The sequence below is a fragment of the Alosa pseudoharengus genome, unplaced genomic scaffold, assembly GCF_046254945.1.
Source record: "Alosa pseudoharengus isolate Yale_2024_CS ecotype anadromous, Long Island Sound unplaced genomic scaffold, YU_APseudo_1.1 YU_APseudo_1.1_scf_3, whole genome shotgun sequence".
Taxonomy (NCBI): Eukaryota; Metazoa; Chordata; class Actinopteri; order Clupeiformes; family Clupeidae; genus Alosa; species Alosa pseudoharengus.
This window is the reverse complement of record NW_027468718.1, coordinates 30,896,501-31,040,679: the sequence shown is the minus strand read 5'-3', so window position 1 is coordinate 31,040,679 and position 144,179 is coordinate 30,896,501. Positions and strand designations below refer to the sequence as shown.

The 144,179-nt window shown below is 43.5% G+C and overlaps 5 protein-coding genes across 5 annotated transcripts in view; 3 read left to right on the top strand and 2 right to left on the bottom strand.

Annotated features, from left to right (window-relative positions):
• The window catches only part of pdia5 (protein disulfide isomerase family A, member 5), a 45,561-nt gene extending 37,097 nt beyond the window's left edge, over nucleotides 1-8,464 (top strand). The window contains exons 15-17 of the mRNA XM_076264022.1: nucleotides 773-843; nucleotides 4,903-5,037; nucleotides 6,129-8,464. Coding sequence (XP_076120137.1) covers nucleotides 773-843; nucleotides 4,903-5,037; nucleotides 6,129-6,209 — 287 coding nt within the window. The 3' untranslated portion in view covers nucleotides 6,210-8,464. The remainder of the gene's footprint in view (nucleotides 1-772; nucleotides 844-4,902; nucleotides 5,038-6,128) is intronic.
• A 5,518-nt stretch (nucleotides 8,465-13,982) lies between these two features.
• On the top strand, nucleotides 13,983-29,748 carry sec22a (SEC22 homolog A, vesicle trafficking protein). Its single transcript, XM_076264021.1, has 7 exons — nucleotides 13,983-14,109; nucleotides 15,386-15,593; nucleotides 19,774-19,937; nucleotides 21,028-21,207; nucleotides 23,304-23,422; nucleotides 26,950-27,015; nucleotides 28,180-29,748. The coding sequence occupies exons 2-7, from the start codon at nucleotides 15,412-15,414 to the stop codon at nucleotides 28,378-28,380; spliced, it is 912 nt and encodes a 303-aa protein (XP_076120136.1). The 5' UTR covers nucleotides 13,983-14,109; nucleotides 15,386-15,411; the 3' UTR covers nucleotides 28,381-29,748.
• Nucleotides 29,749-34,170: 4,422 nt separating this feature from the next.
• Nucleotides 34,171-113,290, bottom strand: adcy5 (adenylate cyclase 5). Its single transcript, XM_076264019.1, has 21 exons — nucleotides 112,179-113,290; nucleotides 70,038-70,187; nucleotides 68,874-68,995; nucleotides 59,452-59,563; nucleotides 54,685-54,812; nucleotides 50,992-51,150; nucleotides 50,412-50,553; nucleotides 49,485-49,622; nucleotides 46,627-46,649; nucleotides 45,282-45,426; nucleotides 42,971-43,068; nucleotides 42,633-42,720; nucleotides 39,875-39,991; nucleotides 39,164-39,328; nucleotides 38,613-38,788; nucleotides 37,887-37,907; nucleotides 37,469-37,601; nucleotides 36,123-36,386; nucleotides 35,317-35,521; nucleotides 34,762-34,886; nucleotides 34,171-34,299 (listed from the first exon to the last, which is right to left on the bottom strand). The coding sequence occupies exons 1-21, from the start codon at nucleotides 113,112-113,114 to the stop codon at nucleotides 34,171-34,173; spliced, it is 3,576 nt and encodes a 1,191-aa protein (XP_076120134.1). The 5' UTR covers nucleotides 113,115-113,290.
• A 4,469-nt stretch (nucleotides 113,291-117,759) lies between these two features.
• hacd2 (3-hydroxyacyl-CoA dehydratase 2) lies at nucleotides 117,760-125,893 on the bottom strand. The gene is made up of 7 exons (XM_076264018.1): nucleotides 125,724-125,893; nucleotides 124,690-124,807; nucleotides 124,166-124,184; nucleotides 121,790-121,878; nucleotides 120,812-120,933; nucleotides 119,832-120,010; nucleotides 117,760-118,950 (listed from the first exon to the last, which is right to left on the bottom strand). Exons 1-7 carry the CDS (start codon nucleotides 125,846-125,848, stop codon nucleotides 118,868-118,870), a joined length of 735 nt encoding a protein of 244 aa, XP_076120133.1. The 5' UTR covers nucleotides 125,849-125,893; the 3' UTR covers nucleotides 117,760-118,867.
• Nucleotides 125,894-126,570: 677 nt separating this feature from the next.
• On the top strand, nucleotides 126,571-142,644 carry stam2 (signal transducing adaptor molecule (SH3 domain and ITAM motif) 2). Its single transcript, XM_076264017.1, has 14 exons — nucleotides 126,571-126,754; nucleotides 130,126-130,210; nucleotides 130,527-130,602; nucleotides 132,347-132,442; nucleotides 132,688-132,831; nucleotides 134,372-134,441; nucleotides 134,782-134,968; nucleotides 135,107-135,201; nucleotides 135,574-135,668; nucleotides 136,215-136,302; nucleotides 136,475-136,529; nucleotides 137,768-137,921; nucleotides 138,299-138,474; nucleotides 140,763-142,644. The coding sequence occupies exons 1-14, from the start codon at nucleotides 126,715-126,717 to the stop codon at nucleotides 140,956-140,958; spliced, it is 1,557 nt and encodes a 518-aa protein (XP_076120132.1). The 5' UTR covers nucleotides 126,571-126,714; the 3' UTR covers nucleotides 140,959-142,644.
• The last annotated feature ends 1,535 nt before the right edge of the window (nucleotides 142,645-144,179 follow it).

Here is a 144,179-nt window from a genome sequence, read left to right as displayed (position 1 = left end):
TGTACTTTCAATTCCACTAATCAAATGTCAAGAAGTCATCCTCACAGATATGTATGAGTCATGTGGTCATATGATGAGCCTTCCTCAGGAATATAGCACATCTGTCAGATTAACGAGGCTTGTGACATGATCTGAAACATTAGCGAGCCATCGGTTGAGGTGTGTGTGTGTGTGTGTGTGTGTGAGCAGCCCACCTGAGCAGTAGGCTCAGTGTGCAGATGACAGATACAGATGGCCTGAGGAAAGCACCCGGGAGGTTTTTTATCTATGAGAGCAATAAAGGGATTTATTACTCACAGTAAAGCTGAAGAGAGCCCCCACTAATGGGGGGAAATTCCAATAAGGACAGACCAGGGTGGCCGTGTGTGTGTGTGTGTGTGTGTGTGTTTACCTGTGTACTCTGTGTGTCTGTCTGTCTGTCTGTCTGTGTGTGTGTGTTCATCTGTGTGTGTGTGTGTGTGTGTGTGTGTGTGTGTTTACCTGTGTACTCTGTCTGTCTGTCTGTCTGTCTGTGTGTGTGTTCATCTGTGTGTGTGTTCATCTGTGTGTGTTCCTATAGGATCCTACATGTAGATGTTATCAGACTTCTCAGTGTTCTCACTCTCCTGTAGCTTTGATGAGACTCTGCTTTCCCTGTGTAATGAACTGGACGGATGTCGATCTGTGCAGCCGCAGAGCAGCGGGCCGCACTTCTGTCCTGTGTGGTTTGTTTAAGGACATTTGGTGAGGGAGAGAAAAGGAAGTGACTGGCCTTTGCTTTGGTTTCCCCCAGGGTGCCCGCACTGCAAGAACGCTGTCCCCCACTTCTCCATGGCCGCCGATCTCTTCAAAGAGGACCGCAAGGTGAGACTCAAGCCTGTTAAGGGGAGCCCTCTGTCGTGAATCAAAGGGCCTGTGTGTGTGTGTGTGCGTGCGTGTGTGTGTGCGTGTGTGTGTCCGTGCGCGTGTGTGTGTGTGTGTGTGTGCGCGTGTGTGTGCGCGTGTACGTGTGTGTGTGCGTGTGTGTGTGCGTGTGTCCGTGCGTGTGTGTGTGTGTGTGTGTGTGTGTGTGTGTGTGTGTGTGTGTGTGTGTGTGCGTGTGTGTGCGTGTGTGTGTGTGTGTGTGTGTGTGTGTGTGTGTGTGTGTGTGCGCGCGCACCTTCACACACCCCACTGAGCTGCAAACAGCCCTTGTGCCTCAGCTCCCGTTCCTGCCAGACTCCCTCCCTTCATCTTCACCTCTCCCTCCATTCCCATCATCCATCATCATCATCATCTTCAGCATCACGTTCGGTGTCTCCGTCTCCGGGGAGGTGGAATAGGTATAAGGGTATTTTATGTGTTCCAGTACTCATCTTGTGAAATTTCACTCTTTCACTCCCTTTTCCTCCCCCATACCCCCCCCCCCCCCCCCCCCTCCTGGCTTCAAATAACTTCTGGAAACTTCCATCCCTCTGCTGCGGAGACCTGGAGTTCATGTCTCTCCAGACATTTATTATTGGCCTGGGTTTAGCTGCGATGTTGGATTGTTTTTGCAAATGGCTGAAATGCATCATGCATAGCGTCACTCAGCTTTAATCTTCCAGTGCCTCTTAAGTCCTGGCCTCACGCATTATCATTATTCAGGCCCCTAGAATGTTGAAATCCACTTTAGCCAAAGGCACAGTTGAGAGGCAAAGCAGGCTTCATCCCCACCCCTCCCCACCCCCATCACATGTACTTGTTTGTTCAGACAACGCCCTTTATCCCAACGAGGTCTTTCTCTCGCTCTTTCTCTCTCGCTCTCTCTCTCTCTCTCTCTCTCTCTCTCTCTCTCTCTCTCTCTCTCTCTCTCTCTCGCTCGCTCTCTCTCTCTCTCTCTCTCTCGCTCTCTCTCTCTCTCCATCCTGCTTTTCTGAGTGATTTAATGAAAAGCAGAATGTGTTGTTTTGAGTGGGACCCGCTCTCCTCACGTCACATTGGCTGAGTGGTGTTGGAAGGACCACTGCCGTGCGGAGAAAGCTCCATCTGCTGGCGCTGGGGTGGAGTGGTGCGGAGCACAGCTGAGTGGGGCAGAGACCGGACCAGGTTAGATTAGATTAGATTAGATTACATTAGATTACATTGGATTAGATTACATTAGATTACATTGGATCGGACAGTGTTGGACTGGGAACACTTCTCTCAGCCCTCATCTTATGCACACCACTCCCCAGTTTGGCCAGTCTCTGGACTGACCTCTCTGATGGACGTTTGGCTGCCACTGCGCCAGCATCTAAGCATTTCTATCTATCTGTCTACACTTATATCAATCAGTTCATTTCTCTCTCTCTATTTCTCTCTCTCTCTCTTTCTCTCTCTCCCAGTGGTGGCTCCCTTTCGTTCTCTTTGTGTTCTCCATCTCACTTCCTCTGCTGCCAGGGCTTGGAGCATCATCCACACTCTTTATCTTCCTTTGTTGCTGTCCTGAGCCAGCATAACTGTGCCATGCTTGTTTTTGCTCTGGCAGTGTAGCTGGGTCTGTAAGAGAGTGATGGGCATCTCACCCTGTTCGCTCTTTCTCTCTCTCTCTCCCTCTCCCTCTCCCTCTCTCTGGGCAAGCCAGGGCCCCCAGTGATGAACTGTGGTCCTCTCCAGTTGAGAGTTCTTGTTTACCAAAGGCAAACATAACACAACGAGAAAAACAAGCTTTGAAGATGCCCAATTAGTATAGCGGCTTTTTCCGCATGCGATAAAAAAGAAGTTGGTTGCTAAAGTATAAAGTGAAGTCAATGAGTTGTTTTTCTTCCACCGATCGAGCTGAATATCCACAAGTACAAAGGAAAGGCCGTCTGGAATAGCTTTAATTTCCTCAGCAATCCTGTCTTGTAATGAGAACCCTAGTGTAATTGCCTGCATATTTTGCCAGCGTAATTACCTGTGCTTGTGACAAAGCACTCTCCTTGTTAAAGGTGTAAATTAGTACTTCTGATACTTGATAACACTTCTATTTGTCCCCATGTTACACCCTACGGTAATGTCTTAACACAAGTGTCCTTCCAGAGAGCCATCTTCTCCAGCAGCCGCAGGGCTTTCACTCTTAAATGTTGGGACGTTTGGGCAACAGGGCAGGCTCGATCAATTTGATGTTAGGAGGACTTCCACCATTTCAAGTGCGATCAATAGGCCCAGTAGCCACAGTGTTTGAGGAAGGGGGAAAAAAAATGGTGTGCTTTCAGGTCATTTTCCTCATGTCAATGTGGCACTGTTCAGATTGATCGGCTCACTGTGAGCTTTTATGGATCCTCTGCCTTCGTGGGTGGGCTTATCAGTGGCTTCGAAGAAAACGTCCAGAGGAGAAAACGTCCAGTGCCTGAACAGCAGATACATCTCCTGCGGCCGAACTCCTCAGGCCTAATGTTAGAGTCTCCATGGGGCATTGATTCACGCATGTTGCATAAGGTGGCTCATAATCGAATGCTGTTCTCATTTAGCAAATAACGGTCGCATCCCCCTTTCTAATCTTTTTGTTGCATGTAACTCTTTAGTCTGGTGCTAAAGTACAGAAAGATAAGTCATTGAATACAAACAAACAGTACAAATGAATACCCTTGGGGCACAATTATTGTTTACTTGGAGGGAACAAGTTGTTTAGCTGGCATTGGAGTGAATTTCCCAATGCCCTAAGCTCTAGAATTGTTCCTATGTTTGGATTAGGTTATAGTAATGCCCCAACCATAAAGATTTTTAATCCAACAAATGACCAGCATTGTGACTCCACTAGAGAGCATGACAAAAATTGGTTTGACCTCATAGAATCTTTGCACTAAAGGAATAAATTAGCCTTCTAATGGCTTGCTTTTACAGTAGCCGTCTCAGCATCCATCCTTGCCTGATGGATATCTACTCTTGCACGGTTGACGAAGGCATTATAGATCAAGTGAGATGGTGACCTTGCAACAGGCTGCATTCAGAACCCAAGAGTGGAACGTGTTGTTTGTCAAGTGCTGTTTACGGCTCATTTATGAAAGTTTCGTTAACTGCCTCACCGCTAGTGCCTCGGCGTAAATCTCTTTCATTGCGATCCTTCGCTCACAGAGTGATTGTTCTCCCCTATTTTCTCTGTCTCTTTCCTTCCCCCAGTCTTAATGGCGTAGCCTGATGGAAATGTATTAGTCACTTTTTTTCTTTTCTTTTTTCCCTCCCAAGTGAAAATGATGGTTGGCTAAATTTGGGGAAAGGAAATGTATAGCACGAAAGAGCTCTGTCACTGCCAAAGCAGCTGTGTTGTTAAACTTGGCTACAGCCTGGGCGCATACTGTTTCCAGTCCAGTTTAGTAAAATGCACAGAACAAGCCTCAGTAGTGCAGGCATTCACAGAAAAGTGCTGGCTTGCAGTTGCCCTATTTTGCTTTAGCGCTAAGATATACACCAAGATATACGTCTTCATTTTTGAAGCTATTTCTGCCTCAGCTCATTTCCCACGGAAAAGCGTGGGCTAATGCAAACGAGCCACTTTCATTCGCTGGGTGACCAATATTAAGCTCTATGAGGTTTCGCCATTGTCTCTCTTGACCTTACCGGATGAGTACGATGAGGGACAGTGTGACGTGATCAATATTATTGTTGTTGCACATCACTGGCTGTGATTGGTGAACATGCCTGCTACTGTTGGCCAGGCTAAATCATCCCCCTTAGCTGTAAACAAACAGCGTTGTGAGAAGGGAGCACAATGTCCCATTGGGGGCGAAGACTTGAATCTCCTCCTGAATTGGTGTTTTCTTTCAAATGCAAAAGTGCATTTTTGTGCAAAGACAGCCATACTTCCAAGCATTTCAGTTGTTTATGATTACTGTTGTTGTGGTGCTGCCACAACACTAATGCGCAAGGTATGTGTGGCATAATGGTACTGCTGTTAAATGCTAATGGCGGTGAGTGACCGTTGTTATATTTGCCATCTTTCAGATTGCCTACGCTGCGGTGGACTGCACCAAAGGACAAAATCATGAGTTGTGCAAGCAGGAAAGTGTGGAGGGTTACCCAACTTTCAACTACTACAACTATGGCAAATTTCATGAGAAATATAATGGAGACAGAGGGGTAAGTTTCTGGCAATGAGCCATTTTGTTTCTTAAATGTGACAAAAGGACACATTCTCCTGTTAATGTTGCTGTGTTATTAGATGCAGATGTTCTACTGTAAAGTTAAACTATCTTTTACCCCGTCCTTTACAAATAAAATAAACAGTTAGGATAGACGGGGGAGGTGTTTTATGACCAGAACTATATCCCCAAAATCAAAGCAGTCTTTGATCTTTCTTTTGTGTTCCTCAAGTTTATGTCTTACCTCTGTCTTGACTCAGATGGCATTCTGCAAACGTGTCTAAAAGGCATACTGTGGGAACAGGAAAGATGATTCTGGTTACAAACACAGAGTTGCTGTAAGGCCCGGTGCCAACACATAATTGCACTAGAGCACAGTATTTTGGCAAGCCATTACCCAGGTGGCCAAATCAATACAGGTTATTCAAAAGGTGTTGAAAGACAATTGCACTTAGTGAGGCCAGCCAGCCTTCAGCAGTGAAACTCATACCCACAAATTAAAATGAAGCTTTAATACAGATTTCCTCCCTCTGTGTAAGCGCCTGATAATGAATAACTCACCAATGCTGTTGCAGTTAAAATGGTGTAGTATTTTTCAAATGCCATACCTAACAGTATCTACAGTAAGTGGTAACATTTTCTCACTGTTTATTTTACCAGGTTCAATCTTGAATCACCTAAAATATACTTACTCTGCCCTCAGACGACTTATTTATCTATTGGCAACATCCATGTGTAGTTGTGTAATTCTGAAACCTTTAAGCACTTGTTGCTGTGAGTCTATAGCTGGACTATATCAGTATCCCGGTTATGAGGCATATCCCGATTTTGATAAATGATTTGAGGCATATCCCAATTTTGATAAATAAATACTATTCCAATTACTGATTACAGTTCTTGGCAACCATTCTAGAGCATGCTGCTCTTTCATCTTTGATTCTAATCAGGAATCTATCTTCAATGTAGCGCGCTAGAATCTTTGCACAAAATTGGAGAAATGAAAGACTCGATAATACCAAGGATACTTAATGTCCATGTTGATGCCGTCTGTGTTTATTTGTTGATACTGACTCTTCGTTGTGATTGTAGGAGGCTGGCTTCATTGGCTTCATGCGCAGCTTGAGGGGGCGGGACCAAGAGAAGGTTGGCAAGCGGAAGGAGGAGCTTTAAGAGTGGTTGTGGCCCAATCGGGGGGTTGGGGAGGGGCAAGCCTGCCATTGCACTGTGACCTGGGCAGGAGCTCCCCACCTCAGCACTGACATCAGAGACTTGAAAAATCTCAGCTGAAAAAAAGGCTATTTTTGTATACAACGGTGCCCTTACCTTTGTAATACCAGTGTCAAACCATCACACCACTTTGGACATGTTTTTTTTTTCTTTTGTTTTATTTTGTTGTTTGATTTATGAAGCATTTTGATGTGATCATGAAAGAGAAACAAGTATTCCCAAATACTGTGACTGCAAATATCAAACCTACATCTTTTATCTATGCAATAGCCATCTCCAGGCCCAAAGGCTTTAAGCTGTGGGTGGCCATCTTTGATGAGGGGATTGGCCATGTTGCTTTGCCACATAACGCCCACAGTGATCCTTCATCAGGACTCCTCATCACTGTCCCCCCCTTCCTCTGAAGAACAATACAAATATACATGTCCGTTATCAAATATTTTTATACTGAAATATCATATTAGGTGTCGATTAGAAATACAAAACAGGAAAAAAGTATGACGAAAAGAACTTGTAGCTAAAATCTGTGGCCTTAATGAATGTTTAAGCTAAACAAAATGTGCGGTGATCACTGAACGAAATCAGTCCAAATCATTTCAAAGATCAGACCTATTGACTAGGTGTGTTTTTATGCTGGAGCCATCATATTCCTCATTATATTTTGTTAGCTATGGAAAAACAAAAATTAGGTCATGATGTAACTTAATGCCAAAAAGTGAGTGGGCAATTGCGATGCCAAATTCATATCCATTTCCTGTTCAGGGTGGAAGAGATCCTGCAATATGTGTTCTCTATCCTGGTGAATTGACAGAACTCTTGTGTTTATAAAGTCCTTATCAACACTGCTTGTGATCAACTTTTACCATTGTATGTAAAGCCAGTAAATACCACAGCCATGTTTTGTGTACATGTACAGTAGGTGCACATCAAAAGCCAAGGCTTGTAGTGCTTTTCCCTCCAGCAGCTGGATGCTTTAGACTCCCATGTCCATTGCAAGGAGCTGCACCCTGCTCCCTTTGCTGCTGGACATCTGTGCACTCGGACTCGCTGAGATCTACTGAAGCTCAGTTGGTTGGGACCACCGTAGGGCAGACAATCAAGGAACATTCTTGTCTCGTTTTACCAGGCCATCAAGTTCAACACATCCTGGTGGTTGTGTCTGTAGGACTAGTTTAACCCCCATGATGTGCTCTCTGCTGTTACCCCCCCCCCCACCCCTCCTCCCTGTCTTCGCCTGTTGTGAAAGATGTTTGAGCTTGTGAAGTGTCTGTGCATCCTAGCATGCCCATGTGGGTGCGGGTTGAGAAGGTATGTCTCCCAGCCGTGATGTGGTGGTAGTGACTCAAAATGGCAGCCTGCTGGAAGTGTTCCTAGTGTTCAGACATTATACATATTTTAAAGACCATATCTGTAGCTGAACTTTTCTTTTGTATTTTTCAGGAGTTTGGTTTCATTATGAATAAGATTCTCAGGGATCACCAAACACAATTAAGAAAGGGAGCAGGCGAGCAGCGTGATTTGCATTCCAGCTGGATGTTGCAGAGCCCTAGTTGCCGAAATGAAATAGTTGTTTACATTTGTCTTACAGCGGAGAGAACAAAATGTGTAGATAGAGGGGGTATGGTTTACATTCCTGAGTTGCGGCAGTGCAGAAAGTATTAAATAAAACAGTAAGAGCCAAGGAAAGCAGGAAAGCTGATGTATATTGTTCTGGGTCTATGATTAACAAAAGAGAGAGAGAGAAAAAGAAAAATCCATCTTTCAATGGCAAACCATGTGCTGTCCTCATACACTGTTATTAGATGAGATGTGTTTCTGTGCTGATTCAGGGTTTACGTGTTGTTAGTGTGGCATTTGTTGTCACTGCATTGTCCTCTAGCGATGGTTACTGGTTTTTTGAAGCTTATAACTGATTACGAGACCAGCACAAGGAAGGAGAGCCTGTAACCACAGCAGGAGAGACGAGCCCTTTGATACAGTATGGTGTTGGGATATTGGGAGTCTTTCAGAAGCAGGACCACAGGCTCCAAAGCGGAAGCCCGTCTGTTTTATCCCAAAGATCTCCATATCAGGGGGATGCCACACTAATTCCAAGAAGTCTGTGTCGCCTTTGTTTGATTTCCATTCCCAGCCATGTGTGCAGATCTGCCCCTAGAAATGACCACCTTAAGTAAAATAAAGAAAACATACATTTCCAACATCTGTTTGCCGTTTTGTCTTTTCTATGCACACAAATACACATTTAGAAATCGGGAGGAGAAATATGAACATGAAGACCATTTTCTTTTTCTACTGCGTGTAGTCTGGGAATTGAGCTCCCAGACTTGTTCGTACTTGTATTAAAAGTAATAACTGAGCGTCTTGGATTGAAGCGCTACAGTATGTATAATGGTGTATGAACACTTTTCCTTTACTCCTGGCCAGAGTACAAAGTGTTCTTAATCATGTACTCTCAGTGCCGTAATTTAAATAGCAGGCAAAGTCTTATCAACAAGCAAAGTTCTTGTTGCTATAGCTATCAAGTGGCATGTGGGAACATTGAGCCTCCCGACTCCTCAATGTTTGTTCTGAAGGTCTTGCCCTTGCTGTTAAATTAGCAAATTGATTTTGCCCATAGTGATTTTATTTTCACTTCCTCACCACTGAACAATATTTAATGCAAATTAGTTTGAAGTGTCTGAACAGATGTCCACCTACTATCTGTCTGTGAACTCAATTCTTCCTTTCCGATGGCAAGTAGACTGAAAACCAGCTTGGTTTGTCTTTGAGAGTAGTCTTGCTTTTGACTGACATCCATACATTTTCAATCCACTTCAGCTGGTGGTTATATGACTCCATACACCAACCCACATAAGAGACACAGGAGCTCTGGGACAGTGGCGAGCTAAACTGACGCCAGTCCAGTTATTGAAAGAAGTTGTTTGAACGGAGGATTGACAGTTTGAAACAATTTCCCAGGGCTGAACTTGTCATCACGTAACTGAATGCCTGACAGAACTCTCCGGAATCACCTAGAGAGTGACAAGACCACTGAAGTCAAGGCTCAACGCTTTCAGTGTTTCCTTAAGGAGAAGAGGATGTGAACTATTCTGAACACACCACAGCACTGCATGAGATGAATTCTTATTTATCTTTCTTTTTTTTTTACTTGCTAGTGGCAGTGTGAAGTAGATGACTGCTTGGGTGCATGGGTGATTAATGCCAGGGAGAGAGTGCTTGTGTCCCTACTCCATCAAAATTACACCCAAAGGAGAATATTGCAGGTGCTGGACAATTTCTCCCATGGTTGACTGCATGCTGCTCCAGCTCTGCAAGGAAGGGATGACAAGGAGGGCAGGCATACAAATCAGGCTGGGAGAAGGAACGGCTGTGCAGGTTTTATTCAGTTCTGCATTTTGAACATGAATCCGTCGGGCTCTGTTCGGTAATTGGGTTTCGTGTCTCAGGGCAACCATGGTTTGTGTGTGTCCGTCACCTTAGGAGGACTGTCTCTCTCTGACATGACCTCACGTGATTCTGTGAAGCTTTGAAGTTGAAATAATCCAGAGACTTCCACACCACACCTTCTGCCTTTCTGGCTTAAAACTATACAAGTTTTCCAAGACATCAAAAGCAAAGAGGTTAGAACAAACCTTAGTATAGGAACAGAGCAGAGAGACCATTTTGAATGAATATCTTCTGGACTGAAGTTGTTTTTGGAGGGTATCTTATTCTGGGGTAGTCTGATTGTGTACATACCCAACACTGGGAAAGTTGAATGCCACCTTCTGTTACCCCTTTGGATTCTTTTTTCTTTCTTTTTGTCTCTCTGTCTATCTCAGAATGCATTTAAACACATTTCTGTACAAGAATGAGAACCAAACTGCCTCGAGGAGACATCCAGGCGAATTGGTTAGAACAACAGCGGTTTAAGCTCTTCATAATTATTGCTACTGAATAAAGACTAACTCCCTCTTTTGTTCTAACAGCAGTATACATGATGTAGCGCTCTTGCCCAAAGATCCATATCAACACCCCCCCCCCCAAACAACAGAGAACACCCAATTCAAGAAATACAATACCATGTTCTACAGCCTCAGATAAAATTGTGAATTTATCGATTTTTAAGCTTAATTGGGTTTTGTGATGTATGAGGGGAGATTGGCCTCTATCTTTGTTTAATTCCTCTCTTGGGGGGGTGGGGTGCTGTTCAAGGAAAGTAAGGACACTGCTTCCCCCTGTAAATAGGGTCCTGATTCATCTGCGAAAGAAATCATCTGTCCAATCCATACTCCTCTGAATTGTGTGGATTGATCTCAACAACACTGCTGTTGGTAGCAGTATCTACAAGACTGCAGGAGAATTATATATTTTCTTTTTTGTTCCCTGCAACCCCCTTCCCCCTTCTAATACCCATCCGCGCACACACACACACCTCAATTATCATGTCATTTCAGTGGCATATAAAGTTAGAGCCTTTTATTTTCCTCATCACGTCTCAACCCCAGGAGAAACACTTTCAACTGACCAGCAAGTACTCATCAGACTGTCAGTAAACCAGACATCAACATTCACAGCCACCATAAGAGCAGAGAAAGCCCTGCCTGAGTGAGGCTGTCCAGAGGAGGGGTTTTGCCCCCTTTTAAATACAGCGACGTCTCATTACGTCAGCATTTCCAGAGTAGAAAACTGGAGCACTGCACAGACCACATCTAAAATTGACAAAATACGAAAGCCCAATTAGTAGGGCTGCAATGGAATTAATTGATATACTTGAGGGTTTTATTGAGAATGCTATTTTGTTAGATTTGTTGACTAGTGATTAATCATTTTTTTGCCACATTTATTTTGTTTCCTTAATTCCAAACTTGCTCAAGCACAGTGTGTGCAATAAAAAAAATCCACTTTCTTTACAAAGCACCTACCCAGCATATTCTTCTGCAACCATTTATGCAAGCAAATGAAACAGTCTGAGGTTTCTGCATGGCCTCTGCATAGTGTTTCCCGGCTGATGAACTGCTTTAATCAATACGAGTAAATTGCAATGGGAAGACAAAAAAAAACAGGACATGCACTCTGATGGAGTGAGTCACCAACAGCTTTGAACTTCAACCTCATCAATACCAACATGAAATGTCCAAACCAACTGAAGTAAGGTTAAAGGCTAATTGTATTATATTGTAAGACCCTTGTGTCTATTCCCTAAAAAGTGATCATGTAAGATCCAGTTGATTTGATATAAATAGTGCCACACAATGTTGTGAGACTGCAAGATTACATTTAAATTATTTGAATGCTTTGGAACTGCAGCCAGAAGGCGCAATGCATATCTAAAAAAAAATTACAAAGCCTAAGGCAGGCATGTAATTACAAATATTAGCTTGCTCATAAATAATCCTGGCCCCACTTGAGAGAGAGAGGAGGTTATGCAGGTGACGCTCAGTCCATTTGGTTTTGCTGTGTGTGGTGAATGCAAAAGTGGCCTCCCTGGCAATAATGTAGTTTTGATAATTAGCACTCCAAGGTAGTTAAAGGTAATTATCAGTCTCTAAAGCTGAATGTAAAATACCTTGGTGATACGATTTCCTTGCCTCATTGAATTTGAAGACACTCAGCGTAACTCAGCGCGGTCAGGAGCTGAAACAAATGTCATTTTTCACAGCAGAGAAGAGGAGGTGACGGAGTTCATTAGGTTCAGGCTGCTTTTGCACTGTGGAAATATTATTGTTTGGCATCAGATTAAACACATCCTCATGCAGATGTGCAGTAGCAAATGCAATTATTGTATTACAATAGGCCTACTACTAAAATTGCTAAATCTTATTATTAACTATTCACTGTTATGTACTGCTGCAAGGTTTAGGTTATATAAGCAAAATCCTTTTTGCTTATTTCAAACAAATGGCCAAGTTGACAGTAATTTATTACTGTTTATTCATTCATGTTTTGTTAAGGTGACAAAGGTGTTAGAAAACACTAAAGGGAAAATGTGCTCTAGAAAGGATTTTATCACTATGTTATTGTTTGACTTATTTAGACTATCTACAATTTCATCTCTATTTTATATATTGTACTCGTTTATAACCTAATACACTTTAACTTTGGAAGTAGGCTAGCCCATAACTTCATTCCTGTGTTGAAGTGATGTTTTGGGCTTACTTCTAAAATGCAATTTAAACGGGGAGTCTTGTCATGTTGGCTGTGGTTGTTGGACACATTACTGTACACTGAGAGCTTCGTTAAGTAGCCTATATAAATAGAAGTATCCTCTCTGGAAGTAGATCTCTACCTCTCCTATCTACCTCTCCTAATTCTCCTGTGTGGATGAATTAACACCTTGAGCCCTAATTTGAATGATGATCAAATTGCAAAGTCTGAAGTCTAACTGAAGCTAATATAACTAGGCCTAGGCAAAATGAACTAGCTAATGTAACATGGGCAAGACATCAACGATTCACACTGATAGACCGGGCTGGACAAAACTTGGTGGGCATGTAGCCCCACAAAGATGACACGGAACATTGTTTTTCGTTTTTATCCGTCGCCCACCCGAAAGGAGGATGGGCCAGTTTTCTGTGAATATTTCGAGAACTGGAGGGCCTAGGATGACCAACTTTTTAAAGACGTATGGTCTCAAGGGGCCATGTCAACCTATCTCATATCCACTTCTTTGAAGTATAGTGCCACCTAGTTAAGGGACACCAGGCAAGCCTGGTGCTTTTTCTCTACGAAACTCCCCCTCGCTCAGTCTGAAGCTCTTTTCCTTTTCTTTGCGTCTTCCGTCAAGGGTTTTCGCTGCTTCTTCGCCGGCTCTGCCATTATACACACGTTTGCAACAATCTCTAGCGTTTCGTTAGCCTGCCTCTGTGCTTTAAACTGCCCCCCCCCCCCCCCCATTGCGACAATTAGTGGGGGGCCCTTAATGGCCCAGGGGCCCGAAAGTTCATAATCCGTCCATGCTCTGAATGCATGCCAAGATGGGTGGAATTCGGTTCATGGGGGGCCATATCAGCTAGCCTAGGCCTACACACACGCGCGCACACACACACAGTAGGCCTACACATGCACACACACATACACAGACACACGGCTAGGCCTAGAGAAAAGACAGCTATGGTCACCTAACAATAAGGATTTGCTTACACTGTTTGGTTGTCCCAAACTTTGAGATGATCCATAGCCTCTACGCATTAACTTAATCTTATCAATCTTGTAACCATTACGATGTTCCAAACAGAGACAATGCCTAATCTCACTGGCTTCAGCATAACTTCTAACAGTTACAGTGCGCCTTTTACTGTTAAACACCTGAATGTAACGTTGCGTTTTTAAGCGCCAGAACTGCTTATGTCGTGACAAAGTTTACACCAATCATCATCTTCTAATGTATCCTTATGTTGAGATAACATTTTTTGTACCGCTCTGCTGTAGGCTACATCTAGTTTAAAACCAAGGGATCCAAAATGTCAGTGTGTGTGTGTGTGTGTGTGTGGGGGGGGGGGGGGGGGGGGGGGGGGTAGCCTAAATTAGGGCTAATCTATAGGTGGCCTTCTTAAACTAAATTTAAACTTAGAGCTATTTTTTCAGGCAGAAGCAAAGAATACGGAGTCTCTGTCCCCTTCTGTAGAGCAGCTAGCCCACAGAGCCTCGCAGACTTTCGGTATTAGGTTACCCATAATACTTTGCTTCTGGCCACGTAAACAGTAGCCCTACTCACCAAAGATTCTAGAACAGAGCTCTCCTCCTGTGGTGATGAGGGTGGCAGACGTGAGAGCTAGCGGCAAAAGGCAATGATGCAAATCTCCGTTTCTGGAGATAAAGAACATTCCACAGATACACACAAGTAGCACATGTCTGCATCCAGGTTAGCATTATTTACTTTAATAACTTTACTTTAACGGGCAAATGACCTGCCCTGTCCTAAAGCCAGGACATACATTTGGCTAACCAGCTTAACGTTAGCTGCTACTAGGCTAGCTTGCTGGCTGCATTCACAGTAACGTTACTAAAGCTACCCATGCTACTGCGGACGGGAAATTAGAATCAAGGAGCGACATCTGATAAAAACGTCAATTGACTTTGTAACGTTACAAACGTTGGGCTTGTGGCTGTGAGGATTTCGTGCATGAACATGGGATTCTACGAAACTTCATAACGTTAGGGACATGGACAGAATGTGGCTAGCTATCATTAGGTTTACATCAGCTAACTGGCAGATAGCTCAGGTATTAGACAGGTTGTCCCGATTAACGTTTACCTGACACTGATACCTCGCGTTTAGTAGGCTAGCTGAATAGCAAATGACTAAATGGTCAGTACATGGACAATTAACGTGCTATTTTACTTAGCTAAAAAAACACATGGTGTCTGTTTTGGGTACACATTAGCTAACATTACGTCGGAGATATCAACAGAAGCTCTGTTTATACCTTTGCCAGCTGGCTAGCGTTAACTTTAGCATACTTCAAAGTAACCAGATGGGAACCTGCTTGCTCCCAAGTTTTGCTGAAGCAGAATAAAATAACATTAACGTTACTGTTGACATTTTTGTAAACCTAACATTTAGGTATACGTGACTTATCATTTTAACAGTTCGCGCATCACGTTTTAGTATACATATATCGTATAGATCTATTGATTGTTAATTAAGTTAAACTATTAGTGCTAACGTTTCTTAGTTAGGTAGCACTACCGTAAACAGAGGTAGTGATCACTCGAGTGTCGTAGGCATACTGTTGGCAAGTGTCGTGAGATGTGGTGCGCGGTAATCTTTGGTGCTATCCAGGGTACTGATTCTGGTCAATTTCTCCTTGTCATTAGTTTACCGTCTCATGTCTCCATGCTGACAAACACAGATGCAACTGAAATCACATAGTTCAGTGGGATGTCACACCTTGTAACCATCCACATTCTCTTCTTGTTGAGGGAAATTTTATTATTTTGTCATTTTATTTTTATTTTTTTTATGTCTCAACAATAGCTTGCAGATAGTGCTTTATACAGCGAGTAGGTATCTATCGAGGATTCATTTGTCATGACCGTTTTCCAAAACTACCAGATTTGTTCAAGAGTTACTTAACACAAGAACTTGGTAGATCATGTGTGAGCTCGCTCCAAAACCTGTTTCTCTTCCTTTCCAGATCAGCACCCTCAGGTGTACCACAGCATGTCAATGGTTCTGTTTGCGTCAGTAGTGCGGGTGAGGGACGGGCTCCCCCTCTCTGCTTCCACAGACTATGAGCAGGACAAAGGGCTCCAAGAGACCAAGAGACATCTGAAGGGCCTGTCCAAAAAACTCAGCCAGTTCCCCGACCGTTGCACTTTCAAGACTGGCCAGTACAATGTCAAGTAAGTGTCTTGATAAAGTTCAGTCGTATGGTTACTTTTTACGCTATTTATACACTTATAATGAGGTGTAACAGTAAATTAATCCTGAAAAAGAGAATAGTTTGACGTCATTTGGGTGTGGGAAGTATGGTTTAAAAGAATGATGCTGTGATAAGGCCAGACAGTATTCTCTCAGTGATGGCTGATAGCTCAGTAGAATATCTCAGATATGTAACATAATTTAATGGAAAATATAGTTATTAAATTAAACTACATGGGGGACTAAACAAACACAAGTAGTTGATTCTTCTTTTGCATAAATTTCTTCTCTATGGTTGACTGGTAATTATATTCAAAATAGGGGGGAAAATATTTTTTGTCTGTGAAGTGGGTGGTTCTTTTTCAGAATTTTAAGTTGTTTACTTTCAGTCGTGTATCAAGAAAGCAGAATGGTTCCTCTCTTTTCAGTGGAAAAATGCTTATTGTAACAACTGCAAATGGAATACATTAACCACAATCCACCCCGTCTTGTGCTGTCAGTGTTTTCCGTCTGCTTTCCAAGCGTTACTGAAAGTGCTTTCCTGACTGAGATGAGCGCTCGTCTTTGATGTTGATTTTTCAGACACCAGACATCTTGGGGCCTCAGATTAAAGTTTGTGGCACAGGCTTGTGTGTGTGTGTGTGCGTGCGTGCGTGTGTGTGTGTGATTTTTGTGCATCTTCTTGACATTACTTTCCTTTCCTTTTGAAGGAACCTTTGAAGCCTTGATCAAATGATGTCTGATTAGAGGTGATTTTTTTCTGAGTAAAAGTGCTGTTGATGCTGTCAATTAAATGAGCAGAGCATCTCCTAGGTGGAGATGAGCCATGGTCTTTCGTTGTTTGCGCACGCCTGTGTGTGTGTGACTCCTGTGTGTGTGTGTTTGTGTTTGTTGTTACAGTAGTGTGTGTTAGAAGGACAGCCTGGTTATCCTCCTGTTAATTTGCATAATGTAACATAATGACAGGCCGACACTGAAGCTGCGCATTCTGCATGGTGCCCATTGAGAAGCTCTCCCTTACTTGCTCTAGCCGTTCCGCCTCTGGAAGTTGCCGCTGGCTGGCGGATGACCGAGTATGTTTACGTGGATTCCACGGGAATGCCACTAACGTCCTAATCAAAGCAGCGTCACCCGAGCGGAACGAATCCCCGTTACGGCCTCCACCTTCCTCCTGCCACTGGACCCTGAGCGCTCATTTGATGTACCGTAGGTTTAATGAAGACGAACGTGGGCCTGTGGAAAACCAGGAAGGACGGGGGCTGCTTGGCTTTTCAAACAGAGACTAATGTAATGTGGGGATGTGAGGCCACCGCTCACCGAGGCCCTAATGCAGACGTATGGCTTCTTTTGAGGGTAGGGCGGCCATTTTGCCACTTTGGCAGTCTGGACAGCTGTCATCCATCATCCAGGAAAACTTCTAACGCAGGCAGAAGGGAATAGACACACTTTCGGTCTCCCTCACTCTCTTCAAGCACTTCTGCAACCATCTCTTCTTTATGGGGTTAGAGCTTTCTCTCTTTCTTGTGTCTTTCACTCTCTCCTTGCTCTTCGATAGTAGCTTTCTCTTTCTGTCTCAGTTTCTCTCTCTCTATCTTCACTCTGTGGGAGCAACTTTCTCTCTTTTAGTCTTTCTCTCCCTCTTTCCTTCTTTCCCTTCCTCTTCTCTTAACCCTTAGAACCCGATTGACGCAAAGTGCGTCAAAAAACACACCCTTTCTTCTCTGTTACATTGCTCCGGAACGGTTCATCGCAGCGAGATTAAACCTTTATTGCACGACAGAGCAGAAGTGGGGCTTTCCAACGAGACTACACACTTGTCTGTACGATCAAGTATGAAAATTAAAAAAAATCATGAAATTAAATCAAATTGCATCATATTTACAGTCTATACTTCTCTGCGTTCACCTGCACACACATTACTCTAGTTTGAATTACTCGAGAACCCGTGATCGCATCGATATGGCAAGCATATCAGATGAAAGAGGAGGCACAGGGCTATCCATTGGTACCATGTTTATCGACCCTTCTGGCTTATAAAACTAGACGAAGTGACTGCAAAATAATAACGTCATGTACACAAACCAACGCTGCACACTCATTACTCTCGTTTGAATTACTCGCGGACCCGTGATCGCATAGATATGCCACGCATGTCGGATGAAAGAGGAGACTTGGAGCTATCATTTGATACCAAGTACATCCTTCTGGGTTATAAAACAGACGAAGTGACAGCAAAATAATAACTTCATATAGCTGGACTTACCCCACGTTTTTGTCTGTTCTTGTGGCAAAGCATGTTTATAATCCAAGTTTTCTCTATGGCAAAGCATGTTCATATTCCGGTTTTGAGATCCTAGCAAATTCCTGCATGGCATCCAATTCAAGGCTCACATTGCATCCCAATTTGTTCAACAAATAAACACCTTTTTTGCCTTTACTTTGTTCATGGCAATGCAGTAAAAAGTTGAGAATTATTATGACTGCATACACACAGGCACGCAGGCTAACACGCAACCTCGGGTCAAGTCAGGTCAGATCAGTTCGTGTCACAAATATGGAGCGCAGAAAGGTCATTTTTCATCACTAAATAAAAAAAGGCATTTATTTCCGTAAATCACACAGCAAATATTTCTGTAAATTGCTCAGCCCCAGAGTATCCCTCCAACATGGCAATTATATTGCCCGATTCAGGACAGTCTGCCCTACACACACATGAAATGCATGTAGAGCTGTGAGCTTGCTGTGGTGAGATACATGTCGAAATATAAGAATTTTTATAATACACTTTTTATATTTTAATTCTTTAAAAATCTAAATAAAATCAATGCTAGTATTAATACATGAAATGATATAGCCTAGACTCTCCTGAAAAAAACAATATATAATATATGTGTGTGGCACTTACAATGACCAGAATAAATCCTTATGAATAAAGGTAGTGAAAATGCCCTAAAAACAGCTTAGGGTTCTAAGGGTTAAAGTGAGCATTTCTTAGTCTTACTCTCTTCACTCCCGGATAAGAACTTTTCCTTTTCACCCTCTCTCCTTCTCTGTGTTATATGGCCTTCCTCTCTCTCTTTTTTTTTCTCTCTCTCTCTCTCCTCTCTGTCTCTCTCTCTTCTGCTGCTGAAGTGTGTGAGTCATAGGTTTGTTTCATCTCCCAGCAGAGGCATTAGCACTGACGCACAGATTGTGACAACCGCTCGCCTCACTTCCTCCACAGACGTCCACCTACCCCATCCGCTTAAACGAGAAGGCGAGCAATGTGAAGGAAGGTCGGGGACAAGAAGCACCCCAGAGGTCATTGATAAACCAACTGGTCAGGGAGACACATATCTACAGGGGGAGTTTAGGTTCTGGGCTTTAGTTTGGGTTCGGCCCACACAGCTCATACGGGTCAGTCTGATTTGGCCATGGGAAGCGAAATAAGCGCAAAACGTTTTTGTTTTCTTGCTAACGCTCCGAGATGTGATCACAGGTTGTTTTTCCCCCCTGGCCGCACGTGTGCGACGTGGAGCCTTTCCCACCCTCTCCCCCGTGTCCCGCAGGAACAGCAGATGTCATTCCCATGTTCGTGGCCAGAGTCCAGCCTGCCCCCGGCCTTGCCAAGACATTAGTACAGACGCTCCAGGCCTGTTAGAAGCAGAGCACCATGGGAGCTCTCAACGTCCCAGTCAGAGACATTACATCAGCGCTCTGCTGTGGCACTTCCTGTTAGATGTGGCGCACCAAAGACAGAGTGAGATCGGCGGCCCATATTTATTTATGACCTAATACAACTCACTGCCTCCTTAACACTTCCCTGCTGTGTGTTGTGAGTGGCTGTGTGTGATCACACTATGAACTGAGTGTCAGTGGAACTGGTATTACTGTGTGTGTGCGTGTGCGTGTGCGTGTGCGTGTGCGTGTGCGTGTGTGTGTGTGTGCGTGCGTGTGTATTTAGAGCACTCTTTGATGTGGGATATGAATGTGTTGTTGTTGAGTAAGTGAGTCTCTCATCCTTTGGCTGTCAATCTGTCCTTGGGCCATCAATCCCAATCCTCCTCTGATGTTTTCCATACACGTGGGATGTGTGTTCTTATTTAATTGTGTGGTTTGGCTGGACCATCCTCTTGACTGAACGCCCTTCCCCTGTGTGTTGTGTTGTGTTGTGTTGTCCAGTTTCACGAGCTCGCTGGGCGTGGGCTACATGATGGTGTGCACAGAGAGCTACCCCAACGTCCTGGCCTTCTGCTTCCTAGACGAGCTGCAGAGGGAGTTCATCGTCACCTATGACACCAAGCGCACCAACAGCGCCGTGCGGCCCTACTCCTTCATCGAGTTCGGTGAGCAGAACCACAGGAATCCCAGCGGCTGTTGTCTCATGAATAGACTGATAAAGAAATGCTATGAGTGAATGGCATCAGCACGGCCCAGATCTGCAGTCATCACCACCTTCATCATCACCTTCATCACCTTTACCTTTATTGTCATACTCAGGGTCCATTCAGAAGTCACAGATAACACAGACATGACATAGAACAGTGTTTCCCAAACTTTTTTTCTGGGGACCCACTTTTTAAAAATGACAGACCATCGCGACCCATTTCACTTCAGATCTAACATGCAACATGCATGCAACCACCAATATTTAATTTATTAGACAACATAAATTGTGCTGGCGACCCAAATAAAATCTCCTGCGACCCACCTGTGGGTCGCGACCCAGTCTTTGGGAAACACATGACATAGAACATACATTCAGAAGTCACAGATAACACAGACATGACATAGAACATGCATGACAAAAGGAAAAGAAAAAGAAACAAAAACATTTCACTTCTATAGAACACAGAGAGAACACAGTGTTCTCACAGGGGTGACTGCTGTTGTATGGCACTAAACTTTGGATTTGCCAGCAGCATAACAATGTTGACGCTCAGGCGACAAATGAATTTGTACATCAAACTTGTTAATAATGCCTGAAGGGTGCTGACATGCATTACAGAACAGCTCACTTGCACTACAGCACCTGGGTTTCTTAAGTAGTATCCTCATACAGTCATTATGAACCTGAACCTACAGTCTTTTTAACAGCTCTGCAAACACAAAGACACTGTACAGCTTGGAGCTATATACACAAGCAGCACTCATCCAGTTTTACGTTTTTGCTGTTAGTGGAATATAATGTAGTCTTTGGCTGTTAGTGTAAGTGTGTTGTAACTACTCGGTGCAGATTTTGAGTTGACAGGAGACCTAATAACATTTGAGATTGTTGCTGCGGTTTTGCATCAGCCTCTAATGTTTACATGTCAAGAGATTTGCTGCACGCAACTTTTGTTTATTTTGTTTGCCAAAGCCTTTTATTTAATAAACATAGCAACAATTAACAATGAATGACATTGTCTGAAATCATTGCTTTCATTCCTCTGACAGACAACTTCATCCAGAAGACCAAGCAGCGCTACAACAGCCCGCGCTCGCTTTCCACCAAGATCAACCTGGCCGACATGCAGACGGAGATCAAGCTGAGGCCGCCCTACCAGCTCTCCCCCGAGGAACTGGGATCCGAAAACGGCTTCTCCCAACACACCCCCTCCAAGTACAAGGGCATAGGTACTGATCACACACACACACCAGTTGTGTTTTTGTTTTTTTGTTTTTTTTTAATCGCTACAGTATATATGATAAGATATATGATGGCTAAAGTATTGATCTGACAAAACACTGCTTCCAAGTAAAAGGTCCCAGGCACTGATTAATTGTGCAATAACTTGGTAGACTCAAGTCAGTCACAGTGTAGTACTGTGTAGGTATACATTTTCATCACTGGGCGGTCTGGATGCCTGGATTTCAGAGTCATGACTCCAGGGTTGTTTGCACTTGGTTATTTCAGCTCATCTACGAGATCAGCCTTGTGACTTGTTTTTTTACAGCGATTTCAGTTTACTTGGTCTTTCAAACCCAAGCTCCTATCCCTCGCTCTCTGTGTCCAAGGGCGTGTGTGTGCGCTAGGCAGCAATGTGACATTTGAAGGTGGAAACAGCCAAAGAGGCGAAGCGCGACTCCACAAATCCTCTGCATCTCTCGCACCCGTTTCATAATGTCAGCAGCGCACACACTCACACACACCACACTTTGCCTCCAGGCTACAGCTGATAACACTGGAAATGAAACACATGGATTTTATGTATGTGTGTGTGTGTGAGAGCGCCTATATGTATATGTACAGTATGTGTGTGTGTGTGTGTGTGAATGTGAACGTTTGAACGTTTTTATGGATGCACTGGCGCATGCCTGGAAGGCTCCTCTGATGTCTCATCTCCAAAGACTGTGTGTGTGTGTGTGTGTGTGTGTGTGTGTGTGTGCGTGTGTGCGTGTGTGTGTGTGTGTGTGTGTGCGTGTGTGCGCGCGCGCTGTCTCTGAGCGTTGTGGGGAAGCGGCGGCGTCTACAGCCGCGCTGGTGCGCTGGGGTTAGCATGTTTCCCCTCTGTATCGCACAGAGAGAATCAAAGGCTTCACACCTGAGATTCCTTATTAGGTTCCTTACATTGAAGGTTGGAAGTAATCCCTAGTGGGGAAAGATGAAAGGAGCTTGGACCAGCTTTAATGTTTTCCTCCTCCTTCTTTTTGGGGGTGGGGGTTAAAGAAAAACAGAATGTTGTGAGCTTAACTAGACAGTAGACCATATTTTAGTGGTAAACATTTGTAGATCATAAAGAAGACTACCCTTTGCTCTCTCTGCTTGTTTGGCGTTAACATATTGATCTGGCCTGATCAATATGGTCAGTGAAAGACACACAAGGAAAATAAAGAGATGATAAAATGAAAGAGCTGTTGGTAGAGAGCATATCCTGATCAAAAGGATGGTACGTTAACTTTTGTTGTTCAAAGGTCTGGTGCTACAGAGGTTGATAGTTTTGTAACACAATCCACAAAATCTCTAGCATCGGTATGTAGTTGCAAACACCTTATCTATCGGCTGCACTCTAGAAAACATTTTATATAAGGTGTCACTGCTGCTAAACTGGTAAATCATCCATAGCACAGACTGATTTTTTTGTAGCATGTGCTACAATGTACCTGTAACAGACCTGCAACATTGTTATAAATAAGACCCTACTGCTGAGATTATAATACATCACCTCAAACCCTCACGTTGCTTTTAGAAATCCAGTGGTTGGTTAAATCACTCGGCATAGGGCTTACATTACATTACATTACAGTCACTTTGATTGATTGGAGGTGCTTTTATCTAGTTTGATTTGCATAGGAGACAGTTCACAGCTAGAGGCTAAACCACTACATGGAGGCTCCGCTCATTTGATTTGAATGTGAATGTCTCTCTCTCAGAATTTGTCAAATCCCAGAGACTTAAGCATAAGAAACATGAGGAGACTCCGCAGTCTCTCCTGATAATGATAAAGCATTCGCCTGTAATAGTAACCAAAATCTCTCTCTCTCACACTCTCTCTCTGCACTCACTCACTCACACTTTCTCTTTCTCTCTCTCACACTCTCTCTCACTCACTCACACTTTCTCTTTCTCTCTCTCACTCACTCACTCACTCACTCACTCACTCTCTCTCTCGCTCTCACACTCTCACACTCTCACTCTCTCTCACTCACTCACTCACACTTTCTCTCTCTCTCTCTCTCACTCACTCACACACACATACTCACCCACCCCTCTGTCTGGTCTCCCCCCTTAGCGCCCCACCAGATGCTGGAGCCGGTGACGTTGGCGGGGGTGGTGTCATGTGTGCTGAGTTTGCTCTGCACCGGCCTCAACCTGCTGCGCGGGGTCCACGCCATCGAGAGCATCCTACAGGTAGGGGCCAGCCAGGCAGCGTGAAAGGAAGCACGTGGAATTGTGTACCATCCGAGTGGTCTTGAACACAGCCACGCGGCACTCTTCCAATGGCTTTCCATTTAATGCAGCGGCCACATGTGGTACAACCATGGGTACAACATGCTATGACCAGAAAGCCCTGCCGACGCTAGCTGGTTTGCATGCTAACTTCAGTGGATATCAGATAGCATAGGTGTATAACATATATAGGCGTATAACAAATAGCAAAGGTGTATAACATGTAGGTGTATAACATATATAGGCGTATAACAAATAGCAAAGGTGTATAACATGTAGGTGTATAACATATATAGGCGTATAACAAATAGCAAAGGTGTACAACATATAGGTGTATAATATATAGCATAGGTGTAAAATATATAGCATAGGTGTACGTACAACATATAGCATAGGTGTACATACAACATATAGGTGTATAATATATAGCATAGGTGTACAACATATAGGTGTATAATATATAGCATAGGTGTACAATATATAGCATAGGTGTACAACATATAGGTGTATAATATATAGCATAGGTGTACAACATATAGGTGTATAATATATAGCATAGGTGTACAATATATAGCATAGGTGTACATAAAACATATAGGTGTATAATATATAGCATAGGTGTACAACATATAGCATAGGTGTACAACTTATAGGTGTATAATATATAGCATAGGTGTACAAAATATAGGTGTATAATATATAGCATAGGTGTACAATATATAGCATAGGTGTACATACAACATATAGGTGTATAATATATAGCATAGGTGTACATACAACATATAGGTGTATAATATATGGCATAGGTGTACAACATATAGGTTAGGGTGCATCATTTGCCCCACTTTTTTCAATTTTTTTGAAAATCAATCTGTACCTAGAATAGATTTTTTACACTAACTAAATTAAACTTCCATGAGAAATTTTATAAATTTCTATTGATATCTAAGGGGTCCACCGAGCCTCTGAAGTTTCCAACTAACAACGGACATACAAATATCATTTTTTTCTTAAATAACGGCAAAAATAATAGATCTAGCCCTATAATGTGAAAGAAAGTTGAATATAAATATGTACATTGCGCATCATTTGGTGCCAGCTGTGTGTCTCTATCGTTATTACTTCCTGAGATATGCCAGTTGTCATTTCACATGGATTTTCATCATTTCACATGGATTTTCCATAATAACAGCATGAAAGTAAGTTATCAATAAAATCTTAAATTATATTCCATTAACTAACATTACCCTATTCTAGAACTATGAACATCTTACATTTCAAAGTGTAAGACAAACTGTAAACCTCCTACAAACATATTATATGACTGAGCAAATGGGTAATCCATGAATAGATAGAACATACAGTACATAATTCTTAATAACTAACCAACATATGATGTTGATGTTTTAACATCAAAGAGCACACACTCTTTACATGTTTCCCTTCCTCTTCCTCAGGTTTGGGGTTTTCTCTCTGTCTGCTTCCACCACCTGCAGAACATACTGGTAATGTTCTTCGCCTCTTGCAGAGCCTACAGTATGTAGTCTGAGCTTCACATTACACTGTCATTGACCACATTCATGGACTCCAAGTGAATCAAGGCCTCCTTGTAGGCTGGGTGAGCAGGCCAGGTTGAGATGTCAGTGGTGAGGAAAGGAGGGTCCAGCTGCAGAAGATGAAAGATATACCACAAATCAGGTCCCAGGTTTGCTAGTGTCGTCTTTTGGGTTATCTTTCCTGGAAATTTGGGCTTGCCGAAACCTGAGCCATATCTGTCATTTGGACATGTGCAGGAGGTAGATGGTTTGACAGCAAGCAAGGGATTTCTTGTGCTGAAGTACCACTGGTGTCTCTCACAGGCCTTCATTGCACTCTTGGAGATCACTGTTGAAACATGTGAATATCGAAGCAAATTCTTGAAGAACTGCAGGTCGTTCCATGGCATGCGTCAACAGCCACTGAACACTGCAACCACCAAGATGAGGCCTTGATTCACTAAGAGTCCATGCATGTGGTCAATGACAGCGCAGAGCGTAATGTGAAGCTCAGCACAGACTACATAGGCTCTGCAAGAGGAGAAGAACTACCAGAATGTTCTGCAGGTGGTGGAAGCAGACAGAAAGAAAACACCAAACCTGAGGAAGAGGAAGGGAAACATGTAAAGAGTGTGTGCTCTTTGTAGCGCTTCGGACTTGTAACCGGAGGGTTGCAGGTTCAAACCCCGACCAGTAGGCACGGCTGAAGTGCCCTTGAGCAAGGCACCTACTGTAACCCCTCACTGCTTCCCGAGCGCCGCTGTTGTAGCAGGCAGCTCACTGCGCCGGGATTAGTGTGTGCTTCACCTCACTGTGTGTTCACTGTGTGCTGAGTGTGTTTCACTAATTCACGGATTGGGATAAATGCAGAGACCAAATTTCCCTCACGAGATCAAAAGAGTATATATACTTATATTTATACTTATATTAATATGAAAAAAAAAGGATTTTCATATAAGACCATGACTGGACTACCTTCACATCTGCTTTTTATAGATATTGGGACAAAGAAATGCTAAAAATAGGGGGAAAATGCAATATTTTAGAAACCAATGAAGCTAGAGATATCAGACTGGTACCAAAAGATGTGCAATAGCCACATTTATATTCAACTTTCATTGACACTGTAGGCCTAAATGCATTATTTTGGAAGTTATTTACGAAAAACTGATTTTTCCAGAGCGGGGATACAGGCTCTGCTAAGAAGCAACTTTAGAGGCTTGGTGGACCCCTTAGATACTATTCAATCCAGCTAATATTCTACACATTTTCTTTTCATTAGTATTGTCACATTTTAAAATTGGGTACAAGTTGTGTGAGTATATTTTGGCTGAAGACCCCTCTACCCATGTAGGGTCATTTATTTGTCTGCTCAAGTGCTGAAGTGAGGATGTGTCTGGCAGAGTCTAAAGACAGCCACAGGGGATGGTGTACTGAAGGTAGTGTGGTGCTGGATACACCACAGGTTCAAATCCCAGGGTCCAATGAAAAGCCCTTTCATGGTACTGTGAAGCAAAGATTCTAGAGTGGTCTGCTCTAAGATCTTTGCTGTAAAGTCCCATTACATAAAAGTATCTGTTGAGACTCAGTGACTGAATGTAATAGTAAGTCTAATGTGTAAAAATGTAGTTTACCCCAGACATACGTCACAGTAAACACAGTCTGATGTCTTGATCTAGATTCAAAATTGTTCAAGAGGGCTCTCTTAATTCCTGCTTTATACGTATGGAATTATTCCGCATTGCAGCACTAAGGTGCTAACCATACCAGTGTGCTTTCATAGCCTCAGGCTACGTACTGTAGCCTAATTTATCTCTGTGCTTTCGCATTACTCTCTTTGCCTGCTCTCATTCCTAATGTGTGTGTTTCTGACGTAGATGTTTCTCTCTCTCTCCCTCTCTCTCTCTCTCTCTCTCCCCCCCCCCCCCCCCTGTATTCCGCCCCTGTATGCAGAACGAGGATGAGGACTTTAATTACGTGATTGCCTTCTTCCTGGGGACGGCGGCCTGTCTGTATCAGGTGAGAGATGGCTGCGATGGGTAGGGAAGGGGGGAGGGGGGTCGCTGTCCGTCATTGGCTTCCTGTCAGCCTGGCTGTGTGCCATTTCATTCATCTCTTCCTGTTCGTGTGTCTCCCTTGCTCACTCCTCCCATGTTGTTTCCTTGTCCTCCTCCTCGTTTCTGTATCACTCTCTCTCCTTCCTTACCTCTCTCCCTCTCTCTCTCACTCTCTCTCAGTGTCTCTTTCCCTGGTGTCTGTTTACGTCTTTACTCTGAGCACTGCACACATTTCTCATCATTATGACTTCCCAGGATGACACTAATGAAGAAATCCCCAACTCTGGCACATCTACAGATTGAACTTCTGTATTCCGTTCAAATTTGCCACACAAGTGCCTTTTAGTTGATTATTAAACAGATATTAAGGCAATGTTTGCATAATGACAAACAAATTACTCCCCATTAAATGCCCTGCGTTGGCTCCTCTCTGAACTGCACAATGCCAACTGTTCACCTCATAGTTTCCAAGTGTCTGTTTTGCTGATCGGTATTAAAGTCAGTACGGTCCATCTAATTTAAAGGATTAGTATTTATAGCACACTGACCGTTAGAACACAGGCTGTTGGCAAAATTGTGCTGAGTCTAAGGATATGCCTCTCTGTCGGCCAGATTGGGTCGTTATGGCGACAGATTGGAAGAGGCGAGACGGCCTAGTGTTTGTGACACGTCAGCTGGTGCGAAGCCACAGTAGCGTCTCTTAGATACACAGACGCTCCGATTTCACTAACATCATGCTCGACGCCATCTGAGGAACGGAGCTGGCCAGATGTTTTGTGTCTGGAACTCCGCATTCTCCTCTCGTGTGTTTGTGTATGTGTGTGTGATCATTGCATAGCTGATTGCTGAGAAAACTGCATCTTGTCATAAACACATGCCTGTGTGTGAGTGTAAATCCATGGAATAGTCAATAACTGAAAACGTTGTGGCCTCTTGCCTCCTGTTGAATGAACATGAACATGACGTTTGTGTGTGTGTGTGTGTGTGTGTTTGAGTGTGTGTGTGTGTGTTTGAGTTATACAGTTCATAGTTGCATAAACTTTGGCCTCCCATGTTGGTGGAGTATTCTGTGGTTCCCTGCCTTTGCCCCCTGTGTGACATGTCCTGCTCTCCTGACCCCTCGCAGTGTTACCTGTTTGCCTACTACTCCGTGTGGAGGAACATCAAGTCCTTTCTGGCCTTCGCCCTCATCTGCCTCTGTAACATGTACCTGTACGAACTGCGCAACGTGTGGCAGATCCTCTTCCACGTGACGGTGGGAGCCTTCATCACGCTGCAGATCCGCCTGCGACTGCCCCAGGGCAAGGCCCCCGACTACAATGTCTGACCAGACATCCTCTGACCCCTACACACGCCGCGCCGCAGACACGCACTCTCCACACTCTCACACACACACACACGCCGCCCCGGGGCGCCTCTAAGCGACCGGACGGTCAAAAGACCGGAAGGGGGAACGTAGAGGAAGGCTCTCTTTGCCCCCTCCCTGGGTGAACTGGACTGGGATTCCACAGACGCCCTGGAGGTTAAGCTAAAGCCATGTGTGTGCTAGTCTTCCCTACGCAAGCTAAGACTGCAGGTCAAAGCCCCTGCGGTTAAAAAAAGAAGCAAAATGAGCTGCCTCCAGGGCATTTAGCATGTTCCGCTTCATCTCCTCACCAAGATGGCCGCCAGAGGAGCTGGGATGTATGTCAGATTAAAGTGGTCTGTCTGTTTCTGCTGCCGGGGGGTTTAACATCCAGAATAGTGTGCTCAAGCTAGAGAGTCTGGTTGGTAATTGGATGGTCAAGACTCAGTTAGTCAGTCTGTGCTGATGTCATAGTTGGTCAAGAGCTTGGGTTTTCCTTATGGACATAATGGCCTCATTAGATGCACGGAATACTCCAAATCCATGGAAAAATGAAACAATCACATGGTAGCTATTTATTTTGTTGTGATGGTGTTTAAATTACTGTTAAGTAGACATCTTTTTTTAGACTGAGATTTTGATGAAATGATTTCAGAGAAATAATACAACTTCAGTGTTACAAAAGCAAAATGCTATTTAATCAGTGGGAGTACTGGACATGGCCGCCCATGCGGTCACCATGCCTTCATTCTCACTTCAGCAGACTAAACATGGCTCTGAGATATAGAGGTGAATATGCAAGCTTTGGTCATCATTAAACACACGGCGACCCTCTAGAAGCACATTAAGCTTTAGCCATGACACTTTCCTTTTTAGTACATGTCGTATGTCATGCAGCTGTCTCTGGTATGCTCTGCTCTCCACGCTCTCATTGTCTCTTTCCCACACACACACACACTCTTAATGGATATCTCTCTCCTCGCTCTTTCACACACACACACTCTTAATGGATATCTCTCTCCTCGCTCTTTCATGTCATCCCAGGTGCGGTCTGACGTTGCCTTGCAGCAGTGCTGTTATTATATAGGAGAAGCAGCCCTTTCCAGCCCTGATCAAGGGGCTGTTTCATGATGCTTGGGGCACTGCAGGTTATGGTTCCAATTGTTTGCTTACAAACTGTTATGTCTTGAACCCATTGTATTAGGCTATTTATGATTTTTTTTTCATTGTTTCAGTTGTATTCATCCAGTTTGTTGTTTTTGGTCGGCTGGATGATTGTCTCAAGTATATGCTGTCTGTTCAAGATGACCTGTAAACATAAATGAACAGAAGCCTCTGAAGTTTTCTGGGTGTGGTGTCCTGTGTATTCACTAGTGGCAAGAACAAAAGGGTGCAACGACTCGGCATGATCATAACTTCAGATAAAAAGCATTGCATTGCACATCTAACAGCTGGTGTGATATTGAAGTTGGCTGGGCTGTCGCACATTTATGTCACATTTATGTTCTCAGACTCTGGGAAAAAAATAAATCTGGTAATCAGCATGGGTCAAATCCACAACTTGAAAATAATTGTGTATTTTCCCCTAAATTATTCTGTGAGAAAGCTTTGATCAGCTTTGGAAAACGTCTGGTATATTCCCAGACACATTTGCAGTCAAGACATTTGATTGTTGTGATGGCGATTATTATGCATGCTATTTTCCTTAAAAAGAATCAAATATTTCGGCTGTGTGTTGTTTTGACTATTCCTATTGACTATTAAGTCAGACATAATTTGGGTTATTTTAAGTTCAAGTTTTGTCAGGGTGATGCGTACAAGTTGACAAGAGCAAACACAAAATAAAAAGATTTTTAGTAGTGACTGGCAGTAGGGACAGTCATATTGGCATGCAGGAGGTTGATGATGAGGGTGGGTAAGGTGTTGTTTTTAACATCTGTGTTCAGATAGGGACAACACATTTTTTTTAAAGAGTGTAGGGAAATGGTTAAAGCAGTGGATGTAGACTTCATTTGTAGACTTTGCTAATAGATCACTCCTGAGATGGATATGGAAATCTCCCACCAGCAGTGTGTTCATAGACCTCTGAAGTTCGCCTACAAAAAAGATCCAAAACGGCCATCTTTGCCCATATAAGGAGATCCGGTTGTTAATTGAAGCTAACTACCTATGGCAAATTGCATTGCAAGTTAGCTCTGGGGTAGCAAAAATCTAAGTGTGCCGCCTTCACTTACCGGAGATCACAGTATCTACTCGAAGGCAGAGGACAAAAGCGTGTTCAGGAAAACGTCTGCATTTCAGACTTTTTCATCCCTCACGAGACTTTAACAGGTGCGATTATTCAACATCACCATGTTATTTTCCCATAGGAAAAATCGCCAGATACCGGATGTCAAAGATGGCAGCTTTTTTGTAGGCGAACTTCAGAGGTCTATTCTCTTGCATCCATGACACAGAAACCATAGAATGTAAGGTCACCCTTGTAGTGAAATTAATTTGCATGTATGCAGTATCCTTACATGGAAGACATCGGTGCCGGTGCCTGGAGGATGTGTAAGCAGGCCATCCCTGAGCAGTGACTGCTCAGCAGAACTGGTGCTCCTCACTGGGCATTCGCCAGCTTCACTTTCTATAGAAGTTTCTGCTGTTATTGGTGTTCATCTTTCTAGTTTCACTTGCAGCTAAGGCAGCGCTCTCCTGCCCCCTTCTGGATGCTGTGGATACTACACCTACATTTATCAATCCATGAAAGGCTACAGGGACAGCATCTCAAGTGATAAGGTTTTGAATAAAATAGTGATATTATGATGGTCTATTATACAGGGACTCTTCCATAAGGTGCTTTACCCAAAGACTATGCTGGTGCACCACCAGATATGCTGGAGCAGCGCTATCGTCACCAACTGACAATCCGTGTCGCTTTGGAAAGAAGCGTCTGGTAAATATCAGTCAAAATACATAAAGTAAATGTTTAGATGGCTCCAACAGAAGGGGTTTCCATTGAAGTGGTTTACACTGACATGTTGTGACGTGCAGACACTGTTGTGTGTTTCAGCTGGAGTTGGAGTAAATTCTTCGCCCAGCTGAAATGTGAATGGCTAAATGAAGGTGTAATCACACAGAAACATGTTTTTGATGAACCTGGGTGCAAATTGATTTTATTATTTATGTGATGACACTTCACTTCAAAATAAGACCAGAGTAAAATGAACATTGTAGTGGTTTATTTGAATGTAAAAAACAGAATAGTGTTGAACATGATAGATAGGCAAAAGACAACCCAAAGTTTTTATATTGATTTGCGCTCACCCAATTTAACCATTTGGATGGCCTTACAGGCTATCATAGTAATTTTACTTTGAGGGGAGGGGTTGATAAATATGTAGTTTTTCTTCCACAATGAAAAAAAGGTAAACATAAGTACCACTACCTTAAATGGAATTGCATTTAAAGCACAAAAATGGGACTAGACAGAACTTGAGTCAAACAGTTCTAAATTCCAACTCCATCCAAAAAAATGGTGAGTGTATTTAACTAAACTGTCAGAAAGTGTTCCTGATTATATTTCGGAGTAACTTCAGTGTTTCTTGGAAGCCTTTTGCTTGATGTCCGTATATGTTTTCCCCCTAAAAGGTAGAACATTGGCCAGAGACTTGGTCCAAAAAAAGCAAGGCAATATCTATTTCAAGACTGCACTCATAAAACACGGCTCATTCTACAGTTGCTGGTTAAGCAGGAGAGAAAAAAAACAGACTATTGGAAGGAAGGTGTTGTAAGAAACCTGAAATAGCATTTTTCAATGTGACAACACCAGCGCTCGCTCGAAGTGTTTCCAGGAAACAGGTACAGTAAGAACAACTAAACAGCAGGTCATTGGTGCTTGTGGCTCTCCCACAAGTCCACTTGGTATTGATATACAGTGGCAAATGCAACCACTCACCACACCTACAAATACAAAGGCCTCATTGGAGAATAGTGTATGGACATTCATTGGGTCGTACCATCTGATTAAGTTGGGTTGGGGGGGGGGGGTGATGTTGGCTCAGGAGTTGTCAGAAGTGCAGTGCAAAGGAAATGGCTCTGAGGCTCCCAAAAGACATCTCCCATGACTTCTGCCATCACAAACTATTACAGTACACAACCTTTTCATAACATTTCATATCACTGTGTCACGTTCTGAACAGGCTAGCAAGCTAGCTTACAACCTCAAAAGGCCTTTTAAATGTTTAACACTGTTGATTTAACCTTCATGCACTTACATTTCTCAGTCATTCTGTCCTACCTCAGAGGGGGGTTACCAAAGCAACTATTCAGGAGAAGCTAATCTCATCCTGTGTAGTAGATATAAAAAGAGTAGTAAGGGGGTATTCGGACAAGCCTTCTCAGACTGAGAGTGGTTCTTATGCGCGACCATGTGCTTCTTCGAACTACATGGTTTCAAAGCACTAGCGCAATGTGGTTCTCTTGTGTTGCAGTGAGTGTAAAAATGTGCACGCTCGTAATTACATTTCCATCAGCTATATACATCTCAATACGCATTGGCATCCATAGATTTTTCTTTCTTGCCTGCTCTCTATCAATGTACAAAATATAGAATCTAAAATATTTGAAGGTTTGGTATTTTGAGTCAAAATACAAAAATGTCATAAATACAAAAGACCCTTCCTTGGACTTTCTCTCTGTCATTGAAAGTGTCTTCAGTTTAAACGGACATTAGTGGGACTGTGTGTAAGTATCTGGGTATGGGGAGATGGGACGAACTTGTAAATACATGTGTATATTACACACACACACACACACACACACACACACACACACACACACAAACACCTGTGTGTAAACACTCACTCACACACACACACACACACACACACACACACACACACACAGTCTCAATCTGTTCATTCAAGTACCCAGACAGATAACACGGTGAGCTCTTGTTTCCTTACATCAGGCGAGCCTGGTTGCCTCCCAGGCAGAGTTGGAGAACTTCTGCAGTAAAGGGTTGGTAGTGCCACGGGTCTGGCTGGCTTGGCAGCCATGTTAGTTCACCGCCACAACTGCACCACTTGATGGTGTTCAAAAGACAATGTGAAGCACACACTGGCTCAATGAAGGATTAAGATATACACAGAAAACAGCTGAAGTGTTTTGCACGTATACACTGTTCAGTGTCCTCATGCCAAGCTATTGAGCTGTGGAGAACACCTGGACCTTAACGAGAGACGTGTGTCACAATGACCACAGCCTTTCTGACCCTCTTCAGAGCGGAGAGAGAGAGAGAGAGAAAGTGAGAGAGAAAAGAAAATACCACTTCTGAGTTTGACGATCTGTTGCACTCAAGTTAAAGGAAAACAGACATTTGGACTCTGGCTTTCAAGTCTCTGGTCCAGGTTGGCGCTTCTTTGGCCTCTTTTGGTGTTGCTGCTCACCCCTGAAGAGGCCACCGTGTTGTGGAGGTCCTCCAGTCCTTTTCAAAAGGAGTCTGGCGTGGGGGTGGGGGTGTCAAGGCTCCACACCATTCCAACCAAGCAGAGAGCCCCCAGCAGATAAGGAGGGAGGGGGGGACTGTTTGATAACAATACACGAAGGAGACAGAAGATTGTCAGGCCTAAGTGTTCTGAGGTCTACTCCTGGTTCAGCTGCACACAAACATTGTCTGTCCATCCGCCCCCCCCCCCCCCCCTCTTCCTCTCCTCTCCACCCCCCTCAGAGTAACTGGGTCCTCAGCCTCTGTCGCTGCCGCTGCTTAGGGGGAGGGGGTCAGGGGTGTTAACTGCTGCTGGGCCCGCCGTTCAAGAAATAAGTGGTCATTTCTCCTTTGCCCTTGACCTTCACGACTCCCCGGAACTCAAGGACGTAGTTGTAGGAGTTCAGGACCTGGTACAGGTCAGTGGTCACCTGAAGGATGAGAGAGAAAGAGAGAGAGAAGGAGGAGAGAGAGAGACAGAGAGAGAAAGAGAAAGAGAGAGAGAGAGAGAAAGAAAGAGGGAGCAGTGGGGCACCTCAGTTCTCACTTGTCAAGACAACAACTAAAGACACAGTCAGCACAGCCAGCAGCATTTCAACACAGCTGCAATTTGTTGTGACCCTGTTCTACCCATGGGGGAGAACAATTACTCTCCAGGTAAGTGGACCATGAACCAAATGTCCGTAGGTACAATGCATGCAATACTGTGTATGTGACAGTGTTAAATACAAGTGTACTAATGTACTTATATACAGTACTTAAATACTCAAAAGATGTAGCACACTGTAATAAACATACTTAATGTGTGGCCAATGATGTGTTGAGCACTTGATACAAATATGACTAATCTTAGCAGAGTTCAACATCCTGCTTGTTTATTTGTTTGTTCTCACCTGGATCCTCTCTGGCACACCTGTGCTGTCCATCCGGCTGGCCACGTTCACCGTGTTCCCCCAGATGTCGTACTGAGGCTTCCGTGCCCCGATGACCCCTGCCACCACGGGCCCCATGTTGAGACCTGTGAAGGGAATACAGTGATACTCAGGGATCATACACACATACACAGCATTTATACACACAAGAATGTACAGTATACACAAGCTGCTACACTGTACTCATATGCTAATGTCCTCACATACCCATAACTGAAAGTGATACTCAGGGAGTATTGGTAATAATACATTGCTATGCTATATGCTAGGTCACTGCATTCATGCCACATTTAAGTGCATGTAAATGTGAATATGTACTTGACTGCAATTAAAATAAATAAGAGGACCGTCTTCAACCAACTACAGGTGAGATGCAGCCAAAAAAGTAGGCTTACAAAACAAAAGCTCTGCAATCTCGACTACAGCCCATGAATTAACTCAGAAAACCTGTCAACCAGCTAAAACAGATGAATAGCTCCATGGCAACGTTCATCCTGTGCAGCTGTGCCAGCATACCGATCTTCATCTTGAAGTTGTTGAAAGAGTGCTCGTTGATGTGCTTCATCTGCTCCATCAGGCGCATGGCGTAGTCGGCCAGGGCGCGGATGTGAGAGCGGCCGGCCTTGTCGTACGTGGAGTCGTTGAGCCCCGAGGCGGCCATGTATGTGCTGCCAATGGTCTTGATTTTCTCCAGCTGACGGAACCGGTCTTCACTGATGATCTGTGAGGACGAGGGAGAGAGAGAGAGAGAAAGGGGCAGAGAGAGAGAGAGAGATGGAGGGAGAGAGAGTGGGTTGGGGAAAGAGAGAGGGGAAGAGAGAGCAGTTAAACACAAGCATTCTAGAGTCATTAGCGGCAACTTCCATATCTTACCATAGTTCTTATCGCCAACATATTCATATACATGTCTTGACTTGACCTGATGCACCATGAAATTAACCAAGACACCAACCACTCTTACCCAGTCTGGCAGAAACAGTACAGTATGTGTGGGAGGAAGGAAGCCAGATAGGAGAAAAAAGAGATAGTGCTCGGCGCTCATCACTAATAACAGAACACTGCCACCTCTCTAGAGGGTCTGGGTGTTTGCCTGTAATTGCTGCTCAGCAATATCTTCACTGATCAAAGTCATGATGACCTAATTCTCCTGGACTTCAAATTTCAGCTCATTAAGCCGAGGATATTTTATGAAGATAAACTTCATCCTTTACCTCAAAGTCAAAGATAGTGAGAAAACAGATAGATGGACAGATTCTGAGGACAAACAGACTGTCTAGACAGTAGGTTCGAAAGCGCTTTTTCAAACGAGGGGACGTCCGTACCTCGTCAAAGTCGGCGATTATCTCGTTGAGCAGCCTCAGGCACTCGACGCCCTCATTGTTGGCCTCGAGCTCCACGTAGAACTCGGAGAAGTTGCTGATGGAGGCGAACATGACGGCCACGCACTCGCACGACTGGTAGTAGAGCTCGTCGTTGCGCCGCTCCCGCTGCAGGAAGTGCGCCGCCACGTCCTTGGGCAGGATGTTGTGGAGGAGGCGACGGTTGTAGGCCTGCAGCTCCTCCATCTCCTCCTTTTCCTCAGTGGCCTGTGGGGATGAGTGCAGTCACAGTGTCACTGTGTTGTTCATCACACACACACACACACACACACACACACACACACACACACACACACACACATAAATGGTAATCGAGAATGATTGGAATGGAAGCCATTTTGGCTCTGAGAAATGGTCATACATCCATAAAATAGATTGGGAGATGGGTCAAATCAACCATACACATGGGAGGAGATGTGACCGCATTGAAAACCTGCCAACAGACAAGTGAGATACTGCCCACAGTTTTACATTCATTAGATGTTCTACAGGGGATATCTGATCCTCATTATATAATGAATAAAGGTCATCGCTGGACGCGGCCGAGTATCCATTTTTGTGTTGAATTCCTAACAAATGTGCTAAAGTTAATATCACATTTCACTGATCAATAAAGGGATCTGTAAAAAGAGCTCTTCGTAGAACATGAAGGTGAAGGAAAATAGACTGCTGCTGACCAGGTTTCCAAATAGAGCAATTCATCAAGCTTTGCTCTATCTGTGCAACAATATACCGTTATACTATTTCTAGACCTGAAATACAGTCGAGCACATTGAGGAGTCCTGATTGGATTAGGCGTTGGATGGTACCTCTGAGGTTTTGGCTGATTCGATTGGCAGACATCCTCTTCTCCTTGGACTCGGGGCATCCCCCTCTTTCCTTACTTAGCATCAGCTACTAGCCTCCGCTAATTCCATAAACAGTAATATGGTTTTTACTTTGGGTTCCTGATTTGATTTGCCTTGAGCTCACAATTCAATTATGTGAATGCCAGGACTGGTGTTTGATAAGTACAGACTTCATTTGAGGGGCGTGCAGATTGCGGAGAAGCCGTTTCAAAGGCAACTACAAAGCCCTGGCCTTTGTGTGGCTAATCAGCCCATCACGGTGTCATAGAACACAACTAGCAGGTGTAAAGTAAGGTCATACAAATTTGGAAATAGTTGAGAGAAATTAATTAGAGAGGTCCTACACATTTCACAGACAAACACACACACACACACACACACACACACACACACACACACACACACACGCACACACACACACACACACACACACACACACACCTGCAGCTTCCACAGGAAGTCCAGTCTGGCCGTAGACTCCACCTGTTGAGCGTGGAGATAAAGGGCCAGCACAAATACTGTGATGACCACTGGAGTCACAATCTTCAGCGGCACCTTGGAGTCCATCACACAACTGCCAAAGAAACACAACCGAAAAGTCTACAGCCTTTAAAACAACAAAAGCCAGCAATAGCCAGTTCAATTATATCAAGTACGGCACAAAGCCCTGAATATAACACTGTGCTTTGACAGCAGACTGTTATTTCTCAGCGGTAACCCATCCCAACAGAAGAGTAATACAGTGAAAGATTTAGTCATATGCCATAGGCACCATATTGAATTGCTGAAGGAGAACACAATGCCTTCCTCAACTTTAATTTATCTTGGGGGTATATGGTAGTGTCTGATTGTGACTTACCTTGTTCCATTGATGTGCTGACTGTTGAGAGAGAAAAACAAAGAGGAAGTAACGCTTCAGAGAGGGTTGGAGATGGGAAGCAATAGCAAGTGTTGCATCACGGAGACGCACGACACAAGTAGCCAAATCTATATTCAGAAGGGACATTCGTTACGAGCAGGCTAATGCACTGCTGAACCTTAAAAACTGAAATTGAATTGAACTGAACGTTGGCTGCGTGCATCCCTTAAATAAATGAATGTGCCTCGAAGCGAAACTAGCCATCCATATCCCTCCACTCAGGCTGCGAGAGCCAGAGGGACTGAGTGGGTCTGCGGCTGCGGAGGTCAGCTGTGGCTAAGCCCACTCAGTCATTTCCATGTGCCGCTGTTAGATAGATATTGCTTAAAAAACATGAATCAGCAAGATTAATAATCCAAAGGCGCATCCTTATTCAAGACAAAGCCCTTAAAAACACTGTGTCAAGTGCACTCTTTAAAGCACTTAGTCATAAAGCCATGAAGGTCATGCTTTTTGAAATAGTCTGTATGTTTGAAATGGCTTGTAAAAAAAAGATAAACAAGTAACAAATAACCAAGTTAATAGCTGACATTTGTATATAAAAGCTGTAGAAACACAATTTGAACTTTTAATAACTGTGCCGTCAAAAATCTCTCCCGTGTCTTATCAGAGCAGTTGTGTGCGGAGGTGTTGGGGGGGGGGGGGGGGGTTGGGGATGTGACTCACATGGCGTTGGCTATGACCAGTAGGTCCACGTTGTCGAAGAGGGTGACCTCGGGCACCTCCAGGATGAGCACGTAGAGCACCTCGATGAAGAGCATGAGGAAGAGCTTCCCAATGCTGCTCACCTGCAGGAACACGGAGCTGGCCAGCAGACTGAGCAGCACGCACGACGAGAAGTACTGCAGAGAGAGAGAGAGAGAGAGAGAGAGAGAGAGAGAGAGAGAGAGAGAGAGAGAAAGAGAGAGAGAGAGGGGAAAGGGAGAGGGAGAGAGAGAGAGATAGAGAGAGAGAGAGGAAAGGGAGAGGGAGAGGGAGAAAGAGAGAGAAAGAGAGATTGAGGAACAGAGAGAAAGAGAGATTGAGTGAGAGAGATGAAAGGAGAGAGAATGGGAGAGATGGGGAAGGGAGGTGGCAATGGGGAGATAGAGGGAGAAAGGGGCTGGGTTAATATTTCATCAGCACTGTGAAATACTTTCAATTGTCCTATTTCAACTTCCAAGCCCCTATTTCAACTTCCCAAATGCCAGCCAAGCATCAGCCAGACCCCACCCTACCTCAGGGAAGTTGCAGTTGGGTGCGCCGCTGCCACAAAAGCCCTCCAGCGTGCCCAGGGAGTAGTTGAAGGCAGAGCGGCGCACGTGGCACGCATTGACACTGCTGGGAGTCACGTTGAACTCCCGACCCAGGCACATTTTCAGGTTGGCCGTACTACAGGTGAACTGAGAGGGGGGGGGGGGGGTCAACGGAGAGAGAGAGAGAGAGAGAGAGAGAGAGAGAGAGAGAGAGAGAGAGAGAGAGAGAGAGAGAGAGAGAGAGAGAGAGAGAGAGAGAGAGAGAGAGAGAGAGAGAGAGAGAGAGATGTCAAGGAAGGTCAAAAGGTCAAGCGACACAAATCTGGCCCTTGTGTCAGGGGGGACCATTATGCAAACACATTTAGTAATATGAGGCTTGATGGAACTAGTTTGAATTTCCTCCTTGGTCAAAATTATGACAGCACTGTTATAAAGAATGCCACTGCCAACACCATCTAACATCTGTTCTTTGTGGAACATCCGGCATCCACGGAATTTAAATGAACCTCCTCTCCTCTCTACTTGGCCTCAAGCGTGAGATCATTGTCAATATGGTGATTACTGTGAGGATCAACACAAACATATTGTGCAGTGTGTTGTCTTTGGGGGGCCCACAAGTTGGTGATTAGTCAGCTGTCTGTTTGCACCAACGCACAAACAAGAAAAAAAGCTGAGGGAGCTGCTGTGACTCACAACGTTGATGAAGGCAGAGAGGAACACCAGGAGGATGGTGAAGACGCCCACTAGAGTGCTGTTCAGCCGGGACTGGACGATGTGCTTGGACATCGTCTGCAGAGGCACTGGGAAAACCTGGAGATGGTGGAGAGAGGGGTGATGATGGTGCAGATAACAAACATACTGTACATAACCCATGTGAACAGATGATGTAAACAGGCAAGTGCCATAAACATGTACACCAGTAACATGTACACCAGTAACACAAACACATAACACAAACAAGAACATGACAAACAAACATATAAAACAGACAGACAACAAAAATAAATACTTATAATATAAAACATATACATATATACATAAAACAATATATAACACGAGACATAGGTGACAACCATAACCAAACAGACCGATGAGAAACATATATAACCCTAATGACACAAAAGTTAACACAAGCTCTCCATGTCTGTCTTCCATGGTTTTGTGAATGACTAGCGGTCATGTAGTAGGATGATGTAGACCAGTAATGCACAGTTAGGTCCATAAACATTTTGATATTTCTGTAATTTTACCTCTGTACAGCACCAGAATGGGTCTGGAGCAAAGCTGTATAGACTTTAGGTTTTTTTTAAGGGGTTGAACAAAAATATTGCATTAACTGCTTAGGAATTTCAGCCATTTTTGTATAGCCTCACCCCATTTCTGAGGCTCAAAATGAAATGGACAGTTAACTGACAGTGGATCGGCCTTTTTCCTTGTTATTCCATGAAGTATTAAGCAGATAAAGGGTCTGGAGGTCATTCCAACCATTTGCATTTGGTATCTGTCCATTTAAGCTCCCCATATGTGGTTCAAAGAGGTGTTGAAGTGAAGGAGGCTATAATTATGCTGAAAAAACAAACCACATCTATCAAACTGGTAGCAGGAATTTTAGGAGGGGCTAAATCAACAATTTGGTAAATTATTAAGAATAAGAAATGCACTGTTAATCTCAGTAACATCAAAAGGCGGTAAACACATAACACAAGGAGGAGGTAAACATTATCAAAGTCTACAATCAAGAGACGCTGCATGAATACAATTACAGGGGGTTTACAACAAGGTGCAAACCACTAGTATCACTCAAGAACAGCGAGGCAAAATCAGACTTAAAAAAATAATAATTTATATATTTATTATTATATATAAGTATAAGTAAGTATATATACTCTTTTGATCCCGTGAGGAAAATTTGGTCTCTGCATTTATCCCAATCCGTGAATAAGTGAAACACACACAGTGAACACACAGTGAGGTGAAGCCCATACTAATCCCGGCGCAGTGAGCTGTCTGCAACAACAGCGGTGCTCGGGGATCAGTGAGGGGTTAGGTGCCTTGCTCAAGGGCACTTCAGCCGCGGCCCACTGGTCGGGGCTCGAACCGGCAACCCTCCAGTTACAAGTCCAGAGTGCTAACCAGTGGGCCACGGCTGCCCACACAGCTGCTTGCTGCATCTATGATGACCTGACTGGTCATCATAGATGCAGCAAGAGGATTTAGCATAATTGCCATCTTTGTAACGAGTTTTCAACACCAGCATCAACCTATCAGTGCCTATGCGAGTACTTTAATAATTACTAGCCAGCTGGTTAGGCAAAGTCTATGCATGGTACTATACAGTCCTCTGTGAGCGAGACAAAGAGCATCAAGATGGAGATCAGTCCTTTGTCTCCATGTGATCTGAGAAAAAAGTTGAAAAATGAATGTAATAAAGGAACATATTCAAGAAAAAAGGGGTTCTAAAATTCAGTGCATTGTCAGATGCAGAAAAAACAATACTAACGAGTTATCTTCTTTTTATGAGTGCCACTTGGATCCACACGAGCCCTCATACCTTGTTATGAATACTTTCATGTCATGGAAACACACATGGTCATCTTCATCAAGTGAAATACCTGATCTCAACTGAAGTAGATCACTGGGTGATTTGACACGGAATGACCCAAAAGTTTTCTCTCTGGTCCACAAACACATGTCTTTATCTAAGAAGATTCCATGGGGAATGTTTCCAAAAAGTACTTTCAGACAAAAACACTACACAAAACAAAGTAAAAGTAAGAGACAATAATGGTATTCAATTTTTTTCACAAAAAAGACAAAAACACTACGTAACTAATGGCACTTTTTAGCTGTCAGTGACAAGAGCTAGGGGGTTTGGAGATCCCGTTTTGACAAACACCCTCTTCTGACTAACGCTGGGGTACAGGTGAATGATACCCTGTCATTTCAGACAAAGACGTTCTCAGTTGTGTCTTTGTTCTGTGTGGTGTGAGTCATCCAGGCCCGTGGGGAGGGAGACAGTAAATAAAAGGTGATCAATAAAGCCCACACAGATCGTCTCTCCCAGTGTGTTTACTCTGTCAAAGCATAGAGCCAGTCTCACAATGGCCAGAATTCAGATCCCATTCAACATCTATTTTACTGTCACTTCAGCAATTATCATCTCTTCTGGGGAAGTGTGTGTGTGTGTGTGTGTGTGGGGGGGGGTGCACTGGGGTGCAAAGACCCCTCGTAGGGATTGTCTCTGCAGGTCTTGCATAAAAACAGTTCAACGAACAACTGTATATGGTTGCAGAAGTGATAATTACTATGTGCAATAAGCAATAATCAGATCACTCAGGTTATAATTACTATAACAGCAGCAGTTCTTTTGTGAGAGGCGGAGAAATATGTCTGTGTTGGTGTATGAGTGCTGATGCCAATGACCAGCCGCAGTATGTGCAAACTCACTCACCCCAAAACAAGAGTATATGGCCGAGATGAACATGACCATCATCAGGAGGACCAGACACGCCACGTAAAACCCAATCATCAGGCTCGAACTGGAACAGCAACAAAGACAAGTTAACAGTGTGGACAGTAATGAGTGAAAGAATGAAGCATGGTGAAAGAATAAAAAATAGTTAGATGTGTGTGTGTGTGTGGGGGGGGGGGGTATGTGTGTGTGTGTGTGTATCACACTGTGTGATGCTCTTGCAAGTGACAAGACGTAAAATGAACACACATCTCTGTTGACGAATGTCCTGTCCTTGCACAGACGATAGCAGCGCATTCTCCATAGCCTGTACTTACTGTGGCACGATGACGATCTGAATGAAGCAGATAAACAAGAAGACGAGGGAGGCACAGGCCACGTACGCCCCGAACCGCGAGTCCACCTGTTTGGCATACTGAAAGGCAGGAGAGAGAGAGAAAAGGGAATGAGTGAGACAAGGAGTCTATGAAAGATAGATGAAAAGTCAACCTTGAGAGGAAGAGATAGAAAACCACTGTCTGAGGTGCAGAGCCACTGGGAGACTGACACCCACATTCTCTTGATGTTGCCCAGACCAACTCAGCAGTCATGGTGAAGACAGTGTTGCAGACTCCTGATTCTGTGAGTGCATGCTAAGGTTTTACTACATTTCCCTCAGGATTAATAAAGTGTCTATCAATCTCTCCAGGTTTGTAATTCATACAGCAGTAAACTTACTTCAGTCTGAGTCACTATGAGAATGATGCGCTATTTATGAATCAGATAAAGTATGACGTCTGCACGTATTCTTTTACAAGTGGCCTTTGTTGTTTGTTTGTGTGTGTATGTGTGTGTGTGTGTGTGTGTGTTTTTTTTTTGCACGTCACATGCATTGTTGAGTGGAACACGATGACAAATTAAACTCCTCACCAGTGGCTAATCTCCGGCGCGATAAAAACCTGGTCAGATTACAGATTACACACATTAAGGCATAAAGGCTGGCAGATGACAAATGGCTCGCTAAAAGGTTACAAAAGTAAATGGAGCCGCTCCTACGTTCTAACGGACATCAAGTGTCCAATTGGAGGCACTTTGAGCGCAGGCTTAATGGAAAAGAACAAAAAGGCGTAATTAATTCTGCCTTCAATGACCGGAGACGTTCCAAACAAAGGCCTTTTGATCTGGATCCCCTAAAAAGGGCCTGTTAGCCACCAGCCAAAAAGAAGAGGCAGGGAGAAAGGGAGGCCCCCAAAGAGAAAAGAAGAGTCATGACTCTCGCCTTTCATCTCCCTCCCTCCCTCCCTCCCTCCATTCTGTGATTCCGCTCCCTTCACCTCTGCTCCCCCATGCTGGTTTTGACCTTGAGCCACTGACCCCTCTCTCTCTCTCTCTCTCTCTCTCTCTCTCTCTCTCTCTCTCTCTCTCTCTCTCTCTCTCTCTCTCTCTCTCTCTCTCTCTCTCTCTCTCTCTCTCTCTCTCTCTCTCTCTCTCTCTCTCTCTCTCTCTCTCTCTCTCTCTCTCTCTCTCTCTCTCTCTCTCTCTCTCTCTCTCTCTCTCTCTCTCTCTCTCTCTCTCTCTCTCTCTCTCTCTCTCTCTCTCTCTCTCTCTCTCTCTCTCTCTCTCTCTCTCTCTCTCTCTCTCTCTCTCTCTCTCTCTCTCTCTCTCTCTCTCTCTCTCTCTCTCTCTCTCGCGTTGTAGTGAGCGTGATTGAGAAGGGTGCCGTTAGTCGCAGGAGTGATTACTAGCAGGGCTGGGCTGGCCTTGGCTGAGTGATTGCTCTCGGGGGTGGGGGAGTGGTGGGTTGGGAGGATGCACTGGGTGGAGAAGCACTCCCAAATCATCACTGACTTCTTGACTGCAGCGTTTGCCTCCAACCGACAAAAAGACAAAGAGAGTTCAAGAGAATATGTCTCAGCAGACAGGACCCTCAGGTACCGTGTCTTGTCTGTGAGTGTGAGTGACATTTTGGGTGTGTTAGTGAAGTGTGTCAGCGCTGCCTTGAAGACAACGTTGGGGGCATAAAACACCAAGAAACATATATACACAGTCACAGCTGATCCAAAGATATGATCTCGCTCATACTGCAGAGGTTTCAAATACAGCCATTTGTTTTAACTGTTTTTATTGTGTGATTCGAGTTTTTGACTGTGAAGTGGCATGATTTTTTGGCTATGTGTGGTTCTTATTCAGTATTCAAGTTGAGTGTCAAAACAGAAAAAGAAAAGTGGAACACTGTTTACTCAGCAGATCAACCAATTTATTAAAGTGTCAGATTTGTATCAGACTACACCATTCATCCCATGCAAAAACTGCAGGTACAGGGGCAGTCGCTGCACAGCTGTAGCATACACACTCAGTGCCCGGCCTGCAGGGACCCAGGTGTCCCCAACACACTCCCCATCTCTCTCTCCCCAACTGTCTGCCCACTGTCTGTCCACTCTTCACTATCCAATTAAATAACAAGCCACCAAAATATATATAAAACTTCAAATTGCAATTACACTTAATAACAATATTGATTAATATGTGACATTTGCACTGACCTAAATGTACATACTAACTGGCATTTCCCCCAAAACTGAAAACACAGCTAAATTGACAGTAGGTGGAGAAATGAAGATGACATAAAGATGGCTGCCTAGTGCCTACCTTCTTCTCCAAGTCTGGTTCTCGGAAGGTGAGGAGGAATTTCTTGACGTGCTCGGAGCGCAGACGGTCGATGCTGCGCGCGTCGATGGCCCGGCCTAGGAACTCGTCCACCTCGTCCTCAGGGTTCAGGTTCTCCTGCGTGTGTCTGAAAATGAAATGTCTAGATAACACAAGACAACAAAACAGCACAACACACTGGTTTCGCTCTCTCGATCCTGTGCCAGATCGAGGTAAAAAAAAAAAAAACACGACGCCAGATTTGCGGGACGTCCTCGGATTACCAAAGCTACTGGCATGCACTCAGGCTACTCGGCATTCCCACCACCAGATCAGAACACGCCAAACCAAACCAAGCAAGGTGTCATGCATGTCTGATCTTTCCAATGCAATCTTATCTTACGAGTAATTATCAATGGGGATCTATCTATCTATCTATCTATCCAACACCACAAAGTACAGTAAATCCATGTGAAGATGATGTAAGATGCGTATGGGCTACGCTTTCTACTACAGCACTGAACACAGCCTTACATGAAAGGTCAAGATGGTAGCACATGATGTGATTGACCTTCAGAGTGGGCTCAGTGCCACCAATAATATTGCTATCCAGTTTGGACCAAAGGATGAAAGCCATTGCTTGCATTTTGCTGCACCCACCAATGTAATCAGTGAGCTCTGTGACCTAGATTGGCATTTTAATCAAGGCCCTTAATCAAGGCTTTGCAGTTGCCTCACAACACAACACAATACTAGTCCTTTCTTACGTATTGTGCTTTGGCTGTTGATTCCTGTTGCCCTTGACCCAGACGGAAGCCGACTCAGGAACAGACCTGGGCCTTACGTTGTCCAGAACCACTGCTGAGTCCAGCTGCTGTCAGACCAGACAGATGCTGAACAAGTGAAATGAGTTCAAAATGGAGACCAATGGTGCGAGAACCAGGAACCAGTGATGGTGGTGTGTGAGAAGGAGACATGTCCCCTGGGCTGAGCTGCCACCTGAGACTAATGCCATATAATATGTCCTTGGATGTTCTTGTTCCTAGAACCACGTTTACCCCTAGTGCCATGCAACACCAATTCTGCATTCCTCCGCAACGTCAAGTGAACAACAGCAGACAGGTGAGAGCTACGGTTGCTCTTCCATCACCATTCAGGAGAGATGGTGGGATGGTCTGTGATCGTGACTATGATGAGTGATGACACACTCCTAATAAAGTGTCCAGCATTTAACCAGCATGGACTAAAAAAAGGGATGACCAGCTACTCTTATTCCAAGAGGGTTAGGAAGAAAGGAAGAGATGAGAAGGAGAAAGAGATACATACAGAGATTTGTTTTGCTACTTACTTGTCCTTGGGATCTTCAAAGCCCTAAAGAGACAAAAAAAGAGCACAAAAGGAGAAACCACTTGATCAGGATGGCAGTTGACAAGTCGACTGTCCTCCAACATTTCTCAATAACACTTCAAAAGAACACTGGAGGTAAATGTAACAGACAGACACTTTGCTCTAAAGAAAAGAGGAGCCACAGTGCCCCCTTCTGGTGAAACAGCAGTACAACAAGGCATTAATACTGTTATTAATATGTGTAAATAACAGATTTCACTCTGATAAATGAGACACAGGACTGACAATTATCTATAAAACATTGAATCAGATTATCTTAATACAAAAACATAAAAACATTCACTACAGAATAGGTTACATACTACAGAAAATCTGCACATAGAGGAGATGTGCTATAGTTCTGAGTCACTTCCTTCTTGAAACAGCTACCATAGTGATAATACAAAGTGGTCACACTGTAAACAGAAGGTGAGGCTAACCCTCCAAGTAGTTTGCGTACTGACAGATAAGAGCCCTGTGATAAATGGGCTCCCTGCCGGCCGAGGCACTGACGCTTCGGACACCTCGTAACTCATTTCTGCTTGGTTGAAGGCAGTACCATAGGGAAGAACGAGGGAGAGAGAGAGAAAGAGGGAGGGGGAGTGTGTATGTGAGAGAGAGAGAGAGAAGGGGAGAGAGAGAGAGAGTGAGAAAGAAAGAAAAATAGAGAGGGAGAAAGAAATGGATAAAACGTGTCCCTTCAGTGCATTTTTCTTTCTCCTTCCCTCCTCAGTAAATAGAAACTGCTCAAAGTGGCAGAAGGAATGCTGGTATTTATCCCCACAATTACAGATCACCTCAATCACATTGGGCCTAGAAATTGCAGCTGTTCTGGGACATTCCTTGTCCCAGTAAATCATTTCTCAGTCTGCAGGGTAATGCCCCAAGTGCAGTCATTAATGACGGGGACAAAACACAATTAGCTAGCAGAAGCCAATTAGCATCAAACTATTACACAGATCTCAGGTCACACCCTTCAAGACCTACATCAGTGAACAAGCCAACTCTGTGGCTCTTCCGCCCATGTCAGCCTACACGAGGATGGAAAAAAATAAAAGTGGGAGCAAAAAATAAAACCAAAACAAAATAAATAAATAAACTTGAAAGAGTCACATGGGGTGGCGCGGCACAGAGTGGCTGTTGTTTTTGTGGCAAAGGGAGTTTCCCTGGGGAAGCAGGTGATGCCTCCGCATGAGCAAGCACTCACACATACGCACACAGACGCACACAGACACACACAGACACACACAGACACACACAGACACACACAGACACACACAGACACACACAGACACACAGAGCTTCTGCTTCTCCACAGCTTCTATCAAGCCTCGCACCATGAGGAACGACTTTGGTACACGTGTACGTACAAACACACGTACGACTTTGGTACACACGTACACACACACACACACACACACACACACACACACACACACACACACACACACACAAACACTTACTCACACACACACTCAGACTTTTCCACTCAGGACCTAATCACATGCAGGTCCCATAATGCTTTGGAAAGTGCTACACCTCTGACCCTGTCTAGTAACACCTGTGGGTGGTGTCAAGCCTCTTGGGGAACACTGGAACTTTACAGAAGAAGGGTGACGACAAGAAATACTGACAAAACCACACGGTAGCTTTTCTGTTCTTTCCTCTGCATTTCTCGAGAGAAAGGACTCCAAGGGACCAACACCTCATGAGTCGGTCTTCATCATGTGAGCGTTGAGAAGAGGAGGGGGGTAGTACATAAAAGCAGGGAGTTAAGGAAGGTCCCAAAGGGGTCCCGGACTGGGCCTAATTGTGGCGTCCCTTCTGCCTAATTAAAATCCCTGTGCACAGCTTCGGAGGCAATCTAACTTTTATTTAATCTGAGCAGGAATCCCCCTAGGGCCCTCAGCGTTAACAGGGAGTTAGGAGGAGAGGGAGTTAGGAGGAGAGGGAGGGAGGGAGGGAGGGAGGGAGGGAGAGAGAGAGAAAGAAAGAAAGAAGAAAGAAGGGGGAGGTGGAGAGGTGAGGGTGAACAGAAAAAAACAAGGGGAAAATCTGAAAAATGTCTAGTATAACACACGATTAAGTCCTCTTTAGACTTTGGCACTTTCAAGGTGCTGGAGTCACAGAGTCGGTGAACTAGCACTCATGCAACTTGTGGGAAGAGCAAATACACTTACTACTACTACTATGCCTCTACACTTCCTCACATTCATATAACTTCCACTTAGAATGAGTTTTATACATTTCATTAACTTCCATGCTGAGGCCATTTCAAGCAAATGATTTGTCTAGATTTGACTAGATTTGTCTAGTCAAGTCAAGTCAAGTCAAGTCAAGTTTATTTATATAGCGCATTTCATACACAGAGGTCATTCAATGTGCTTTACATAAACAAAACAAAACAATAATAACAAATAAAAGCATAGAAGGGCAATATAGTCAAAGAATAATTAAAAGGTAAAGATCACTAGCAGGGTTTTACTAGCAGGTTTTTCACCTGGGACCTGAGAGGACGAGAAGGTGTGTACTGCTGAAGCATGTCTGACAAGTATTTAGGTCCTGCTCCATTTACTGATTTATAAACAAGCAATAGTGCTTTAAAGTCAATTCTGTGACTTACTGGAAGCCAGTACAAGGACTTAAGAATTGGAGTAATGTCTATCTGTGTGGGTGGTGTGTGCGTGTTGTGTGTGTTTGTGTGTGTGTGGTGTGTACGTGTATGTGTGCGAGTGTGTGTGTGTGGTGTGTACGTGTATGTGTGCGTGTGTGTGTTGCATTTTTGCTTTGCAGCTACGTGTCAATCTGCTTGTTGCTCACCATCCTCTTCATCTCCTTGGAGACCTGGTTGCTGCCCAGGTGGTTGTAGAAGGGCCGGTCGGTCCAGTGTGCTGTGTTGTGGGAGACCGAGTTGGTCCGCTGCCGGTTCATCTTGGCTATCATGGCCTTCTCTTCTTTCTATGGCACACACAAGCAGACGGACATCACACTATAGCCATCAGAGTGACAAACGTTGCAAACCCACAACGCTGACACGCACAAAAATGTGCAAAAATATCTACACAGATGGGCCGGGTAAGGGATGCCAGCGGAATGGAAAGTGGTATTTTGATCTTTAAAGCCTCCCAAAAATGGAATGGAATGACAAGAAAATGGTTAAAAGGATTTAAAAGAAATCTCAGAGAAAATAAACTAACTTCAGAAAAGATGGGGGGGGGGGGGGGGGGGGGGGGGGAGTTGAGCTTATTCGTGGTGCCCATGGATGCCCATGCACACTGAGGCAAGGTGAAGGAAAAGCAACAGTGTTGAAATTGTAGCGCCGCATTCAAAGGAGGCCAGGTTGTTTATAAATGGATGCCAGGACAGCATGAAGTGGATTTCTGTCAGTTATTCTAAAATAAGCAGGACCGGCCACAGAGGCAGGTGCCGTTAGTGAGGCATGGAGGGAGAGAGAGAGAGAGAGAGAGAGAGAGAGAGAGAGAGAGAGAGAGAGAGAGAGAGAGAGAGAGAGAGACACAGACACAGAGAGAGAGAGAGAAAGAGAAAGAAAGAGAGAAAGAGAGATGGTTCCTGAGTGAAAAGTTCTCCCCAGAAAGGGTCACTTTTCACAGAGCAGAATGGAGTTAGTCTGAAATGAGACATTGTTAACAGAAGCAAACTGGTATTTCTTTCCATAAGACTTAATACTTTTGAGGGTAGAACATTTTTGAATGTGTGTGTGTGTGTGTGTGTGTGTGGTTATTTCACCCTTTTCTGACTGCAGCCCACTATGAGGTAGGTTTCGATGTTGTGCTTCTTCAGGTAGACGTTCCTCTCTCCCCCATATCCCGGCTCCACATCATAGTCTCCATTCAGGTAGTTTAGCGTGGCTTTGGTGATATGGATCCGTCTGTGAGGAACATGGAGAACACACACACACACACACACACACACACACACACACACACACACACACACAATACATTTCATAATCTAATGGGACAGCAACAGCTGTTTTTAAACTCCTTTTTTGATCCAACATACGACTGACAATAAGTAACATCAAACATTTTACTTGAGAGTGTCGTATTGAAAGGTATATAATACAGAATAAAAAATTATATACAAATATGGATAAAATAAAAAAATTTCACAAAATGAGAATGTCTGAATCTATTATGCATTAAATTTTAATTCATGCATAATACCTCCAGACATTGTCAAAAGTTATTTTTTTTAAAACATTGTTTCCCCCGTTTACACTTGTTTGACACATTTCACATTTTTGGTGTCCCCAGTGAACCAATGCGAGCAGCTGTTTATGGCGTTTGCAGGAGTGATTACCCACCCAGCTTTGCCTCCAGCCTCCATGTGATTGGCCAGCGTGACGTCATTGGACCACACGTCAAACTGCCACTTGCGTAGGCCCAGCACCCCGCAGTGCACACGACCACTGTGGATGCCCACCCGCATGTTCACATTCACACCAGTCACCTCCCGCACCAACCTGGGCATAACACACACACACACACACACTTCAATACATATTTACATACTGTATAAGGATACACAAACAGACACATTGTGACGTGATTTATTACTATTTACATATGCCCGACACATCCATTATCATCAGTATCATTTATACATATTCCCCTGAAATGCAAACAACATTAATGAAGCCCTTCATCCAAATAGATGGTATACCTCTTCATCAACAGACAAATTCCGGTCGACTGAGAGGAAACGGTATGTCGCAATAAAAAGCAGACACACACAAGCACACACGCCTCTCGTTCCTCACCTCCGAGCAGTGACCCCGTGCCCTCCACCATCCCCAGTAATCTCTGCTCCTCTGACCGAGCATTTTCCAGCGGCCCGCTTGTTTGGGAGGCCCTTAGTAAAGTGGCGAGCATTCCCAGACAATGCCGCAATCCCGCAGATTTCATTATGACGCAGGCCCCATCAGCTTGGGCTTGCACAAATTGCTCGTGAGATGTCAAATTTCCTGACCAGGACACGCAGCGCATACCGAGACATTTCCTTGACCTGTCAACAGCTTAGTGGACGAGATGTGAGGTAATGAGGACCCTAAATGTGGTACCAATTTTCACTTCCACTAAAGCTCAGACACTGACCAGAGCACAGCTCTCAGCGTCAGACTTAGGAGAGTTGACGGCCATAGCACGGTTATTTAAAAACATCAAGGTGGGGATCACATTGGCCAGGGGCAAGTGGCAAGTGGCAGCAGCAAGCATAACGCAATGCTCAGACCATAATAAGGTCTATCTCGTTCCTAAGTAACACAAATGGTTTGCCTAAACTACGTTCGCGTTGCGCTTTCAAAGTTGAACCAAGTTCAACGCTCAGCTTGTTCATTCGCTACCGCCGTCGTTTTGCTGCTGAACCATAGAGAACAATAGGAAACCTGGAGCTTTCTGCTGGCCAGTGTGATCCCTGAAGGAAATCAACTGCACACATTACATTGCCCACCACTGTATGACCATGCTAACAGACCACAATGTGCAATTCTTCCAAACCTATTAATCATGGAAGGCATGGAGGCTTGAAAATAACAGGCAACATGTTGTATGCAACGCGATGCATCAGGGTATTTATTTTTAGTCATTGCCATTTCCTTGTTGCCCTTAGAAGAGTGGAATGACTAGTTTCCAAGGGCAACAAGGAAATGGCAATGACTAAAAATGCCCTAGCGTGTCGTGTGTGAGTGTTTTAGATTTGACTCTTTACCTTTTATCTTGTATCATATGCATCTAACCAAAATGGTTTTAGGCAAAACACTGGCTGTCTGTCTGTCTGTCTGTCTGTCTGTCTGTCTAGAGGTGCTGCGTGTTAGTGGGTGGTGCTGTGTGTGTGGTGTGTGGATGGCTGCGTGGGTGGGTGGTGCTGTGTGTGTGGTGTGTGGATGGCTGCGTGGGTGGGTGGCATTACGCCTCCAGGCTGCTAGCATTATGACCGGTGTGTTGTAATGCACGGTTATGGGGAGTGATGAGTGCTGGTGTGGTGTGGTGAGATGTGAGAGTTTGGACCCGGCACAGTTCCTGTCCTTCCTGTCAGAGTGGAGGGGAGAGGGGAGAGGGGTGAGAGGAGAGAGGAGAGAGGAGAGAGGAGAGAGGGGTGAGAGGAGAGAGATGGGAGAGGAGAGAGAGGAGAGAGGGGTGAGAGGAAAGAGGAGAGAGGGGTGAGAGGAGAGAGGAGAGAGGGGAGAGGAGAGAGAGAGGGGAGAGGGGAGAGGAGAGAGGAGAGAGAGAGGGGAGAGGAGAGAGGAGAGAGGGGAGAGGGGAGAGGAGAGAGGAGAGAGAGAGGAGAGAGGGGAGAGGAGAGAGGAGAGAGGTGAGAGGAGAGAGGGGAGAGGAGAGAGGACAGAGGAGAGGGGTGAGAGGACAGAGGAGAGGGGTGAGAGGAGAGAGGAGAGAGGAGAGAGGTGAGAGGAGAGAGGAGAGAGGAAAGAGGAGAGAGGAGAGAGGGGTGAGAGGAGAGAGGGGAGAGGAGAGAGGAGAGAGAGAGGGGAGAGGAGAGAGGAGAGAGGGAGAGGGGAGAGGGGAGAGGAGAGAGGAGAGAGGTGAGAGGAGAGAGGAGAGAGGAGAGAGGGGTGAGAGGGGTGAGAGAAGAGGGGTGAGAGGAGAGAGGAGAGAGGAGAGGGGTGAGAGGAGAGAGGAGAGAGGAGAGAGGAGAGAGGGGGAGAGGAGAGAGGAGAGAGGAGAGAGGAGAGAGGAGAGAGGGGGAGAGGAGAGAGGAGAGAGGAGAGAGGAGAGAAGAGAGGGGAGAGGAGAGCTGCTGCTGTTGTTGTTGTTGTTGTTGTTGTTGTTGTGAGGGCTGATGGCAGCTACCCAAGAACTCAGACAGGGTGGCCAGCAGAGCAGAACCCATTTAACTAAGCCCCTTTCAAAACAAACAAACAGACAGACAAACAAACAACTAACAACAAAAAACAAAACAGGCAAACGAATAAACTAGCAAAAAAAAACAAGTTTCAGGGAGTGCGATTACTATTTCTGAGGTCCTTAAAGGTATAAAGTCCTTTCTAATAGGAAATTGCAAAACTGATGTGTAGCAATAGGGATAGAGTCAAAGATATCAACAATCAAAACCAAATTCAAAGAATTTGATCTTTTTGGCTAGAGTACCACTAAGTTAATCATATACATGGAAAATAATATTGACGCTGCCGAGTTTTAAAACTCATTTCATTTCATTCATAATTCAAATACAGTGTGTGTGTGTGTGTGTGTGTGTGTGTGTGTGTGTGTGTGTGTGTGCTATGAACATTTACAATTCAAACATTCTGAATATCTGTTTAAGAATTAGAGACACGCATATCTTTGCTACAAGACATGACATTACACAGAAGTGTGTTTGACGTCGGTTGACATATGGTTGACATTGAGACAAGTATAGTATAGCCTGGTGTAACAGCGTATGCAACATATTATATTATGCTAAGCAAAAGACTAGCCCTTGCATAAACTGTATACTACTACAATACTATTCTGCCTACTAATGTTCACAATGTCTAATACGAATTTATGTCATGTTTCAAACAAGTCTCACAAGTCTCATGTAGTGAATGATCCTGGTTGTATACTTTAAGTCAATGGCTAAGTGTCTGAGAGGGTTTAAACTGGGATATTTCATGCCATACATAATAGTTGGAAGTCCTCGGTCATTGTTTTGGACTGAACACTGCTGAAGTTAAGTGTAGGTTTTACAAGTTTACGTTTCTGCTGGGTTTGTTGGATCATTTGTCACATGTGCATTTATGTTTGATTATAGGCAATTCTTAACAAGGAAATGTAGATTTCATTACATAACTGCTGTGATAAAAGTCTCTTGTTGATAACTTCATGAAGGTGAGCAACACAAACTCAAGGCAAGACACCCACACAAGAAGTGTTTGCACTTTTCTAGATACCTAAATCGCTTTTCAGTGAGGGGAGGAAACTCACTACAACCAGCACCACAACACAACACAAAAGCAGCACTTTAAAAAGGCACGACTGTTCTTATGGTTGATACTCACGAGATGGCCTCGATCATGTCCACCCCCATCTCCACACAGCAGTGAGCATGGTCAGCACGCGCCTCCGGTAGACCGGACACGCAGTAGTAGCAGTCGCCCAGGATTTTAATGCGCAGGCAGTGGTTCTCCTGGGGAGACAGGAGCAAGGCATCTCCATCAGCCTATTTCTGGAGCAAGTCATGCTTAACACAAGATAACCAGGGAAAAGGAAAAAAACATACTTTTATACTACTGAATGTACTCTACTCAAAGTGAATCTGCATAATACTGGTTGATCTGTACTATGCAATAAACAGGCAGCTTTGCTATAGTATCTATGCAGTATGGTTAAATACATTGCTCTACCATATCACAGTTAAAGCTGCAGTTGGTAAATCTGACAGATTGAGGGGAATTTTTTGAATGTTTACATCTCTCATGCCCCTCCCTCACTACCATCGAGCACCCTCTCATTGAGTTTGTGCTCGTCAGTGCGCACCAAACTGTACCAGACTGATTGACAGTCAGATCTCACACAGTCCTGCTCTAATTGGACCAGAAGAACCGGGAGCTGTGGAGTTTTGCAAAACAAATAACAGGCTCTAGGTTGAGGTAGAAGTGGCTGATTTATGTTGTTCTGTCGGAGCATAGTGTCGATTTCAGTGAATATGATCAAAAAAATCTTGCCAACTGCAGCTTTAAGGATAAATGAAAAAGCACCAAACCAAAAAATCTATTTTATTTTCTGCTGCAAGCATTACTTGACATGTACTGTAATTCCTAAATGATACTTGTCTGACTCCCATAATCAAATAATGTTTCATAATTATTGTTGTTGTCAACTACAAAGTGAGTATTAACCACACAAGAGCTTCACCGTACTTTTCCGTTCAGTACAGTTTAAACTGTGCCCCACCTGTTTACCTCTTATCGTTCTTGTGTTTTACCTGAAATACATCTGTGGCTGTGTGAGTGACAGCAGATTGGTATCCATGTGAAGTGTGCGAGCACGAGGACACAAAACCTCCATGTGAAGTGTGCGTGTGCACGAGGACACAAAACCTCTCAGTGTAAATCCTCATTACTCCATCAGAGAGATGCTCTGATGTGTTGGATTGGTCTGCCTCTTTTCAGAAATGTCCTTCACAATATTTGTTATGAAATACCTTTTGAGCTTGGTTGTGATTCTCCGCAGTTTATCACAATGACATAATACCTGGATGGAAAAAACTGAGCCGTTACCTCCTAATTTGGAGAGTATTGAGTGGAACCAATGAGGAAAACCAGTCTAGTCGTGCTTTATACTGAGGGCCATTTTTAGTATTAGTTCGATGCCTCCGTTTGAGAAGGAACTGGCCTCTCTATACCCATTGGGGAGTAATTAAGACTTTATATGCCTTCAGTTCCACAAATCCGAGATTCCTCAGCCTTAAAAGGAAACATGTCTGTGGCCTGACAGTGGCGTTGTTGGGTTGTGCTCTCCGGTATTGTCTGTACTGACGGGTGATATGTGGCCTCCAAACTGTGCCACAACCAGCCACATGAAATCGCAAAGAGCTTAGCTGTTCTAATATAGAAAATATAATAATAATAAAAACATTCACATATGAGATCCCAGGGAATATTTAACCCCCCAAAAAATCCAAAAACATGTTTTGTCGTAACCCAGTTGAGGCGAGGATTACTCATGATTTATGTAATGTGTTTGTGTAACAGTCACATACCATATTTCACTCTAAATCAGAGAGGCTCGTTTTGCTGTTAGCTGGCGAAGGAATTTCAAGCATGTCATGTAGAGGTCAAAGGTCGGGATTGGGAGCAAAGTGCCGGAACGGCTCTAACTAAGATGTTGTAACACTCTGTAAGACAGCTGGTTTCAGGTGTTTTATATCATTCTCAACCGTAATGTCAAAAGAACTTGTCTGCACACTTTAACCCATTCACGCCTGATGCTGCACGACGCAACATTTTATCTCCCGCCGGTTGCTGCATAGCGCAACATTGAATCTCCCGCTGGTTGCTGCGTAGCGCAGCATGCTTTTTATTTCATGTTTCTAGGTATACAGAGGCTTAGATATTAAATTTGCTAGACGTTGACAAGTTTTAGCATTTTTTCAGAAAACCCTCAGGAAATAAGGTTATTTAGTCTAGAATGCCATAGGATTTTATAGGCGTTTTTAGCAGGCATTTTAGGAGTAAATGGGTTAATCCATGCTAGATTCTTTAATAAAAGGACAAGCTTTCAGCCATCCAACCATAATCAGGGCATATTAAACAAACATTTCACATCAACACCAATTCAAATGTGGTTTCAGGCAATTAAGTCAATGGATATCTTTCTCAACCACCTTCAATCCTTGAACATGTCAGCCAACTGCATTAGGAATCAACGCCAATAATGAACTAATGATATAACAATATAAATGCCTGCATATAAGGTCAGGGAAACCAGTGTGTGTTTGTAAAGTTTGGCAGAGTGAAATATTCATTAGCACAAACAAACCTAACAGTTTCCTGACAGCATACAATCTGTATCTGCATATGCAAGCACGTGCTAGAAAACAAATACCGGCCAGAGTACATATTCTCAAAGAAAGAAATTGAATATGACATAAATACCCATTGCCGTACAAAATGTTTACAAAATTGACTATACTATAAATCTATTGCTATGTTTTTAATAGAAAAACGATGAATGAAATACACCGAAAAACGAGCTCAACTTGGCAAGGTACATAAGAACCTTGTGCCTTCGCTCCTCACACATCACTGATCTCCAGCTATGGGCGCAGGACCCTCATACTTCCTGCAAAACACAGCATTTAGCTGACAGCAAAGGGCACACAAGGTCATGGTCTAAGAGGATAACACTGAGAAAAAAACACCACCACTGGGGGTTAGAGGTGGGGTGGGGAGGGGGGGAGGCTAAATCTCAGTGCTGCTGGTCACCTGCCAGTCCATAACTAGGCCTCTAGGCCTACTTCAGACTCGTGAATGGACAGTGCGGTTGCCAGAAGAGCCAGAGACAATCCTTTCACATTAATTCCAGTGACAACCACTTCCCAACAAACCAATATCCCAGACAATAACTAAACAATGCTCCATTCAACGCCATTATATCCTGCCTTCAGACAATACCATTTATTCCTCCTCAGTTAAGTGTATACAAATGTCATCCAGATAGACAGACTGACAGAAAGCTTTAGAATAACACACAGGATCACAAGTCTATTAGCAGCTCCAGACTGTACTGTGATGCTGTAAGGGAAAGCCATTATGATTATGATTTCTAAGTGGGTGGGTGATTGCTATTAGCTCAGGTTGCTATGATGTTGGTCCGCGGGTCACGATGCTGATTGAACACAGTGCCATGCCTATAAATGGAGTCCGGCAAACAAGTGGGAACATTTAATGGGAACCATTTGGGACCAGAACCATGATGCGGGGGTATCTGTGTGTCTTTGTGTGTGTGTGTGTGTGTGTGTGTGTGTGTGTGTGTGTGTGTGTGTGTGTGGGAGGAAAAGCAATGCTTGCTGAGGGATAAGTGGTTGACTGTGACATTTTCACAGAGGGTAGAATATGGCGTGAAATATGTAAAGCAACAAATTAAGTGCCTTTGTTTTTTTTTTGCATTTTTTTTTTTGCTACTCCTACCAATGTTTTATCTCACCTTGGAGAAATTCAAGGAATTTAGCTGATAAGAGACAACAGCCTGATGATGATGAGGAGGATCTCATGTGAACATGGTGAGCGTGTGTGTGTGTGTGTGTGTGTGTGTGTGTGTGTTTGCGTGAGTGTGTGTGTGTTTGTGTGTTTGCGTGTGTGTGTGTGTGTGTGTGTGTGAGAGTGTGTTTAGAGGAGGATGGACCCCCTGGGCAGGACACAGGTCTGCCCCACGCTCTGTCTCATGATAGCCACCTGAATGTCAACTCCAGCACATGGCTCTGTTTAAACCCTGATGCTCACAATGGACCCTATTGTTATTGTTGCACCACTGAGGCGATGTGTGTGTGTGTTTGTGTGTGTGTGTGTGTGTGTGTGTGTGTGTGTATGAGAGAGAGAGAGAGAGAGAGGGAGAGAGATCCATACAAAGTCAGAGTGTGTGGGTGTGTGCGATAACAGAGATACAGATACTAATGGTCTGGTTTGTGTCACTGCATGACATACATACGCACATATAAACGCACATTAACTCATCACACTTTCCTATGCTTTTATAATTCAAAACAGATGTGTGTGACGGACATCTTTCCATGTGTCTGTGAGTTTGTCAGGGACAAAACCAGCTGAAATGCACTCATACAAACGGAGACAAAACAACAGACAGACACAGACACTCACACACATACACTCTGTCTCCGTCTCATTCTCTACACATTCTGGAGATAATGAGGAAGATTACAGGGCTGTGATCATCACACAAACAAACAAAACAAACCGCTATTTCAATTAGCAGCAAACTAACACAAACCAACAGCATTTGGGAGATGCCAGGCCTGTTTCCCGGGAGGTCGACCCGAACCGTCGCAAACCTGCTCAGAGCCGAGCAAAACCAAACGAGACCCCCCCCCCCCCCCTCCCAGCCAGCAGAGAAGAGAGAGAGGGGGAAAAGAAACAGCAAAGAAGATGGTGTTGCGTTATTAAGGCATAATTTAAGTCCATTTCCCAGCACACTCTTGTTTTTGGCACAACAACAACAACAACCGTGGCTCGTTGGGGAGGTGTTTCCGTTGCCCTGGCGACGCGCAGGCGGCGGAGGCCTTTTGTGTTGGGTTGGTGTATACTCACCGCCGCCAGCTTGTCGAAGCGGGCGAAGAGTTCGTTGAGCGTCATGACGAGCTCCTGTGCTGTGCATTGGGAGGCCAGGCTGGTGAAGCCCTCGATGTCAGCAAACAGGATGCTGCACACACAGACAGACGCAAGAGAGAGAGAGAGAGAAAAAGAAAAAGAGAGAGAGAGAGAGAGAGAGAGAGAGAGAGAGAGAGAGAGAGAGAGAAAACAAGAGAGAAACGTTACACATTTCTTTTTAAAATGCAACATGGGAAGAGATTGTCAATAACTGTGTCAAATTTGGCAGAGGTGCACCTGACATAAAGTAAAAATAAACACATACACACACACACACACAGTGCCAGATGTGAGACATGCCTTTCTTATGTGGTACCTGTGACTCAGCCATAATTACCATGTCAATACTCCCCTCCATCCTATCCCACCCCTGCCTCCCTCACTGTCTCCCTCCCTCCTCTCATTCTCTCTCTTCCCCTGCTAGAGTGCTGGCTCTTAATGCTAATGCATGGAACTATTCGGATATAAAATAGGGGACCAATCCATTGATCCATGATGGACAAAAAGTGTGCAGGATAGGAGGAAAGAGTGAACAAAGGAAGGAAATAAATGACAAGAACAGGAACAAGAGGGTGACAAAACAATGAAATAAGCGAGAACCAGAGAGAGAGAGCAAGAAAGCAAGCGAGAGTGAGAGAGAAGTGGGGGAGGAGAAAGAGAGAGAGAGAGAGAGAGAGAGAGAGAAAGAAAGAAAGAAAGAGAGAGAGAGAGAGAATTGACAAGGAAATGAAATAAGTATGGCCCCACAATGCTGCAGATGATCTCATGGGGCGTAATGACTTTCTGTTCTTTTGAGCACTGAATCATCTGCATTTTCAACAGGGCCAGAGACCATTATGCACTCAACTCTTTTGATTTGCAGCGCCAGGGTCGGTGCCCACTGCCACTGCTCAGGTTAACCCCCTACACACCACGCTTGCCTCTTCCAGACACCACCGCTTCCAGCTCTGGGTAGCCGAGGCCGGCAAGTCAACAGGGCTGATATAGCAGCCCCTCTAGTGTACTGTACGTGGGTCTTCTTCAGAAGCACAAATTTTTTCGTCCTTTAATAATGCACGGATGCATTAACACTAAGGCACCGTTTCTATGAACATCTGCCATTGTTGAAACACTGCATTAACACTGAGGCGTTAACACTGATACATTAACACTGAGGTATTAACACTGAGGCAGCGCTTAAATACTGTATGTGCACCTGCTGTGTCGAAACACTTCACCTTCATGGTGGAAGTACTCAGCTCCCAGACACAAGACTTGGCAGATAACACTTCAGGCCGCTAGCCTTAATTCCCCTGTTTGTTTGGTTGGTTTTAAAATGGCTTGGTGTCAGTGTATGGAGAAGTCAGTACATACACTGCGCTTCAGAAGTGCTTTTATGCCATGTTCTTTTCCCGTCTCAAGGAGCACACTTCCTGTTTGTGTATCACTTGAGCTCAGTGGCTTACCTCTGATTACATTTGTGCCTAATTGCTCAACTGTATAATGGAATCATTACACACAAACACACAGCGATGTTTGCCACGGGGTAAGGGACACGGCTTGTCTGATTCTGTATGCCGCTTATAAATACCCGGCGTTAAAAATAGTATATATCCGTAAGACATGCTAAGACATGTTAAGTAGAACACAACATTAAGATCTTGCCAAGATGATGACAGCAAGATTGTGCTCATTTATATACGGATATTGTATCTGTGCCGTTAGCAGAAGTCCAAAATCGTTTTATGCGGTCAAATCCTATGGTTCTCCACACAAATTGACAGAACACGAAGAATTGATCTTGCTAGAATGGAAGTAACTGTTGCCAAGTACTCCAGTTTTACCTCAGAATAGATGAAGACCTTGAGGTCATCCTATTCAAATTCAAATATCCCATTCAAATTTACACCACACTCTGAACTAGGGATGTAACAATTACCGGTGTAACGGTAAACTACGATAAAAATGTTGACTATAATTTGTCACAAAAATATGCCCTTCTCCAGTAGGCCTAGCAATAGACCACCTTAAAATCCCCCACAATAAAGGAATCTATAGACGGGTTTTCTCGTTTACCAACAAAATTAGATGCGCGCCCAGCCGTGGGGCAGAAGACACTTGGTGGCCGTCCACAACATTATAAACTTGACCTAATAGTCGGCTGCTGTAAGCTACAATCGGAATTTTTTTGTATACCCCTGTTGTCTCAATGATAATAACAACTAATTTCAGACTATATTTCAGAGTTTGCCGTTATACTATATTTCAGAGTTATGCATTATTAATATAACGTCGTATTTTGTCATTTTTGGCGAAGACATGCATTCCGTTAGGGATAAGTTATTGAACATATTGAACATTCTCTAACCATCGTAATTTCGAATTGGTGCAGTTTTCAGCACAAAAACTCATTTTATTCTTTTCATGGAGAGCACTGCTCTATGCTGTTCTATGGTGCTTTCTGCCTCTTAGTTGCGCACGCATGTTTTCATGACATTGCTTAGAAATCCATGTACCTATACTCAGTAACACTGAAACTATTTCAGCTTGTGTAGGCCTATTAGTGCTTTCTGAACATACTGAACACACTTTTAAAAATACCACGATAATACCGAAAATCGTGATAATTTTGGTCACTATAACCGTGAGGTTACATTTTTATACCATTACATCCCTACTCTGAACAGGTGGACATCTATAACACTGCTTAAAAAACTACTCCTTCAGACAAAAGTATAAAGAATCCAGGCAATCTCCACAGTGCTAAACAATGCTACCATAGAAAAACAGAGCACCTTCTATCCACCTATTGACTCACCCACTCACTCATCCATCCTTCAATACACACTGTGTGCCATCGAGTGTCGGCTGCCATAGCAACAGATTGGTAAATAACAGAGGGAGAGTCTTGAGAATCTGGAGGAGAAATCAGGCTGTAGGTCAGACAAGGGACAGGCCACACAGGGATCTGGGATCATGGGGCAGTGGTAGTGTAGTGGTTAAGGAGCTGGGCTAGCGTGCAGTAGCCTAAAAGTTGTCGATTCAATTCCCGGCTTCCACCGTTGTGCCCTTGAGCAAGGCACTTAACCACAAGTTGCTCCGGGGACAATGTGATCCCTGGTAATATAGCTGACATATATAAGTCACTTTGGTCAAGAAGTGTCTGCTAAATGTAATGTAATGTAATCATGGGCCCTGTCTCTGCCACATCAGGCAGAGTGGTGGCCAAAGAAGGACACACTGAACTATTTGCCTCTTTCACAGACTCTCCAGGGTTAGGACTGTCCAGGGTTGTGGTTGTTTGTCCATTTGGGGGCCACCATTCTTTCTATTTATAAGCATTTTAAATGCATAATCCCCGTGTCTTCCACTACTGCCGGATTAGCCGCAGGAAAACATTCCCTCGGCGCCGCAGCACTGGTCTATTTGGGGCTAATTTCCGACCAGGACCTTTTGCGGCGCTTTTATCAGGCCCATCTGAGCCCAGACTTAGAGAACGGCTCTCTGAGATGAGTCTTCACACGCTCACTTCAGCCTCTGCAAACTCCAAGAGTGATGCTTCCACCACCCTCCCACGAAACTCCATCCCATAGCAAATACAAAACATGCAGAGTGGAGGGAAACAAACGCTGGGAGAGGGTAGCCAGAGGCTCAATGAAATTGTCTCCATCACCATTCACAAACACTGGTTTGCATTTTCTTTTTATTGTGACATTTCGTGGTTATTTTCACTGCTAATCTGTTTTTCTCTGCTGCCGTGCAAGAGACAGAATGCAGCAAAGCAGCACACAGAAACGCAAGCCGGGAGGAGTGTTGATGTGATGGCAAAAAGGCGTACTCTTTCACAAGCGTGAAAGTGCCTTGCTTGCTTTTGGTGAGTGAAACCCATCTCTTGTGATCCGCCTGTTGCATAGCAGTACGTCGGTTGCACGGCGCAGGAAGAGCTCACACAATGGAGCTGCAGGCCGACAAGACTCTCCGTTCCCGAACATGACCCTTTCTCTCTCTCTCCCTCTCTCAAAGTCCAGCCATTAACAGCCTTCAGCTGCTGAGTCACCCGCTAGCCATCCCGCCGAGAGACGCTTTATTGTCAGCGCTGTAATTTATGGCGTGGTGGTGACAGAGCGGCGAGCACAAGGCCACGAGTTCTTCTTTCTGAGAGAGTTGAACCGCGCCTCCGCAGAAACTGAGGGGTTTCTTTCTTTCCTTTGTTTTTTTTTTTTTTTTTTTTTAAAGATTCACCTACCTAGACCATCAGAAATAATGATAAAAAAGGCCTTTTTGCTTCTCTCATTAAATTTGGGATTGAGTCATGATTGTGGCTGGTTTTAAAACAATGTCTAAAGAATACTCTGAATAGTCCATAAGTTAGGGGTCATTTTTTAATGAGAAAGAAGCATCAGTAGGGGTCATGTTATGGTTTACTTTGGAGAAGGTCAAGAGAGAGTGCAGCAGTAAATTTTTCACTGCAGAAAATGACAGTCTTAGAAAAAAAATGAGAAAGAAGAGGGAGAGAGAAAAAAAAAGAGAGAGAGCCCCCTAGGGTAGGAATGCAAGCATCGAGTCACACTTCCTGCTTACATAACACAACACAACACACCCTCACCCACCCACCCACCCCCCTCAAAAATCAGTCACGGGTCACTGAGTGCTCATATCAAAGGGGGTTCGGAGAAATTGGGCCAGTGTGGCCGTACCTTGTCCCCTTAGCTTGACCCCTTCATTTTCCCCTGCGCCGGACGAGCACTTTCATCTCCGCCCATGATTGTAACTCCACTCCACAACAACTACCACCACAAATCCTCCTGCCCCACCACCCACCCACACACCCACCCCACCAACTCCTCTTCTGGCCCCTCTCCTGTTGGCTCGATAGCTTCCTCTACACCTCAGCCTCCTGCTCACATTCTGACTGTTACTAAAACCTGCCTCAAAAGAAGCCACCTGCCCATCACCAGCCATTTGATGTGTGAGTGGGTGTGAGAGAGGTGTCAAGGTTTGTCAGCGGTGCACATCTTGCATCTATGCAGTCTGCACCAGCAGCTGGTCTTCACTTAGATAATTCCTTGGCTTGTATTTAGATTTTTGGCCTTAAATTCGTACATTTAACAAATGCCTCATCCAAAATGCTGATGGACATGCTTGTGCAAAATCGGAAAATGCGCCTGGCATTAAAACCGAACACTGGAAATTGGTAGGCACATGTAGCAATGCACACAGACTGCATCAGGGAGGGTAAACAGTTGGTGTTTGTCCCGAATCTTTTAAGTGAACTTTTCACACAGACAGCGAAGCCATGGTGTTAAAGGACATTCTCTTCTTTGGAGAGCAGCGCTTCTTTTCATTTGGGCACGGATAAAAGAATCAGGCTCGGGTCTCCTGACCGACCGCCAGTGGTGTGGAGCCATGGGCTCAGTGGCGCGCTAGGCTACCACACAAACATCATGCGCTCCGCTCCACTCCCATCCTGTCCTTTGTCTTCCCCATGAAAATGCCTCTCGCTTTCTCTCCATCTCTCCCTCCCTTTCTCACTCGTTCCCTTCTCTCCTTCACCCATCTCGGTTTCCCCTCCTCTCTTCCCCTTTCTCTCTCTAAAAACACGCGCACACACTCTTGCTTTCAATTTTTTGATATCTGTCTCTTATCTTCTCTTGAACACATGCACTCTTCACTTCTCTGTAATTTTTCCTCTCCACCGCTCTCTCTCTCTCTCTCTCTCTCTCCAGGCCTGGCCAGGAACCTCTCTCTCCCCCTGCTGTCTGCTGCTCCTCTCAGCCCCCAATTACGCCGCTCGCATGGGGCATTAGCTGGGGAAATCAGCCGTGCTCGCTCGCCACACACTCCGCGCCAGAGCCCCGTTTGGGCAAATTCAATCAGCTGTGCCGCTGAGAAGACTTTAGATTCATTTATATAATTCATATATTTTATGCGGCTTACAGCTGACCGACTGTGTGGCCAAGGGGCCGGAAAAAAGCCTGAGGAGCTGCCAGAAGAGCACACAGGCGGTTGTCTGACATGTTTAGATCAGGCTGAACACTCAGCAGAGAAAACACTCCCGGGGTGAAACCTCATCTCCCCGAGCCTTAATCTGCCCTGCTTCAAAAGGAGATGGGGAAAAAAAAAAAAAAACAGAGCTCGGCCGCTTTGGCATTTCCCTCCCTTTTAAAACCCCGCTCGGACCTTCCGCCTGTCAAACCGTTTCCCCCCCTGTGCGTTTCTTAATGGTACTCGGGCCGGATCTTCACCTCCTCTGCTTTCAGTAGAGTCTTCATCCATCACTTCCTCTGAAAGATGGGATGAAGAAGAGAAAGAAGAGGAAAAGAAACCTTCACACTTAAACCTTAAGAAAACAGTTCCGTCCATGTAGTCGCCCGATCCCATCGATGAACAATGTACTGCAAACAACAGGGTTGTCACACATGAGGGACAAAGAGGGGCTTTGTTGTGGCTAACGGAGGAGATGGGGAGAGCTCATCATAAAGCCTGGGGCTATACCGGTCAGATGGGGGAGAGTAGGAGGAGGAGGAAGAGGAGGAGGGAGGGAGAGAGAGTGAGAGAGAGAGAGAGAGAGAGAGAGAGAGAGAGAGAAAGAGTATCAGGAGAAGGGAGGAGGGAAGAGAGGGAGGGGGAGAAAAAGAAAGAAAGACAGAAAGAAAGAAATAATAAATAAAGAATATCAGTAACAGCCAGGGAGGGAGAGAGAGAGTGGGACAGAAAGAGAGAACAGAGAGAGCAAGAGAGACAGAGAGAGAGGGGGGGTCCCAGTGGTGGTTGCTGTGCGAGCCTGAGACTGCAGAGGTGAGTGAGTCCAGTCAGGGAGAAAGGGGAGAGGAGGCTGAGGGCCTGGCCAGCACATGACCACCACAAACGTGTCTGCAAACACCAGTGTTGGGCAAGTTACTGAAAATTAGTAATTAGTTACAGTTACTAGTTACTTCTTTCAAAAGTAATTCAATTACGTTACCAATTACTGTATCAAAAGTAATTAGTTACTAGAGAAAGTAACTTTTGAGTTACTTTTAAGTCTGCTTTTAAAATGTCAATATGAACAGTACTGAACAGTCACACACACAATAAACCTAATTTTTGGACCTATTTATTGTAGTTTCAACCACAAAACATTCTACAATGCATGAAGGCCTCCCTGACCTTGTTTTGCGCCACCCTTACCATCTAGGTGGTTTGATAGATATGTACAGTACACTGCCTACTGCTTGCCTACTACTTGCCTTCTGCAATATAGTAATAAGTTATTATTATCATTATTATTGCAATCCTTCTGTAGGCTACATGGAATTCGTTCAATGGGATGTAATGTGAAACAATGTTAAATGGCCTATTTTCAAAGCAGTTATTGTCTGCTCACACACACATAACCTTAGGTTATCCTCATCCTGCTTTGAACACAGTTGTATTATATAGCATTTTAAGCACCACCAGTTTGGGAAAAGCCTGCGCTGCACAAGTGCTGACCTACCGAAATAAGTTCTAATGCATCCGAGAGTTTGGGATTGTCGCGCACTATGCAGAAGGTTACTCTTCAGCTGATATGGTGTTCCAGAGAGAAGTTGCATGTTCCGTCGCAGACAAATGAATCCATAACACCATGGACGTCAATTCCGATGTAAACATAGCCTACTGTGCAAATAACTCAAGTCGCTGTTACGTACGGTAGGCTATTTGGAGGTTTCTTTATCTGGTAAGTGAAATCTGCATTTTCCTCTCGAGTTAAACGTGTGCTTGCTTGTGCCAAGGCTATATATAGGCTACCGTAGCCTATTGGTGTTGTGGCGTGGCTATGTTGTAAGAATGAGAAATTGATATAACGAGGCTTTTGCGCAATAGGCGAAAAAGAGCGGAGATAAGCAACAATGCGCTTTTACTGTAGTGGAGCTTACGAGATGGAAACGAAAGGGAAAAGGCTTTTAAGATGGCCATTTAAATTGTAGCGTAATGCACTCTTGTGTGTTTTAGCATAAATCCGAAATAAGGAGGAATGTGAGGAGGCTCCTATTAACTGTAAAGAATGCATCTGCAATCTAAACATGTAACACAATCGCTGGAAACACAGCTAAGGTCAGGAGACAAAGCAGCAAATGTGCATCTTGTCTGCAGTCCTTCATTCAAGATCAACAGAGTAACGCAAGTAACGAACTCTTTGAAATTTCAGTAATTGTATTGCGTTACTGGATTTACAAAAATACTTCGTTACATGCTCGTTACCACTAAAAGTAGTGGAATTACAGTAACGCGTTACTTTGTAACGCATTACTCCCAACACTGGCAAACACCAAGATTCGCACATGCCCCGTTGCATCAGATCAGGCCAGCGAGGGCTCCGAGCGTGAGGCTTAAGGCGTCTGAGTGAGGGATGAGTGAGGCGGTGAGGGGAAGAGGACTGGATCTCATAATGTCCGAAAACAAACAAACAAACACATAAAATCCTTTGGACTTGTAGTACTTATTTACTCCACAGAGATTCAAGAATCAACCACAGGAACAGCCAAGGCCTTCATCACGTCCCTTCATTGTTCAACGAACAATGTCTCTTCAGTCATCTCCTCATTGGTTTATAGAATCAACCTGTAGTTCATAAGCATCGCTGACAGCAGCCATCAGATTGGTGTCCATAGTCTATGGTCCACTGACCAACTGTAAGTTCATGAGAAGTCCTGAGATGGTAAGATTTTTCGCATTGCTGTTCAAAATAAGGCTGTTCTTAAGTGAAAGACACAAATACGTGTGTGTTGATATAGACAATGAAAGAAAATGCTTTCCCTGCTACATCTGGGAGTAGTTTACAAGAGTTACTTCACGCTCACATGGACCATTGCTTTGGATTAGTGATGAAACCGGTCAATCCCCCTCACATGGCTAAGAATGGTACCTTCCAATATTTCTAAACACTCACCATTCGGTAACTGTTTGCGCTTGTTTGTGTGTGTGTGTGGAGATGAATTCCATTTTGACTAGGCCCAGGTATTGGTGACATGAGGATATAAAAAATATATGCTTCCTATCCATCTATAAACAAAATGGAAGCCAGCTAAGGACATATATTTGCCAACACAGGATAGAAAGTATGATTTCCTTTGACTTGCAAAGAATTCAGATATTTACCGTAATGCATACTTTTCCTTTCAATACTCCACACAAAAGCATCGTAAGCTTGTATAACTATTATCTCGCGTTATGACACTCGTGTAAATTGGAATGCTATTCATTAAGCATTTGTAAAGGTGTCATAACACGCGTAGCTCCAGTTACCCTAGCAAAATGTCAGTGACTCAGATGGCATCTCTGTCCACTTCTCGCCACCTTTTCCATATGTTAAAGTGACCAGGGGATGCGGAGGGAGCATGCTGTGCGTGCTGAATGCCCACCTAACGTTGTCGTGTTTTTGGATGTAGATCTTGTGAAACATCATATCCTCCTGCTTGGCGTTGATGTCTGCTTTCATCTCCATGGCAACGTGGCGGGGAAGCACAGATAGGAGGAGGCGTTCCTGCAAATGGAGAAAGTGAGTGAGAGAGTGTAAGAGAGAGAGTGAGAGAGTATGAGAGTGTAAGAGAGAGAGTGAGATAGAGTAAGAAAGTGAGAGTAAGAAAGTGAGAGAGAGAGAGAGAGAGCGAGAGAGCGACAGTAAGAGAATGTGAGAGAGAGAGAAAGAGAAAGAGAAAAAAAAAGACATTAGCTGGTTGTTGATTTTTTTTTTTTCCATCACATTTTGTTTCTTTTCAAGAGACTGACGTTCAGGCCGACGCTGTGCTGCACTGCTCTCCTGTGTCACAGCCTGTTGTTGACGGCATGAGGTGTCGTCACGGGTAACACAAGCTGTAACTAACGTCACGTCAGCGCACTGCTGTTGGCCGAAGAGGAGGAGGAGGCAGGTGAGCGGGGTGGGCATGGGGGTGTGCTGAGGCTAACAGCCCGAAGAGGAGGCACTGGGGCCCAAACGCTGAGGATCCCCATGTCAGCGTAGGCAAATTACCAGCGCTCCAGAGCTCCGTGCACAAACTGATTTAATCAGCTCTCATTGACTACCCCCCCCCCCCCCCCGGCCCCTACCAGCGCCGCCACCCCAGAACAAACACCGGGCAGTCCACACAAAAATGCCAAGAACGCCAGGGACACGCTGAAGGGACACGCTTCAAACTATTTCAAACTCATTGACTCCAGCCCGCACCCCCCCCCCCCCACCTCACACACACACGCACACACCCTCTCACCCTAGTCTCCGGTCTGATGAGCACCAACCCCAAAAACCACTCATTAACATGTATCCAAGAGAGAGAGAGAACCACCCCACACACACACACACACACAGTGCCATCACCTTACACCCCCCCCCCCACCCCCACACACAGTGCTATCACCTCCCCACCCCACACACACACACAAACACCATCACCTTACCACCGCCCCCCCCCCCCCCCCACAAGACACACACACACACACAGTGCTATCACCTTACCCCTCCAACCCCCCCACACACACAGTGCCATCACCCCCCCCACACACACACACATCCCCCCCAGTGTCCTCACCTGCTGCTGGTTTTCCCTCTGTGAGTGGAGGCGAGCCTGGATGCACTCGCGGGTCTCCTGGAAGGCCTGCCTCTGGGAACCCTCGGCTGGATAGTGGGTGCACACGCCCACGATGTTGGTGCACGAGAAGATCAGTACGTTGGATACCAGCTGTGGAATGGAGGACAAGGAGAAGAGAGAGAGAGAGAGAAATAGACAGAGAAAGAGAAAAAGACAGAGAGAATGGAGACGTTTTAGGTATTTTCACATGGGAACACCGAACTACGGTGGCCCTGAGGTGCAAACCACAACCGCAAATCGAAAAACACAAAGACAAATCAAAAACCACAACGGCAAATTAAAAAACACAACGGCAAATTAAAAAACACAACGGCAAATAAAATTGTTATTGTTCAAGTTAACCATACTGTTTATGAAATTACCAAACAGTTAAACCAACACCAAATGTGTGCAGAGCACAGCGATGAGAAACAGTCCCTGGAGGAGCCCTGCTGGGGTTGGAGCGAGGCGGACGGCCTGTGACACAGTCTGTCTTCACTGGGCTTTAGCACTTCTGCTCTACTCTGTTGAGATCTGGCATAAACAAACCAGGCCTCGCTTCCCCCTGTGATGAGTAGGTTAGCTCCAGAAAAAGAACAGGGATGCCGGAGTTAATGAATGAGCGAGGGAGTGAGAGAGGGAGAGGGAGAGAGAGGGGGCGAGAGCCCACGAGACAGAGAGAGAGAAAAAAAGAGAGAGAGGGAGAGAGAGAGAGAGAGAGAGACAGAGAGAGAGAGACACCGACATACATGGAGTAGTTAAAGCTGTCATCATAACGAAAGAGAGGGCCTCCCTCTGTCCTCTTCACTTTCTTTCCCTGTCTCTCTCTCTCTCCCCTCTAAGAATTCAATTCTTTCAATTAACTCTCTTTTCTTCTTCCCCCCTCTCTCTCCCTCTCTCTCTCTCTCAGACAGGGTCAGGAACAGAGCGTCTCTGCCTCCTCTCTAAACACTGGTACCAGGGCACGGGGGCCACTGTTTCCATAACATCGCCCCGTCTGAACGGAGATGCTCGTCTGCACACACATCTTGCTGCTCTGACCTCAGCAGCCATTGTGACCGGCCTAATGGACTCTCTGTGTGTGTGTGTGTGTGTGTGTGTGTGTGTGTGTGTGTGTGTGTGTGTGTGTGTGTGTGTCAGACACACATACACGGAACTTTAGGTCAGACAAACTTCAGATGACCTTGGCTATCTAGTCAGCATCAAGGCCATCAAGGTCCAGCCAGACAGCTTGCAGGCTACCATGGTGCTGTTCACACCCCCAAAAATGGGATAACGAAGCGGGACCGGAAGAACGCCATGTGTCTCATTCGCACCACACCGTCCAATTCACACCAGCGGCGCGTGGAGCTCAGGACAATCACACACATCCGGCAGCGTCCGGCAGCCTCGGTCAAATCAATATGGAGCTTGGGGCAGGGGGTAGGGAGGGAACTGGGAGTGACGATTAAACAGGTCTCAAAACAAACAGAGGAGAGGGGAACCATCACGCAGGAGATTAACCAGGGCGAGAGGTGCATGATGAGACAGTGGACTTAAAACTTGTAGCTGCGATCATATACGCATGAACACTCTCTCTCTCACACACACACACACACACACACACGGGCACTCATGCATGGGCAAACTGCGCACCCGCATGCACGCCACACACACAATGAAACCTTTCCTCTAACACATTTTGTTTGTTTAAGTGACAGATCAGGTGATAGCCCATTAATGAATAATTTTCCAGTAAACATTGTTTTGTATCAAAATGACAAGAGAGTTGCATTATTATGTTTCTGAGGAGGTTCTATAGCTTTGTTTACATCCACCTGGTAGGAAAGGGACAAGTTGAACCCATTGAACATCGTTGTCTGCAGCTGCCTCTCAGTAGGCTACATCTCTGTATTTCAGCAGTCAACATTTCAGGCATCAATAAACGTGATGATGAAACGTTATCCCATTGTTCAATATTTGATAGCCTGTCACAGGAACGTTATTTCACTAAAATCGCCTTGATTTGGTGCATTGATCTGTATCGATAACGTTATGGGAGAACCTGTAGCCTAATGATAGCCTAACTTTTTTTCTCTGTTCAAAACTCGGTTTACACGAAGACTCTGCAGTGCCTTGCCTACCATTCCTGCCTACCACTCTAGTTGTAAACGAACGGTGACGTAACATTAGAACGGAGGTGCAAAACCTTAATAAGCTAAGGACAGTAGGCTACAGTACATGTATATATGTGTGGTTGAATTTCTGAGGAAGAACCTGCATTTGCATCTGCAAGTCAAACCGAACTTGAGGAGATGGATTTGAGTCAGTTCCTGTTGACTTGTCATTTCTACCCCACTCATTAATGGCCCATTAACACCTACATTTCCTGTAAACCTTGTGCCCCCTTGTCGAAGACAAATGTTTTCTTTACACAAGCTGAACAAAAATGTCACTACATGCTTTACGTTAGTACTTCTATGTATGTGACAAATAAACCTTGTATTCTTGTAAATGTGTGATTGGGTCCTCTGACCTAATGTGGTAACAGAACATCAACGTCCTCCTCTATTGCAAGGGAAGGGTAGAGACAAGACAACAACACCTGAATACATAGCCCATATTCTGTGAGATATCTTTAAAGCCTAGTGCTAAAATTAACTAAACAAATTTGTTACCAATATTAACCTTCTCCATTTAGACTAGGAACAACATATTGCATTTAATTCCTATGAACAATTTTCCACTATGGGTTCATATTGTAGACATCTCATCACGGCTTTAAAATATTTTCATAACCGTACAGTACATCAGATAGTGTTTACCAGAAACTCTTCCCTAGAAAGAGCAAGTCCTTAAACATGACCATTTTTTCTCTATAGCAACACAGCTGAAGATCACTTTAAAGGAAGAGAAGACTGGTTGGGAAATTATTGTCTTCATTTTGGTGGTAAAAATCAAATGACAGGCCAATATTGCATTTAAGGGTCAGACCCTCTCCTCTCCCTCAATGTCTGACATTGTCTTTCAGAACAGCCGTTTGATTACTAGGCTACAGGCTATGTTCTGAGTGAATGCTTCAATGCCAAATGAGGATCAGTGTGTGTGTGTGTGTGTGAGTGTGTGTGTGTGTACGTACATGCACATATCTATGTGTGTTTAGATTAGCGGTAGCGGATATCTAATATGGCTGTTGCACATTATAGTGCAGGTGTATCCTACTGTACGCATGAGTACGGGGGTACACTGTCCTCCTCTGTTTGGGCTGACCTCTGCCGGCTGTGGGTTAACGTTTTGACAGCATGATCAATGCATGACAGGTACGACTGAGGCAGTGCCCTTGAAAACGGTCGCCACCTCTCAACCCACAGGCAGCTTGACAAATCTCCCACAGACTTGGAAGGAGGCACGGGAGCGGAAGCCAAGGCAAGGCAAGGCAGAGTGGCAGTAGCACAGCCACAGAAGCATAGAACACAAACACATGGCCACGTACACGCACTCATCATCATCATCATTTCTTGAATTTCCCCTTGAGGATCAATAAAGTATCTATCTATCTATCTATCTATCTATCTATCTATCGATCATCATCGTGGCGCTACGGTTGACCTGTGTCATAATCACTGTGGGTTTGCTGTTGTTGGGAGCTGTCAAAAGCTTGACAAAAAAGGCAAGAGAAAAAATAACGAATGTGAAACAAAACATATGTGGATGAATGCAGAGTCTGAGTGACTAAACTTGACATGAGTAATTTATGACATATATAGTATAATAGCATTTAAATAAAGTCATAACATAATAACAAGATGGGGAATATGAGAGAATGAGAGAAAAACAAATAGACAAAGACGAGAGAGAGAGAGAGAGAGAGATGGCATGAGTATAGAGGATTGAAAGATGTGTTTTTGCAAGCAGGAGGCCTGGGCTGAGCCCAACAGCCCAACAGCTGGCAGCCCCACGCTGGCCCTGGGTCCTGCCTCCCCTCGCTGCCATGGAAACCAGCGTGCATCAGATAAGAGACTGACCAGCCAGTCAATGCAAATATTCCCAAGCAACAATCCCTCTCTATTTATACTGACCGGCACTTTCCCTGTCCTTATTTGGAAGCCAGTGGAATCCCCAGACGAAAGAATGGACGTGGGAGTCAATAGAGCTTCAAAAAAAAAAAAAAAAAAAAAAAAATCCAACTTCACAACAAATGGAGCATCGTATAAATCATGCAGTAGGCATTGTGAATCAGGGAAAAAAATACAAAATAGCAATCGATTTCCTAGCAATAAAATTAGCTTTCATTCATGATTCTTTTAAAATAGCATGATTTGAGCATTGCTCTTCTCACACACAAAGGTAAACAATAGAGTTAGTTCTAAGGGGACATATTTCCATAACCATGTCCATCATTTGCAAAAGGCTGAAAATAGCCCCAAACAAAAGAGGGGCTAAGAACACTGAAAAAACAATCTACTGTAAGCACTTGAGGCCCTGTGCTGACATTAGAGTCAAACTGCTAATCTTCTCATTCTTCACCACTCCATCCCATCATAGTGAGAACATGACATCATTAAAAGTGGTGACTGATGATCGAAAGTGTATTAACAATACGACTTAATTCCATGATGATGCCATTCCAATCTCCGACCACCACGTGGAATAGCTACTGTATAAAAAAACATTAACTTAATTTATCCGTTCAAAAAAATGGCAACAACTTCAATTTTATAAATTATATAAATCAAGGGACATAATGCAATAGCTCACTAGATCATGGTTCCAAAAAAAACCTTTGTGAAATTATGCGTTTTTCCCCGGGCATTCCATTTCTATCTTGCATTCCCACTTGCTAAGGTAATGCTCAAAATCGACTCAGATTAGATAAACCACACTAATACACAAGTCTAACATTTGCCCTCTGGCTGCATTCTATACACTTCCGGAAAACCTCTCTCAGGTTGACTGACTTCACTATTTAACACTGCCACTGATCAAACCACTAACAATGGTCAGTTGTGCCTGCCTGCCTGCCTGCCTGCCTGGCCAGCCTGACCTGCTGAGAGGCATACGCAGCATGGCTCACTGGCCACGCGGCCACTCAGCCACAGTGTTTACACGGGCGCGGTGCTCCGGGCTTCAGTGTTCGCGTCGGAGTCGACAGTAACCAGGGAACGCTGGCACCAACACTCAACCTGTGTACCCTCATTATGCAACATTATTTTAGACACCCATTAATTATTGCCGGTGCGGTCATAAAAAAACAAAAAATAGCCCCCACCCCCGTCATGAGGAGGAGACGGAAGGCTGAGGTGTCAATATTTACCCAGCGGGGGGAGAGAAAGAGCGAGAGAGTCCCCATTTTACCCTGGGCCTCTTGCCTTGGTGACGGCGGCAATGCTTCCAAATGATAGACCCAGAGCCAGTATGTTCCACAGCAGTATGGTGGTTGTGCACATGATGGAGATGTGATGATAGTCCTGAAAAACCCATGCCATTAAGACTTAAGATTCAGCAGTAGCATGAAAACAAACCACATTCAGCAGATCAACTGAATATGAACATTCATTTTCAACCTCCTCTGTGTGCCAGTGTTTTACCCATTTAAAAGGGTTAGATGTCAGTGCTGCACAAAAGGAGACATTCAGCAAAATGTCAGCAACCAGAGAAATGGCCTTTTGTGTTCCACATTTGCATTCCATTTACAGGTACATAAAAGCTGAGGCTTTTATCCAAAGCGACCTACAAAAAAGGGAAACAATTGAGATAAAGTATGACTAAGACATGTTAGTGCAAGTACAAGTACTACTCGCATACAATCAGTTCAAACGAAGTTAAGTCAAGGGAAGGAGAAGAGGGATAGTCTAGTGGTAAGAGCTAGGAAGATATAGGGGAACACCTCTGCTCAGGTAGGAACTGGTAGTGCGTTCTACCGCGAAGGAACAACAGATGAGAAAAGTTTGGATTGCCTTGAGTGTACAGGTGGCAGTCGGCGTTGGAGGAGTGCAACGGTCAGAAGGCAACATATGCCTGAACGAGGGCATTCAAGTAAGGGGGTGTAGAACTGGAGACTACTTTGTAGGCAAGCATTAGTGATTTGGATGTAATGCGTGCGACTACATGTAGCCACTATAACTGAAAGAGACCTACTATAACTGAAACTGAAAGAGACCTACTATAACTGAAAGAGACCTACTATAACTGGCATTAGCGTGGGTGGATTTCCTGGGTGGTGCTGCCCCTAACATTCTGATGATAAAGCTATTGTAAGATACTACTAGCCTGGAAATCCAGACCATATCTAGAAAGATTTAGGGTCTGGCTATGAGTGATGAAAATGGCCCAACTTGAGAGGCGGCACCAAGCATGCATTTGAAAATATCACTGCACGCAATTGGATAACACTATGACCAATGTTTATTGACTGATTCCGGACTTCGTCACAGCGCTGTCTAGTTCACCTCTGGCCCGCGTATATCAGATACACCGATGTGATTGGTCCAGCTCGGTTCCAACGGCATTGGTAATGAGCATCATTACTGATTGCCAGAGTGACTCACTGATTTCCAGGGTAAGATATTACCCGACTACACTACACGACTAAACTAAAACATAATTCTAATTAAATCTTATCAAATGCCAGGCTTGGCAGCATGATTCATTCTCATGTTTGCATTTTGTCATATCAATCTAACTCTTCTAACAATAGACTTATACTACTGTGCTGGTGTAATGGTCAATGGCAATAATGGTCTTAAAATAACTACATTTGCCATACTTACCTGAAGCCTGCACAAACTTGAAATGTTGGCTTTGTCGTAGCCAGGCTATTTCAATTAAAAAGTCAATCACGCAATGTTTCGGTCCAAGTGTCTTACGGGGGACGCAGGTTCAAATCTGGCCTGCTGTCATTTCCCAATCCCACCCCATCTTTTACTCCCTCCCACTCACTTCCTGTAAATCTTTACGGTCCTATGATCTAAATAAAGGCAAAAAGCCCCAAAATATAACAAAAGAACTCCACTGTAATCTCCACTGTAATCCTCTTGTTCACAGGAAGTCCACTCTGTGGGCTCAACTGCACCGCAAACTTTTCTTTTAGAGTCACACCTCCCACAGATCGACAACATTCGTGCCACTCGCTCGGCCTGCTGGGACCACGCTGGGGTCAGAAAGGCCACCGTTGGATTCACACCTTTGAAGAAGAAAGGAAGGCCAACTGTCCACGATAAAGGAGGGAGGCAGCGCTGTTTTTCATCTCCCACTTCAAAAAACATTCTGGCAGTGCCGGACCAAATATAGATTCTACAAATGCTAACCACATGAGATGCCGGGCAAGAAGTGGACTTTGATGTCAACAGCTAGCACAGACCACAGGTATTTTCCTCTGCTAATGTCAGCTTCAATAACATCAGCTCTATTCGGCAAAGAACTGTAAACAATCAAATAAAAGACCCTTGTAGTAACATTTTATTAGAGAGAGATAGGGCATGTCTCCCGTTCAATCCTCACATGACCAAAGTAGGTCTTTAGTACAATAACAGCTCATAACTCGACTCACTGCATTTATACAGCGCTTTTCAAAGTACTTTATAGTAAACAGGGGAACCTAACCAACCACCACAACGTTCAGCACACATCAGCTTGAGGTAGAGAGTGAGGGGATTAATGAATCAGCCAATGACACTGGGGGAGGACTAGGGGGCCAGATTGAATAAGCCCGGTTGGGAATTTAGCCAGGACACTGGGGAACCCACTCTTTATGACAAGTGCCATGAGATTTTTTATGACCAGTGAGCCAGGACCTTGGTTTAATGTCTCCCCTGAACGACGGCTTCTCCTACAGTACAGTGTACCAAGACCACACCTGCTTAGCTTCAGCAACTCAGCAGAGACAGAGCATCCATTGGTCTGGCAGCTGGCTAGACCAAAAAAAGCCTCAGATTTCAAGATTGACGTCTTCTGGCTTTAGATGCTAAGGGACAGATTACAGTTAATCCTCCTACAGCCCCTTCCAATTGTCTTTTGGTCCCAGGCTCCCCCTCATTCCACTTCACTCTGTCTGTCCCCCATCCCACACAGCCTGTGATGCTTGGACTCGTCTGAGATCAAACCAAAGGGGAGGGGTTTGTAACAAAGCTCTTACCAAGAGGCCAGGTGACAATGTGGGCGCATGGGCACCAGGTAAGTTAAGGAGTACTCGTCTTTTGGTTAGTTGAAACAGGGAGTGACAAAATGGCAGGGCCATGGCTTGAAATCACACTTTTTCCTACTTTTTCTACATATGGAAAGAATTTCACATGGACACACAGTATCCATTCAATATGCAATTTGAACACACGGAATAAGTCATACGATTTTTTGTGCCAGAAACACCAAATTCCCTCCTGGAAATAACAAACAGCGTCACTGCCATGCCTTTCAAGGCTTTGTAGCTACCGCATACCAAATAAGGGAGGAGAGAAAACGTCAGATATGGGCCATAAAAAAAGAGCCGAGAGCCACTGTGCATCTGGTCTCTAGGTGGTTACTATCGGCCAGTGGGAAGTGAGGTAACAAGGATGATTGGAATGGGGATGCGCACATGCGCACACACACACACACACCTCACTCATCAGTTGACATCTAACTGACCCTGTCCTCTGACAGCAACCATAGAATTATAGCCTAGCACTGAGGTAGTGAGGTAAACACTCGTCAAAGCAAAAAAATACTGACAAACACAAAGTGAAAAACCTGGCAACACTATTATTTATTCAATTTACGATGCATTCTACTTTTAGAACATTGTGATTGTGTTAATAAAACATCAATCGCATACATGTAATGGCAATTTGCTCAATGTGTTGTTTGGCATTGCGCAACACAAACGCAGATGAAGGCTGCAGTTTGTGGTCAGTTGCGGTCATCTCAAAACACTGTCCAGCAGTGGTCTTCTCACGAACCAAGAGACGAGTGGAAAAAGTCAATACCACCCATGTCGAGAGCAATGATTGGGAGATTTCACAGGATCTTCATTGCTGACAGAACATAATTCACGTCTGAACTTTTATCACCACAAGAAAACAGGGACAAAAAACAAAAAAGTGTGTGTTTATAGAGGTGTTTTCCTGGACTATTGCCTAAGCTGCTTCTAGACAGACATTTTATTCAAAGTGGAGATCAATCATCCAAAACTCTGTTTGTGCCAAGTGTAAGCTTAACGTTAGTGCAAAAAATTATTATCTCTGAAACCAGACCTGTTTATGGGTTGTTGTTTTTTCTCTGGCTAGAGTGAAACTAAGCTGCAAAGCAAAAAATATGTGCCGTCCTCTGTGAATTATTCTGGGCTTTTCCAATCCTGCTCCACCCCCGTATCTAATTCATGGTGCCTCTGTCATTCACTCCATCACTCTCTCCCTTCCCCTCCTCTCCAACCCTCTCTCCCTTCTTTCCTCTCCCTCCCCTTCCTCCCTCCATCGCTCTCTCTCTCTCTCTCTCTCCTCTCCCTCCCTCCTCCCCCTCTGCTGATCTAAATCAGGACATCGTCACTCCGGGATCACGGACGGGGGAATCACATCCCTCACCTCTCTGCCTGTGGATCGTAACTCCTGCTCTTCACCGACAGGCTCGGCGGTGGGGAGGCATTTACGGGGATTCTGCCCAGCCAAGGCACGAGCACGCCTGCCCTCACTCCCAGAGTCTCCCAGCCTAAACCACGTCTGCAACAACTCCCAAGAAGGGCTCACTGCCAGAACTCAACACCCAGTGATAATACTCAATAACTCAACAGAGGACAAGTGAACATATGGATATTATGAATTATATTATTGTTTGGTCAAAAGACAATTTGACTTATAACAGTCTTCAAGAACCCTCAAGTACAGAGTGAAGATAAGGGAGCATATATACTTTTATAATTTCATACATCTGTTATCTGAAAACCAGCAATCATTCCTTGTCAAAATACTTTATATTTTTCCACCAAAACAGACTGGGCCTTTGAAAACAGACTTTCAGCCATGGTTTTCCCAGTTACAAATCAAAATGGCATATGTGAAATCCTTGGATTCACTATGAAATTAGAAACATTAACAGCAAATGCGTTGTGTGTATGCACTCCACGAATACCGATAAAACTAAATTCCTTGTAAAAGAACCCACAAATTCCATAGACACCAAAACTAAATTCATCAACTGAAAGTCCTCCCTCTCCCACTGCTAGCAAAACGTAACAAAAACAGATGAAAAGGGGGACAAACTAAATTTGAGAGCGGGAATTTCTGGAGTTGCTCCACTGAGAAGTCTCTATGCCCGGTTAAGATATGTTCGGGCCAATCAAATAATTTGGGTGGGCTTTGTACGATGATGGACAGACGAGCAACAGTGAAGCGGTCATCCCCATTGACAAAATCGCTGGCACTGGAGAAGCAAGATAATTAGATTCCGCTATCGCGTCTGTTATATCGACATTGCAAATAACTTTAAAAGACGAACAAAAACCAGTGATTAAGGCATTTGACCTTTGAATTTTGTGGGCAGGGTAAATTTGAGCTGGCTTCCGGTCTAGGTTGAAACACGCCCCATAATCAAATCCAAACGACATGTTACCAGAGTCAAATTCCAGAATTAGTCTGGCTAATCCAGGCTAACATTTAAGGCTAACTAACTCTAAGGTGATCATCAGATCTTTAGGACATGGGTGGACCTCCATTATACACTGTAGATCATATTAAGAAGGAGACACAAGTCACAATTGTTCATGTTGTTGTTTATCATGTGGGAAAAATTGCTTTGAGATACATTGACTGAGCCTAGCACCTATAAATAACGATCATTTACACACAGAAACACACACACACACGTTAATGTGGTTTATTGGATTGAGAGAAGACTACATAAATGCACCATTGATCTTCTGAAAATAAATAAACAAATAAATTAATAAAAAGAAGCATTTTCAGCAAACCTGAAGACATGCAGCCTGGTCAGGTGTGTTTACTTGCCTACCCCATGAGGTAGTGTAAAAATGGCCCTTAAACAGGCATGTGATCACATCTCCCTTTGGGTCTTCCTTTTTCTCTCTCCCTCACTCTCTCTCTCCCTCCCTCCCTTACTCTCTCTCTCCCTCCCTCCCTCGCTCTCCCTTTCTTCCCTGTGCCTCTCTCGCCCTCTCTCCCCTGCCTCCCTGGCACTCTCAACAGGAGCGTCTGTGTTCTTCGCAGCTTATGTCATTAAGTCAGGCAGACCTCCGTGGCGCATGGCCCTGATCCTGTGAGCCTCAGCTGGGCCCGGCACTTATGCAACACTAGGCCAAAGGGCACGCCGCACTGCCCTACAGATGTGCCGCAACCCAGGAAGAAGAGGGGGGGGGGGGAGAGAGAGAGAGAGGGAGAGAGAGAGAGAGAGAGAGATAGTGAGCGATTGTGAGTGAGTGAGTGAGTGAGAGAGAGATTTTCATGTTGCATGAATTAGTGTTTCCCTCAATGTTGTCAATATCCTAATTGTCATGTTTTGTTTTGTGCTTTGGCCACACTGTACCTACAGTTGTACTAATAAAGCAACCTTGAATTGAATTGAGAGAGAAGGCCATCCCTTCCATAACCGACCAGATCGCATGCAGAGGGGGGTATGCAGATGCTTAGATGGAAAGACGACTTTTTCTTAGAGGTGGAGAGAGATTGATAGATAATAGATATAGAGAGGAAAAAAGGGAGGCGGAGATCAAGAGAGCGAGAGCAAGTGTAAGAAAGAAAAAGAAAGAGTGTGACAGAGAGGTAAGAGAGAGCGATAAGGAGAAAAAGGGGGGGGGGGCAAGGATCACAAGCGAAATGTCTGCAGGCACATGAAACTTTGTTTGACTTTGTTTGGCTTGCTGATCTCCTCCGGAGCCAGAGATTGGCTCTGAGCACAGGCAACCTGCTCAACCTCGCTCTGGTATGGGCGCCACACATCTCCTGTCTGACCGCCTGGCTACAGGACACACCACAGGCACTGGACAATTAGATTTCGTCTGGTTCGGCTTTACTTATGAAGGACACTCTATACTGAATGGAAACAACATAGAGAGAGAGGAATTCTGCTGGTGAGAGGAGTCAGGAGTAGGGTTTGAATAAAGAGTGGGGAACTTAAAACCTTGGCTGGGTTGTCAGTCATCAGATATTTCACAAAGTAATACAAACTCCAACTCAGAAAGGATTGTACAAGATATGGTCCACCTGGTCGGTGTCAGAAAAGTGCTTAAAGGATGAGCTGGTACCTTAAGATTTATTTTGACATGCTTCATTCAGGGAAATGGCACGCAACTTAAGTTAAGTCATTATTCCTGCACCATTTACACATTGGGGTTGCATGGGGTTGTTGTTGGTACTCCAATTGAAACCTGCCTATAACTTCTAGCATACATCAGAACAGTTTGAAATCCTCATTGATAAACTTTACAATGTCACATCATACACAGAGTGGTCTCATACCAACTGATACTTCACTCTCACAGTAGTGAAAAGAAACATGTCACAGCAGAGATAAAGGATTAGGATTAGAAGAGAAATGCTCTATAATTGTAGCCTAGAAATCTAGACGCACCCTAGCGGCAGCAAATTACATTTGCCTCCAGGGCTAGTCTAGCAACTCTCCGTTGGCTTGTGAGCATACCGGTCAACACTCCCGTTTTTCCCGGGTTTCTCCCGTATTTCAAGGTCATCTCCCAGCACCCTCCCGTTTTGTTATTTCTCCCGGAAAACTCCCGTAATTTGCATGGCCATCAAACTTCATTTTAAAATCATTGATCCATTCAGGTTGCCAGGTTGTGTATGAAATACACCCTACACATACACGATCACGACGAGTCTCGTCGTAAGCAAGCGGTCTAGTTGAATGGCCTACTCCAGAACTAGCTGTTGTGAAATTGTTGGGAATTTAATTGATTAACACATCAACACTCAATTAACATATCAACTGTTATTGAGTGTTGTTGATACACTGAACTTGTTCCCTCGGAACCAAATCTGACAGCAAGCAGCTTTGGAGTTTTAGAAGTAGGCTGCAGGCAGGCAGCTGGTGGATACATAACTGGCATGCGTAAGGTAATGGTAAGGTAAAAGCAACGACCGAAATGCAGTGTTGAAACACGTGTATGATAAACGTATTAAATATGCAAAGACAGATCTGGTATAAACACTGCCCCCCCCCCCCCCCACCCGGAAAAAAATCTCCTGTTTTTGGAAAGCTAAATGTTGACAGGTATGCTTGTGAGCTCGAAAAATTAAATTTCTATCAGGCCAATCAAATTGTGTATAGAGTCGTAAGGCGGGCTTAACATAATGATTGATGGCAGAGTTGCAACGGTTTGGCTTGAATTCCCTGCTACTTGAAAACAAAGAAGATGGATGTTGCTGTTGGCCAACAGTGTGACACGAGTTAAGCTTGTTTTAAGTTGGCAAAAGTTTGAACTAGCCAACTAGCTCCGCTGGTGGGAAAACGCATGGGACTCAGCGCTGTCCTATTGCGTGCAGAGGGAATTTGAAAGACAACCGATTATCCCGCCCCTCGGACTGAGCACTGCGAACGGTGAGTGCCCAGACCCTACATTTTAATGTGGGTCTGGCTCGTCAGGCTACTATAATTGCACAGCCCATCACAACAAAAGTACACACAGCATACAACAGGCCAACACTAACAGCAACATTAAATAAGTGATCCAACACATCTCTGAATTCACCGCACATATCTCCTTGCTCTCCGATCACTGACAACAGAATAAACAAGAGACTTTCTAAAGATAGAGTGGGGGAGGGCATCAAATCAAAGCTCCCCCTCCACACGGGTTCACCTTGAAGAATTCAGCACAGTCTGCCCAGCGCACTGATCCATCCCCTTAGCAACGTCCCTCACAGAGCTGCTGATAAGAGGTGGAACAGATGCCATGGAGGATTGCTAGGGACAACACAGTCCTCAGGACAACAGCTCCTCCATGGCGAATATTCTGATATGACATATCTTCAATGACAATTTCTGAAATATCCAACCAAATATATATATATTATGACCTGCCATAAAACAAGAGAAAAGTTGTAACTTTCATGTATGTGGCATATGGATGAGTTTATCCCCTTTGTGTACAAATACTATGTTTTATATTAGGTATTGCTATTTACCTCAAATTGATTTATGTACATGTATCTGCAAGTGTAGGCATATAATAAGTGTTTACAATAATACATTTTTTTTTGTTTATTTTTCTACAGTATAGAACTATTGCTGAAGCTATTACGATCCTTACCATTTATCCTTTTATTATTATTAAATATATTTTTTCTTTCCTTTCATTATTTCATTTCATCTTTATACCAATACTTATGTAAAGTTGATTATTAACATGTTATACTTGTAGCTTTGGCTACTTTATTCATGCCAATAAAGCACCATTTGATTTGATTTGATTTGATTTGATTTGATTTGAGAGAGAGAGAGAGAGAGAGAGAGAGAGAGAGAGAGAGAGAGAGAGAGAGAGAGAGAGAGAGAGAGAGAGAGAGAGAGAGAGAGAGAGAGAGAGAGAGAGAGAGAGAGAGAGAGAGAGAGAGAGAGAGAGAGAGAGAGAGAGAGAGATTTGCTCCTCGTTTCCTGGAGATCAAAAGCACGACACCCCCGATGCAAAACAACACTGACTTCGAGGGCCTCGATGTGTGGACAGAGCAACGTGCATTCAAGCCAGATAAAGAACCTGTTTTATAGCAACTGTCAGAAGTTTAAAAGTACACCCAACACAGATGGAGCCTTTCACTACTGGGCTACTGTGTGAAGTCGTGATGACCTAGAGTGTACTTAAAATAACTTATTAGTGTACAGGATAAGTACTAATAGTACATACTTTTATACTGTCTTAAGGTACTAAGTAGTATCACGGAACGAAAGACAAAAATAATAGCAAGAATAGAAACTATTGGGAACAAGTAGTACAGTGATAACTGATCCTAAATGTGTTGTGCTCAAAAGAAGTATTCCATGGTATGTTTAGATATTCTGGCCTTGATGTGACCCTATGATATGAACATATTTCAAGGTTCAAGCTGACTTTCTAGTCATACTGTTTCAATCATTCTCCACATAATATCTCGCACGTGGCACTCTTTGGCATTGACTACACTGTTTTTGCAGTTTTAGAATTAAATGACATAACATCAATTACCAAGTTCAATCATGCAATAAGGAGAAAATTAAATATGAAGTAACACAATATAACAGAATGATGCAATTCAATTTAATATTTTTATATAGTGCCTATAACATATTGTCAACCAACTGTGAATTATTTATTTATATACAGTAGCAATTAACAGACCCTGAAGCTGTTCTGCTATACTGGCCTAGACAATGGTCCACACATAGCCTACAAGCACACATGCAATTTTTGCATGCTATGGAAAACTTGTGTATGTCATACAAGAGGTTTACAGACCAGAGACTATTTTATAGTAGAGCCAATTAGACAGAATAGAACTAAAACAGAACTACATTTGTTGTAGCAACAGAAGTTGTATGAATCCTAATTCAAATTATTATCCTGTACTGGTATCACAGTTTTGTGTTCTCATTATGGGAAACACCTGCTCAGCCACCCTAATCTTATGCACCTCACCATTAGCAAGTAGTGCTGCATCTATCAACTGTACTGCTAATAGGCTGTTCTGGTTGCTGTATTAGCTGATGTATGATGCCAAAAAAGCCTGCATGTGGGAATCTACAGCAGCACGAGGTCGAGACCATCAATTCACCAGAAGAAGGGGAGTAGCGTATGCGTGCTGTATGAATAGTGGTACGTAGTCAGGGGATACATTTTAGATCTCTATTTGTAGACACATGCTTTCCCACAACTTTAGTTCCTACATAATAATGTTATCCTGTAGGCCTATGTATGCATGTATTATATCTAGTCTAGAGATTATCAGAAAACCAGAAACTACCATGTGTTGAAGACAAGACAAAGTAGATCTACAGAGAACATGACAATCACGAAAGAGAGTTTAACCATCTCTTCTGCAAGGGCACACACACACACACACACGTTTCCCATGACCATTATTTCAAGGACTTGCCCTCTGCTACAGTGCTACAAGGCATCATTAACACACAGCACTAAAGTATGAATTTAGAACAGACTAAGGACACAAATAAATATCAAACAGCAGTTGCCACATGGGCTACATGGTTAAAATGTGATCACATGTAAGAGCACATGCAATCAGCAGACATCTCTCAGTCCTAATAAGTATAGTATAAGTATATATACTCTTTTGATCCCGTGAGGTAAATTTGCATTCATTAAATGCATCTCTGCATTTATCCCAATCCGTGAATTAGTGAAACACACTCAGCACACAGTGAACACACAGTGAGGTGAAGCACAGACTAATCCCAGCGCAGTGAGCTGCCTGCAACAACAGCGGCGCTCGGGGAGCAGTGAGGGGTTAGGTGCCTTGCTCAAGGGCACTTCAGCCGTGCCTACTGGTCGGGGTTCGAACCGGCAACCCTCCGGTTACAAGTCTGAAGCGCTAACCAGTAGGCCACGGCCACGGCTGCCTAATACTCCTGCACACCAGAGCACCCGCAAGCAGAGGAGCCAGTCAGGGAGCACAAGTACTGTTGACTGGCTTAAGACTACAGAATGAGGTGGTAAAATGCCATGTAATTACCTAATGGCCTCAAACAGGTGCAGTGGGTCAGGGATATAACTAAAACATGCCCTGCTTAGAGACCAGTGAGTGCAGAACAGGATACAGTAAAAATCACATCCCCCTCTCAAAGATCACCTCTTTTCCAGTATTAATAAAAGAGAGTAGATCTTAGCAGCAAATAGAAGTGAATTGTCTGTGTTTTATTTTCCAAACCAATCTATCACCTGGATTGTGAAGAGTGAAGTGAAAGCCTTAAAAAAAGTAAAGAAAGAAAAAACAAGAAAAAAGGCTGTGTAGACTGGTGTTTTCATGGCAACAGCAGCTTCAGAGCTCGGGATACATTTGAGACTATTTTTAGACTGATTAAGTGCTTAATGTCCTCCCATAATTCACATGGTCCACCTTTTGATCAGTAATGGATTACACTTAATGTGGGACAAGTGCACAGACATTGGGCTACATTGTTTGTTTCTTCTGAGCTCCAATGCTAAGCTTGAGCAAATCTACTAATAGCCTAGCGGTACAGGCTAATGGGGTGAACTGCTAAGCCAAGGCTGTGGCTAGTCAGCGGCAGGGCCAAAGAATTCATTCAAGCACATTTGTTCAATTTCTTGCTTGGAAATACCACAAACATTCAGATCTTTTACCATGTCATTATGGCAAACAGTGTGTGCAACACCTAATGAGGCCTAGGTATGTGCCATTGGCTATGTCTATGTTATGTGGCACAAACCTCAGCCTAATTGGGCGTTACATACACTTAAAAATATCTTAGTCAGGATACACATTTATGTATATTCATTAAGTGCTTGAAAGCTTTTTTGTTGGTTACATTCCAAATTAAGGAAAATAAATACTGTACTGAGGACATAGGCCTTTATCACAACAAATTCAGAAACTTTGGGGAGGGCCAGCTAGACAAAAAATGCTGTGTAGCAATATAGTCTGGTCAGTTTGGGGCAAAAATTGGGTCAAAGCTGCAAATTATGATTAACATTTGAGCCAATGTTTTTCTGTTCATTTAGGGCCAAATAAAGAAAAAAAATGCAAGGAGCCCAAAAAATTAGGTGGGGGAAGGCCCTGAAACGGCCACGCCCACTTTTTAGACCTGGAATTCTCTATCTCGGCTCCTGAAGGTCGCAGAGAGTTGGTCTTCGGATTAAAAGATGCGGAAATGTCACATTTATATTAGTGTTATGAAGAAACATAGGCCCTAAAACTTTTAATTTCTGAGATATTTGTGAAAAACCAAATCACTGAATCAATCAGTGCCCAAGCCACCTTTTTTTGTAAATCTGCTCATGAAAGCCATGCAGTATGTTTGGGCAAAAGCTCTAAATCTACTCATGGGGCATACTAGTGCTTCAGTTGATTAAGGCTCTTTGTTAGAAGATGAGGACCCCAACAACCTTCTAAGAAACAATGTAAACAAAGTGAAAGTCCAAAAATTATAGGTTTTTGTAAGGTGACAGCAGTTATCACATGTGATTAAGACCATGGAGCGCCTGGTCTTGTGCATACTAAGACCCCAGGTACACCATGCACTAGACCTGCTACAGTTTGCATACTAGGAGAAAGTGGGCGTGGACGATGCCATCACATATCTCCTACACAGGACGCATTCTCACCTGGACAAGGGGAAAAGTGCTGTGTTCTTTGACGTTTCTAGTGCTTTTAACACCATCCAACCCCTCAGACTGGGTGACAATCTCCTGCAGATGGGTGGGGATGCTCAACTAGTATCCTGGATTGACCGACTACCTGACAGAGCGGCCACAGTTCGTCAGACTGAAGAACTGCCTCTCTGACACTGTGATCAGCAGCACCGGAGCTCCACAGGGAACTGAGCTCTCTCCAGTCCTGTTTACCCTGTACACGTCAGACTTCTGCTACAACACTGAGTCATGCCACATGCAGAAGTTTTTGGATAATACTGCAATTGTGGGGTGTATCAGGGATGGGCAAGAGGAGGAATACAGGAGCCTGGTGGAGGAATGGTGTAAACTCAACCACCTACAACTCAACACTGCTAAAGACCAAGGAGATGGTGGTGGATTTCCGGAGGTCTAAGCCTGCTCTGCTGCCAGTCACCATTGAGGGGGTCAATGTGGAAGTGGTAAACACTTACAAATATCTACACCTGGACAATGAACTGGACTGGTCATTAAACACTGAAGCACTCTACAGGAAAGGGCAGAGCAGGCTGTACTTCCTGAGGAGGCTGCGGTCCTTCAATGTCTGCAGCAAGCTCCTCCTCTGGATGTCTTACCAGTCTGACTCTGTTGTTGCCATTGCCTCTGCTATGCTGTTGTATGGGGAGGAAGCACTAAGAAGAGGGATGCTGGGCGACTGGACAGGCTGGTAAGGAAAGCTAGCTCTGTTGTGGGAGCTGAACTGGAGTGCATCACTTCAATATCAGACAAAAGGACCCTGAACAAACTAATCAACATCTTAGACAATGACTGTCATCCACTCCACAGCACGTGAACATCATGAAGCAGAAGAGCTTGACCAGTTGGAGACTACGCTCACTGGCATGCACAACTGACAGACTGAGGAAGTAATTTGTCCCCAGGGACATACTACTCTTCAATGCTTCACGAAAGGGAAGTGAAGAGATCGACTTCTCTGCTTAGTCTATCTGCCTCTCCACCCTCTTCTACACTTTTATGACCTCCTATAACAATGTTGTGTACGGACTGTCCACTCACCCACAATGTTACTGCTTACACTGTCTACACTGTTTACAGGCTATACTAGCCCGCATGCACAACCCCTCCCTCCACTGTGGACTGTGGTCTAACTTCATACTTGACCAATAGCTGATATCCTATCACTTCAAACCTATCCCCTTAGGGGATCAATAACGTATATATATCAATCTATCTGTTATGTACCTTCCTCCAAGTTCCTGTGGTGGATTTAAAAATGAAAACGTTGCACACATTTACATGACATTTTTCATGTCAAGCTCATGCCAGTTCAGTCAAATGGAGATCATCAAATCAGGGAACAGCAGAACTTTGGGGGCCTCAGCAGAACACTGATTTTTTAGTACACAAGTTAAACACAAATATAGTCTGATAAACAATACAATACAGTTGTTTCGAACAAAAATTCAACAGTAGAGGCCAACTACATTTCTTCTATCCCAGATTCATCTGATCCATCCAAGTTAGTTTGGTAACTAAATTCCATAGATTTAGGTGGTTCTCAAAGCTAAAATACAGATTTTTGCAACAGTTCTTATTAATTTTTTGCATCAATATTTAAAATAAATTAAGGTCATTTAGGGAGTTTGGTGGTTCATAACATTGATATAAGATGAGATTCATACCTAATAAAAACTTAATATGATTCTCTACAACCTTCAGGAGCTGATACATGAAACGTGGCCTGTGCACCATGCAAAAACTAGTTTTTCGTGAATATCTCAAAAAGTAAAGGTTTTACGGCTTATGCTTGTTCATACATCACACATAAACGTGGTGTTTCTGCATATTTCCAACTCTCTGTGACCTTCAGGAGCCGAGATACAGAATTCTGGGTCTAAAAAGTGGGCGTGGCCGTTTCAGGGCCTTCCCCCACTTAATTTTTTGGGCTCCTTGCATTTTTTTGTTTATTAGGCCCTAAATGAACAGAAAAACATTGGCTAAAATGTTAATCATTTTTTGCAGCCATTTGCCCTAAACTGACCAGACTAATATGGCTCCCCAAGAAGGAACCCTTTGGACCAGATTAGATTTGACTTCGACTTCTTATATCAGTTAGCAAGTGGATCAAAAGGAAAGTCCAGAATGCAACCATGGCAATAAGATTGTGCTGATTTTAGAATCCATGCTGTGCTGAATTTGGATCCATGTTATCGAGGTTATGTGTAAAGTCTGAGAACAAGAATGCAAAGGAGGGTGGCTGCTTAGTTAAAAACATCAGCTCATAATCAAGGCCACAAACCCAACTCCAACAGACAGCCATAAACCACAATGGACACAATGAATGCAAGCTGGCAGCACTAGATTGCTCAGAATGCACAACTGCTTAAAAAATATGGAGGTGATATGTTTATTTATAGACAGAAAAACACAGGCCGATGCCACTCTCCGTGTTCAAAGCATATAAATTTGCCAACGGCAGATTGCACACATATGTTTGATGGGGTGCTCATCTCTGTGAGCTCTCAGGCACATGTTAGCTCTAACACTTCTCATCGAGCTCATCTTGCATTAATCATCCACACACAAAAATAGCCCAAATGGCCTCATGCAAGTTGCTGCCTCTAATCATAAGATTTAGAAGAGGGGAAAAAAAGGTAATTGCTCGCAGGAAGACAACGGAAATCACCAGCCTCTGATGGTGATCAGAGCTAGTGTTCGAGGTCAGGATGGAGCACTGGTCATCACACTGGCCCTGAAGAACTTGTTCACCTACTTACCCGAGCTCTTTAAAACAGCAATCACTGCCTGGGGTTGTTCTCACTAAATCCGGTTTCTGGTCCTCAATTGTGATCAGTGCAAGGAGAGTTGGAGAGGTGGACATGTCTTGTTATATGCGGATGCAGCTTAAAAAACGGTCAAGATGGAGAACACAAGAAGCCTTAAACTCAAAGCCTCTCATGACTTCAGGCTGAGGCATGAGCATCATTCTACTTATTGAGTGTTTCCCTAGTGTTATCACTACCCAGTGTTTTCTAACAGTCCCTCACTGCTCTGAACAAAAGCTGGAGGAAGATCTGAGGAGGATGTTCTTGAGTGCCACCACAGTGTAATGATAACCTTGGCTTATGGCACTTTGGCTTAAAGGACTAGCTTTCCTAGAGCACAATCTGTAATTTCTGGTCCAAATTTAACTTGATCTATCCTCGGGCCTTCTATCTATGTAGGCAAACAAAGACAAAAATGGATGCTCTTTCTGCAGTGATCTATAAGTGGATTTAGACACATTGTATCATACCCACAGTATGCAGCAGGATATGTTTTGGGGTTTTTTTTTCAAATGAAAACACAGAAGTTCAACCTACCATACTTCATATACCTAACACATTTTGGCTACAGCCTTTCGAAAGAGTATGTTCACTAAATATGTTCCATTACAACAAAACACACAACTTGTTGACATGTGTAACGACTTGAACATGCCATTATCTATACAAGGCATGAACAGTTATCAAACTATCAGTGCTATTCAAGATCAATGGATCATTCTCACTTTAAGTCAGGACAGCGGTCATGGTCTAAATGAAAAGTTAAAAGTCAAAAAGCACATGTAGTCGTCCTATCCATATGGAACCCTTCTACTGATGTGAGAATACCTCTCTCACTGCTCCAGAGCCACACACCTCCAGCCACCCACTACAGGACTCAATGTTTATGGAGCCTCTCGCTATTAGGGGCGACGAAGGTGTCGATCAGTTGCCACAGCAACGCGTCCTTGAATATGCTAAGCTGTAGGTCGGTCTCACTTGACAGTGCATCTACACAGCAAGCCGTTGGGAATGCGACAATCCTGTCTTTGCCTCATCTTGGGCTTTGGTAATCACACCACTTTATCTCTCGACCATCAAACTCCCCACTTCACCCAGCACTAGCATCTCAACCTCACATAGCAGCAGCACTTTACACTGGGTGAGTAAAATTACCCACATACATTACAGCAGGCTGTTCAATTAGCATCAGTGAAGATGGCGATCACAAACAATGTTTGAAAAGGAGCCCTTCCTGGTAATGTATGTGATTTTGCCATTACCAAAGTGCATGACGCAGACTTTTTAAAAGTGCCTGCAACATTTATAATCACAAGACTGATGATACCGGAAACGTATAGAGAGAGATTCACTAGCCCTTGAAAAAATCATGTTGTGGTTTGCCTCCAAGGCAGTGTCTACTACGTCAGCTGCGACAGGAGCCTCCACCAAGTCAAGGATTAATAAAAGATTCAACCATGAAATTGTGACATCGCCAGCATCAGCTGCTGTAGTCCTATATGACCCAGAAATCATAGCACAGACCGCACACATGTAAATGCATGTTTACATCTCTGAAGTTACCGAAGTTCTACTGCAGCTTCATGAGAACGCTGGAATAATGGGCTCTCTAGAGGGGAAAAAAGACTGCAAAGATCTGAGAGACTCTGATTGCATTATAAATAGAGTTACTGTTCCATCATGACCAAAGCGAACAGAGGGAAGCCTTTCCCCTCACTCAACCGCTGACAAACAGATCTGACGAGGGAGAGAGGGCAAAAAAAAGAAGGATAATCCTGTTCCTCCACGATAATTAACATAATGGCACTGTAATGGTCTCCTTTTGTCACTTCAACAATGTCGGCCCCTTACTCATGCCATGTAATCACGTACCCCCACCCACCCCATCCCACGACACCACCAGCCCCCCCCCCCGCATCCCCACCTCCAGCATCCCTGTGAAAAGTGCCTTTATGTAATGCAGTGCCAACGGTCCCCTTTCTCTCCTCCTCCGCCTCCTCAGGTCTCTCCTCTGGTCTTGACTGCCAGTAGCAGACAGGAGAGAGATGCCATGAAAACGCCGCTGAAAAAAAGCTGCCTAGCGTCTTCCTCTCCATTAGAAACAGATACAGAGAGGATCATCAGTGATTCTTTAGCCAGGTCCACAAATAAATGTGCCGGTTAGGAAAGAGGGCAGAAATTAGAAAAGACCTCACCCATGAATTAAGTCTTATTAATTAGGGAGGATTGTTTATTTCCTGCAGTATACAAAAAAAATTAAATAAAATTTGATTTCTCTCAACTCAACTCATTAGTGTCCATCGACTCATGGCGGTGAGGTACAACTACACTACAACACACACTTTCCATCCTGCATCCTGATGGTTAGCATAGACAACCTCAGGGGGCTGCAGCTGCCTTCGTCACACATGCCCCTTCACTGGCCCAGCTGTCTGTAGGTGATACTGAACATATGTGGAGAGATGGAAAGATGGCGAGCGAGCGAGAGAGTGAGCGAGAGAGAGAGCGAGAGAGCGAGAGAGAGAGAGAGACCACAGGCAGGCAGTTAGAGATAGTTTTCCAGCGTTCCCCCATCCTGCTTGGCTCCTGCACGCGTGCTGTGGCTAATAAATACTTAGTGGCGTATTCATGACAGTGTCTAATCTGCCCAGCCTGCTTGCCAGTCACAGCTGCAGGAGTTCCATATGACAGAGACACGTGTGTGTGTGTGTGTGTGTGTGTGTGTGTGTGTGTGTCTGTCAGAAAGAGAGATTGTGTGTGTGTGTGTGTGCGTGCGTGTGTGTGTGTGTGTGTGTCTGTCAGAAAGAGAGATTGTGTGTGTGTGTGTGTCTGTCAGAAAGAGATTGTGTGTGTGTGTGTGTGTGTGTGTGTGCGTGTGTGTGTGTGTGTGCGTGTGCATGTGCCCCAGTGTGTGAGGCTCCTTTTGTCCTGGTCACTCTAATTACTCATGTCCAGCAGGCCTCTAAAGGGATCCATAGGACATTGGGAAAAGCACAGACCTAGTGCAACAGATGTGATGACAGACATAAACCTGCTCATCACACAATAGTACGGTAACATCATTTCACAACTGTGACACCAAGTGCTTGATTGTTCAACATGAGGTTCCAAACAAAAGCAGAATGGAACCGAACGATACTGCTGCTGACAGCCATCTGTCATGTAATAGTGCTCATAGATAACCATTTGAAAAGGCAGCCTTTACAGTATATATGATATCAGAATGCTTCAGGCTACATGTGATGTGTTCATTCTACTCGACATATGTAAGATAGCAACTACACAGCAACTCCAATGGCAACAATGCCAAGAACAGCACAGTATGGTCTCACCGGTAAAGTGGGAAACTATTTAAATTCATCTTTGCACTGAAAGCTGATTATAATGCAGTTTAAAAAAAAAAAATAAAAAATAAAAAACATGAAATGCAAATGCTGCGCTTCTCACCACCACACAGTGTTTTTCCATTTCTCCGCTCTCAGAGCGATTCACTGGTAACTACAGCAGGAGTCTAATTAGACTTTCTAATGTCTTTCACATTTGGAATCCTGAAGCCACCTCATCAAGCAGCAGCACGGCATACAGTCCGATGAGGACACATGGTGCATTGCATTACCTCCAGTACTCTTCCTCTCTTGGTCACACACAGGCTGCACCAACACACAGCAGACTGGGCAAATACACAGCACCGTGATTGGGCAAACTGTGGAGGTAACCATTTTTTAGATTTGGAACAGGTACATTTCCATTCAGTGATAATATGATGAATAGAGTACCAGCATATTATGTGAAAATGATGTACACCGAATGCATTGTCCACTAATTCAGTAATTGTGACATCTCCTGATTCTCACATGTACAAGCGAGTCACCTGGACACTGCAGATTAGGACACGGTGATGTCTAAATCTGGCACAGTTTAGGGAACATTGCTCGACTTTATTTTGGTGCTGCTGACCAGTCATACAGGCCACTCCGCTTTTTAAGCAAAAGCAAAAAGGTCCACAGGGAAGCAACCAGCCAGATCCGCGAGACTCCCTCGTGTTTAAAGCCCTGCAGGTATGCGTGAAGTCTAAGTGCACCTTCTCTTCCCTCCATTAGCCACTGTTACAAAGCATAACAATGGCTAAATGAAGACAAGCCTTTGGTAAATAATGCTGAAAGAAAGAGCTTTTTGCTGCATTGCTTGCCCATTTACGGGGCTATGTGCTCTGCCATTCTTAAAATACACGCCGCCCAGAAAATTCCTAAAGGGAAGTATTATGTCAGGAACAGGTCATGAAGTGTTATGAATAAGCAAGGTAGTAGTTGAGATTCTCGGACAAGGACACTGTGTGTGTGTGTGTGTGTGTGTGTGTGTGTGTGTGTGTGTCAGTGTCACAGATAATGAAATATCTCTACTCAGATTCAATAAAATGTCTCTACTCAGATTCAATATGCATGTGTGCGTGCGTGCCTGCTTGTGTGAGTGTTTGTGTGCATGCGTGTTTGTGTGTGTGCGTGCTTGTGTATGTGATTGTTTGTGTGTGTGCATGTGTAAGTGTTTGTGTGCATGAGTGCTTGTGTGTGTGTGTGCTTGTGTAATTGTTTGCGTGTGTGATTGTTTGTGTGTGTGCATGCTTGTGTTTGTGTGTGTGATTGTTTGTGTGTGTGCATGCTTGTGTGAGTGTTTGTGTGTATGAGTTTGTGTGTGTGTGTGAGTGTTTGTGTGTGTGAGTGTTTGTGTGTGTGAGTGTTTGTGTGTGCATGCTTGTGTGTGTGATTGTAAGTGTGTTTGAGTGTGTGTAAGTGTGAGTTTGTGTGTGTGTGAGTGTGAGTTTGTGTGTGTGTGAGTGTGAGTGTTTGTGTGTGTGAGTGTTTGTGTGTGCATGCTTGTGTGTGTGATTGTGAGTGTGTGTGAGTGTGTGTAAGTGTGAGTTTGTGTGTGTGTGAGTGTGAGTGTATGTGTGAGTTTGTGAGTGCGAGTGTGTGTGTTTGTGTGTGTAAGTGTGTGTGAGTGTTTGTAAGTGTGTGTGAGTGTTTGTAAGTGAGTGTGTGTTTGTGTGTGTGTGAGTGACCGAGTGTGAGTGTTTGTGTGTGTGTATGAGTGAGTGAGTGTTTGTGTGTGTGAGAGTGTCAGTGTGAGTTTGTGAGTGAGTGAGTGTTTGTGTGTGTGTGTGAGTGTCAGTGTGAGTTTGTGAGTGCGAGTGTGTGTGTTTGTGTGTGTAAGTGTGTGTTTGTGAGTGTTTGTGTGTGTGTGTATGAGTGAGTGAGTGTTTGTGTGTGTGTGAGTGTCAGTGTGTCTGTGTGAGTGTCAGTGTTTGTGAGTGACTGTGAGTGTGTGTGTGTGTGTGTAAGTATATACTCTTTTGATCCCGTGAGGGTAAATTTGATCTCTGTATTTATCCCAATCCGTGAATTAGTGAAACACACTCAGCACACAGTGAACACACAGTGAGGTGAAACACACACTAAACCTGGCACAGTGAGCTGCAACAACAGCGGCACTCGGGGAGCAGTGAGGGGTTAGGTGCCTTGCTCAAGGGCACTTCAGCCGTGCCCTACTGGTCGGGGTTCGAACCGGCAACCCTCCGGTTACAAGTCCGAAGCGCTAACCAGTAGGCCACGGCTGCCCCGGTGTGCGAGTGTGTGTGTGTGTCTCTCGTAACGAGCCCGCTGCTCCTCCTCTGCATGTGATTTAACAAATTATTCACGATTGTTGTTGCCACATAGAAGCACTGCATAGAACACAGTGGGCTAAATTGCTATTAAATCCGCTTAGCATCGTGACCATGCTGCGCAAATTTGTTCAAAACTACAGCATTAAAGTTAAAGGAGAATTCCGGTGTGATATTGACCTAAAGTGTGTTGAAACATGATACCGAGTGTGAACGTATGTCTCATAGCCCATCTTGGCTTGTCCCCTGCACTCCAAAATCTGGCGCTAGTTAGCCGATGCTACCAACAGCTTTTTCAATGGTGGTGCTTCGGCATCGGGCTAGCCATGCAAATAAATCACTGTTTTACACCATTTACGAGGCTCAATGTATCTCCACACTTCATTGGTAGACTTCCGAGAGCCCTGACATTTAAAACGAGACATTGAGAACTTTGAAAAAGCACTGGTAGTTTACTTACAAGACGATTTATACAGACAGTATCTTCACGAAGTTTAGCGTTTGCAGCCATCTTGAATTTAGTCACGATAAGTCGAGCGACGAGTAAGAATGAACAGGTATGATAAGGGATCAGATTCCAAAAATAATTCAGTGGAAATGCATGGATTCGATTTTCTTCCAGTAGCAGCAACTGGAATCCATGCATTTCCACGGAATTAATTTTGGAATCTGTAAGGGACATGGTACTGCAAAAAAACGGAAACATAGTCTACATTGCAGAACCACTCAACTTTATTAATTTATGGTGAATAAATGTTACACTACTGTGAACAGCCTGACGTGACGATGCTAGCACGTTAGCAGCGGTTAGCTAATTATGCTAACGTTAATCTCCTCCAATTGACAATCATATTATACTGTACACAATGCTGGCAATGCTGAGAACAATTAGCATCCTCGTTTATCTTACTTACATTGAGTTGACTGTGTGGCTTAATCCACAGATGTGGTGAAGCACTGTTTCGTTATGGTTTGCTAAGGAGTAACCCATTGCTTGAAATAGTGGAGAGCTGGGATGAGAACATTGTGTCAAATCTTCGCATTGTATCGCGGAGTGATTTATTTTATTGACTCTGAATGTTTGCAAAATACCAATGTAAATGGAAATGTGTTTTCCAAGACTCAAAAGTGCTTGTCCAAAAGGAGAAGTACGAACCGTTATTTGAAACTACGTTATGAATTGCATCCACACATCAGCAGCCTTTTAACTGTGTTAATTGCAAGGATTCCCACACGAACGTCTTAAAATGACAGGCACTCAATTAGACATACACTACTGAACTTTATTGAATGCTACCTCTGACTAAGAATGCATTACTTCGCACTTGTATAGTCTTTTATTTTGGATTCTTAAGAGCAATAAACATATATTACAATGTTAAAGAAATCATGTTTTTTCATTCATATATGTAAATAAACATGTATAAGTTGCTATTAGTGAATTAATTGGGAGATAATCGAATCGGACTGAAAAAATGAATCGCTAGATTAATCGTTTAAAAAATAATCGTTTATCCCAGCCCTAATATGTGTGAGAGAGTGTGTGTGTGTGAGAGAGAGTGTTTGTGTGTGTGTGAGAGTGTGTGTGTGTGTATGTGTGTGTGTATGTGTGAGAGATTGTGTGTGTGTGTGAGAGAGAGTGTTTGTGTGTGTGTGAGAGAGTGTGTGTGTTTGTGTGTGTGAGTATGAGTGTGTGTGTGTGTGTGAGAGAGTGTGTGAGTATGAGTGTGTGTGTGTGTGTGTGAGTGTTTTTGTGTGTGTGAGTGTTTGTGTGTGTGAGTATGAGTGTGTGTGTGTGTGTGTGTGTGTATGTTTGCATGTGTGTGTGTGTGAAAGTGTTTGTGTGTGCTTGTGTGAGTATGAGTGTGTGTGTGTGTGTGAGAGTGTGTGAGTATGAGTGTGTGTGTGTGTGTGTGTGTGTGAGTGTTTTTGTGTGTGTGTGTTTGTGTGTGTGAGTATGAGTGTGTGTGTGTGTGTGTGAGTGTTTTTGTGTGTGTGAGTGTTTGTGTGTGTGAGTATGAGTGTGTGTGTGTGTGTGTGAGTGTTTTTGTGTGTGTGAGTGTTTTTGTGTGTGTGAGTATGAGTGTGTGTGTGTGTGTGTGTGTATGTTTGCATGTGTGTGTGTGTGAAAGTGTTTGTGTGTGTTTGTGAGTGAGTGTGTATGTGTGAGTCTGAATGTAAGTGTTTTTGTGTGTGTGAGTGTTTGTGTGTGTGAGTATGAGTGTGTGTGTGTGTGTGTGTGTGTATGTTTGCATGTGTGTGTGAAAGTGTTTGTGTGAGTATGAGTGTGTGCGTGTGTGTGTATGTTTGCATGTGTGTGTGTGTGAAAGTGTTTGTGTGTGTTTGTGAGTGAGTGTGTATGTGTGAGTCTGAATGTAAGTGTTTTTGTGTGTGTGAGTGTTTGTGTGTGTGAGTATGAGTGTGTGTGTGTGTGTGTGTGTGTGTGTGCATGTTTGCATGTGTGTGTGAAAGTGTTTGTGTGAGTATGAGTGTGTGCATGTGTGTGTGTGTGAAAGTGTTTGTGTGTGTTTGTGAGTGAGTGTGTGTGTGTGAGTCTGAATGTAAGTGCTTTTGTGTGTGTGTGTGTGAATGTGTCTTTGTGTGTGCGTGTGTGTGTGTGTGTGTGTGTGTGTGAGAGTGTTTGTGTGTGTGTGTGTTTTTGTGTGTGTGTGTGTGTGTGTGTGTTTTTTTGTGTGTGTGTGTGTGTGAGTGTGAATGTGAGTGTGTGAGTGTGTGTGTGAATGCATGTTTGTGTGTGTGAGTGTTTGTGTGTGTGTGAGTGTGAATGTGAGTGTTTGTGTGTGTGAGTGTGTGTGTGTGTATGTGAGTGTTTGTGAGTGTGTGTGTGTGAGTGTTTGTGAGTGAGTGAGTGTGTGTGAGTGTGTGTGTGTGAGAGAGAGTACGAGTGTGTGAGTATGAGTGTGTGTATGTGTGTGTGTGAGTTTTTGTGTGTGTGTGTGTGTGTGTGTGTGTGCGCGCACGTTTTTGTGTGTGTTTGTGTGTGTGTGTGAGTGTTTGTGTGTGTGTGTGTGAGTGTTTGTGTGTGTGAGGGTGAGTGTGAATGTGAGTGTTTGTGAGTGTGAGTGTATGTGTGAGTGTGTGTGTGAGAGAGTATGAGTGTGTGAGTATGAGTGTGTGTATGTGTGTGTGTGAGTTTTTGTGTGTGTGTGTGTGTGTGCGCGCACGTTTTTGTGTGTGTTTGTGTTTGTGTGTGTGTGTGAGTGTATGTGTGTGTGTGTGTGTGAGAGAGTATGAGTGTGTGAGTATGAGTGTGTGAGTATGAGTGTGTGTGTATGTGTGTGTGTGAGTGTTTGAGTGCGCACGTTTTTGTGTGTGTGAGTGTGTGCGCGTTTGTGCGTTTTGGTGTGTGTTTGTGTGTGTGAGTTTTTGTGTGTGTGAGGTTGTGTGAGAGTGTGTGAGTGTGTGTGTTTGTGTGTGTGTGTGAATGTGAGTGTTTGTGTGTGTGTGTGAGAGAGTGTTTGTGAGTGTTTGTGTGAGTGTGTGTTTGTGAGTGTGTGTGTGTGTGAACGTGAGTGTGTGTGTGTGTGAATGTGAGTGTGTGTGTGTGAGTGTGAACGCGTGTTTGTGTGAGTGTGTGTTTGTGAGTGAGTGTGTGTGTGTGTGTGAATGTGAGTGTGTGTGTGAGTGTGAACACGTGTTTGTGTGTGAGTGTTTGTGTGAGTGAGAGTGTTTGTGTGAGTGAGAGTGTGTTTGTGAGTGTGAGTGTGTTTGTGAGTGTGAGTGTGTTTGTGAGTGTGAATGTGAGTGTGAGTGTGTGTGAGTGAGAGTGTGTGAGTGAGAGTGTGTGAGTGAGAGTGAGAGTGAGAGTGAGAGTGTGAGTGTGAGTGTGAGTGTGAGTGTGAGTGTGAGTGTGAGTGTGAGTGTGAGTGTGTGAGTGTTTGTGTGAGTGAGAGTGTGTGAGTGAGAGTGTGTTTGTGAGTGTGAGTGTGTTTGTGTGTGTGTGTGTGAGTGAGTGTGCGAGAGAGAGAGAGAGAGAGAGAGAGAGAGAGAGAGAGAGAGAGAGAGAGAGAGAGAGAGAGAGAGAGAGAGAGAGAGAGAGCTGTTTGTGGAACAGGAAAGCTAGTGAATGAAATGATTGAGTGTTTGTGCTGCTCACCCAAGAGAGATATGCGGAAACTTCCGAGTCATTCTTTGCAAATGTCCAAAGTTCCCAAGTATGCACATCTCTGTGCCATGAATACACAACAAGCTTTCGAGAACAATATAACATAGCTATTGGTGTACACAAAATGTCCAAATGTCAAATAGAGGCATTAAATATTCACATCTTAGATCACACTGTGCCATCTATGAAAAATGGCCGTGTGTACATGATGGAAGCACCAGTCTCCTCCAGTTTCCTGGGTAACTAACAGCAGAGTGTCTCCCTCATCAGAAGGGAACACTGACCAAAATGAGCAGGAATAAGGCTCATCATCTTCCAGCATTAGGGCTGAAAGCTTAGTCGTTGGCCCTCCCTCGCTTGTAAGTGGAGGGGCAGAACAACAGGCAGGATAAGTGGGAGTCATGACACGAAGCCAAAGATATGAATAAGCGCTGGGGGCTGTTAATCTTTTAGGGTAGTGCTGCTTGCTTTATGAATTCTGTCTGCCTCGCTTGCCTGGAAATAAATCCGGACAAACAACGGCATACATGGGTGGTGTGTGTTCACCACAAATTCCTAAATGACAATGATGACTTTGGTTTAGCCCCTGTGATGAATAGATGTTACATTTGTTTTAGCAGGTCAGAAAATGGGAAACAAGTTAGGTAACAGTGAGGAATAAGGAACTGTTACTTTCAAAAGGGTACATGTTAGAGCTGCAAACATTGCTAATTCTTCTAACCTCAAAACATAATGCACAGAGCAAGTACTGGCTTCAAATCCAAGAGAGCTATTACATTTATGCCAGGATTAATATTTTCTAAAAGTCTAAGTACTTCTGACTTGCCCGATGTTTGAAGTGTAATCTTCAGTAAACGGCAAGACAAATTAATTGAAATGAAACGAAGATAAATTTCTCTTTCCATCCCTCCTTGCAGCTTAATGCCAAGACGAATCTAAACTAGTTGCATAATTTGTTAGGACAAAACATTAAGCTAGACCCCTTGCTCAGGAGAAGCATATTTATATAGTGATGCATATACAACCCCATTTCCAAAAAAAGTTGGGACGCTGTAAATAAAAACAGAATGTGGTAATCTATAAAACTTGCAAACCCAGATCTAATTGCAAAAGGACATAGATAACATCAAATGTTGAGACAGACAAATTTGACAATTTCACAACACAACAACAAAACAAAAACAACCACATTAATTTTGAGTTTGATGCCAGCAAATTCTCAAAAATGTTGAGATGGGGCAACAAAAGGTATGAAAAGTTGTGTAATGCTTAAGAAAACACCAGGGTTAACTGGAAACATGACCAGGTATAAAAAGAGCATCACAGAGAGGCAGAGTCTATCAGAAGTAAAAATGCGCACTGAAAATGGCACTGCATTAAAACCAGATCTGTTTCGGTAATAAAAATCTATGTATGGGCTCAGTAAAACGATAACCATTGTCTAAAAACACAGTTTGATGCTCCATCTACAAATGCTGGTTAAAACGTATGCAAAGCAGAAACCATATTTAGACATGATCCAGAAATGCCTCTGTACTCAGAGCTCCTTTAAGATGGACTGAGTAGAAGTGGGAAATTGCCCTGTGGTTAAACCAATCAGTTGTTGTAAATCATGAACTCTGCAAAAACAACAAGTTGGATGGTCCCTATCCTCTTTAGCCCAGAGGATGCACAGTTTAAAAGCCAGCATCTATGATTGTATTGGGGTACAATCCGTGTCAGTGCCTTTGGCATGGGCAGTTTAAACATCTGGAAAGGTACAACTAATGCTGAATGATATACAGGTTTTAAGCAACATATGCCATCCAGACAACCTATTTTTCAGGAAAACCATGCCAAGCTGCATTCTGCATATATTAAAATAGTATGGCTCCATAGTAGAAGAGTCCTGGTGATAAAATGGCCTGCCTGCAATCCAGGCTGGTCACACTGGGACAAAAAAAAACCTGATTAAAAAGACCCCAGATTGTTAAGCAGTTGAAATCGGACAAGAATGGGACAACAGCTCATTTTAACAAATACCAGCAACAAGTTCTCAAACATTTACAGACTGTTGTTAATAGAAGATGTGAAGAAACAAAATGCCCCCCTCCCAAACATTTTTTGAGAATCTTGCTGGCATCAATTGTTGTCTTTCCACTATTCTCAAATAAATAAAAGTGTTTACATGATTTGCATAGCATTTAGGTTTTATTTATATTTTACAAAGAGTCCCAACTTGTTTGGAAACGGTATTGTACCTTAGTCATCAGAACTCAAGTTAAAATTGTGATTTAATTCCGTAGCTAATATCAAAGCCACAAACCAACACACAGCTTTCGCCAGTTGTAATATATTTCACTTCATTGGTATTCACATAATGGGGTTGTTGGATTACTCCAGTCTGATTACATCCATATTATTTTTAACATTGCTTTTGCGTAAAACAGATCAGAGAAAGTAATTTTATGCCTTAAAATAACCCCAGGAAATGAGTTCTGATGGTCCTAAGACTTCACCACCATCCAGTCAAATCCAGGTGTCTCCCCTCAGATGAAATACTGCCCTTCTGTTCCTTCTCTGGTCCACTGACAATTTCAGACCAACAACTGTACAGCTCATTAATGGAATTTTTCATAAATCAGTTGTTCCCAAACTTTGCATAGCAGCACCGTCCCCCTCTTTGTAAAGAATGCTGAATGCTAAATCTGGCCAGTAGCTGTTTGTTTCGGGATCTTGTTCTATTTTCTTGCCCTCCATCTATGCCCCCCTCACCTGCTTTAGCTCTGCGTCCTCCCTGACACATCTGGTTTTTGTGTGTCCCTGGTACAATTCCAGTACATTGACAGACTACTAGGCACATTTTTGCCCATTTTCACTTTTTTTTCCAGGCAAAGGGAGGGCACAATAATCTGATATCAATGCACCAGACATCAGAGGGGCACATTAAAGTTTCATCACAGGGGCTGAGCACAGGGCCCAGTGGGGCTGAGCTCTCTGCACCCGGGCGTCCTTTGAAAAGCCCCCACTGCATGATACAACCTGCGGTTAACTTCAGAGACAAAAGGCCCAACAGGATCATGAGACTGACTGAGTGAGCTAAAAAAGCAAGGACAACCAACACTGTATTAATATGGCAGGCAGAATTTTAAAAAAAGAGTTAAGAGTGAGAAATTGCTGTCAGAGTGATACTTTTGGCCTAAAAACAGTGTGACATACACACTAATCACCCTACAATAATGACACCTTCACTAAAAATAAATTTCCTGACAAATCCATTATTGTACAATCAAAACATCAGCCTATACCAGAGTCAAACCAGATCCAATTATCCATAACCAGTGCCTCATTTTCGGCCTATGGAGCTGAATCTGTCCGTCCAAATCATGATATGACATAACACTATTCTTTAACCCAAATAATTGTTGACACATGCCCAATTCACTGTCAGACATAAGGCTTCCCTCGAAAAAAAAAGAACAGTTGTGGCAACAATAAAAGGAAACATCCATCCAGAAAAGCTTCCATTTCAGTTTGACCAGCGGGGTGGGACAGACAGGCGGGGGTGGAGGGGGGGGGGCAACTCATTTGTGCAGAGCGACAAACTGGGAACAAGGAGTTTCCATTCTTGTAGACTGGTGAGATTGGGAGGCTCTTTCACACAAAGAGTGAGTTTGAATGTACATTGAGACAGCACAGCCCTGCCACAAATGAACAAAGGGGCTTCAGGTGAAGAGGTCACTGGCATGCCATGAACTGGCAAGCCGATATTGTTCAGTGCTGTATAATTAAGCCCTGTCAGTTACCGTTTGTCAGCCAGCACCAACAAAACATTACATTACACAACTTTACATCGCATGATTGTACAGGAGCTTGAAACAAACCTCCCTAGCAGAACAGTCAGTTTAGTCCTCTCATACTTCCCTCTCGCCTCACATCTACAATACACAAGACTGTTTCTTCACCCCCACTACCACTCCAATTATCAACACCACAGCCATCTCTGACTAGTCAATCAATTCAGATCCCTTCATTGAAAGGCCAATGAATGGTCATGAATACTGAAATTACAATTAATGGCTTTTACATTACGTATGCCTGTGGCTGGTCTAGGTTCATTAAGCTACTTTCTTGGCATTAATCAAACTATACAAGTGACATAGAAGGATTAAACAAAAATAATCCAGATATTCAGTTTGTTCCAACATATCTTCATCCACTTCTGAACTATGACTCAGGCCAGTCTAAGAAGCATGACCCCCCCCCCCCCCTAGTATAAATAACCAAAACAACAGTGGGAACATAGGTCTTAACTCAGCAGAGGAAAAGGATCATCTTCTGCTTCACTGGTACCTCCTTAGCGTCCTCTCTCTCAGCCCACAGCCATCTCTCCGCCATCTTTACAAATGTATACAGCAAGGCCGAGAAAAGTTCCAGTGCACCGCTGCATATATCACTGTCACTTGGGGAGGCACCAAGGTTAGCGTCGCTGCTAGCTCAAAAAAAAAAAAAACACGGACGGGGGCCCAATTAAATTTGTTGGGGAATCTGGGTCGACCTGCCCTCTTCAGTTCACGAGTACAGCAAGTTCTCATGCAAACACCAAGCACTGAATATCAGGCTGCACATTCCATCTACTAGACTGTGGTTTTTCCCCTTTTCTTTATTTTTTTTAAAAGATAAGACAGATCTGGCGCTCTCGCTTTCGAAGGTAGGAAATGGAGCTGTTCAGCGCGTTTCAGAATTAAATATGTCAAAATTCTATCATGCCGTTTCAAAAAAATCAATGTCAATAAAATCAATAAGAAACATTATCAAAGGAAAATGCTGGCCCAAAAGGTGTTGCCGCAACCATTTCCCTCTATCAAAATATGCTCTTGCCTAATCGCCTTTCAAAAGGGAAACTTAACAGAACAACCAAAAAAGTGCATAGATAATATTGTGTGGCTTCTGAAAGAGCTCCACTAAATGTAGCTGTTGCATGTTCACAAGTGACAGCACATCGCACCAAGTGGATTTTTCCTCACTCATAAAACAAACAGCGTGAAGCTGAAAAGGAATCTGAGCATCAAAAGGTGGTGGACAGGGAGGGGGAAAATGTGACTGGTTTTAGTTAAGCAGACAGCTGCTTTTTTTGCTCAAAACTGCAGGTAATAACTTGTTACACACGTTACCGTACAGTCCAGCTTTATTAGTAAATCAGCACAGACAGGATTCCCAACAATACCATTACTGCATGTACATAGGCCTATGCTCTGCACCCTGAAAGGTGGAAATGGACTCATATGGTCTTACGGAAGTGAACAAGGCATTCTAATGTCACTAACAGTACCTTTAAGGTATAAAGATTACATCAGAAATAACCATCGCGGGCTATACAAGTCTTAATGGAACACCTGTGATCAGCCTTCTGTAGCACTATTGTTAAAAGCCTTGCGTCACCCACACACATTATTTCCCATTTCCATGATTGCCCACAGGCCTCCCTTGATAAGAAGAAAAACAATATGTTGTGAAGGGGGATATGTGTGTGTGTGTGTGTGTGTGTGTGTGTGTGTGCGTGCGCGCGGGGGGGCAACACAGGGGAAAACACGTCATGGTCTGGGAGCAGTTGTGTCTTAATTATCTCACTTTACGCCACAAAGGGAGACACGGAATCCTCTGGAAGAGCAGGAGATGAAAAAAAGACCAAGGCACTCAACGGGGACGGCTCGGCAGAAGATGCCGCTCTATGGTGTTTGCGTTTAAAAGAAGACTCAGTTGCTAAGATACTGGAGGCTCTGTGTAGGGTCTGCACTCACGGGGGACAGAGGCAGAAGTGGTTTCTGAGAGGAGGAGGAGGAGGCGACGCAGTCCTCGCCAAGCTCACATGAACACCACAGCGTGAGCCCTCTCCGCAGGGCCAGAGCCCTGCCGTGGTTAGTGTCCGCAACCGTCTCACACCTATGGTCACGACTCTGGCAGGTTTCAAGTCTAAAAAAAGGGATCAAAATGAGCTCAGTCACCCAGGAAAGGCAATGGTCTGCAGAGACATGCAGAGCGCATGTTCTAAAACTGAACCTCCCTCAAGGGGTTTTCTTTCCACACTAGCTGTTGCGTAAGAGTGCACGTAGTCAAATCTATAAGGAGTTTTGTTGGGAGGGGGGGGGGGGGCTTGTTCTGTCAGTGGGGAGGATTTGAATCTCAAAGGCAAATTAATAGCAGGTCTGTCAGGAGGAGTGGTGGAGGTAGAGGACATCTGTTTTGAATTCCAGCGAGTCTGCACGTTACAGCGCGGGGCAATTCAATTACAGCAGCCGCAAACCTCATTACAGCTGGAGGCGGGCCAAGCGAGACCGTCCGCCTCTCCTTAGCTTCCTTCCTTAAGGACGAAGGGAGATCCAGGGCTGCCTCCGAGGAGGACGAGGCTACATCGGCCCTCTCCGGTCTCTGATTAATAACAGAGGAAAGTGGGGTTGGGTGGGAGGCAGAAGAGGAAGTGGAGGAGACACTCAGAGAGGTAGGCCCTTGTGTTTACGGCTTCGGATAACAGAGTCACTAAGGGCCCCCAGAGTCGTTCTCTGACTGTGGCCAACATCATAGGCCTTTCTTTAGAGCCGGATTTCAGTTTGTCACCGAACAACCTTGAAGTTCACGTGCACACAAGTCACAAGGTGTTGTTCTCATCTCTTCAGGGCAGATTCAAGTAAAGCTGGCCAGATTGATGCGACAGGATTAGCGCAAGGGTAGAGGGACCAGAGAGACTAAGAATTTAAAGAATTTTCAGGAATTTGAAGAATTTTGAGCTACATGTATATTGCAATGAATAGAGTCATCTCAACCCATAGGATCAAGAGGGGACTGGCCAGTCTGGCGGTCAAAAAGTCATAGTTATAGACAGGTAGTCACATCAGCATGAATCCATTAATAATGGTACTGACAAAGATGAAGACATAAATAGTTACAGTGATGATTCGAGACCTCTAATGTCAGTGCAAGGTAAACAATGCTGGTGTTGTTTACTTTATGACTGTCCCCTTCTGAGAACCAGAGATCCCTCGTGGCGTCATACTGGGACAGGGGGATGTCTTTGGTTGTGATGAGACAGAGGGAGTGTTGCTTAATTATTGAATAGCCTGGGAAATACTTACAGCAGAAGCCAATTTTTCTGGGGATTACAGAGCACTTCATATTAAAGCTAGGCCAATCACATATGAGCAAACACTACAGTAAGCCCACAGCTGTCACAACAACACAATGCACTTGAACTTAGTAAAGTAAGCATGCCTCATGTGCAGACATGAGACTGTGAAGTCTATTAGAAATAGGGTGATTTGGGGGGCGCTGTGGCGCAACTGGTTACAGCGCTCATTCCATATCCGGGTCATTTCCCGAGTCTGGGTTATTTCACGATCCCCACCCTATCTCCCTCTCCTGGTCACTCCCTCACTGTCCTGTCAGATTAAAGGCATAAAAGCCCCCCCCCCCCCCAAATATAAATATCTTCTGTAGCACTATTGTTATATGTGATATATCACATGGTATCGTGCTACCTATATTATATATATATATATATATATAAACAAATGTGGTGATTCATGTTGTACGTCACAGCTGCAGGTGTCCCATAAAAGCTGGAAATGAGGTGTCACAGACCTCAGTGGCTGCCACATGATGCAGACTTTGCAGCCCGGGTATTCAGAGCACTTAAGACAAGCAGACCCATGTCAGAGATGGCACAATCACCACCCACATTTTCACATCAAAATGTTAGCCAAATTAAACAGAAATACAGATTCAGACCTTCACTCATGGATTGATTGCATTTTCGACCTCCTGATAGCACCAAATCTGTAGTTTGGGCTAGATGCAAAGTGGGTAGCACGATGCCATGAAAGTAAAATGTTACTATATCCAATTTTATCAGTTCTGATCAGTTAAGAATGCCGTTTTAAATAAGGGTTTAATAAAAGGCATATTTGTTCTCAGCTAAAACAAAAAGTAAGTCCCATGTTCCGTCATCTAGGCCTATTCTATTACTCATGTTTATGTAATGTTTTGCCATGGTAGTGTTTCAGTATTATCAATGAGATTTTTAGGTAAGGTACTGTATCAAAGTCATAATTTTGGTGTTCTGACAACACTAGCCATCTAACCTGAAGTGACTGTGCTGCTATAACCTACCACCACTGTCCCTCTGATGCATAAAAGCATTTGTTTCATGGAGTACATTTTGCTGAGCGATGGTGCAAAATCATATTGTCTGTCATCTGCTCAGCATGAATGATTCCCTCATAGCAATTTACAAAAAGTCAGCATCACTGTTCCGGATCTCCCCAAGTCCCCCCACCCGGGATAACCAGAGCCCTCTATCCGGGAACAGTGCTCAGAACCATAAACACACCGAGATTGGATATGCTTAAGACAACAGCTTTGTGTGGAAAGAGCAACAAATACGGCCGTCCGTTCCCACACACCCACCCCCCCCGCCCTCAAACGACGCATTTAGGCTCAAGGAAACAAATAGAAGGGGGGGGTACTGAAAAACGTACAGGTAGTGAGCTGAAAATTGAAAGTTCCTTCATAAAGCCGCACGCAGCAAAACAGAGATTCCTCTGAAGTCTCCCAGGAGGGCCTGACATACTCTGGAAACAGGCAGCGCAGCACAGAGCAATATCACAAAGCACTAGCACAAGCTGGGCACACGTGGAGGCATTATTCAGTTCCATTTCTTGGCTCTGCTGCAGATATACAGCGATCTGAAATGTCGAGAGGGCTGAAAACGCAGACCCAAGGCGCAACTGCTTACTTCCAGTAAATCATTCAAAAGACCTTGAACTTGATTGAGGTACCACATTGGTCTTTGTTCAGCAAAAATGAAGTATATTTCATAGAGAAAGAGAAAGAACAACATGCACAACAGAAGATGATTCTCAGTTGTTCGAGAAGATCCAAATCTGAAACAGTTGAATTAATTTTTCCAATAAATAAATAAATAAATAAATAAAAACAATCTCATCTGTAAACATGGAGCACAGCAACCTACAACTGGATCCTGGGAATGAGCAGAGCACAATTACCTGCATTGTTTGCAGTAGCCCCATTCAAACTCAAGCTCAAGCTCTAAACCCTAACTGCTGACGAGGACAAAGTGGGGATATAATTCTGAATATCATGCAAAATACACCAAGCCACGAATGCCAGTCTGTGTAGCACTTTTGTCAACAACAGAAAAATACAATTTCTCCCAAAACACTCCAGATCTGGTTTCCCGTGCATAACTATGATCTTGTAAGTGTAACTAAAGTGGTAATGCAACGTTGCTTCTTCTCAGTGTGAATGGTAGAAAAGTGCTGCATGCTCTGGCTCCATATGAGAGGGTTTAATAGACAAACAAGTTTCAGCCTATTAGGCCTTCATCAGATTGCCGAAGCGTCTTTTCTACTAGCGGCCAGCACCTCACAAAAGAACATTTGGTGTGTGTTACTTTTCATGCTTCTCCTCAGTGTGACATGTCCACAGACTGCAAGGGCTGCATGGGCAGAGTCATTTGGAGTATGTCGCACGCCTCATGCACTCAGTACTTCCTAATCTTCCATTTAAGAGGTGCTGCAGTAATAATCTTAACTTCACCACTAACTTCACACTTGAGGGCACACAAAGAGGGTTCCTGTTGCCAGCATAGCTTGGGCACATCCATAAATATGACCACTGGAACAATGTGGAATACCTCTGTGCTGGTGAGTACGCTGGACAGCAAGGGTGGAAAGTAGCCGCGGCTTGTGGAGTTTAAAATGGAACAATGTAGCCTGCCTCATAAAACAATAGCCAGAGGGCTATGGGTTTTATATGGTACATATTTGGTTTAAAAAGTGTGGAGGCAAATAACCTGGTCCATAAGCATTAGAAAAAAACACAATCAGGGGTATAAAAAGAAAGCATTAAAATGTATTCATGGAGATGGGAATCTTTTGGGGAAAAGGTGAAGCATTGAAGGAGAGAGAGAATTCTGGAAAATCTGGAAAAGAACAATGAAAATAATGGAATACAATGATGCTGTACATAATATAACCACTTGACACCTTCACTCAAGAAACAAAACAAAAACGACTAAAGCTTTAAATGAGCCTGCAGTTTACAATTACAAACTAGATTTTTGTAACTTTACAATGTACAGGAATTTCTTTTATTCTAGGTTATGGTCAAAATACTCCTGCAGTCACACTGAGAGAAATGTCACCAATTTTCCATCTATTTTGTCACTTGAATAATTTCTTCTTGTGAATCAATGTCATTGATTTCCAAACCTAACTAATCAAATGTACAGCTCTGGTGACTTGGCAAATGGGCTTAAGGCAACCATCTGTAGAAGTTGATGTGCCATGGCTGCATATTTTCTCCATTCTACCCTGTCATTAATCTGAAATCATCTCGGTACAAGAGCCACTGTCAAATGCACAAGTTACTGGAATGTCTAGATTAATGGAATATCTCAGCTGGTGACTGTTTGCACCAGGCTATATCTGTTTTCAGATACCATTCATCCCCAATTGACATGCATAGAACTAGAAATGCTAAGAATTAAGGAAGAAAAAAAGGCACACTTTGCATGCAAAACATGTTTAAATAAACATGTAACTATAGACATGTATCAATAAACATGTTTTAAGTGCAGCCTTATTTCTTCCTTGATATCAAATATTGACCTAGCACTCTAAGAAAGAATAAGAAACTGAGTGAAGCCTGATCCTACCACACAATGCTAAGAATTAACCAATTACTTTCTCTTGGTGGTTAAAATAAGCTTTAATTGGTTGCTATTGTTTATGCAACTCATTCACTGGATGTAGTCCTCAGAAATATGACAAGGAACAAACCTCTTGAGGTTTCCTAGCAACCACTGGTTGATTGCCCCCCTCTTCAAGCTCTAAATCAGAGAGGGTTAAAGCAGATCTTTGTCTAAATGTTTTCAGTTTGCAGGTGCTTTGCTGCTTATATTTGCATTACTTTTTTACAATGTGTCTATTTTGAATTTATGGGGCCATTATTCATGTTATATCTTGAAACCACAAGCTTATAGGATATCATCAATCCACCCTCACCCATAGGCTAACAAATACATCTTCAAAATGTGTCCTAACAGAAGTGGGGCTTTGCGTGTTATTTTGACAGACTGAAGATGGTTGAGATAACTTTACAACTCATGTGACAGCCATAGAAACAGATGTTAGACAAACTAATAACGAGTAGTAAATTAGCTCACCTGTTTCCACAAGAGAACATCCACCTCGTTGAGTCTCCATGAAATGATGACATGAATGGCAGACAACACCACCCCGGTGATAACCGCTGCTCGCATTCTGACCGGGAGCAGCGTGTAGATAACATGAATGAAGAAAACGGTCCACCATATTCCTTCCGAAGCACTTCTGGGCTGCACGAGAATAACACCTATCACCTGTACCACCAGTACGACAAGGATTACAACGTAGCAGACGATCCACATGTGGTCCTGGTGGAATCCATTCCGATTGCACACGATCATTAACACAAGGATAAGCAAAATAGCCATTGAGAAAACAACCACATAAGTTAGGCGATAGAAGCCGCCGGCGCAGTGGAATCCCAGCATGACCGCACATACAAGCACCAACACAGCCATGAGCATGGTCAAGCTGCTCTGGTTCAGTCGGAAAAAGTAGCGCTGGTATAACTTCTCCAACTTCTCCGACTGAAACTTTTTGGACTTGAAAATATGCATCACGCTGGTGCAGCATGCGACCATTGAGAACATAGAAAAGTGGACGTCGGACACGTCGTCCTCCTCCTCCGACTTTGATTTGGTTCTCCTCTCCTCCAGACCCAACTCCACCGACTTGGGTCTCACTTCGCCATCCGCGTACCTTTGGGACGAACGGTTATTGTTGCGACTCTCCTCCCCATGTTCTTGCCACGCAGACTTGGACCTGAAACTAACTCGGCTGACGGTTGTGGTAGCTCTCCCCGGTTGTCGGTCGAAATCGTCCTCCTCCCTCCATCTGCTGTTGGACCGTGCGAGCCTTCTGGTGGAGGATCGGGCCGAGTATGGACATCCGTTCGCTACGGCCTCTGACTCGCCCCAAGCAGATCTGTGCTCCGTCCCTCCCCTCAGCCCAGGAGCACCAACGCCAGGCGGGCTTACACTGTTCGATCTAGACATGCTGCTTAGTCTCTACTCTTCTGTTTAAAAGGTAACAGCTAATAAATAAACTTTCCAAAGAAAACTTTCCTTTTCCTGAAACTAAGCCTGACATAGGCCTACGTTTCACTGATTGTTGCTTGCGATCATAATTTCTCCCCAAAATTAACTTCTACTAAGAAAAGCTTTCCTCTGAACAGTTTATTTCTGAACTTTTTAAAGTACTCAAGCTATGTAGTCACTACGAAATGAAAGATCAGATTTCCCGAAGGACATAAGTTCATCGTGATAAGTGCAGTGGTAAGCATCTTGACGCCACTTCAACATGTGATATGCTACAAACAATAAACGTTGATGTTGCGCGTAAAAAGATGCAATTTCAGTAGCCTATAGGCCCAAGTCCTTGGTTATAAATAGGCCTACAGAAAATCGTTTTCCTATAATCTTCATTCTACAATTCATTAGCATCAGTCTCCATAATATGACAACTGATTTAGAGACCACTTAAAAATAATTAAATAAGATACCGGTCATTTTGGACTCATCCCAGGACAACCAGAACATCACAGCCACACAGTCCTGATACGGAGGGAATTCTCGGCACATATGACATGTTCTGTCAACACATCAAATCGCCAAATGTCAGCAGCAGCATCAGTGGGCGAGTAATGTTATCTATGGCATGTCTCCTATTTGCCCCCTTTTATCTGCTGGTGTAGAAAAGAAAACATCCGGCAAGCCGAGGCAGGAAAACACGGCAAAAATAAAATAACCTCTAGGCTACATGCTGCTATCTGTATTGATTCATTGATTTAAGCAAGTCGTCCACCTGTGAGGAGCTTAGGGATGCAGCCCAGCGCATGGTCAGACACATATGATTTCCTCTCAAACGCGCGATCTTCTCGACCCACGCAAATGTTCATTGACCACAAGGACAGCATGGTGATTTTACCTCACGATGAGTGACGACACCCGTGAATCTTCAAATGCAACGCTCACACTATCCCGTTTTTAGGCTATATGTTGCAGCTGCTTGTTTGTGATCAAGATCCCCTTTCCCAATCACCAACACATTTTGTCCATGCGGATTCATGCAGCATCACAGACGTCAGCGCGTCAAAAATGCAGAATATTTTCCACTTGCAGAGCTATGAATTTAGTCCACGTCAGAGAGTGGCAGTGCAAGAGTCGTTTTAAAAACTGGCACGAAAAAAATCTTCTGCGGACTGTCCACGACGAGATACACAGTATTGATTAAGCCTCAAGCCGTTTCGCTGCCACTGTGCCTTCTATTACCATTCAACCAAGGCTGATTCCTGAGGTCCGCCTTCGTTCTAGCGCAATTGGATGGATCGACCTGAAAAACTTTCGCCACTGGCTTTTCATTGGCTGCGACTTCTGTCAGCATAGGCCTATTAAATGTTTCAGGCGCCCTTCTCTGATTCATATAACTAGTAGGCGGGTTTCCTACCACAGCTGGACAGTCGACACTTAACAAGCGTAGGCTATCAAATCGAATTCCCCATCTGTATGACTAGGCCTACAGGGCCAATAGACAAGGGCCACTGTTTTAAATAGCTTTAGTTCAGAATAAACATGGGAGGCAAACCTCCTCTTTCTCTTGGTGTAACCATTCCATTCCAGCTTATTTAACTAATAAACTGATCTATTAGTACGCTGATATGACAAGAGGTAAAACTTTCTCCTACACAACTTATTGAGCTGGGGACCAATGAGCATATTTCAGTGGTTGCTATAGCCTACTCTGTTGGCTTCGGCCTTTTTCATTTGACCTGTCCGATTACATAGTAGCATACCACTTTACCCATAGCCTACATCCTCTTACAATGTGAATTATGATTTATGAGCCAAATACTTTGCATTCATTGCATGCATTGCAAATACATTTGCATATCTTCCTAAGTAATAGAATTAGGCCTACTCACATGGTATTCACCCAATTTTAGAATATAAAACTGATGGTGAATGTAAACGTTATTGAACAGATCATAACCCAAGTCAACAAAACCCCTTTGTCTTAATATCTGACTATGAAGCATTAAGCATTATTAGGAAATATGTTATATAATATAGCTAGCCTAGCCATCCCATTTCCTTTTAAATCCAAACTTAATAGCAATATTACTTTTGCTTAACTTTCAAAAACATTATGACAGTTCATAGTGAAACCTGTGTATGACCACCAAACCTGAACCTGACAAAAATGGTCTCTCTGCCTTGAGTCAGGTGGGGGAAAACTAGCCACAAACCATTTTCCTCAACTACAATCAAAGTGAATAGCCAGGAACACAATGTCCTCTTGATAAATAGATATTTTCAGGTACCTATCTCCTGTTGTTTAATCTATGTGTCCCAGTAATTGGTATGTGTGTGTGTGCATGGGCTGCACAGACACTTGTGAAATCTTAATGACCTGAGAGGTCCCCATCTGTGACTTCTAAAGGATGTCTGCTGCCATCGTGTGGAGACACATCAATGGTTTCAAGAAAAAGGCTAATGAAGGACTGTGCCCCATTATCTAATACAACTTTATTTTAATAAATTATATGGCTCCCTCTGTTTATGATGGTAACTGATTAAAAATTATGTTTTTTTGAGAGTCTGTGGTTCTGGCGAAAGGTCGATATTTTAACTCAACAATCAGTGAAATCACACCACTTCCCTCTGTGTTCCAGAAGCTATTAGTTGGAATTGTTAAAGGCTTGATAAAGACAAGTCAGGATCATGTGTGAACACCATTTTTATCCACAAATACTAAATAGACAGCTAGAGAACTCATAGACAAGGAGAGACGCCGGTGCAGCTCAGATGTCTTCTTAATTTAAAAAATTAAGATTGAGACTTAAAATTAAGACTTAATTTGAAAATTAAGAAGACATCTGAGCTGCACCGGCGTCTCTCCTTCTCTCTGAAATATCTGTCCTGGCCTGGTTGCACCGGATTGTCGTCAAACGACAGAAGCGCGGAGAACCCTCCTTTGTCTACAGCTAGAGAACTGTTTGGAGCAGTCTGATTAATTTGTCAAAATGTATTGGATTACAATCACAGACTCCCCCTAAAGTGTCCTTTTTTAAGACTTGAAATCTAACTGTTCTAGTGGTGCCAGCATGATGATATTTTTGCCACATTATAATTGACAAGTGCCATGTTTGGTAGTAGCCTATAGTCCTGTGGATACCCAAAAGTTCACATAATGATATGAAAAAAGACAAGTCTCAAGACACCTTTTTTTGCTTCCCATATTATTTATTGTAAATATATAGGTATATTAATAACCATACTTATACAAAGTCTGCTGGTCCCATGCAAAACATTTTTTTTATTTTATCAAAAAGCCCAGGGATATTTGAGAAGGGAGTTGAAAGTTTAGTGGCATGCTTCATTTAGACTACCATGTGTATCTAACCCAAGGTGGGTTGATTTCTCTTATTTCCTTTCACATGCAATGTTTCGAGTCACGCGCCTGCCTCGCAACACAAACTGTCTAACAGATCCACGGTTGACCGCACAAGACAAAACCCTACCCAGATACCCTTGAGCAAAAACGGCTAGGCGTACATCAGAAAGTGGGCGGGTGCTAGGATGACTGAGGTGGTCATCACCCAGGGTCACCTTGCCTGTCTGGTGTCCGACATCAAAGGCTCAGCACATGAAAGAACTGCATAGCCATCTCCTGAGCAGCTGGGGTGGCTTAGGAGATACATTCATTTCAATTCGGCAAGGTGTTCATTTTTAGCACCCCCCAAAAACTTCACTGTCAACCTCCATGTCAACCTTACAGTATGATTCAGATTCTATCTAGACAAAAGACAAACCGTTAAACCTGTGCATCACAAAATTCTCTACCAATCATGAACCACTATTTAAATGCAAATCTAAAAGAACAGCAATACTGCATATGGGAAACAAATAACTAAGGGTAGAAACACTTCTATGCAACAAGCAACCCCCCCCCCCCCCCCACCAAAAAAAAAAAAATCAATTAAGGTTTGTATTAAACCAGTAGAAGCACTACTTTGAGTTAGATCTATCTCTAAAAATGCATGGCTCTAACAGGCAATGACACAATGAGTAGAAATTGAGGCAAAAGGTTGCTATAGTGCAGTGGTGCTACTTCAGGAAGGGAAACTCTGCGCAGAAACATGACCAAATCACCGTCACTTCCTCTCCTCCTTGCCCAGGTTCCCAGGCCCTCATTTAGGCTGCTGGATATGAGGGCAAAAAGACACTGAGGTGTTCAGTAATTCCTCTTTGTCAGGCTCTGCTTTACACCACTCTCTTGCTTTCTTTTTGTCTTTCTCTGACTGCCTCTTCAACCCACCACTCTTTCACACACACACACACACACACACACACACACACACACACACACACACACACACACACACACACACACACACACACACACACACACACACACACACACACACACACACACACACACACACACACACACACACACACACACACACACACACACACACGTTCGGATTTTTGGTCATTAGAGATAGGTGACTGCATGCATTGTAATCCAATTCAGCCAGCGCCTGTGCAAGGTTCCCATGGCTACATGCGAGCTGTTGTTCGGCGGTTTGCCTGGAGTTTCAGGGGTCAAGCACAAGCCCTTCAAAAATAGTTCAAGATCAGCAGTCAAGAGAGTTTACTGTTCACATATCCCTGGCGTCAGAAGGACAACTGCATCCATTTTTAAAAGACCATTAAGATGCTGCATGTCAAAACAGTTCAATAACATATTGATGCAGAAAAAATACTTGCAATAACTGTACAACTAGCAAGTCTGTTGTAACTATTTTGCTACTGTCGACTGGTTATATATTTATATGTAGACAACCCACAAATATCAACCTGTCACATCAAACCATAAGTAAGTACAAATACATGTTCCAAACAGTTTAAAAACTGTTACCAATATTTCAAACACATCTATGGCCAACATAAAATTACTACAATTGAGGCGAAAAAAAGCTTAATGGTTAATGGTAAATCATGAGAACAGATATCAAGCCTGAGAGCAGTTTTGTCTGCACTGTCAAGGCATACGACTACATTAACTAAATCAGTGCTCAAGAAAAAGGGATGTTTGAGAATCAAAAAAACAATAAACAATGCTGTCTTACAACAATTAGGAGGCTACTCATTTAGCATGGCAAGACAAGTAGAGGAATGTTCCAGAATTTCTGTCAATGAAAAAATTGTTAATACGTCATATGTGAACACCTTTGGTGTCATTTCACAGATGCAGAGCAGTGGGCATTAACGGACAAATAGTTTACAGACAAATAAAGAAAGAATAACAAAACAGTATTGTTTGTTCGAAGAAACAGAACATGGAAAAATGAGAAAGCAAATCCTGTCCACAGGGCTAAAGTAGAGTATTGATTGTTGTCATGACCCACAAGTGCCTGCTTTTCCCTTCTCTTCACTCTGGCCCTCTCAACTCCTCTAACCAACCCAATCAAGCCTGTAAACTTCAGCTATGAGCATGGCAAGCGTTTCTCTCCATTCACCAAGTCCGATCATCATCATATTCATCAACAATGTAATTTGTTTCCATTGTTATCCATACGTTATGGTCTTCATCGGGGAAAACAAAAGTTGGGGCATTGTAATACAATGAGCAGACTATTTTTTCTCTTAAATCGGTAGCGTATTTTTTCTTAAAGGTTATCTTTGCCTCTCATCTTGTCCTTAGGTCTACTCTCAGGAGAGCGTCGTAGGGTTGCTGGGGGGGATCACTCTACTTTGCTGTAGTCCTCCATGTGGCCCAGCACTTTCTTCCTCTGCCGCAACATGTGGAAATACAGCTGAGGAAACACTGGACCGTGCACGTGCGCACACACACACACACACACACACACACACACACACACACACATACACACATATTGGACACATAAATAAACAACACTGTACATATGACACTGTATGCTGCAGCCAGATACACAGTTGCAACAAACATTTCAAGAGTCACTAAGCACTCTGCTTTTGCTGGCACCAAGATGGGCAAACTCTTTCAATAGCTTTTACAGAAGCAATTACACCACATTTTAAATGATAATCTCATCCCATCCCAAGAAAACAACTAAAGCTCAATCTCTCAGCCAGCGTAATGTAGAAACTCAACTGATAGATAGAGCCGCCATTGCTGTGGTGCCCGGGGAGCAGTTGGGAGTTAGGTGCCTTGCTCAAGGGCACTTCAGCCGTAGATGTGGACATGGGAGAGCGCTGTTCAGTCACTGCCCACGGCCACATATTTCCTACCGGTCAGGGATCGAACCAGGCACCCTTCAGTCCCAAGTCTAATTCCCTAATCAGAAGGCCTGTAGGCTGCCGGTACCAGGGGTATTGGTTAATGAATACTACTGAAAACCTAAATAAAAATAAAAACTAATGAAAATGTCAAAGCTATAATAACTCTGGCCCCTACGCCTATGTACATATGTAGAATGTGGTGGTGGTGGTGGAAGTGTAGTGGCTATGGAGCTCGGCTAGTACGCAGTAGCCACAAAAGTCGTGGGTTTGATTACCAGCTGCCACAGTTGTGCCCTTGAACAAGGCACTTAACCCCCAGGTTGCTCCAGGGAGACTGGCCCATGCAATTGGTATCTATAAGTTGCTTTGCATAAAGGCGTCAGCCAAATAAATAAATCAGATAAATATAAAATAATGCACAGAAGGAAGCACAGGGGCACTTACGGGGAATGTAGGAGATCATGGTGAGCATGAGAAAGCTGTGGTAGTCGAAGGAGAAGTTGTACTTGTTGGGCAGAGTGATGGAGTAGAGCCCTGTCTTCTGCACATAGGGCAGTGCGGCATAGATGGTCAGCAACTCACCCGTGACCCCCATTGGGTAAAGCACAATGAAGAAGGTGTACCTGGGAGAAGGATGGGAACAAAGAATTGGCTTTGAGTTTAAATGTGAAAGACTGTTACCAAGTGTTCACAGTTTGTGTTTATCGTTAGTTATTGTTCTTGGTGTGAACAGCCCTTAACATGGCTATGCACATAGTTCAAATCAGTGCAATTAAAATCAAAGTATTTCTGTACAGAAAGAATAAATAATATAGGAGGCTTCACTGCCAGCAACCTGAGCCTGAGGAGAGTTGCCATTTTCTACCTACAGTAGAAACACTGTGGAGTTAAGCTGGGCAAAAACAACTTCCTCCAGGTGAAAGAGGTTCTTAAGTGTCTTGTTGCTATGGTAATGAAAGCCACCATCAGTTGGAATATCAGCGACATGGAGGAGAGGAGGGCTCCTTAGTGAATCACACTGAAGTGCCCCAGTATTAATAAAAAAAACAGATTCCACCCACACAATATTTTGCTCCTGTTGTCTTTTTTTCACAGTGAAATTGCTCAACTGTAATGTTTTTGTTTCTAAAAGTGACCTAATGTGTTAATAACTGCATAATATGGTTCTCGTCTTTTAGACAGAGCCAGGCAAAAAGCAACTGCTCTTTCCTATAAATAAACTAGCATAAATTATCATCTGTTGGCATATTTAGCATGGGAACACAGTTATGTTGTAAAGTCATGCCTAAATAACAGGCGATGAACAAGCGTAAGGGGGTCGTTTTCCACAACTGCATGGTTTTGCTTTGTTATAATGATTTCTTGTAATCGACTTGCATCCCATAATACATTGCCTGCTTATGCAGTCTGGTGTATCACTCTACCTTGCCCATTTGATGAGGTAGGGGAGATGGTTGAGCAGGCTGAAGGTGTAGAAAGAGTAGCGGATGATCTCGGTGATAGTCCAGGCCGCAACGAAAAGCAATACGCTGTCTTCACTCTGGACCTGTTGTACCAATGGGCAAAATTCAAGATGGTTCAAGCACAGGCGCCACATAGCAGCTATTCCACACAAAAAAAGACATTTCTCGCCATGCTTCTCTCCCTCAAAGAATTGTTAGTCCAAACAGCGTGCAGACATAGGAGTCAGAAACAGACGTTAAAATACCAGTGAGAGAAGAGTTGAATACTGGCCATTACTACAACAATTATTCATTCATGTTACAACAATGCTGCAGCTAGCCTCCCAATGCTTATCAAATCTGTAGCACACTTCAAAAGGTTACAGAGGTTCTAACTACAAACAAACAAACAAACAAACAAACTAAGAATGCGGTTTCTGCAAACAATCAGAGGAAGAGCGAGCACTTCTATATTAACACACACATATCCATGTTATTGGTCATCCATGTCCCATCTCATCAGGCATGTTCCTCGTAGGAAGGAGACTTACAGAATGTTCTATCTCAGCACAGCTGTGTCTCTCTGGGTGAGCAAACAAACCTCAGTTACAGTAGTCAAGAAGTGTGTGTTGTCAAATGTGAAGTGCGCTGAAAACCCCCTAAAGCAGTGCTCGCACAACGAGATCAAACATCTACATCTAAAACTGGTCTTAAGTATTGTTGCAGGTTGAAGGCACCTCACAACTTTCTTTGCCTAGATTTGCAACCAGTCACAGTAGACCACTGGGACTCACTTCCCAGCTTAAGTGTTAGCAATTTACATTTCAATGTAATGCATTTATCCTAACATTGACATAAACATGTTACAACACATTTTGCAAACATTTTTCTTCCAGGGAAATGATTTAATGGCCGTCATGGCAGTGCTGGTGTCATTTGGTGGCATGCTATTGGCCTCACCTCTCTAACGCTGTGTGTCACTGCCCAGGTGAGGAACACACGTGACATCACCTGGAATCCTGTCAGGACCACCGAGGAAGGGACAATACCTGTAGGACAGAGCAGAGAGATCGACTAAGTTCCTCAAATAGGAACCACGCTGACTATGTTTTCATGCACAGCAATAATCCAACTATTGTTATTCAGACCTTATTCAGAATAACACAATACTGTCAGTGTTTCCCACAGAATTGGATTCAATTTGTGGCGGTAGCTGACTTGGACAAGAGGGGGTGGGGTCGTCTTGGTAGTGTATAGGTCTAATTGAGTGCCTGTCACTTGAGGGAACCCTTGCAAATTGCAATTGTAACAGTTTAAAGGCTGCTTATGTGTGGATGCAATTCATAACGTTTTCTACATAGTTAAAATAAAGGTTCGTACTTCTCCTTGGGACAAGCACTTTTGAATTTTGGAAAACACTTTTCCATTTACATCGGGATTTTGCAAACATTCAGTGTCAGAGTCAATAAAATGAGACCTTCAACGAAATTGAAAAGCAGCTGTAAGTAGGCTAAGCATGGTAAATTCGACATCCAAACAGTATTCTAACGTTAGCTTTGAGATTCTGCTTGATTGCATAACTTAACTTAGTTTAGTCTCTTCAATGTAGCCTACTATGTTGTGATAAGATCTTAGCAGAGTTAACTTCAATGCAGCAGTTTTGAACAAATTTGCGCAGCATGGTCACGATGCTAAGCGAATTTAATAGCAATTTAGCCAGACGTCTTCTATGCAATGATTCTATGTGGCAACAACAATCCTTCAACAATCGTGAATATTTTGTGAATTGCACATTTAGAGGAGGGGCAGCGGGCTACGAGAGAGAGCGGGGCGGGGCAAGGAAAGGCTGCGTGCATAAAAAGCGCAGCTCAATGGCAATGCAAGGATTTGATCTTATATTTAATTTAATTTCAATTCAATTCAATTAAACATAGAATATTTATGTGTGGCGGCCGATTTTTATTTTGTGGCGCCCCGCCACAGATTAGTCAATGTATGGGAAACACTGATACTGTGGTTATGGGGTTTACATGAATTGGTGATAGAATATTCCATTCATATTCCCGTTAATATGCAGTATAGTCCGATTATCACTAGCAAAGACTGATTGATTCTGTAAACGTTTCTGCACTGAAAATCCTAATAAGACATGATAATGCAATTAAGGTGTATGCAGACAATGCACCTCAATAATGCCATTAAGATCAGAATACTCCACAGATATTAATTCAATTATTGCTTATTCCGACTACTTTGTTCAGGTTAAGACCATCAGAAAAATGCTATTTACATGGGAGCTTCTTACTCGGAATATTGCCTTAATTGGGTTAATATCAAATTAAATGAAATAAACTTAAACATAATAATAAACATAAAAATAAACATAAATCCCACCTAGATGTTATAATATGAATTCCAAACCTTGTTATTACATATCTATTCGTCCAGTCTTGACCGCTAAAGTAGCCAATTTCTGCACAACCTCATGTTGGTAATTGCGTCTAAAGGTCATCCACATACAGTACATGCTGTCATAACTACACTAGGAATACTCGAGTGGCCTGACCACAGGTTGCTTAATGGACCGTCTGATGCATATTGCATGTTAGATGGTCACCCCAGTGGGAGTCTGTCAGGTGTTTCTGCCTTTCAGTGATGTCACGCTTTTGGGTGACTGGCCTGCCCTGTTTTTCAACAGTTCAGCAGTTCCTCATCAATCCAGTTGGGACTTTGAAAAAAATACAGCACTGGTAATAAATGGTTGAAACTTAGACATAATCACGGCATTTCAAGTGTTTATTATTGTGATTTTCAATCCTACTTTTACAGTCCAACCCTGCTCCGAGCACCTGCACCTGATTAAAAAAACAGTATAATAAAAGATTCTTTTGCTCTGTAAAATGGGAAATTTTCGTCCCATGAAAGATACCAATTGGGTCATCCCTGGTATCCAGAGCAGGGAAAGATGAAAATATGGCTGCACTTGGATATGATAGGCCCTTACAGGGGCTGGTCAGCAGAGTGCAGTATGGGACAGCGCTGATGAGCGAACAGCTGTACAGACAAAGGTCATGACCGGCCTGAGATCCCAAATGAAGAGCTGTTGGACTCTGAACCCTGACTGCCACCGCAGCACTAATGCTCTGCCATTATCATATTAACACAATTACACAATTACAAATTACACCACAGCTCTCACTGTTGACACAGTAATACAGGAACCTCTGCCACAGTCAGCTGTGTGTGAGTGAGAGAGAGAGGCCAATGCCTTTGGTGGGATCACTCCAAATCTGCAAGACCAAAGTTCAAGCCAAAATTAAATATATGAAGACTTACCCACAGCACAGTGCAATATCTGTGGATGAAAAAAGAAATTCAACAAAGTTAGAACTCAAGGACACACTCTCTGGGTTTATACAAAAGATCAAGCTGAAAGCTGCCTTTTAAAGGAACAGCAATGAGGCCAATAGCACAGTGACGCTTGAGAATATCATTATCATGCCTTGTGTGAACTCTCTCCCTGTCACATGGCAAAGACAAGGGAGTTGACGGGCGCCATGTCTATTTAAAAACTGCCCACCCCCCGGCACGAGAACAGTGAGCTATACACTGGCAGACTGTAACCACATTCCATTGGACTACATGAGTGGTCGGCCCTGGTCCCTGAAAGATAGAAGACAAACTTCCCTCTCTTTCTCTTAGTCTCTCTTTCTCATTTTTTTTAGCACAGTTTCCCTTTGATAAGATAAGACACATTACACTCAGATTTCAGGTTGCTCAAACACTAGCAGCAGGAGCGTTCTGTGTTGAGATGGCCTTAAATATTTGCTTGCGTCTGATCACAGTGGTCGGAGACCCACCTCCAGGAGAGCACCAGTCTGGAAGAACTTTAGGGGTTTCTCTATGGAGTAGTACAGGCCATGGTAGCTCCCTCGGGCCAGATATGCTCGAACTAGACCCACAGCAATCACCAACCACCTGCAAAGAGACAATCACTTTGAGCTGTAGAATAACACTGACAGGTTCCATACAGGCAAACTAGTTGAGTCTTCATAGTGGGCATAGTGTACGATTGGCGAGATAATGAGAAAGAACAGACAGGGAAATATTATTATTATTATTATTATTATTATTATATTATGACAAGCTGCGTGCGCAACGATGCTGGTTGAATGTTAGTAATCAGTCTATCAAAAAATCAAGTTGAAAGCACAACTTCCTGTAAGCATAACTCGAATTCCAATATTGGCCCCTGGAATTCATTGCTTTAAAATGTTGCGCAAATGTGGTATAGCCTGTTCTGTAACAAATATGGTTTCGAACTACAGAACTCGCACTGAAGACGCTGAAAAGAGAGTCAGGGTTTTTTTGCATGTGAAAGGATGGAATCGTTGCTGAGTTACTGATAAAAGTAGCTAACAGTCCAAACATCAGAGGTAGAGTGGGAGAGCAATATCTCAGAGAATAGTGAGGTCAAAAACATAACTTTAATTGTTACTGACTGACCAGGAACTACAGGCAAATTGACAAAGTTATGGTAGCGCTAAGGATCATGAGATAGGCTATTGCAAAGCCGCACACTAAGATTTAATTACACTCAGCTCTTCGCTGGGAAGTCTCTTCAACAGTGAGAATGGAATTTCGCGTGTAAGTCAATTGCACAATATTTCCCAAATGAATGCAAATATCTGAGACTTAAGCCAGATAAGCTAAGCTAACCATTGTTCCATTAGAGATTTAAAAAAAAAAAAAGAACCAAGGGGATGCGTCTGTGACAGGGATTATGTCTCGCTCCAGGCGCATGTTGTCTGAATCCATTCATTATCCTAGCTACGGCACACACTCGCTACTGTCTCGCAAAGAACAGGAAGTGCATGAGATTTTGTGTACATACCCCGCTGTCATAACCACGTTGTATATGACCAAATAGGCAGTTGCAAGCGCACCCGGTCCTTTCTTTTTCTTATGGCTCGCATCACTGTGAGCCGCCCGAGTGGTCCCCATGGCAGGTGCTGACATGACTAGCTGATCAGTACCCGACCGTACCCTTACCGTCAGGAGGAAATAAAAGGCGTATGGTCTCTGTGGTATTTATTTGTCATATACTTGGTGGGTTGCGCCCTCTGTTGGAACCGGGTCAGCAATACAAGGGTCGAAACCCACAGATGGTTGAGTTGAGTATCACCAGAGCCCTTCTCTCTGGTATCCCCATCCCCAACCATGTACAATATCACACTAAAAAAAATCATATTGTTGACACTAAAATGTTCCAAAATTATTCAGAAAAAAAGCTTTGTTTTTAAAATAGTGTTAAATCGTGTCTCAATTTTAACTTGTAAGGCACGTGTGTTTTTTTTTGTTTTGGTTTGGGTTTTTTCTCTTCATCCATATTTTATCCTCCCAGACAGATGCGTAGCAAAATAATGTAACACTACTCAACACTACTAATGCACTACTAATGCAACACTACTGTATCACAAATATTACAAGTGTCCACTTCACCTTATTAGACATTCTCTGACTTGGACTTCACCCACCCATACGCGTGATGGCGATGTTGACCCTATGTTTGGAATGCAAAGAGGGTATCAACTCATTGCCCGACCGACACTGTAATCTTTGATAATTGATACAGTCAGCAATATTATGTTAACGTATAACTAATTTAATTTCTTATTTTTTTTTAATTTTACTTACATTTTTTAGTTAGGTGGAATATGTGGTTTCTGTGGTTTGCTGTTCAGGCATAGTGCAGGCCATCTACTTACGGAAGAACAACTGGTGAAAGTGGAGTTTACGAGTTTAATGGATGAGGAAGGGATATCTGTCAGCTGAATAATAGTGAAGTTTGTCCTGTAGTATTGTCCCTTCACTGAAAATCTATAATGCCTTTGTTTGGACAAAATCCCTTCGACCAGGATGTGGGTAAGATGATCCGATGTGTTACGTTATCTGTTCTTGTTGACGTTTTTTATGAAAGCTAAGATAGCTAATGTTGGTTTGAGCTAGCTATCATAGCTATTTAGCTATCTGCCTCGGTTGAGTTAGCTCACCAGTCATGGGGTTAAAGTTATGACCCGAACCTCTCTTTAACTGCGTGTACAGGGTCAGCAAGAGTCTCGAAGAAAAGTTTGGCTTTTCTGTGATCATATGCTGGTATTTTTATGTTGTGTCATATGTTATGGTGACAGCAGTCTAGCTAACGGGACAGCTGGCTGTGAGAACTGGCAACAATATTTTTGATTATCTTAGCTTCAGTGCTGTCCAGCTGATTGAGCTAACCGATTCGATCTTTCTGCTAACTTGGTAACATTGGGCAACAGTGTAGGAAGTGGGATGCAAACAGTTATGATGGAATACCTGTAATTAACATCAATATGGTTAAAACTAACGTTACTCTCTGGTCTTGGACGAATGGCAAATTTCGTTTGTTTCAACGTTAGCTTACATTAGCCAAACAGCTAACTTTAAGCACTGCTTGCTAAAACTGTGTTCTCCTTACGTTACATGAAAGGTTGTCGTCATTCAGCCAAAGTTACTAATAAAGAGAGACTAAGTTACTGTGTGTCATTTCACAGTAACGTTAGGACTCTGTTTTGTTATTGAAGCTAACAGGAAGTTATCTGTGGTTGTAAAGAAATGAGTCTATGACAGGTCATCCCACGTCATTTTCCGATCATATGACAAAATATACGATTTTGAACCTAATTTTCTAATATTTCAAAGAGGGGAGTTTTCATTTAGTTCTCTCCAACTCAGAACAATCATCTCTAAATAGTCAACATAATGTTAGTTTAGTCACATCATTACCACACATTTTCAGTGCTCAATATTTACATAAAACCATTGAGGGATACGCATTTCTGTGAAGCCTTTGTTGGTGTGTGGTTATCTGTAATAGTGTGAACATTTTCACCCTGTGTGGTATCATAGGATGTATGCAAAAGTGTGCAAATCACTCAAGTCTGTCATATCTTATGGCAGCTTTTTAAAAAATATATACAGCGGGGGAAATAAATATTGAACACGTCAACATTTTTTTTCAGTAAGTATACTTCCAGTGAGGCTATTTGCATGAAATGTACTCTGTGCCATTCCACTGTGCCATTCTACTTAGGGACATTAATGTTTGGATTTTTTAATATGTGTGGATTACCTAAGTTAATACTAATGTCTGTAGAAAATTCCAGAGAATAGCCTCTCTGGAAGTATACTTACTGAAAAAAATGTTGACGTGTTCAATACTTATTTTCTCCGCTGTATCTCCCCCTTTAAATGTCATTTGCTTATGTAATTAATTGCCCTAATGCCCCAAAATAGGATTTTTTTTAAAAGTTCGGAAGGCTACAGTAAAACCCCTTTGTCTTTATTCTCTATACAGTAGGTTATGTGCTCATAATTTTATCTGGACAATGGAGAGTCATTTTGGCACCAGCTGGCAATATAGCATTATATTTTAACAGATGGTGAGTTAGGTTTAGGGTCATATTCCCTCTAGAGCAGGGTTCTCAAACTCAAATGAGCTGGGGGCCAATTCTGCCAACGTCATCTGATTGGAGGGCCGGCTATTTCTGAAAATGCAATGTTCTTTGCAAACAGAAAGTGCAAGTGTTTTTATCTAGTTTTAGATACCTGTGCTAGCAACCTTAACTTATAAATAAAATAATGATAAAAATAAATATTAATACAAATTATAAAATAAATGAAAAACATAAAAACAGGTATGTGTGTGTGTTTCACACCAAATAACAATATTTCCTCTCATAACTTTTTTAAACCTGGCAAACTAGGCATCAGGGTTAAGAAAGCAACACCATTGGATTTTTATATCAAAATTTCAAAAGGCTATGGCTTAAAAGTGGTCAGAGATAAAGTCCTACTGTAAATGTAAAAATCTTTGAGTAAAACAAAAGTTTATGAAGGGGGTAAATTTACCCATCTAATTTGTCACTGGATGGCAAGCACCTCAAATTATGCACCTTTCAGTAAATACTGGATGAACATATTTAAGCAGGTTTACTTTCCTTTTTTTCATATTACCCACATAACAAATTAACAGGAAAACACCTAAGATGTATACCAACACGTAAGATGTTGTGATTTAGTAATAGATTACTACAATATAGGCCTACAATAAAGTATTCTGGTCAAACAGTTCCTATCGCGGGTAATCTGCAGTACCCAGAAGTTCGCATCATATTGCGGGTGACTTTGTAGTTCTTTAGAGCCCTATTTCAACTAGCCCTGCTGTCTGTACCACATCCATTACGGACACTATCATCATGATTACCACTGCAACCTCCAAGCTATGTTGGGTAGGGGGTCGAAACAAGCATGGTATGCTTAGTGGACACCTTGTATACACGCACCTCCATTCACAGACGCACCGTGACTATCACTGTCATAGACGATCGATCATAATCTCCAAAAGGATATTCTCCTTCAGAATTAGAATAGGTGAATAACATAGCTTACCTAAGACTTCATCACACGTGAACGTTTTTCAACATTTGGTGTAGGCCTATTTCTGCTTAATTTCTGCTTCAATTTCTGCAACACTATGGCCTGCATCGCTTCCGCGTCATTACAAATGCACGTCTTTGTGTTTCTCGCGTGTAATACAAGTATTTCCTGAAAACTTTGCGCAGCGATTTTGGGTTTGAATCAAGCTCTGGATGTCTTGCACATAGTGGAGCAGAGTAGGCCTACAAATGAGATTTGTCACCGTACCTGGATCTATCGTCTATTTTAATCAGTATCGTTGTTTGTTGCAATTAATAGCCTCAAGGGCCGGATTATATTATTATTTTGTCATACGTCGCGGGCCGGAATTGGGCAGGACGCGGGCCGGATTTGGCCCGCGGGCCGGGTGTTTGAGACCCCTGCTCTAGAGGAATGAAGACAGACTGTGCAGTTGTCTTAGATTGTACTAGGCCCACACCACTCAAGAAGTAGTAAGAATAGTATATTGTTAGTTAGTTGCCAGGCTAGTTACTCCAGGACACTTCCCAACTGTAGTCTCACTGGCTCACTTTTTTGACCCATGTTGTTCCATGTTCAACCTGTTTGCCTTTCACCTGTTGATCATGCCTGACTTGATTCTCATTGTATTTGCCGTCTTCTCCCCAGGAATCCAAACAAACTGCTAGTTGTTACCTGTCCCATGTTACCCATTAGCTGATTTTCATGTCATTTGAATGCAAAATATCAAGGAAACATGACACTCCACCTGTGTTTGTAATGTTTGTTGTCAGCAGAGCCTGCATTGTTCATGTGACATTTATTTGCATTTTCAGAAAAGGCAACCAGCGAAACCAACACCATTGATGACTGGGGTCTCATCATGGACATTTGTGACCGCGTCGGGACGACACCCAATGGGTGAGCTGAAACTGTTGTGCAAACTGTGTGTGATCTCACACCTCATATCTGCCATCACCATGATATTTGACATCACCATCACACTGACATCTTTGCCATTTGACTCTGTTCATAGTGCTGCTGCTGATGATAATAATACACTATTTATTTGTTTATTTTTTTTAAATAGATGTAATTTAAAATGAAATTAATTTGCTACTTTTATTCCATTTCCTGATCTTTTTTCTTTGGTCATTTGTTTTTGCAGTCTCAGAGCTGAAAGTTATCTGTTATAACTGAGTACTGTTTTCATGGATGCCTTGACTTTCCATTTTAGTGCAAAGGACTGTCTCAGGTCAATTATGAAGCGTGTCAACCACAAAGTCCCACATGTGGCTATGCAAGCACTGACCGTAAGTTTGAACTCATCCTCTTTCACTTTAACACTCTCTCTCTCTCTCACACACACACACACACATCGTTAAAAATAAATCCAATGATGTCTGTTAAAAAAATGTGTAACTACAAAATCAGATAAAATGTGGTAGCCCAAAGATTGGATATATCATTGGATAAACCCTTTCTTAGGCTTAAGCTTTACCTGGGTATGTCTCCCAGGTTAATAAATGATTAATTAAAGCAACACTATGCAACAGTCACTGAATGGGGTAGGTTTGTTATGAGCAGGTACTTTTAGGCCTATAGTCTGTATAACCAAACTGACTCACTTCATGAAGAAAGTGTGGGTACTCTCTGTTGGGAAATGTTTCCAACCCTTCTATCATAATGGGTGTTACTTTTACATTACATTACATTACATTTGGCTGACGCTTTTTTAGCCAAAGCGACTAACAACATGGTAAACAGTTTAAGTTTTAGAGCAATTCTGAACAATTTTAGGACAATTTAAAAAACATTAGAGTACAGTAAGAATAAGTGCATCAGTGAGTGCTGTTTTTAACAGTTACTTGTCAGTTTAAGACGGCTGGTGAGTGCTAGGATCAGCAGGACTTGTTGTAAGTGTTGCTAATACTTTTGAAATCATAGGTCCAGCCCAAGCAATCACATCCATATTATAAATCGGCAGTCGGGGTAACAACATTACATATTCTCTCCAATTGTTACCATTTAACACTGCCACTTTCGATTTCGAAACTAACGTCATCCCCTCTCTTAACTGATTGGCCAGCCATCCTGGTGACTGAGGGAATCATAAGTGCAGTGAGAGGAGCCAGACTAGTATCTCAATGAGATGAAAATGAGCTGAAATGCTGGCGGATCCAGAGTAACTTGTAGTACCACCCTCAAATATATTTTTGTACCATCTTCAAATAAAGTAGGTTGCTAGTTTTAGGCTGAAATTCCATGCTGTCATATGGTAAAATGTAAACATTACTACTTTGTCATTTTCATACATTTTGTTATCAGTACGGAAATACAACATGACCGGAAATCTGAAAAGGAATGGCAGTAGTGACCTCTGGAGCTGGGAACTGCTTATTAAGCCCAGCTCACTTTCTATTAGATGTTTCTTTAGATTGGTGAACTCTCTTGTCCCCTACACTTAACCCCCTTCTTGCTCTAGGTTTTGAAGGAGCTAGTCTGGTATGAGTGTGCCGGTGAGAGTCAGAAAGCTAAGAGCTAACACACTCCCTCATGAGCTTCATTACTCTTAAAGAAACTGAGCTTTATGAAGCGCATACTCTGCATTTCCCTGCCATTGCTTGCATCACCGAAGCCACAGAGTCACAGTTACAGACTATGTTGGTCTATTTTTAAAAGCTGATATTTTTCTCACTGTACATGTGCCCAGTCTTCATTGTTAGGAGCCATTCTGATGTGATTTTTTACTTTGCTGTCAGTCTAAACAGAGATTAGATTTGGGCGTTCTGTTGTGTCAGTATGAATGCAGACACCAAAGGCCCAGCCAGTGTGATTACACATGAGTTTCAAAGAACGCCGTAAGGATGTCTGGGGAATTAAGTATGAAGCAATTCATACTCTGTGTGGTTGTCGGGAACTCAAGTTGTTTCACCACCCTTGCTGTCCCTTAGAAGGCAGTGCAATAAAGGTTATAAGGTTCATGTTTGAAAAATGCTAAAAGTGAAAAATGTCATGTGTAACGCTTTAACATAATTATTCTGTATTCACTTATAGCTGTTGGGAGCTGCTGTTTCAAACAGCGGCAGGATCTTCCACCTAGAGATATGCTCACGAGAGTTTGCCAGTGAAGTGCGCAATGTGTTGGCTAAGGTATGGAAGTTCATTATGAAACATAGCTAATTTGGTTTTCTCATGCTGTACATCTTTAAGACATTAAAGCTTTAAAACTTGTGTGAAGGACTCCTTCACCTGCACTTGATCATTTTAGTGAATTGTAATGAATAGTTAAATATATATGAGTAATGAATTTACAGATAAAATTAAAAAGTAACCTTTTGGTCGTCTGCTGGGCCCTGAAGTGTCTCTGTTGTGTAATTGGCTGCTCTGTCCTCCAGGCCCACCCTAAGGTGGGTGAGAAGTTGAAGGCTCTGATGGTAGAATGGGCTGAGGACTTCCAGAAAGATCCACAGCTCAGCCTCATCAGCGCCACCATCAAATCCCTTAGGGAGGAGGGGGTGACTTTCCCTTCCAACAATCAGGTGAGGGGTCCTGACTCCTGACTCAGACCACTTCCTACACAGGCGGCTGTGCTTGGGTGGGCTGCCAAAATATGTTTTCATTTACACTTCACGGACTCAAAGTGAATCACAGCGGACAGAAAGCCAAACGTTAACACGTACTAGCACAGCAATTCCTTGCCCCTCAGCGACTTTCCAGTATGTCTGCTGGCAGAGTGGACTGCTAATGTGTATGTTTTCACTGAAGGAGTGGGCTTAAGAGATGAATTTCCTCTCACATTCTTTGGAGTTTGGCCAGAGCGGTCCCTTTAGCCACGCCATCATTTCTTTTTTTTTTGTCAAAAAGTCTGACAGTCTTTTATTGTCTGTAGTCTTGAAACCCCTCTGAATGGCATTTTTAATATACCTGTGCTATTGGGAGGTGGAAACCATGGTAACTAAAGTGGTGGATATTGATATTCTTTTGTATTCCTTTGTGAATGCTTCCCTCAGCATTTCCTAACCTCTCTGATGGAAGAAGGAAACTCAACTGTGAAGTATTGTTGTTGGTATTCTGTGATAACTGTGAATGCCAGTGCATTTGGCAGGGCTTTAAAATGGGCACTGTGGCTGGTTTGGGGCAAACAGGGTATCGCGCCAATGACTCCAGGCCTGGTGGGTGCGCTAGTTCCAATACTGTATCAGTCCTTCAGTCAAGAAAGAACTCGCACACCAATGTTGCCGATGCAAATTTTAATCCAATCAGTGATAAAAAAAGGACAGTGGCTGGTTCAACATCACAACACAGTAGAATGGAAGATTAATGCACACTTAGGGCTGCTTGCGTTTCTTCATATTAAAGGCATCATGTGTTTGCACACTTGGGAGGAAGTTAAAGTAGGCTGTGGTGTTGACTTTATCCTTTGAAAGCCATGAAGATAATATAGTAGTCACTCTTCTTCTAACAGCATTCAAACATCTGTTTTTCTTGTTGAGCGTCTGTGTCACTTTCACAGCCACCACCAAACATATTGCTGGCCTGTTGCTGAATTTGTCTCTTACAAAGTCCACCGAGGACAGTGCTTGGCTTATCCCCTAGGTGGCATTTTAGACCCAAGGAACCATAAATGTAATTTATGCCCATGACAAGTTTAGCATTTCCATAGTTACACTCAGTACATGTAAGATGGAGACTGCAGTTCTGGCAGAAGGTTGTTGATATGTGACTTCAACAGCAAATCAATTTACAAATCAGCATATTTACTTGCTGGAATAGTTAATTCCTGCTATGTTTTGTTTCCCATTTACAGAGCTAGGACTGCGTATGAGAAGACTGGATTTTTATTTTATTGTTGTTAGGTTTTTTTTTACGCACACACTCAACGGACACACACTGCTAGGAGACTATGAGCAGCAATTTCTTGAAGTTGACCAAAAGGGTTTTGGATGTATTTATATTGGAGTTTAGCAGACTCGACCTTTCAACTTCGATTGGAAGACTATGGTGTTCCACTTAGCCTAGGTTGAGGCTCTTAGCCTAGGTTAGGCATCTAAAGAGCTCTTTGTGTGTTCTGCTCCACAGAGCTCCAGTGTGAAGACTAACAGCACCCCTGCCCCCAGCAGAAACACTGATGAGGATGACCTTGCCAAGGGTAAGACACAGAGATGATGCCTATGGCAAATATTATTCCAACACATACAGAGTATGTAGCCTGTTGTGCTCCATATCTGGCTCTGAGCAGAGTGGCTGATTGTAGAAGAGCTCTATTTGTCATTGGGTCACCATAGAATGCTATCATTTCCTGCTGCAGTCCTATCTAACTCTGTTTGTATAGCTTGTGGCTGACGTAGGCAATCAAGAGTTAAACTTCAATTGTGTTTCCTGTAAATATCTCTCATCACCACACCTTCGCTCTTCAGTGGCATTACTGGCTTATGTAGATGAGTAGTTGTACTTTGTTTTTCACCGCCACTCTCTATCGCCCCCTGCAGCCATTGAGCTGTCCCTGCAGGAACAGAAGGTGGAGACGCGGCCTCTCACCTTCACGGCTGACCCGCCCTACAACGTCAACGGGGGCAAGGAGTCACGGAAAGTGCGGGCCCTCTACGACTTTGAGGCGGCCGAGGACAACGAGCTCACCTTCAAGTCTGGCGAGCTCATCATCATCTTGGACGACAGGTGATTCAGCCCTCAGCAAAACTGTTTACCTAGTCAGACTCCGTGCCTCAGTATTTAAGCCAAAAAGGCAGTTTTCTGCTAACTGTAGCATGTAATCTGACGCGTTTATCTGACACATTTTCATCCGTCGCTCTGCAGTGATCCAAACTGGTGGAAAGGAGAGAACCACAGAGGAGTCGGCCTCTTCCCCTCCAACTTTGTCACAACTAATCTAAACGCTGAGCCTGAAACAGGTACAACCCACAACTGCTCTTCTCTTTCCCCCCTTACAACATGGAAAGTGTGTTATTTCATAGGAAATGAAGCAATGCCACATGTTAAACTGTATGGACTATAAAGTATAGAAATCAGCAGTTGCTACAAACGCTGTGATGCATTGCATTGGGTACTTGCGCTGCAGTTTCTCACATGTATTTGATCTGTCCCTGTCTAATAAACATGAAGTAAGTAAGTAGAGTGTTTGAGAAATCCTCTGTATGGTCCTCTGTAAGGATGCACTTAAATAGATGTGTAACACTTATGCGATTGAAGAGGCTGTGTAGTGTATGTGCAGTGTGGTGCTTCCTGATGAGTGTCCCTCTGTGGCGTCTGGTTTGTGTCTGTAGCTGCGTATGCGGAGAGCGCTGGGGCTGCTGCCGCTGTGGAGGAGGAGGCCAGCGTGGAGGCCACGGCCGAGCCAGAGCCTGTGTTTATAGATGAGGTAAGTGAGGACACAGGAGACACAGCACTCGTCAAGTTACAGTATACGCTTACAGAGCTCTCAGAGAGAGTGTGTGTGTGTGTGTGTGTGTGTGTGTGTGTGTGTGTGTGTGTGTGTGTGTGTGTGTGTGTGTGTGTGTGTGTGTGTGTGTGTGTGTGTGTGTGTGTGTGTGTGTGTGTGTGTGTGTGTGTGTGTGTGTGTGTGTGAGATTCATCCTTTTGAAGATTCTTGGCATTTGTTTTGATGCCTTAAACTTGGATTGCTTCAGCCTTGTGAAGATACATTGGCAATGAGTCAGTACAATACATTATATGCAATACAGTATATGTACAAAGATAGTGGCTGTCATGTGTTGACAGAGAGGATGTCAAAACAAGCCAGAGGGGCATTGTGTTCCCAATCAAAATACATCTTACCTCCTGGTTACATAATGCTGTTGTCCTTTGCGTTTATTGTATCACTTGTAGCCACTGTTTGTATTTGCTATAGAAGCACCCCCAACACCCAACATATTGTTCCAACACACATTCACACATTCTCCTTTAGGAGAAGATGGACCGAGCCCTTTACTTGATCCAGAACACCGACCCAGCCAGCACAGACCCGGACAGTCAGGAGCTCATCCAGTTAGAAGGTTTGTAAATCAATCCTCCCTTTTTATCATGGAGAACAGAACAGGCATTCATGATTTGTCTAATGTGTCTGAGTGACTCTTGATTACCTGTTATTATATTGCCGGAGCTAGTCTGTATGCTTTTAATAGCGAAGCATGGGTATTGATCCTCCATTAACCTCTGACTCCTCAGGTGCCTGTGAGCAAATGAACCCGCTGATCGATGAGAAACTGCAGGAGATTGACAGGTGAGATGATCTTAGAGAGGACATTTTGGGGTTTCTCTCTAAAGCCCTTGTAATCCCACATTTCTATCATGGTCATGAAGAATTGATACTTCTGGGGTAAATAGTGTACAGTATATATTATATTTAATGTGCAGATTCAAGTCAATATAAAAAATTCTCAAGGCACTTTACTGAATGGCCTTCCATTCTAGCCATGCCTGATATTCGTGTGCAGCTATATTTTATGCAGTGTTCACATAGCCTACTTCCATGGAAGCATGATGGAGAGGCTACTAAGGCTATTTAAAACTGCGGACCCGGGTGTTTTATAATGTATGCATGGAGTTGTTAGGACACTTCATATTGAGCCATCTTCCTTCCCATGTGTGCCCTAATTTAGAACTCTGAGGGGAGAGCGGCTTGCGTAAGCCTCTACAGCGCGCGTTGTTTTGTCTGCTCTCCTGAGAGCACGGGTGTGTGGGTAGCATCACACCATCAGCGGCCTCCTCCCATGGCATTTCACCCCCCCCCCCCCTCTTCCTCCACCCTCCACCCCCAACTGTCTATTTCTCCGTCTCTGCCTGTCACTTTGTCTATCCATCGCCCTGTTTTCCATTTCTCTATTTTTCTCTCACTCTCTTGTTTATCTTACTGTCTGTTTGACCCCCACCATCTGTGTGTCTCTGCATGCACTGCAAGACCTGCTTATCTAACTAAGTGTTATTAATCTTATATTAAAACTGTAGTTGGTATTGTTTTTATTATAAAGAGACTTACCTAGTGTTTTCTCAGTAAGATTAATTTAATGGGTAGCCTGTCTTATCATAAGATGTCTTATCAAGACAAATACATTGGCAGACAAATTTGTTTGTTTTAAGTACAAGTATGCTTAGATTTGTAATCATTTGTCTTCTATTTGAAGGGCCATTTTTACAGTGTGAGGGAATGTTAGCATGTATAAAAGTCTTTGCACTCTGAAATCTGTAATTTTTCTTCTCAATCTGTCAACCGTTGAACAATGCAGGAACTTCATTCACTGACATTATACAGATGTGAAAATCTATCCTGTTTTGAACAGTTTTATGATGGACAAATCTTCCAGAGTCTGTGTGTAAACATGATTGAAATATGAATACGAAATATTGATTCAGTGTGCAATGGCCTTACCCCTCTCTCTCTCTCTCTCTCTCTCTCTCTCTCTCTCTCTCTCTCTGTCTCTGTCTCTCTGTCTCTCTCTCTTATGTTGTGCTGTGCTGTAGGAAACACTCAGAGCTCTCAGAGCTCAATGTGAAGGTGCTGGAGGCCCTGGAGCTCTACAACCAGCTGATGAACGAGGTGCCCCTCTACTCGCCCTACTCTAAGATGCAGCAGGCCCACCAGCAACCACACTACCAGCCCTCTGTTCCCATGCAGGTGAGCAGCAACCAACACACACACACACACACAGGCATCTACACACACAAACACAAAGTTACCTTTGTGTGCCCTTCATGGTGATTGGTGTACATCATTGTATCTCATGCATTGTGTAGTTAAGTGATGCTAAAGGCATGGTGGAGGGTGCACATTATGGGATAGTTAGGTTGTGCTAGAGGCTCTTTTGTTCGCCCGTGAAATGCATTTATAACTGCATAACTCTGCATTTGCCAAACAACAAATCACTCCTGTGCAAGGGATGACAATGTCTTGCAATGAAGACAACAATGTATGTCTTCTCTGTCTATGTCAGTTTCAATAAAATTCTTTTTTTTTCCTACCCCCCCCCCCCCTTCCCCCCCTTGGTCTGCCAGGGGTACCCAGGGCAGTTACCAGGCGGCTACATGCCCGCTGGGGTCCCCCAGGGCCCACCGGCACCAGGCCAGGCCTACAACATGAACCCAGACCAGCCCTCTGCCCTCTGCTCCATGCCCCCTACCGTCAACGGCCCCGCCACCAGCCAGCCCGGACCCCAGCCCCAGTACATCAGGTGAGCACTTCCCTTAAGCTCTCGCTGGAGTCACATGGTTCAAAAGTCAAATGTACATATTTCTATCCTGCTTCTATTAGAAATGTGCGGGGACCAATCGCAAACTCGCTTCACCTGGATCATTGGTCTGATTGGTTGAAGCATACAGAGTCTTGAACTATACCCAGTGATCGTGCCTCTTGTGCAGTAGAAAATACAGAGCAGACTCCCCAGACTAATGTTCAATCTTAAAATATTGAGCTTGGTCTGGTGATAGCCAGACTATCATTGGCCCCTAATGTTACTTCAAAGGTACAAGAGTTTGAGCCCATAGTGTTGCTTTTAAAGCCTTGTCCATGACCCGACACATCCCAAGTTCAAACAGAGCAAACCCAGTGTGGTGGCATGGAGCTCACATGCAGAGGGAGCAGATTGGTCTCGGCCATGGACAGATGGTGAAGCTGACAGACTGTGAGCGGCTGACCTGAAAAAGCAATATGGACTCCAGAGGTTCAGATCCTTAAACCATGTCTTTGCCCTCCCCTCCACTCTCATTTTCAAATGTGGCCAGCAGCAGCCACACAGACACTAAGATAGAAAGATGCAGATGGAAAATAGCTAGTTGCTTAATGTGGTACAAAGCATCTTTTCCCTCTATGGGATTAATGCATTTTGTACATGGTCCCTGGAAGAGATACACGTTATAAACTAAACGTTACAAGTGGTATTTTTTCTAAACTGTTACCAGGTCACAGACAATGACATTCCCTGATTCCTGAAATCAGTGTAACACTCTGCCAGTGCCAGAAAGAAACTTTGAAACATTGTTACCGGATTTATTTTACTCAAAAAGTTGATAAAATAGCGGTGTCAAACATAAGCCCCCCCCTCAGATATTTTGGGTAGGAAGATAGAAAATAAGAAAATATTAGAAAATAAAATAAGAAAAATTAGAAAATAAATAAATAAATCACATGCAGTTGTCTTCAATAATGTATAATGAGCAAAATCTCTATGATATGATATACTGATTAAACCTAACACTACAAACCATTATCAGGAAGGAGGAGGCCAAAATGTGATACCCAATGTGATACCCATGCAGAACAATGATAATGACAGTGACTGCCCCCACAAGGTCTCATTCCAACAAATCTGGCCCACTGCCTTATATGAGTTTGACACCCCTGGTATAACATATCCAGAAAAGGGATAGATGATGAAATTTGTGTTTTGTAATAATGTTGCACAATATTTGTTGCACAATATACAACAAAAAAATCAAATCTAACCTGCTTTGAGGATAGGCACAATTGCCCCAAACCATCTCTCCTACATTATAGTGACTAGTATAAAGCCCTCTACAAAGCTTCGCCCCTGGCATAGTGCATCTGGTGTTGGTCATGTTGTTGAGATCAAGATCCATTATATGTTTCCGTGGTTGTAGTAGGCACATTGTGTTTGTAGTTGGTCACCATGCCGTTGATGTCAGTATCTGTTAAACGTCTTTAGCAATTCTCATCCAAACTGCGTGCACTTGGGTGGTCAACAATGCAAACGCCAAGTGTGTAGTTGAAGGGGATGAATGATTCTGGAGACATGCGAAGAACACAGACAGACGTAGAGACAGACATTTCTCACTCTATAGACTGATTCTGTTTGACATGGTATATTTACACCAATTTAGCTGTAGCATTACTCATACTGGGCTGAATGCATGAGTTCAGGGATAGGGCTGTACTCTGTATCCTTCCTTTTGTCAATCTAATGAAAGTTGCCAGAGAAGCTGGAAGTAGGCAGGGTGTCTCACAGGTTGACCTTGTAAGTCAGACAACCAATATCCTTGAAAAGTTGCACAAGGAAAACACAGAGAAATAGGAACAGAACATGCAGTGAATTTCCAAGAGAGAGAGAAAAAATTCATTCGGTTTAAAAAAAGGATGTACTCTCGTATGACAGCTTATGATAAGCCTTCAACTTTATGCCCAGAAGAATCACTAAAATCTCAAGCCCAGTGCAGTATGTTGGTCCCAAAACCATAGCACTGCTAGAGGTTTGTTTATTTCGCTGACACTTTTGTCCAAAGTAACTTACATACACCAACTGCAGGGACAGTCCCCCTGGAGCAAATTGGGGTTAATGAATCAAACCCATGACTTTCTGGCCACTACTTGTTAGACCCTTCCTGCCCCAAGGAGATAGTGTAGAGATGATTTGCAATGTTCACCATGGGTAGGGAGATCAAAATCATGAGGGAAATGTTTGTTCGTTTTATCGCACTGATCATCATTCTCCCTTATCTTTTCCAGCAATCACATGAATCCCCCATATATGACCCAAGCTCCTGGAGGCCCTTACCCACCACAAGCGGGTGTGGCCATGGACATGTCGGCCTATCAGAACGCTAGCCACAGCATGCCAGGCCCCTCCTACCCAATGGCAGGCCCCCCCCACCCCGGCTCCCAGCCCCAGCCGGCGGCCTTCTACCAGCAGCCTCTCCTGTAACGCAGTGCAATAAACTTCACACTTCAGCCCGCGCATATCCTTGTCCAGTGCAGACACGCCTCCATAAGTTAGGATGAATGTATAGTCTCTGTATGATCTCTCTACTTTGGCCTCTTCTCTCCTTTTACCAACCGTGGCGATGGCGAGACTTTTTTTTGAAGGTGAGCGGAAGTCGGGTTTAGAGGACATATACCGAGGCACAGCTGTCGGTTGATAGTGCCCATGAACGACGTTTTCTCTACAGTCGAAATCCAAAAGCAAAAGTCTTGATATGGACTGCTTAGCTGGTTAGCTTGCTAGTGCACTCTCAGTCACTTGGATGTGTTTGGAAACAGTTGAAAAACTGTTGCACAATACCAAAATAGTAGTGCGTGAGCGTGTGCAAGCTAACATAGCTAACAATCCCTTTAGGCATTGGGGGGGGGGGGGTGCATCATTCTTTGGAAGATTTTTCTTGTCGCTCTCCTGTTCTCGCCCTCAGATGCTTCAGCTGAAGTACACAGAGGCGGAGGGTTGGTGTTCAGGCAGATGATTGACCTCATGTTTTTATTATTGTTTTAATCATCATGTAAAGGTTTATTTAAGTATCGTTACTGCATACAGCTCCTGGATATGTCCCAAATAAATGTCCTGTTTGCTTTAACATAGATGAAGCTCTTATTTCTGTTTAAAAATGGCTGATATATATTATTTCTTTTTATTTGGAGTTCACACTTTGATTTAATATTCTGACTTCTCAGAACTAAAAAACAAGTATTTTGTTTGAATATAAAAACAAATATTTTCTATTGCGACCAAGTTTTGTTAAAAAAGTTTTATTTTTTATTTTCATTTCTTTTATGACTTCAGGTGGCAGTGTGTCTGGTCATTTCCCACCAAAGTGTACTTGTTCTTTTCCTGTCAGTAAGCGAGAACATTTTGACCTTGGTTTGAACAAACTTGTAATACTCGTTAATTCCCATAGCCCTTTGGGCAGCAATTTTTCTAATCAGTCACGCTGACATGAGTGATCGCTTCCATTTTGGTCTTTGTAGCTGACTTTGGGGATTCTCTTATGGGGGCTGTAATAGAAGTGGCCCGGAAGGAGAGAAGGGCCTAGTGGGGAGCCTGTTAGAGGCATGTAGACAGGAATTCACAATCTCATGGCTCACAATCAAGTGTGCCAACGCACTTGTCCTCCAGGGAAGGTTCCAGAAGCAATTCAAATGCCTATGTTCTGAGACTTTATTGTCGTGCATGTAGGCAAAACCACAGAGACTTCTATCTATGTGTGTCATTCTTGTGTGCTATATGTGTATAATCTGATCTGATAGGTTCTCTCTGATAGGACTTTTGGATGTATGAACGGTGGTCAGTGAGTTTCGCACGTGTCACTGGGCTTCAGTGATGTTTTCTGTATCATAACTTGTATTTTATCTGGTTTGTTCATTCAGTTTTTTTGTTTGTTTGTTTTTTTGGTGGTTTCATCTATGTAATATATATATATATAATGTATCTGTACCTAGATTTTGATTTTTACCTTAATGTTGTCACATTGCAACACTTCAACCAAATCAACTCAACCAGTGTAAATGACAACCAGTTGTTCTGATTCACAGATTAAAATCAGTTGATTAGGATTAAAATCAGTAGTGCATTAAGTGCACTATATTCAGGGGTGCTATATCTCTTTAAGTGGCTCAAAAATATTTGTTGATTGGAATATTTTTTTCCCATGATTTCATGGATATATTTTAGGACAGACACATTTGGGAAATTACACATTTTCTTCAGTCCAGCTGGATAAGATTATATTATGATAACAAAGTATGAACCATCTTTATTTTCATAACCTGCCTCTTTGTAAGGTGTTGTATAATAGATGTAAAATATCTGGGATTATCTTTATTGCACCTTAACTTTATAAAAAATGATTTACCACCGAATGCCTTGTTTTCATGATGGATGGAATGAGACAGACCAATTCAAAGGAATTCACTCTTGAAAGCTGCTGTAAACCAATAATTCTATACTATAAAAATTTGTCACAAAAAAAAAACGTGTTGATGGGGTCCAGTCCGTTTAAAGCAAGATCACTTTTGTAATATCATACTTCCTCTATTTCCTGCGTTTGTCATTTTTAAAGTTAGTTTTGTAACACAATTTACGCTTTCAAAATAAAAGGAAAGATGGCATGTGTTTCAAAATGTGCCTTGTCTAGTGATTCTTTTGGATAATGGACAGGTCTGCCAAAGCAATGTTGTGTATGGTGGAACAAAAATCAGAATGCTTTTATAGGTTTTTTGATGGGGAAAATCAAATTATTTTCTTTGCTAGATGAAGGACAGATGGCTTTAAAATTTACCAAACCATGTGCCAGCTGATGTTTGTTTGTGTGTGCGCGCATGTGTGTGCTCCCTGAAGGTCAGCCAAAAGTGTCAGAGACTGTGTGTGTGTGTGTGTCGTTGTGTGTGTGTGTGTGTGTGTGATTGTTTTACCTTTTGATATTTGCTTTGAAATCTCTCTGGAGGAAGTCTTCAGGTAAAGGTCACTGTTTACAATACTCCATGACTCATCCTCTATTTATTTATCTATGAGACCTGCCGACAGTGGTTCATGACTCACGAAGACATTGCCACTGCTGTGAATGTTAAGACAGGATGTTTCAGACATGCACAGGAGAGATATTAAATCCCTTGTAGGGGATATGCCAGGTTGGTGGATCAACAAACAAGCTTACTTTACATTACACAACATAAACTGAGATTCCGCATCAATGCACAATTGGCTTGTGGCAGTCACCGACAGGCCACATGCTGTACCTGGGTCTGGATTGGACAGATTCAATTTCCACATCTTCCCTGTTGTTATGGGGCAGTGTTCTTGACAACTGGATATTGTGACCAAGTCTTCACTGGCCCATTTACACTGCTTCTTCAGCAGTCTCCTCTCCCAAACTGATCTTTATATTTTCACCTGCCTTCTTGACTTTCCCTCTCTTTCTTACCTCTTGGACCAGCTCCATTTTTCCATGCCATAATTATAGATGACCTCACCCATTTGATTCAGTTGTCCCTTTCAATTGTCCCTTCAATCAGCATTGATGGAGCTCTATTTTTTGCATTGGAGTATGCAATTGATCTTGGGCTTCTGCCCACCAGACATGTTTATCTTCTGCTTGATTTGCCGCTGTTCTTCAGTAGCAGCTGCAGTTCTGCAGTCTTGGGTTGGAATTAAAAAGT

Coding starts and splice junctions, on each gene's coding strand:
- sec22a (XM_076264021.1), top strand. CDS start 15,412: ATGTCAATGGTTCTGTTTGCGTCAGTAGTGCGGGTGAGGGACGGGCTC. Junction 23,423..26,949: donor CCATCGAGAGCATCCTACAG/GTAGGGGCCAGC, acceptor CCCTGTATGCAG/AACGAGGATGAGGACTTTAA. Junction 27,016..28,179: donor CGGCGGCCTGTCTGTATCAG/GTGAGAGATGGC, acceptor GACCCCTCGCAG/TGTTACCTGTTTGCCTACTA.
- stam2 (XM_076264017.1), top strand. CDS start 126,715: ATGCCTTTGTTTGGACAAAATCCCTTCGACCAGGATGTGG. Junction 134,442..134,781: donor TGAGGATGACCTTGCCAAGG/GTAAGACACAGA, acceptor CGCCCCCTGCAG/CCATTGAGCTGTCCCTGCAG. Junction 136,530..137,767: donor AAACTGCAGGAGATTGACAG/GTGAGATGATCT, acceptor GCTGTGCTGTAG/GAAACACTCAGAGCTCTCAG.
- hacd2 (XM_076264018.1), bottom strand. CDS start 125,848: ATGTCAGCACCTGCCATGGGGACCACTCGGGCGGCTCACAGTGATGCG. Junction 120,934..121,789: donor TGACACACAGCGTTAGAGAG/GTGAGGCCAATA, acceptor TTGGTACAACAG/GTCCAGAGTGAAGACAGCGT. Junction 118,951..119,831: donor CATGATCTCCTACATTCCCC/GTAAGTGCCCCT, acceptor TGCACGGTCCAG/TGTTTCCTCAGCTGTATTTC.
- adcy5 (XM_076264019.1), bottom strand. CDS start 113,114: ATGTCTAGATCGAACAGTGTAAGCCCGCCTGGCGTTGGTGCTCCTGGG. Junction 68,996..70,037: donor AGAGGGAAAACCAGCAGCAG/GTGAGGACACTG, acceptor CTCCATTTGCAG/GAACGCCTCCTCCTATCTGT. Junction 34,300..34,761: donor GTGTGCCAGAGAGGATCCAG/GTGAGAACAAAC, acceptor CTCATCCTTCAG/GTGACCACTGACCTGTACCA.